General features: G+C 42.7%; 3 protein-coding genes across 8 annotated transcripts in view; 2 read left to right on the top strand and 1 right to left on the bottom strand.

The window, feature by feature from the left end:
- Positions 1-16,529, bottom strand: part of TMBIM4 (transmembrane BAX inhibitor motif containing 4) — a 23,711-nt gene extending 7,182 nt beyond the window's left edge. The window contains exons 1-4 of the mRNA XM_046682340.1: positions 16,339-16,529; positions 6,230-6,338; positions 5,108-5,213; positions 1,950-1,983 (exon numbers count right to left, since the gene is read on the bottom strand). Coding sequence (XP_046538296.1) covers positions 1,950-1,983; positions 5,108-5,213; positions 6,230-6,338; positions 16,339-16,435 — 346 coding nt within the window. The 5' untranslated portion in view covers positions 16,436-16,529. The remainder of the gene's footprint in view (positions 1-1,949; positions 1,984-5,107; positions 5,214-6,229; positions 6,339-16,338) is intronic.
- Positions 16,530-25,464: 8,935 nt separating this feature from the next.
- Positions 25,465-97,032, top strand: IRAK3 (interleukin 1 receptor associated kinase 3). 6 transcript variants are annotated; one of them, XR_006885832.1, is made up of 14 exons: positions 25,466-31,173; positions 45,288-45,470; positions 54,228-54,292; positions 55,185-55,239; positions 56,507-56,658; positions 60,412-60,476; positions 64,925-65,039; positions 65,833-65,951; positions 78,912-79,110; positions 79,366-79,428; positions 79,517-79,681; positions 82,065-82,881; positions 95,921-96,070; positions 96,261-97,032. XR_006885832.1 is itself a non-coding variant. In XM_046644284.1 (13 exons), the coding sequence occupies exons 3-13, from the start codon at positions 45,431-45,433 to the stop codon at positions 82,578-82,580; spliced, it is 1,554 nt and encodes a 517-aa protein (XP_046500240.1). In that variant the 5' UTR covers positions 31,126-31,173; positions 45,288-45,333; positions 45,419-45,430; the 3' UTR covers positions 82,581-83,293. The 6 variants fall into 6 exon arrangements, 4 of the variants coding, with proteins under 4 accessions (XP_046500232.1, XP_046500217.1, XP_046500247.1 ...); XR_006885831.1 differs by lacking the exons at positions 95,921-96,070; positions 96,261-97,032 and adding an exon at positions 85,903-89,349; XM_046644284.1 differs by lacking the exons at positions 95,921-96,070; positions 96,261-97,032 and having other exon boundaries at positions 31,126-31,173; positions 45,288-45,333; positions 45,419-45,470; positions 82,065-83,293.
- A 28,153-nt stretch (positions 97,033-125,185) lies between these two features.
- The window catches only part of HELB (DNA helicase B), a 29,915-nt gene continuing 10,921 nt past the window's right edge, over positions 125,186-144,179 (top strand). The window contains exons 1-9 of the mRNA XM_046661363.1: positions 125,186-125,402; positions 127,177-127,587; positions 128,679-128,848; positions 131,185-132,063; positions 134,647-134,821; positions 136,782-136,923; positions 139,328-139,482; positions 143,137-143,218; positions 143,595-143,654. Of these exons, the coding sequence (XP_046517319.1) occupies positions 125,213-125,402; positions 127,177-127,587; positions 128,679-128,848; positions 131,185-132,063; positions 134,647-134,821; positions 136,782-136,923; positions 139,328-139,482; positions 143,137-143,218; positions 143,595-143,654 (2,264 nt within the window). The 5' untranslated portion in view covers positions 125,186-125,212. The remainder of the gene's footprint in view (positions 125,403-127,176; positions 127,588-128,678; positions 128,849-131,184; positions 132,064-134,646; positions 134,822-136,781; positions 136,924-139,327; positions 139,483-143,136; positions 143,219-143,594; positions 143,655-144,179) is intronic.

Here is a 144,179-nt window from a genome sequence, read left to right as displayed (position 1 = left end):
ATCTACAGGACCCTGGAGGACATTACTGGTGGTTTACCGAATATATACCAAATTCCCCTTTGTAATTTTAGAAGGACCATCTGGATGGACTGGATGGACTCCTGTAAAACAACTGCTTAACATTTTAACAGAATGCTAAATTATAACCTCTTTAAAGCAAGTTAAGTGCTTTGAACCCAAAACCATTTAACCAATTTTTAATCTTTCAGCATTAATTATCCAAGTTCTTTCTATTCCTAAATGCTACATTATTGGAATTTCTCTATTTATGCCATTATAAGATTAGGAAGGTGACCACAGAAAAGATAAAACATGAAAATACTTGCTTCTTGTCAGTAATTTCAGTATATGATTAGGAAAAGAATATTGTAATTAATGAAGAAAATGATGTTCTCAGATTAGCCCATCTATGAATTTCTGGCCCCAATTCCAATAACACTGAAATAAATCTCTCTCGTGCCCCTTATAAATGGTAGGAGCAGGGGAGGCCAGAGACAGACTTGATAATAAGGTTTACAGAAAGTAACATTAATAGATAATAACACTAATAATAAGTAAATATTAATACTTCCTTTCTATGTTGATAAACTTCAATCCTATTTATTTTAGTAGTTATTTATTATTATTTGCTTATATTCTGATTCTTTTATAAAAGGAAGATACAAACAATATACAGATTGAATAAAACTGGCGTAGAAAGGTTAAAAACAGTAATGACAAAATAGGGAGAGATAAATACATTAACCAAAAGGATTAACAATTTACTGTTGTTGAAAGTAATAGTTAATTCTGACTTTTTTGGTACACCAGGTCAATCATTTTGAGACAAGTGGAATTTCTGTTGTTAACAAATCATGACATTTTTTACTTGAGGCATTACATAGGGTACCTCAAGTAATTATAACAGACACTCCCTTTCAAACACATATTTAACACCAAATGCAAAACAGAAATTACCACTGTTTCTTGAGGCGCCATTTGACAAAATCCGAGGATACAACCATACAGCACAGTTCAGTGCAGGCAATTCAGAGGCTAAGCCCATGTGATGAACACACATGGCTCAAAACCTGTGTTTCTGGTTCCTCTAAGATCCCTTTAAATTAGGAAAAAGACTACCCACGGTTGTCTTATTTTTATAAATGGATACATGCACATGAATACTGTTCTCCATTCTTATTGCTTTCCTAATTCCTTCCACTGCCTCTAAGCTCAGCTAAACTACGTGAATACAAACATTTAATTTTTGCTTCTATTTTAGGACATCTTCACCCTATGCCATACTTTTGAAATACGACATTCCATGATGTTAAGCGTTAGCCCCAAACACCTTTTTACCCAAAAGATTTTCCCACATTAAACAGTTACTGTAACAGCATGGAGATTTCTCAAAAAATTAAAAATAGAAATACCATATGACCCAGCCATCCCACTACTGGGTGTCTATCCAAAGAACTTGAAATCAGCAATTCCAAAAGTCCCATGCACCCCTATGTTCATTGCAGCATTATTCACAATAGCCAAGACGTGGAAGCAACCTAAGTGCCCATCAACTGATGCTGGATAAAGAAGATATGGTATATATATATATACAATGGAATACTACTCAGCTATAAAAAAGGACAAAATCGTCCCATTCACAACAACATGGATGGACCTTGAGGGTATTATGTTAAGCGAAATAAGCCAGACAGAGAAAGACAATCTCTGTATGACTCCACTCACATGTGGAAGTTAAACATATACACAAAGAGAAGAGATTAGCGGCTACCAGGGGAATGGGGGGAATGGGGGGGGGGGGGGGGGCGGGCACAAAGGGTGAAGTGGTGCACCTACAACACGACTGACAAAGAATAATGTACAACTGAAATTTCACAAGGTTGTAAACTATCATAATCTCAAGTTAAAAAAAAGTTACTGTAACATAGAGAAGTACAATAATGGCTTACCAACAAAGGCCACAGTCAGAGCTTCCAACAGAGTCTACGAGAAAGAAACTGAAATTACACAAACATACATAAAATGTACCCTATGTCATGCACACGCTCTAATTTCTGGGAGTTCAATGTGACTCCATGCACAGGATCTCACTTTAACTTCAGAGCTGCCTTGTGAACAATGTGCGACAGATAATAAGCCCACCATAGCGAAAATGAGACCTCAACGTATTCAGAATATTTAGATTCTAATTGTGATCCCATCACTCCTTAAATTCACTGGACTTTTCCTACCTGTAACAGGAAGATTATAGAAATAACATAGAAAATTCTATTTTTCTCACTCTCTGTAATGCAAATAAAAGCAAAATTGCAAATCATGTGCACATTTACAAAAACCCCAATATCTCACACAAACAAACATAGAAAAATAGAATATTTAGGTAGTACTTTGGTGTGGGAAAGTCTTGAAACTGTCTCCTAAGATTCATTCTCTCTTCTCTAGTAACAGAATTTTTACCTGGATACATTAAACAGACTAAACATTACATTTTTAAGCCTCCCTTGCAGCTAGATCCGGTCACAGGACTCTGTTCTGGCTGACTGCATGTGAGTAGAGAAGTGTGCAACTTCTAAAAGCAACAAGGTTTGCTCTCCCCTTTCTCTTCTCATTTTTTAAAAATAACAGGATAGAATGTGGACACAGCGGTGAGCTACGTTACACCGTGCAGCACTTGAGCAGTGCCTGAACCAAACCAGGTGCCTGGGCCCACAGTCATTCGAGTGTCACACAAATGAGAAGTAAACCACCTTGTTTAAGCCACTGTTATTTTGTCCTTGTTTAGGTCATGCCACAAGTAGCTGAACTCCCATCCTAAATGAAAGATTCAGGGATGTTGAGCTTTACCCTCTAGTTCTTTCCCCTTAGTGACATATCTTTTCTTGTTTTATATGCTTACTCTAGTTAGATTTTATCAACCATCTGACAGACCAGATCATAAAGGCAAAGCCAAATTAAGAACAGTGGCTGTGTAATCACAGTCCGAGTAGCAGCACTCCCCAGACCCTCCCCTCCCCGAAATCAAGAAACCATCAGAACCACAGCAAAAATGGTATGAGAACTTGTATACAAATGTGGAGGCAATGAAGCCACTGCCACATTTTGTTATAACGTTGTTGGGTAGGGTCAGAGAAGTGGTGGCAAAAGATGACAGAAATATTTTTTCTGGGCACTATCATTATACTACATTCTTGATATTTGTGACATGATTTAGGTAAGAAATCCTACCCCATACTCAAGTATCTGAAGGAAACAGGACAGTGTAAACAGGAGAAAAGACTGGACTAGGAAAACACACCACTGCCCCCAAATAATGCCCCTTTTAAAATGTGTGTCTATACACACACAGACACACGCCTTCTAAGGCGACATAAGATCCATCTCCTTTCCTATTTAGGGGGAGCAGGACAAAATCACCGAGTATCAGAGGTCTCTGAGATCTGAAGTGTATTTTACACGCTTCCTTATTTGTTAGGCCATTCTAGCTAAGGACATGTTCAACAGCTGCAGCAGTTAAATGATCACCTGCCCTTAAGCGTTTGGGTGATGCTTTTCCAGTGAGTCCTCTTTCTGCTGGACCAAAGGTGGTCCATGCCCTTTTCCCAGACAGAAATCAATCACGGTCTTTGAAAGGAGGCTGGCTCCGTGTAGAGCTGAACAGGAACTCTATGATGCTGTTTCTTTTTGTACTTCCTCCCTCTCTCCTAGGACACAGCTGACTGAGACGGGAGTTGGCATCTAACCCAAAGGCTGCCAACCCATATACTGGCTAACAATCTACAATGTGACCCATGCCAATAATAAGCTGTGCCAATCAGATTCTTTCTCACTTAGGAATCTAAACTCAGAGAATGAAGCAATGGCGGCAGGAGCTAAAGCTAAAAGGTTAATTAACCATATGAGGACCCACAATGGACAATATAAAAACCAAAGACAGCAAAGGAAAAAACTATGTGTAAGGACAGATGTACGGTAGAGAAGAGATGTAATGGAAGAAGGGAGAGAAGACCCCAAACGCTTGCTGTTGAACCCCCTACAACAGCATTATTTCTAGAAACTTCCTCTAGTTCCTTTTCTTCTTGAGGCCTGGTGGGTTTGGGTTGGTGGGTGCCCAAGCTCCTATAAGCTTAAAATAAACTCCCTGCTACCTGAGATAACTTGGGTTAGGGTATTGATCCCTGGCAAACAAAAGAGCCTAAGATTTAAATGAATAACCTTTCTTAGAAGCTCCAAAGTCATGAGCTTTTCTTTCATCTTATTAACATAAACTTGCTATCAGAATTCACAGACTTCCTTTAGTTGAAAGCACTTTAATCTGATAAAGAGATTTTCACTGTTGTTTGACGATAAATATCCTTAATATTAGTTTGCAATGTTTTGAAGTAAATGTTGAGGTCAGAACCCAAAGTCATATTAGATATGAGAACAGAAAAAATAATTTTTCAAATAAGCAACCTGAGCCTTAGCAACTCCTCTGGTCATATTCTAAGACTGAATTTTTAGGTAGTAGTTGCGTTTAATTTTCATTAATATCTCAACAAACATGACTTAAGGCTGAGTTGTCCCAACTACGATTTTGAAACAACTTAGTGGAGCATATCAACAGAGCAAAGTGCTCCTTTAAAAGAACAGAGTGATATGATAAAAATAACAGAGTTAATCAGAAAGATTTGAAGTTAAGGTCTATGAAATTAAGGCCACAAGATCAAGGCCACCTCCTTTTTCCCAAGAAAATTACAGAACATTATGGGTCAAAAACATCAGAGGGATAATCTACTTTAATATTTTCCTTTTACAAGTGAGAAAACTTGGGTAGAGACAGGTAAAATGCCCTGCCAAATGTCACATAATCAGAGAGTGGCAAAGCCACGTTATGCGATTCCAATTCATTATTTTTCCACTATATCATAATACTGACAGGAAAAACAAGGAAATTGATGGATGGTAAAAATTCTAAAAGACTAGAAAATTACAAGTAATTCCCTAAAATATTTGGGTTTTTTAAAAACTCAATTTTGTTCTGCTACTGTTATTATGTATATGCATTTAATGAAGTAAATTTAAAACTCAGGAATAAATGTTAAAGGGACAGATACTGTGAAGTACTCACAAATCCAGAAAGCAGGTACAGGTTAAGCGGATGCTTATGTCTGTGCAAAGTCAATGCCAGAAGCACACCGAAGGATCCAAGGGAAAGCACCAAAATTAAGACAGGACTGAAAGACATAAAATTAAATGCATTTTCAAGATAAAAAATAGCATAGATAGTTTTATCCAATTTAATAAAATTTGTCTATTTTATGTGTTTGTGAAAGTACAGGAAAAAACATCTGGGAGGATTCACACCAAACTGTCAAAAGCAATTATTTTCCCATCTGGGAAGGTGCGGAGTGTGCTACGGGAGGAGCAGCAGAAAGAAAAGAGCCCCCAGTGAGGGGGTAGACTTTTCCTTTTACTGCATGAACTTCTAGCATATTTGAGGAATTTTTGCAATTAGCATACTGTTTTTTTTTAACTAAAACACAATAAAGAAAAGTTATTAAATAATAAATTTTATACCTAACTACTTTTTTAGGGTATTTACTACATAGCTGTAATTTAAAGAACTTCACCCCAAATAGGAAACTAAGAGAGTGAAGCCCCCCTTTCAGAGGGGAAGGAGGACAGAAATTGTCTCCTTCTAAGCAAGTATTCAGTCTTTATTTCTCCTTTCCTTCAATATAAAGAATCTACACCACTTCTAGCCATGGAAATCATCACTCTGGAGGTGAGATCTTAAACAAATTAGGGCTGAATCATACGGGGCTCGTCTGAAAACTCCTGGGTGAAATTATCCTACTTAGGAGCCAATACTGACATAAATTAAACACACATTTTCTAAGCACCTTTATTTTTCAAGCACTGTCTTAGGCTTTGGGGACAGGGCATAAGTCTAATAAAAGCAAAAAAATAAGACAAAAAAACCCACATAAAGTAAAAATCCTTAATGCTACTCCAGGAGATGAGGATTTAGCCCAATGAAACCGTAAGCTATACAGTGCAGAAGTAAATACCATGTTGTAGTACAGTTTCCTTATCAAAACAAAACTAACCTTATTTATAGAAGCTAATAATGAACTTTTTTTACATTCTAACCTCAAACGTTAACAGAAAAAATGAACTTTGTTTATGGTATGCCCTTTTGATCATATGCAGTGGCTGAAAATGATTCAGAATCATTGCATTACCTTACCTTTCATGTACAAATGTCCGTATAGATTCAAAGTACAAGAAAAGTGCAGACGTCACTGTAGTTAGGAGAACTTGCAGAGAAAGGATGGTGTAGACCTTTCTTAGAAAGGCTGAAAGAGAAAACAATGACACGTGACTATTTTCTTAAGCATTTATCATAGAACAGCGAGATCAAATTTCTTCTTAGAAACATTACATTTTTATATGTATTCTTTCTACATTTTAATTCTTAATTCACATAATCTGTAACTAAAACTAAAAAAAAAAAAGAAAACACTTCTAAAGGAATAAAAAATTCTAAGTGATAACTACCCTCCCAAAAGTATGAGCATAAAAAAAACTGTTAATGGGGTGGAAGGCAAATGTTTTCATCAAAATAAAATGAAAATATTAAATGCTTATTTGTACACAGCAGCATACAACAAAGCAAAAGTTTAAAACTGTGACTTTTTTTCCCCGGAAGATTAGCCCTGAGCTAACTGCTGCTAATCCTCCTCTTTTTGCTGAGGAAGACTGGCCCTGAGCTAAGATCCGCGCCCATCTTCCTCTACTTTATACGTGGGATGCCTACCACAGCATGGCTTGCCAAGCGGTGCCATGTACGCACCCTGAATCCAAACTGGCGAAACCCAGGCCACCAAAGCGGAACGTAGGCACTTAACCGCTGCACCACCAGGCCAGCCCAAAATGGGACATTTTTAAAGAACAAATCTATCTTGAAACTGAAAAGCAAGAACAGAAAGCTTATGGCTGGATATAAATTGAAAAAAGAAATCTTAATTTCTAAGCAGCAGAAATGTTGCCCCAAAATGAAACATCCTTAAAAGGCAAATAATATACAAATTTATTTTCTCTCACCTATTTTTACTTTTCATTTTTAGTACCTCTGCCTCTGGTTTTTTTTTTTTTTAAGATTTTATTTTTCCTTTTTCTCCCAAAGCCCCCCTGTACCTAGTTGTGTATTTTTAGTTGTGGGTCCTTCTAGCTGCGGCATGTGGGACGCCACCTCAACGTGGCCTGACGAGCAGTGCCATGTCCACACCCAGGATTCGAACCGGTGAAACCCGGGACCACTGAAACGGAGCCTGAACTTAACCACTCGGCCACGAGGCCGGCCCCCTGCCTCTGGTTTTTATACAATAAGAAACTCTCCCTTTCAGAATATTTTATTATCAACATCTCTAAGTCGACTCCAAGGCTTAATGATTAAATAACACTCATTAAAGTCTTCTGATGCATAGATGATATAAGTAATACAGTGGCCACCGAGCTCACACCAGCTTCAGAAAGAAGACAGCAACAGTCGCACCTCCTCCATGTATACGCGATGCCAGCACCACCCTCCCCACTCCCTTAGCCGACTGCTAACAGTCCTTCGAGATTCAGCCTTTCTCAGCTCCCCAGTCTGAATTAAATGTTCCTCCTCGTATGCCCAAGGGACCCTGAACACACTCCACGTCGCTTTCCTCTCTAACTATTAACTACTTGTCCTTCACTCCCAGGAGACTGTAGACTGAAAAGCTCCCTGTAACAGGGCACGTCTCAGTCATTCTCCCACCCCAGCACCCAGCCAAGTGGATGGCACGGAATAAATACTCACTGAATCTTATTTACTTTTAAATAAGTTTACATTGAATTAATGAAAGGTGTATTTTGCCAGTCCGGGAGAGAAAAGGTATGATTCTGAAGCAACAATGGAGCCACATAACTTCTGTAGAGCGCTGTGCTCAGGCAGGTGCCCAGCAGAGGAAGATGTGAGATTGTCTCCTGCCTCTCAGGGCAACATGTGATGACAAATGCTCCTTCTGAGACCAGGCCTACTGAGGACCTGGCTTCCCAAGGAAGGAGCAAGTGCTCTGATGGCATGTCAGCCAAATACCAAGTAACAAAGAAATATTTTACAAGAGTAGGAGGATCTTCATAAACACTAAAGACTTAATCCTTAAAATGCCCCCAAATTAAATCTTAATCAATATTTCCTCTGGCACCCTTTCCAAAATATACAGTGAGGTTTTCCTAATGTCTTAAACAGGTTTTCCTCAACACACAGTTTAATTAACCAATGACTCACGTAACAGTGAGTATCAGCTATATTTTGGCCTAGGTGTAGGAATACATCTGGAACAAAAAGGAGATAAACCGTGCTAATCTCCACAACAGATCTACAACTTACTTTCTTAAAAGGCCCTGATGGGGCCAGCCCGGTGGCTCAGTAGTTAAGTTTGCGCACTCCGCTTCGGTGGCCTGGGACTCGTGGGTTCAGATCCCAGGCACAGACCTACACACCGCTCATCAAGCTATGCTGTGACAGGCGTCCCACATACAAAGTAGAGGAAGACTGGCAGAGATGTTAGCTCAGGGCCACTCTTCCTCACCAAAAAAAGAAAGAAAGAAAGGCCCTGATGTCTGCATGCTTTGGGAGGTCATGTCCACTTTTTCCACAAAAGCAGACAAAAGAATATATTACTGCCATGGGCACTCTTCTTTGGGCTATCTTTCTGTGAATCTAATTCCTAAACCAAAGGTCAAACCGTATTCCCCCAAGGGATTTTCTGGACTGCAAAAAACTCATATTCTTTACTTTTGATACGCTATTACATACCTCATGTAACTCAAATCTATTCCATTTAATATATATTCTCAAGAGTGAAAGTTAACGTTAATCCTTATCATTTCACAGAAGTGTCCTACAGTTCAAAACACGTGTTTAATGTTTATTTGTATATGCATGTATGCCCCAGTGCGTACATAAAAAAAGACTGGAAGAACAGACATACACCAAGGTGTCAACAATGGTTTTCTCCATGCAGTATGACTGAGGATGAGTTTCATGTTCAGTTCTTTGCTAATCTGTGTTTTTTTATATATCACCAATAAACACTACTTTTATAATAGAAAAAATTTTAAAGAAACCTGGCTAAGCCAATAGATTCATCACAAAAATAATCCTTACACAGATATTCTAGATCACAACTTTCCTATACTCTTTAAAAATGGGACCTTAAACCAAAACCCAAGAAAAAGCAACACTTGACACCCATTTTGAATAACTAATATAAAAAGTGGCAAAGGATATACTCACAGGGAAAAATAAAAGATCCGATACGAAAAGAACATAAGCCGAACAGTAATATCTTTCCATTTTTTTGGAATCCTGGTTTCTCCCCTTCTACCTTCCCCCTTTCTATTTCTATTTCTCCCCTTTCCACTTAAACTTAACATGGCCAAAACAGGAACTCTTCATTTCTACCCACATCTGTGCAGCCTTCTCATCAGTAATCAGCACCAACAGCCCCAAGCCAAAACCCTCGGAGTGCTCTCCGGTTCCCTGCCCTTCTCCCCTCCAGCAGCAACTACTGCAGCTTCCACCTGCCACGCAGAGCGCGTGCACCTCCTTGGGCTCCTCGGCCACCCCCCTAGTCAATGTCGGTATGATCTCTGGCCTGGACGGGAGCAGCCTTCTACTGGTCTCCTTGCTCTCACTTGTGCGCCACCTACTGTCCCAATCCACTCTCCACACAGCTGTCAGTGATCTTTTCATAAAGGAACCATATCACGTGGCTTTCTGCTTGCATTCTTTTAATGGCTTCCCTTATACTTAGAATAAAATTTAAAAGCTTTTACGGGGCCTCCAAGGCCCTGCGTGGTACGGAACCTTTCCAACCTCCTCTCACGCCACTGCTCCTCTTCCTCACTCTGTTCCCCCACAGTGGCTGCCTCTCGGTTCCCCAACCACGCCCAGTCCTTCCTGCTTCGGGGCCTCTGCCCTTCCTGCCTCCTCTGCCTGGAACGCCCTTCACTTTCTTCACACGGAATGGCGGTTTAAAATACGTCCACATGCTCTGACACTCCCTTCAAGTGACTCAATTCTAATCAAAAAAATAAAGCAGAAGTCACAGTGTGTGTTATTTCTGAGACTGAGTCACAAAAGGCAATGCCTGTCAATTATACCTCGACAACCACAAAAGGCAACAGGGCACCTACTTGCTCCTTCTTAGTTCACTCGCAGCAGGGCAGTTCCTCACGCTTTGTTCCATCACTGCCCACCTAGGGAGAGCCTTCTGGACCTTGCTTTCCTAACAGCCTCTCAATCAAACTTTAATGCCACAGACATACCGTCCATCTGGTTATGTACAGCCGCTCTCTGGAAGGCTGCGAACCACTGCGGTATCTGAGATTCTTCTGCCTTCTACCTCAAGAGCCAATTTTCACTCCCTCGGAGGCAAAACTGTCCCCACTGAGAATGACAGCTTCAGGAGAAGCCGCTGCCAGGAGCCCCATGGAAAGATCCATGTGGTGGCGACAGCCAGGGAGCAACTGAGGCCTTCTGCTACTCATGATGAGTGAGCCTTCTCGGACGCACGTCCTTCAGCACCGGTCAGGCCTTCCGATGACCACAGCCCCAGCCAACATCTTGACCACAGCCAATGACAAACCCTGAACTGGAATCACTCAGACACCTGACTCTTACAAACCGATGATAAATGTTTACTCAAGCCACTAAGTTTTGTGGTGATTTGCTAACACAACAGAGAACTAACAGAGCTTTTGGTATGTGGAAATGGGGTGCTGCCATACCAAAAACCTAAAATATACAAGAGTTTTGGAATCACTCAGTGAGTAGAAGTTGGCAGTTCCTTGAGGTGAAAGCTCAAAAAGCCTTAAAGAAACTGTTTGTAGAAGGATGAAGCCTTTGAGGAGGCTGCGGGTCAGGGCTGAAAGGAAAGTGAGGAAAACCTTACGAAACTGCAGGGAAGAGAATCCCTGTTATGAACCGACAAAAAATGTAGCAACACTGTCACCTGTGGGAACACGGAAAGTAGAAAAATGTGCCTAATGAAGTGGGTGATCAAACTAAGGTGATTTCCAAACAAAGCATTGAAGGTACTTGCTGGCTTCTTGCTGCTTATACCAAAATGCAAGAGGAGAGACAGAGGATGCGATTTTAAAACCCTTTGTTAAAACCTCACAAATATCCAACATTGTACCTCAGAAAAACCATTTAAACAATAGGGCTTCTGGGAAGCTTGAGGATTGTCCCTCAGCAGTCTCAGCCAAACTCACTCTAAGATATTTTCGGGTGTGGCTTTTAGCTAATAAGAATCATGGGAGGGGCCGGCCCTGGGCCTAGTGGTTAAGTTCGTGCACTCTGCTTCAGCGGCCCAGGGTCTCGTCAGTTCGAATCCCGGGCGCAGACATGGCACGGCTCATCAAGTCACGCTGAGGCAGCGTCCCACATGCCACAACTAGAAAGACCCCCAACTAAAAATACACAACTATGTACCGAATCACAGGAGACCCACAAAGCTTTCTGAAGAATTTTATTGGCAAAAATACCCACCAAATTATGCCTGTCCTAACATTGGATGTATAGGTACAGATAATTTGTCTCTTTAGTTCCAGAGTCTTCAAGAGGAAATGAACTCATAGGAGCTGTTCTTAAGGAACTATATCCAAGACAGGTGGACAGAGCACTCATCTGGGGATTATGAAGCCTGGTTTCTAGGCCCCCCAGCCTCACTGCAAACAACTGTGCTGTTTTAGATAAGTGTTTTGAAACTTAGGTTTTCTGAAAAACATATGTATATATTATGTTAGGGATTGTAATTCCAAGGAAAATTATAATGTTGTTATTACAAAATTTGTTTAGCACTCATATGTCCAAACCCAGCTCTCCATTGGGATTCCGCTTCCTCCGTGAAGCTTTCCTAGATTATCCCAGTTCACACACTCTCACTTCCTTCCCTACACTCCCTCCAGACCTGGCACTTGAGGATTTAATCGACCTGCTATCACAGATTAGTTTGGCTACAGGCCAACCTACCTAATGCCTTAAGGACAGCAACTGTGACTTCCAAAACTTTATTTCTCACTACCTTTACATGCAGTAAAAAGGGATGGCTTTAAAAATAAAGCATTTTTTTCATTAAATGTATATTAATGATCCAAATGTTTCCTTAATGGCAGTACCCTGACTCAAGATCTCTCTAATAAATGCCTTCTGTTCACACACCCAATACCATCTCCACAGAAACTTAATGTCCTGCAGTGGCTGCCATTTTCTCTCCCTGCCCCTCCCTGAAGGGACTCATTCTCTTTCTTTATCACTTCTGGGATCAGCAGAGAACTTCCTTCTCATCTGACAGCCACGAGACAGCCAGGAGTTCTAAACCACCCCCAGTACTTGCAGCACCAGTTCTCAATTACGTTAACACACCACATCATCACCGTCCATGCTGTAGATGGATGTAATCAGAGAATGCCTCACTGGTTTAAAAAACATATAATAAAAAGCTGAGCTTTAACACCAATCCTCCTCAAACTCTTATAAAAAACCAAAGAAGAGGGAATACTTCCAAACTCATTCTACGAACCAGCGTTACTCCAATACCAAAGCCAAAGACACCACAAGAAAAGAAAACTACAGATCAATATCGTTGATCAATACTGATGCAAAAATCCTCAGCAAAAAGACTAGCAGGCATAATTCAACAGCAGATTAAAAGAATTAGCAACCAAGTGGGATTTATTCCTGGAATGCAAGGATAGTTCAACACACAAAAATCAATCAATGTAACACACCATTTTAACAGAGTGATGGGGGGAAAAGAGCACATGATCATCTCACTTGATGCAGAAAAAGCATTTGCCAGAATTCAACAACTGTTCAGGATAAAAAGACTCAATAAGATAGGAAGAGAAGGAAACTAACTCAACATAACAAAAGCCATATATGACAACCCCACAGCTAACATCATAGTCAACAGTAAAAACCTGAAAGCTTTTCCTCTAAGATCAGGAACAAGACAGGATTGCCTGCTTTTGCCACTTCTGTTCAATAGAAAAGTCCCAGGCAGAGTAACTGGGCAAGAAAAAGTAGTAAGAGGCATCCAAACTGGAAAGAAAGAAGCACAATTACCTCTGTTCACGCACATGATCTTACATGTAGAAACCCTAGAGATTTCATAAGCTGTTAGAACTAATAAATGAATTCAACAAAGTTGCAAGATACAAAACCAACATGCAAAACTCAGTTGAATTTTTATACGCTAACAATGAGCAAGCTGGAAAGGAAAAGGAAATTAAGAAAAAACTCCACTTACAATAGCATCACAAAGAATGTTAAATGCATATTACTATGTGAAAGGAGTCAATCTGAAAAGGCTACATACTGTATCATTCCAACTATATGACACTCTGGAAAAGGCAAAACTCGGAGACAGTAAAAAGATCAGTGGCTGCCAGGGGTTGGTGGGAGGGAGAGATGAAGAGGTGGAGCACAGAGGATTTTTAAGGCACTGAAACTATTCTGTATGATGTTATAACGGTGGATCTGTCATCATACATTTGTCAAAACGCATAGAATGTACAATACCAGGAAATGAAAGCTAATATAAACTATGGACTTTGGGTGATAATGAGGTGTCAATTTAGGATCATGGATTGTAACAAATGTCCCACTCTGGTGCACCATGTTGATAGTAGGGGAGGCTGTGTGTGTAGGGGCAGAGCTATATGGGAACTCTCTGTACTTTCCACTCAGTTTGCTGTGAGCCTAAAACTGCTTTAAAAAATAAAGTCCATTTTAAAAAATGGGCAAAGTACTTGAATAACATTTCTCCAAAGATCTACAAATGGCCCATAAGTATATGAAAGCATGCCCAAGGTCACTAATTATTAGGGAATGCAAATCAAAACCACCATAAGATATTACTTCACACTCATTTGGATGGCAACTTCCAGGGAAAAAACAAGCATTGGTGATGATGTAAGAAACTGGGACTCTTGTGTAAGGTTGGTGTGAATATAAAATGGTGCAGCCATTACGTAAAACAGTATGCTGGTTCCTCAAAAAAATTACAAACACAATTACCACATTGTGAGATAACAGAAAATATACCCTGGTCTCTGTCCCCAGTTCCTGGCACAGAGCTCCTGAAACCCTTGTAATTTCCTGAGCCATAGGAGTGTCTTTTGTTCTAATGAGGTGACTCTAGGTGGCCTCCTGCATGAAGGCTGGAAGACCTCGCCATGATTCGAAGCTCGGGATTTTCAGCCCTGCCTCCCATTCTCTTGAGAAGGGAGAGAGGCTAGAAATGGAGTTGATAATTGACGATGCCTATATGAGGAAGCCTCCATAAATCCCAACAGTACAGGCTTTGCGGAGCTCCCAGGTTGGTGAACACATCCACATACTGGGAGAGTGATGCACCCCAATACAACAGGCTTGGGACCCTCTGAGCCCTCATCCTGTTTATCTCCTCATCTGGCTGTTCGTCTGCAGCCTTTATCACATCCTTTAATAAACTGGTCAATGTAAGTGTTTCCCCGAGTTCTGTGAGTCACTCTAGCAAATTAATCAAACCTAATAAGGGGGTTCTGGGAACCTCCAATTTGTAGCCCAGTCTGACAGAAGCTGTGGGGAACCTGGGGACCTGCTACTTGCAACTCCAACCTCAAGTGGAGGGGGGCAGTCTTGTGGGACTGAGCCCTTAACTTGTGGGATCTGACACCATCTCATACTAGATCGTGTCAGAATTGAGTCAAATTGTAGAACACCCAGCTGGCGGTGTGGAGAATTGCTTGGTGTGGGGAAACACCCCCATGCTTTTGGTGACCAGAAGTTGCGCTCTGTGTAAGTAGCACAGGACAAACACAGGAGGAAGAACTACTCAGGAGAGGAAAAATGAGGTTTCTCACTAAAACACACATGATCTAGCAATTCCACTTTTGGGTATAGATCCAAAAAAGCTGAAAGCAGAGTCACGAAGAGATGCCTGTACACCTATGTTTATAGCAGCATTATTCACAAGGAGGTGGAAGCAACTGAAGCGTCCACCAACAGATGAATAGATAAAACAAAATGTGGTCTATACCTACAATGGAATATTATCCAGCCTTAAAATGGAGGAAAATTCTGATACATGCTACATAACGGATGCACTCTGAAAACACGCTAATGGAAAAAAGTCAGCCTCAAAAAGACAAATACTGTACGATTCCACTTATACAAGGCATCCAGAGTGGCCAAATTCACAAAACAGAAACCAGAACGGCAGTTGTCAGGGGCTGGGGGGAGGCGAAAAATGAAGAGCTGTTCGATGGATGCAGTTTCAGTCTTGTAGAAGGACAAGTTCTGGAGGGCGGTTGCACAACAACGCGAATACACTTAACACGACTGAGCTGTACACTCAAAAATAGTTCCAGTGGCACATTCTTCACGCTATCTGTATCTCACCAAAAATCAAAATTTTTAATTAAAAAAACTGAGCTCACTTGCCAAAATAATCCCAAAATTCGATTCCAGAAATAGAGATGGTAGGGATAGAGATCACTAGTTTATCAGAGCTTCACAGCTCCTTTTCCAGAACAAGTTCCAGGTGCCCAGACAGGAAGAACACCGGGGGACGCTTCTGTGACCCACTGGCTGAACCAGAGCGGATGATGAATCCCCCCTACGGGAAGCTGGGCATTTCAAATTCATAATAACTTCTGCCCACTGGAGGTTGCACAGCAACTTGAAACCAAGCAGGCATCCTGATCCACCTGGGAGGCCCGCGGCGCCCCGGGAACGCTCGGACACACGCTGCCTTCCAGGCCCCGCGGGGGACACAGGCCCCCGCGCCCACCGTCCTACAGTCCCGCAAGGACACGCAGACAGACCCGAGACAGGCGGTCCCCAAACCGAAACCGAAGCCACGCAGCGGGGACGCCGACATTCGGGCGGACGTCACCACGGTCGCCCAATAAACCTATTTCACCAAAAAAGCAACCCCTAGTTTCTTTTAACTGAAAGCTGCCAAGCGAAGGCGGCCGAAGTTCTCCGGGGTGGCCGTGTAACCGAAGAAGACAGGGTTCCAGCGGGAGGCTGCCGTTCGGGCGCCCGGCTGGGAGACCCCCGCCCTCGGGGCGCCGCTCCGGCAGAGCCTGCGTCCCCGGAGCCCCGCGGGCAGCGGAGGCCGGAAGGGCTCTGCCCCGGAACCCCCGCACCCCGCTCGCCCTCCGAGCGGGCCGGGGCGCGCGGGCGCGAGAACCCGGAAATCCGCCTCCCCGGGCCGACTGCGCAGCAGGGCCGCGAGGGGCGAGGGGCGCCGGGGAGCCGCCACCTACCCATGCGGATGTGCACGCTGGCCGAGGCCACGCAGCTGCCATAGTTGAAGTCGTCCTCGATGGAGGAGTAGGGGTAGCGCGCGTCTTGGGGGGCCATGTCGGCAGTGGGACTCCCAGGCGGCCCGCTGCTCCAGGTCGACGACGCCGACGCCTAAAGGCCTTCAGCCCACTTCCGGGATGCCGCGCTCCAGCCCGAAACAGCGGAGCGCCGGGGCGGAGCGAAGCCCAAGCTAATCGATGTGATGTCGCCTGGACAATCCAGTTAGGCTGAGAAAAAGATTGCTTGCTTCCAGTTAGGGTGGGAGGAAGAAAAATTACATTCGAGGTCGCATCTGAAGTGAAACTTTTCTCAGATTTTCCTCGACAAGGTTTCGAAATCCTCTGACCTGTGTCCACCTACAAAAACAGAAGGCAGTTGAAGAGGCAAAGGGTTTATTTGGGATCAAAGAATTGCAATTCCGAGAGCACAGATTCAGGTGGAAACTGGGACATAGCGTCCCAGTTACAGGAGAGGGGCCTGGGGTTCTGTAGGGGAAAAGGAGGATGAGGTGAGTTGTGTTAAGGAGGAGTTCATTGGTGCTGATGAGATAAGGCTGGGTTTGTACTTCGTTGATTGGCCTGAGATTCCATCATCAGGCAAAAGGCTAGACTTGTGCTTCGTTGATTGGTTAGCAATCTGGTCATCAGCAAAGGCCAGTGCCATCAGTTCTTACAAACAAGATATTCTTGTCTTTGCTGATTTCTTGGAATGTTGAGGGTTTGGTCCAGTTTGGAAGATAAAGAAGACAAGCCGTGCAAGGCAATTCCTTGGAATAGAGCTGCCCTGTCCCTACTATAATATGGCTCCAGTCGTGTCATCTGTCACACCTGGGGAGTTGCTAAAAGTGACCAACTCGAAGTCCCGCTCAACAAATACCCATCTCATTCAATAAGCACTAGGAAGACACTTAATTTTATTATTTTTAATAATAATAATGATCCAAAAATTGAGCTCTTTCTTTAAAGCAGCCCTTCTGAATGAGACAATGCTTACTTCTAGAAGACAAGTAGGAGCCAATGAGAGAAGAGTAGAGTGATGTAAGCAGGTTCTCAAGGGACCAACATCCACCAGGGGTCGGGGAGGAGGCAAAGCTCAGTCGGAGTAGCGTACAGATGTCAAAGCATGAGGATGGGTAGATATACAACAGCCAGACCACTGTGTGCCAAATGTAGAAAACATTGGAGAGTGTCATGATCAAAGGCAGGGAAGAGGGAATATTGTATTAATCTAAAAGAAATGACCGTGGCAAATACGATGAATCAGAGTGAATATTCATGGTATTGCTGTCATTCCAATACAAAGATGAGGTGTAGATATACCCAGAGTAATATCATCCCAGGGTCCCTTGGGATTTCTTTGATAAGTTTACTTCAACCCACCTGCATTTTCCCAGTCCCCACTTTAACCATAACACTCAAAAGATGTACTATGTGGAACTCAGAATAGCTGTGGAACTGTCTGTTCTGAAGCCAAATCCTTGATGTTAGTGGCAGCTTTTGTCAAAAGAACTAACTTCACTTCCTAAAGAGCAAAAAACCTTACCTCTTATGATTTTTACATTTTACAAGCATATTATTCATTTTAATATGAAATCATAATAATGGGATTTATTATATAGGAATAACTGGAGTTGAACTGGGAACCCATCTTTTTATTGACCAAAAGCAGCATTAGCAAAGTTTGATCCCCCACCTCTTGCCAGTGACAAAATATAAATTCCAGGTGGATCTAAATGTGAAAGACAAAACAATAAAACTCAAGATGATGATATGGGAAAGCATCTTTATGATTTGAAGGAAAGCAAAGATTTCTGAAACCAGATACAAACCAGCAGTTAACCTCAAAGGAAAAGATTGATAAATTAAACAATATTAAAATTAGGAACTTCTAGTCATCAAAATATACTATAAGAGAGTGAAAAGCAAGTCATAAAATGGAGGAAGATACTTGCTACACATATTATTACATAATGCTCCTTTCCAGAATATAAAAACAATTGTTACAAAGAAAGAAAAAAAAAGACGGAGCCGATAGAAAAATGGAGAAAAGACTCAAACAGGCGTCAAACACACACATACACACACACAAGCCAAATGCCTAATAAATATATTAAAAAGATCCTAACCCTCATTAATGATAAGAGAAATGCAAATAAATGGCACAGTGAGATATCCCTACACACCCACCAAATGGCTCAAATTAAGAAGTTGATAATACCACGTATTGAAAAGGTTGTAGATTAATTGGAACTCTTAAACTAGAACTGGCACCACAGGCATGCAACCTGTGCAAATGCCCTGCAAAGGCAGCTATGCAAAGGGCCCTGCTCTCAGATGGACCTTGTACCTGGTTTAATGGTCAGTTGTCACCATTTTGAAATTCTTAATGATGTTGCCTTTGAACTTATGTTTTATAAGTGAAAGCACAATAGCACATGAGCATGAACAGAAGAGGTACACACAATATAGGAGTGTTCACTCTTCCTTGCCAACCACCAGCATTCAGCATTCATGATGCCCCATGAGCAGAGAATTCTATTGGACCTACAGTGCATGGGAGGTAGGCTGGACTCAAAACCAGTACAAGATAAGTGTGTTACACCTATGACTTAGCAAAGGGAGGAGGAGGTAGGGTGCAGACAGCCCCAAGAGACCAAGCTTTCCTTACAAATCAGAAGTTACTTTGAATGCAGAAAGAAGGCAATGATGTTCTAAGAAACAAGAATTACCAAGGAATCCTATCATATCCTTTTTGACTTGTGTACTTCCCAGTGTTACCCAACAACTTACACTACAAACGAAGATACAGAAGGAAGGGGAAAGAGGGCAACTGTAGTTTCTTTTCCTTTCAGTCCATCCTTATCAGTAAGCTGAAGGTAGAGTGTTGGTAGCATGCACATGCATCAAGAAGTGAAATAAAAAGATTTGAGTTAGTTTTGGGCAGCTTTTCCATAGTTCTAGTAAGAATGAAATACATATGCATATACGAGCTAGGAAATACAAATTGTGTAATTTGGTGAGTTAGCATTTAAAGCTGGCATTGCACAACATAAAGATGAATGGTAAAATTGTTTTCATATTTTTAAATATTTTTTCTTTACTTAAAATGACATTAAATACCAAGTAAAAAAATCATAGGAAGTCAAGAGACTCTCTAAGAAATGAAAAATCTTTATATTTTAGTACTTTTAGTGGGACTTTTTCCTGCTTTTTTTGAATAAAGCCCCCACATTTTTATTTTGCACTGAGCTCCATATATTATGTAGCTGGCTATGCCAGAGGGAGCGTAAATGGAGCCAGCCCTTTGGAAAATTGTTTAGCAGAATCTACCAAAGCTGAACATACACAACAAGTTCTATGACTCAGCAATCCCACTCCTAGGTAGAGTATATACCCAACAGAAATGCATGCACATGTTTATAAAAAACGTCCAACAATACACATGGCAGCATTATTCATAATAACCAAAAACTAGAAACAAGCCAAATGCCCACTATTGGGAAAATGGATAAATAAATTGTGGTATATTCATATAATTGCATACTTTCTACAATGAAAATGAACAAATTACTACTGTGCACAATAGGAACAAACCTCACAAACATAATGCTGAGCAAAAGAAACCAGATACAAAGAATATATGCTGTGCGATTCCATGTAAAGTTGAAAAGCAAAATCTCTCCGTGGACTTAGACGTCAGGAAATGCCTTACCTCTGGGGAGGATAATAACTGGGAGGAGGCACTTAGAAAGACTTGGGGATCCTGGTAATGTTCTATTTCCCAGCTGATTACGTATGTTCACTTCGTGATAACATAGCAAGCTGTTTATACTTAGGGTTTATGTCCTGTTCTGTGTATTATACTTAAATTGTTTAAATTGTTTTTTAAAAAGTGAAAAAAATATTATTTTCTCCCTCTCAGTTTCGATAAGAAAGGTATCACAATAAGCATTTACTTACAGATATGGAACCCAATAACTCAGTATCCGCTATTTCTTTACAGCTGAAATTTCAAGGAAAGTGCTTTGTAAATAAAGTCATTGATCTAAAAGGATTTTTAGTGGTTTTAAAGACCTATTTGCATCTTTCCTCTTTCTTATACCCATTTCTTCATCTTTCTTTCTTCTTTTTATCTAATATGTTTGTTCTACCAACTCCAGGCTAAAATCTCTTCTAGATTATTCTCAGACTATAATTCTGTTCTATTCCTGGATTGACTAGAAAGCATATAATTTTCTTTTTGGCTTTTAGATAATAACCTGCATTTGACATTTAAAGCAGTGGAGACTTAACTACTACCATCTTTTTAAAATTTCTTATTTTGAAGTTTTATCTACAACTCAGCTTTAGGGGTCAGAACAGTGGAGGTTTGTAAATCTCATGGATTACAGAAAAACAGCATGGGCTTATAGACATTTCCTGTACCCACTCTGGGTCCTTGTGGCCGGAAAACGAATTAAATTCACAAGAGACAGAATAACAGGAGAAAATTAAACAAAGCTTTATAACATGTATACATGGGAGAAGCTCAGGCAAACTGAGCAACTGACCAAAATGGCGGCAGTTCTCACCTTAAATACCACCCTCAGCTAAAGACAAAGGAGGATGTTGGGAGTGGGGGGAGTCAGCTATGGGAGATTACCACACAAGTACAGTAAACAAGAGTCAGGTTATTAAGCAGACTTAAGTCCTTGCATTCCACATTGATGACAGTTTCTAGAGATAAGGTCATCCTTCCTTCTTCCTGGTACAGAGAGTGAGACACCTTTACAGATGGAGATTTCCTTCACACATGTAAATGTCTCTTAACAAAGGGTAAGTAAATTCTACTTTTCAGAGTTTCTTTCCTGTCTGCAGTTTTTAAAAGTAACCAGCCCAAAATAATCCTCATGCCAAAGAGACATATCTTGGGGTGGCCAATTCCAGTCCCCCATAGGCTTTTAGAGCTAAATAAATTTGACTCTGAATCCTAGCTCAGTCACTCACTAACTTTCGAGCACCTAAACTAATATCTCCAGGCCTACGAGATAATTAGAACACCTAAAAATTAGAATTATACTACGAATTAGAATACCTAACCTGCGGGGTTGTTGAAGTATTAAATGAGACAACATCTGTAAAGCGCTTACCTCTGTGGTGGTAAGTACTCTGCTATCACTCCCTCCCTAGACCTAAAAGGACAGGTGGATCTGACAGCTATGGAGGAATGGAGAGAATATTAGAAGGGGGCAGGAAAACGGGCAGAGGTAGGAACGAACACAACCACCATGAAATAGATGTTAGCCTTGAATGACAGGACTTTTTATGTAACGGAGAGCCACTGAAGAGGTTCTGAGGAAGTCATGTGGTGAAAACTCTGTTTAATGTAGATTAATTTGGAAATAAAAAGAATTGGGAGAAAGCTGAGCTGGAAAGGCAGCACAGTTTTGAGGTTAAGCCTCAGTTTCCTCGTCTGTGAAATGCAGGCTGCACCAATACCTGCCTCAAGGAGTCCTCATGTGATAACATGTGTGGTATAGTAAACAATATATTTGGTCTTTGTCCCCAGTTCCTGGCACAGAGCTTTAAAAAAGCCTTGGAATTTCTGGAATGATAGGAGTGTCTTTTGTTATTCATAATGAGCCCCTTTCCTCCGTATTTGAATTTATGCTAATTCATGAGGTGACTTATAGTGGGCCCTGAGATAGTTACAAGGAAGGGCCTGGCCATGCCAGAAAGACCAAGTACGCGATTAGAGGCTTGGAACTGTCAGCCACATCTCCTAGAGACTGAGTTCAATCAAGTGGCCAATGACTTAATCAATTGTGCTTATGTAATGAAACCCCAGATAAAAACTCGGAAACAATGAGGCTCGAGGAGCTCCCTGGTTGGTGAACACATCAATGTGCTGGGAGGATGGCGCACCTGGAGAAGGCACGGAAGCTCAGGACCCTTCTAGACCTCGCCATGTGTGCTGTTTCTCTCTTCACCTTGCTGTTCACTTGTGTCCTTTACAATAAAATGGTCATCATAAATATAGCACTTTCCTGAGTTCTGTAGGTCATTTTAGAAAATTATCAAATTTGGGGGTGGGGTCATGGGAAACTCTAAATTTGTAGTCAAATAGGCAGAAGTATAAGTAGCTTGGGGATACCTGCGACTTGCAGCCAGCATCTGAAGTGGGAGCAGTCTGGTGGAAGTGAGCCCTGAACTTGCAGGGTCTGCATTAACTGGAAAGTTAGTGTCAGAAATGGAGGACTTTGCCCTTAACTTGTGGGGTCTGTGCTAACTCCAGTAGTTAGTGTTAGAATTGGATTGAACTGTAGCACACCCAACTGGTGTCAGAACATAGTTGTCAGCACATAGTATGTACAGCACTGACACAATGCCTGCTACACAGGGAGTGCTCAATAAATGGCAACTGTAATTATTACTGGTTAGATGCAAAGCCATCATTTCTTTCATTCATTAGACATTTTCTGAGTAGTTACTCTGTGCCAAGGAGTATAAAAGGCACCCAAAGATGACTATGACTCTTCCACTACACTCCAACCCTCAACAAGCCCACAGGGAAATAAGGAAAAACCTAAAACAAAACAGTTATGACAGAAATAAGCACTGACTGTTATGGAACCAAGAAAGAAGTGATTAACTCCAGGGAGATTATAAGTGGTCTCAGAGTGTTTTCGTTTGCTAGGGCTGCTGTAACAAATTACCATGAATTGGGTGGTTTAGAATAACAGAAATTTCTTCTTTCACAGTCCTGGAGGCCACAAGTCAGAAGTCAAGGTGTAGCAGGGGTGGTTCCTTCTAGAGGCTCTCAGGCAGAATCTGGTCCATGCCTCTCTAGTAGGTTCTGGTGGTTGCTGGCATGGTAATCCTCGGAGTTCCTTTGCCTGCGGCTGTATCACTCCAATCTCGGCTTCAACATCACTAGGCCTTCTTCCCTCTGTGCCTCTGTGTTCAAATTTCCCTCTTCTTATAAAGACATCAGTCATTGGGTTCGCGCCCACCCTAATCCAGTGTGATCTTGTCTTAATTTGATTGCATCTGCAAAGACTTTATTTCCAATTAAGGTCACATTGAAAGGTATCAGTGGTTAGGATTAAAATATATATTTTGGGGGGGTCAACCCACAACACAGAGGTAGTGACTTTTCAATTGGGTCTTAAAGGATGAGTAGGAGTTCACCAGGCAGGAGATACTAAAAAAAATCCAAACATGAAGTAACTACCACAGACAAATTGGAAAGGACTCACATGTGAGAGACACTACAAAAGAACGAGGTTTGTTGACTTATGGGATACAGGCCCCTAGCACAATGTCTGACACAGCAGGTACTCACTACAGCCTTCTGAATATGTCAATCGGTCGATAAAAATTTCAGGAATTCCCTTGGCAGATGCGACCAGAAACAAGGAGGCTCATTTTCTAGGAAATGATCAGCTTGGGGCATGCTGATTTGAAATGAAAGCAAGAAATCTAAATGAAGTTATTCAATAAATATCGGAGACAAGGAGTTGCAAAAGGGATCTTTAGGGCAGGTTAGGGCTGAGGACACAAATATGAGAATGGTCCAGGTAGAGATAATAGATGAAGAATGAGATTATATGAATCTCCAAGACCTGGAATAAAAAGATCAAAGAACTCGGCCTGCAGGTGCATAGCACAGGCCAGAGGAAGAATCAGTTAAGAAAACAGAAGAAACAATCAATAATGTAGAAATAAAATACTGAATATCATCATAGAGGACAAAAAAGGCAAAAATTCAAGAAAGATGGTATGATGAGGGACTAATGCTGTGGTACTGTCAGAATAAGCCCCGAGGAAAGGCCATTTGATCTGAAAAATTACTAACAGTTTTAGACCCAAATATGCTAGATATTTTCATATACAAAGTTGTTACTGCCTTTATTATGAAGGCAACAGATTAAAATCCAAGCTTTTATTTTTCTTTCAAGGGTTCACAAAAATGAAATAAATTCAGTAATAGAACAAGAGGAACTATGACCACTATGAAAGGCCAGAAGATGTGGATAACTCACTACCAAGGTCGTGAGGATGTGAGCTGTGAAACCTGAGGATGCGACATCATTTCTTGAACTTCTGTGCAGAGGGCTTGTCATGGACTGAATGCTTGTGTCCCGCACCCCGAAATTCATATGTTGAAGCTGTAATCCCCAGTGTGGCTGTATCTGGAGAATGGGCTTCTAAGGAAGTAATTAAGGTGAAATGAGGTCATAAGGGTGGGGCCCTGATCTTATAGGATTAGTGTCCTACAAGAAGAAACTCCAGAGAGCCCTCTCTCTCTCTCTTTCAGAGCCCTCACCAGAAGCAGAACCCTGTCGACACCTTGGTCTTGCACTTGCAGCCTCCAGGGTGGGGAGGGAATACATTTCTGTTATGTAAGCCATGCAGTCTGTGGAATTTTATTGCAGCCCAAACAGATGAATACAGGATTTATTTGGGGGATTTACTCAACAGCAAGGAAAAGAGAGCCAAATCCTTGAGAGGGAAAATACGTAAGATTTATGCTTATAACTTAACAAGGACATTTTGGGAATCTTCAACGAGATTTTTTTTCTGTAAGTATTTTTCCAACAAGCAGGGCATCCAGAGTTCTCCTCACTGGCAGCAGTTGCACCATCTGCAAATGCAGGAATTGGACTAGGATCTCTAAGCCCTTTTCCAGTCTCAAATTGCAAACAGTCTGAGTAAATGTAACAGCTAGATCTTAAGTTAACGTGGGGCAAGCTGGCTCAGGGAAAGGAAGCAATATTGTAGCTATGGCCCTGACTCACTAGCCTCTGTGAATACATTCTAGCCTGCAGGTAGCCTAGATGATTAACCACCTGTCTCTTCTACAAAACATGTGATCTGCTAGTTCTGTGACTCTGGCTTATGTTTATCTCCCAGCTGTGACAAGACGACTTTGTTCTCTGAGTTCCCCAGGAACATGACAATCTCCAGAAAGAAAAATTCTGTGTTGGTACCCATCACGAATGACAGAAGAAAGAGATAATGTGGCGCCTTGAACTTCTTCACACCAGATGGTCGACATCCCTAACCACCCTCCTTCCCTGCCCATTTCCCCAATAGAACTGCCTCAAGAATCTGTGTGATTTTAAGATGGTTCTTCAGGATACTAGTCTGCCATCTTCCAATTATGCTGGCTAATTGTATAAACTTTCCTTTCTCAACCACCAACTTGTTTGCAATTGATTGGCACCAGACTGTGGTGAGCAGAATGAGCCCCTTTTTGCTCAGTCACATAAATATTTTACTGCAAGAGAAAATATTTCGCCATAATCTCAGATTTTTACACATGTTTTGGGTTCTTCTAGAGGTAAATAAATGTTTGCTTCAAAAAAGAACATTAGCTAATGTTGAAATTATTATGAAAAGACCTTGACTGAAAACTATTCAGTTATAAAAATCAGACCTTTAAAAGTCAATAGTGACTAGGAAAAAGTTATTACAGCAACATAGTCTGAGGTGAAAAGTGCCGTGAAAATGATTTAAAAAGAAAATAGTCAAACGGGATCGACCATGACGGTGTTGGAAGAAATTATTTTCTACAGTTGAGAGTTTTCTAATTATAGAGATGACATATGTTCACTTTAGAAAGTGTGGAAAACACAAAGTTAGAAAATGAAATCACCAGTAATCCTTTCCATCAACCCTAAGAGGATAACTGCTAAAATTTTAGTAGACATCATCTTGTGAAATAAAGATTTTTAGAAAAATGTATTGCTATCTTAAATGAGAAAAGGTTAGGTTACAAGATAATGCAAGCCTAATGTCCTTTAAAAATACACACACACACACAGAACTGGGGGAATAATTATTGCATGTTATTTTCATGAGGTCATTTTGATGTAAGCCTAAGAAACCATCCAACTTTCACTCCTTAAAATTACCAAGTAATGTGCACTACCAGTGCTCTCACCCCAAACCCCAGTGCACCTAGGACCCTCTAAGGCTCGGGGACGGGATGAGACTCAAAGATGGGATAGGTTATCGATCTTTGTTTTGAAAATTATTTCCAAAACCAGGAAATCTCCTACGTCCCACAAGCCTGGGTATCCTTTGAACATTCATCCTTAGGGACGCTGGATCAATAGCTGCCACCAAGATAATCATCTCATATATGTTAAGAGCTGTTATCTGACTCACCTGTTTTCAGATTTCTTAGGCTTTGATGCCTGTGCTTGGCTGTGGCTTGGACACTAATAATACCGTGTATTGGTGCCATTGTCACCACAGCCTTCAGGGTTTCCTCAGCATCTCTGTTTGTTATTCTTTACAGTTCATTACTGTCTTCCCTCCAGTTGGGATGGAAGCACTGTCTTCTTCTAGCATCCAAGATTGGAGGGTGGGGGGTGGAGTTGGGGAGCATCCCACGGCAAAGGGCTAGGTCGATGTTTTGTGGCTTAGCCACAGCCCTCTCTTTCCGGGAAAGCATGTATGCTGGAGTGGGTGGGGTGTGGTACAGGCTCTGGGTCTGCATGGATCCCAGCGCAGTCTCACATGCCTCCAGAACTTCACGCTGCCAGAATCCTTCTCTATTAACGTTTATTTCTCTCAGGGGGCCCACTTGACTCTCTCTGCAAAACAGTTTCCACAACCATCTCACATTCCACAGATGGAGCTGTATACATTTGAACTCCAGTTTGGGGCAGAGGTCAGTTTCCTTTCCATCGGTTTTACAGGCCCTCCACAAATCAGGGAGTATGACGAAATGTCCGTTCAGGGTATCAGTTAGGATGCATTTGGCTGCAAATAACAAGACTCTCAGCTTAAAAACTGACTTAATAAGGGAATTTATGTCATATAATTAGAAAGCCACAAGTAGGACATTCTCTAGGTATAGAATAAATGAGCTGCTTAACAGGTTATCAAGGATCTTGCCTTTTCTCTCACTAGACCATCTCCAGGGCTCACTTCATTCTAATATTGACCTCCTGTCGTTATAGAATGGTTCCAGGCAAGGCCAGAGCTGTTGCATGTTTCTACCCAGATGCAGTGAGAGACATCTGAATGAGATTTGGTCCCACCAAGCCATGTATTATTGCCAATTTCAGTCACATGCCAGCCTGAATCTGAGTGCCTGGTCCACTGCTATTTTAAATATGGAGGTCAGGGTGGACCTTCACCACGTGGGAAGAGCATGCCAGGCAAGGAAATAGCAAGTGCAAAGGGGCTCTAATGTAGGCTTCGGCCTGGTGTGTTCAAGGACCAGAAAGGCGACAGTGCGGCTAGCAGAATGAACAAGGAAACAAGATCAGAGGGTAACAGGGTAGAGAGGAATAAGGAGAGGGAGAGAGAATGCAGGTTCTATAAAGAGTTTGACTTTTACTCTGACTGAAATTAGAAGCCATTGTCGGCTTCTCAACAGAGGAAAGACATAATCAGATTTCATTTAAAAGGATCAATCTGGGGGCCAGTCTCATGGCCTAGTGGTTAACCTTGAGGGGCTCCACTTTGGTGGCCCAAATTTGGCTCCTGGGCACAGACCTACACAACTTGGTGGCCATGCTGTGGCAGTGACCCACATACAAAACAGAGGAAGATTGGCACACATGAAAGCTCAGGGTGAATCTTCCTCAGCAAAAACAAAAACCAAAAAAGGATCAATCTGGCTGTAGTATTGAGGAAAGCCTGTGGGGAGCAATAGTGGAAGACGCTTTTGGTTAGGAGATAACTATAGTAATCCAGACAGGATATGATGGCTCGAACTGTGATGGCAGTAGCGGGAATGGAGAAAAGTATCAGATTCTAGACATATCTTGAATAGAGTCAACAGGATTTGCTGGTGGATTGAATACAGGCCATGAAAAAATAGAGAAGTCAAGGAAGACTCTCATTTTTGGGTCAAGAACTGGAAGGATGGAGTAACCTAAATGGGGAAGAATGTGGAAAGAGCAGTTTTAGGGGGCAGGATCAAGAGCTCAATTTTGGACATGAGTCAAGTTCAAGAGAAAGGTCTGTGTTAAAACATATAAATTTGGCAGTCCTCGGTAGAGAGATGGTATTTAAGGCCTCAAAACTGGTTGACATTACCAAGGGAGTGGGTGTAGGCAGAGAAAAGAACTAAAGACTGAGTCCTGGTGCACCCAAACATTAAGTGTTAATGGAGAAGAGGAAAGACAGCAAAGGAAGCTGAAGAGTGACCAGTGAAATAAGCAAAAATGTAAGAGAATGCGGAAGACAAATGAAGAGAATGTCCAACACGGAGGAGGTGATCAACTGTGTCAAAAACTACTGATAGATCAAGTAAGATGAGGGACTGACAACTGACTATTATATTCAGCAATGGTGTGGACATAGGTGACCCTGAAGAGAGCAGTTTCAGTGGAGTAAGGTGGGAGGGGTGGCTCTAATTAGAGTGGGTTCAGGAGAAGATGAGAGGAGAGAAATTGGAGACAGTGAGAATATTCAACTCTTTACCACAAAAGGAGCAAAGAAATGGGGTGATTGATGGAAGAGGGAAGTGGCATGAAAGTTCTTTTGTTTGTTTTAAAGTGGAACATATTTGTATGCTGATGGAATTGATCCAGTAAAGAGTGAGAAATTGATGATGTAGCAGGGAACAAGAAAAGTCGCCCTTGATGTCTTTGAGTAGGAGACAGGAGCTAGTGTACAAGTGAAGGTATTAGACTCGGATAGGAGCCTAGATAATTCATTTATGGAAAAGACCAGGGAGTATATGGCGGTATAGATGCCGGGAGTTACATCGATGTGGTAGTATGACTCTGTGGAAGTTTTACCCCGATGCATCCATATTCTCAAGACCCTCATCTGGGCATGAGGATGGGGAGGAAGGTGATGGGAGTTGAGGAGAAAAGAAAAGTCATAAAACAGTTGTCAAGGAGACCAGAAGAGTAAATGGAGCAAAAGCACATAGTGTGACCAGCTGGCAGATAAAGGACACACTTGAGAGTCACGACTTTGATTTTCAATTGAGTCCAATTAACAGCACTTTTGTCCCACCTCACCCTCACCCCCAGCTACACTCAGGTGCATGGGTACAGAGACAAAAATTGGAAAACTGGATTTAATCAGGATAGTAGATTTGCCAAGACAGTTCAACAAATGAGTTCTAAAAATGAGGAGGAATTGAGGTGCAGGAGAGAAGGGCCCGGCAGCGACAGTGAAGAGTAGTGCACGTAACCTGATGATATAAAATTCAAAAGTCAAAGGCAGCTTTAGAGAATAGGGAGAGAGCACGGTCTGATAGTAACTGCCAACCCTAAAAACACAAGAGATTTCACATAATCCATATAGACTTCACAAAATCGGCTTTCACATAAAATCCTTGCTTCTCTCTGAATCAAAACATGTGGCCAAGTAGGCCTTGCTGGTTGCTTCACTCACCCACAGTGACTTCCTGGCTCCTCTGCATATTTGAGTTTGGCGCCCCTTTTCTAGCAATTCAATGCCTACCAAGTACTTAATCGTATCTTGGCTCTATTGCTCAACTTATTCAAGTAGCCTCTTTGAGAACTATAGGGCTTCTTAAACGCGTACAGATTGGCATTAACACCTTAGCTATTTGAACAGAGGGATACAGAAACTTTTGCCCAAACAGTATTGGGTTTATCAATTTTCAAGCGTATTTTGCGGGATACTTCAGCTGAGAAACACTTGGAAATTCAGGTTGGGGTACTAAATGGTCGCGTAGCATCACGGTTGATCTCCAGGGGGCGCCGTTCCCAAAGAGTACAAATCTGAAAGGTTTCAAACAGGTGTGGGTTTTAGTCGATGGCCATTGTGCACTCTTCATTCGTTAAGGTCGGGATTTTTCTGACCACTTTCGAAGCGTCTCCTCTTATTTACATCATGCATGCGGTGGGAGGTTACTGCATGGACAGTAGGAGATTTCAGAACAATAGTCCGTTTTACTTAAACTCCATGTTCAAAGCAAAAGGAAGATTAAAAGGAAGCACCCTGAGGAACAGAAGCGTGGTCGAACATGCTTTCATCAGTAGAGCCCAGGAGGAAGAGAAGGGAGTAAAACCAGACAGAGCATGGAGAAGGGGCAGCCTCTTCAAGGACCACAATTTCACTCCACTTGGTTCTGTCTTTTTTCTATTGTTGTATCTACGTCCACCTTTCCCAATAACCACTTCATACGTGCACGCTTATCTGTTTAAATTCAGTCAAAGTCAGGAGGAACACGTGCCAAACGTTGAGAGTGTCTGTCTTCAGCTGAGTGATTATTTTCTTCGTGCAACTTTTCTGTGTTTTCCAAGCGTTCCTCAATGAACGTGTCTCGCTTTTCTAACGGAAAACACGAAGTCAACTTTACAAAGAAGTGACGACAGATTCCCTATCCATCCACGCCAGGAGACAGCCCCTGCCGGGACGGACCTGGGGTGGCGGACTCCCCATAGTTCGGCCCTCCGGGTCTTGGGGCAGCTCGCCCTCGGCTCTGCCTCTTCAGGCACGTCCCACATCCGGAGCAACCAGACGCCCGGGAGCGGGCGGGGAGCCCGGCCTGCAGCCGCGGGCACCCGGGGAGCGCGCTCGGCGTCACGTGGGCCGGCCGGCCGGGCCGCCGTCGTAGAAGCAGAATTTCCGCGGTTGTGTAACTGCCCCCCGCGGGCGCGCAGCGGCCTGGCCTCGTCTCCCTCCTCCACCGGGCCCTGCTCTCCGGCGGCAGAGCCATGGCCTGGGCGGCGGCGGCGGGCGGCGGCGGGGCCCGCGGCGAGCTCTCGGCGCACACGCTCCTCTTCGACCTGCCTCCCGTGCTGCTGGGCGAGCTCTGCGCCGTCCTGGACAGCTGCGACGGCGCGCTCGGCTGGCGCAGCCTCGGTGAGTGCGCCCTGGCGGGCGGGGGCTCCGCGCACGCTCCGTGCCCCCAGCGCCGGGGGTCGCTCCACCGGCCCCTGGACTGGGGCCTCCGCGCACGCTCCGTGCGCCCCGCGCCGTGCTGGGGCCGCGCCGCCCGTTCCTGGACCGAGTCTCCGTGGACGCACAGTGCACCCCGCTCCGCGCCGGGGGCCGCTTGGCTGGGTGCTGGACCGGGGGATCTGCGCACATTCCGTGCGCCCCGTGCGAGGGGCCGCTTGCCTGGGTGCTGGACCAGGGGATCTGCGCACGTTCCGTGCGCCCCGTGCCTGGGGTCGCTTGGCTGGGTGCTGGACTGGAGGCTCCGCGCACGCTCCGTGCGCCCCGCGCCGGGGGTCTCTCCGTCGGGTCCTGGACGGTGGGGCGGGGGAGCTGCCCCTTCCTCGCCTGGGGCAGGACCCGGATCCTCCCTGAGATGACCACCTCCCCCCCCCCCAAGCTCCTCCTTCTCTTTCAAAGAGACCCTGGGTAAGGCTGCAGGGTGCAGTGAGCGGAGCCTTGGTAGAAACACACTCGCGTGACAGCGGCTAATGTTTATCAACTCTTCCTGCCTTGCTTGCTTCAGAATACTTTATGTCAGAAGGCATATGTGATGTCTTGTAATTGCGAAATTACCCCGGAATATAATTTTCACATTAAAACATTTTTTATAACTTTAAAATATTTGTCCTTTGGTGTTTTCAGTGCACTCCCAGGTGCCCAGCTTAATTAAATTTCAGGTGAAATACTAAAGTGAAATACTCTTTGTAATTAACGTGGCTCCCAGGTTTCTTGATTAAATGTATCTTGCTTATTTACCCAATGTGGTGGAATGAAGGTTTATGCTAGAGAATGGCTTTTTATTTTAATCTAGAAAGGTGGCTTCAAGCACGTTATGCTGTCCTTGGGATGTTGAGGGACTGCTTGTTGGAAGTCGGATGTGATCATCAGAAATAATTCAGACGAAAATCTCTGTTTTGTTAAGTACAGGCATTTGGGGTTACAGTTGATACTCCATGAGGCTGCCTTTAATTAATGTTAGTTGAAAATAAACACAATTACGTCAAAATGACTTAGCCTTGATTTTCTTAAACAGCTATTTTTCTTATCGAGAAAAACAGAAAACCTTTGAGGAAAAGAGTTTTATTTGTGATTGATGAACAATGTGGCCACACTTTCTGGAAAGTGGCATTCCGCCTCTGGTTGTATAAACATTTTTTCTATATTATAAGCTCTGTAATTTTAAATTATGGCCCTGAAGTAAACATCTCAGAAGAGGATACTTGATCCTTTGATTTCTGGAAAGCATAGAGATCTGGAAAGCATAGGATGTGGAAAGCATAGAGATTTCTAGTATGCATTTGAGGGATAAGATCCATCCAGACCAGATCTTTTGGAAATGGAGGATGGCATGGGCAGTTTTTGTGCCCCGTGGTTTCCTAGTTACTAAATCAGTGAGAGAAGGATGTTTTAAGTCCAGTTCACAGGCAGTGAGTGGGGTTGGGTAGGTGTCATAAACAAGTGAGGTGGGTCAGTGCAGACCGAAAAATGGAAGACCATTTTTTACGTCTCATCTAGACAGGGCTGTTGGTACTCAGTCCCGGGTCACTGCTGCTTCTCAGGAAGTTCAGCCCAGTGCTGCTGGATCTCCTCTCTCTCCCTGTCTGTCTGTCTGTCTGTCTCTCTCCCTCTCAGCATTGATATTCAGATTTCATGCTTCACGTGGGCTGTCTCATATAACCCTTCCGATCACCCTGTGAGGCAGGTGCTATTACTGTCACCAGTGTTTTAACAGGTGAGGAAACTGTGGTACAAATCAGTTGAGTAACTTGCCCAAATTGACACAGCTAGGAAGTGGGAGGGCCAGGACTTGAACCTTGGCAGTCTGGATCCTGGGCCTGTGCCCTAACCCCGCAGCTATTCTCCATTTCCTGACTGTGACTTCCTAAAGGTCATGAGTATTGCTACATCTCACAGCCTCCCTAAAGTACAGCCATGAAAGAACAATTCAGTGAGCCATTTCAAACATGCAGCCCCATTTTCCTAGTCATGGAAATAAATGAAAACCACCCAAATGAGAACAAGCAAAGGCTATTTCTTCAAGGCCAGGGAGTCAGCCATCATCACTTGCGTTTGACACAGATGCAAAGGCAGGCGGAGGAGTGGAAAAGCTTTCTAGTGGACAGAAGAGAAGGCTTCGGGCCTGCCCTGATCGGAGGTGTTGGCGTGGGAAGCTGTGGACGGACTAACTAGAAGCGGGGCATTCAATGTGATTGTATAGGGGTGTTTATTTGGCTTTCTCCAGTTGGCTCTGAGTTGGAAGGAGGGGCAAAAATTAAGGAAGCTGTCAGTTACTCATCAGTTCCTGACTGTTTGGGGCTGATTCTCTAGGAGTTGTTGTTTGGCTTCCTGGACTAGTTGCTGCAGGGAGGAGATTGGCTTCCTGGGCTGGTTGATGCATAGTGTGGGTCAGAACTCTATTTTTATGTGTAGTCTGGCCATTGTTCCTACGTGTATTTGTTCTCTCACAGGGGAGAATCTAATGTCTCCTCCCTGCGTAGTGCAGGGGGTTGTGCCTACTGACTGCCAGGACTGCATAGCTCTGAAAGGAGACCTGGAACAGACCAGCTGCTTTGTGCATTGTTGGCTCAGCGAGGAGGGAAGGCTGGCCCAGTTCAGGGTAGTGGAGGGCAACCAACTGTGTTAGAGATGCTGAGTTTCTTTATTGGCACAGTGGAAGGAGAAAGAGGGACGAGGTGCAGGAAGGGAAAACCTGACCTTAGGAGGACAGGGGAGTGTGTGGGAAGACTGACTCAAGGAGACAGTCTCTGTTATGCTCAGGACCACGGAGAGCCTAAAGATATAGGGGGTCCAAAATTTACGCCATATAACAAACAACTGTAATGGTAATAGGTAAGACTGTTTCTAACTGATCATGATTCTTGATGATGGTAAACATCAGGCTGTATTTACGTAAGGCAGCTCCAACAAAGGTAGATCGTGTGGCAGGCGCTGTGATAGGATCAGTGTATACACAATAAGGTAGACTAGTCGTTGACAAACCAGAATCTCTTGTGCCATCTTTTAAAAACACAAATGCCCAGGCCCCACCCCTGGAGCTGGTGATTCAGTAGGTCTGTGTTGAGGGTCCAGCATCTTTCTGTTTTTTGCTAAGCCCTATGGGTAAGTCTGATGCACAGCCTGGTTTGGGAGCCATTGCTTAGGCCAAATTCTCTTCTCTAATAGCATCTTAACGTAACAGTCATTTTACCGCACTATTTTGCTACTCCACTTAATTCTTTTTATCTTTGAACACATTGTATGTATTAATCTTCAAACTACTTTTATCAAGTATTGTTATTAAAAATAGTGTAATCACAAGATAATATATTCTCTGTTTGATATTGATGATTTTATGGCTTTCTAACGAAAGTAGGAACCCAAATTGGAGAATGTTATTTATCTCACACTTCCTTCCAGACATGATAACTTGTATACAGAGCCTCTGGTGACGACTTGTTTCGTTACATTACCATAGAGTGGTATTTAAATTAAATTGTTTGGACCAGTTCACTCTGTAAAATCTCTCAACATTTATGATACACTGAGAAAGAACTCTTTTTATAGATACTATGTAATGGGGTGTGTAGTAGTCCCCCCTTATCCATGGGGGATATGTTCCGAGATCTCTAGCAGTTGCCTGAAATCATGGATAGCACCAAACCCTATAAATACTATGTTTTTTTCTCTACATACATACCTATGCTAAAGCTTAATTTATGAATTAGGCACAGTGAGAGATTACGAATAACAATAATAAATTAGAACAATTATGACAATATACTGTAATAAAAGTTACTGTAGATCTTAGCAACCTCAGCATATAACTTTCTTTCTTTCCCTATTAAGTCAAGAACTTTCACCTTTTCACTTAAAGGAAGCATTTTATGGCTTCTCTGTGGTATATCTGAATTGCCAGCATCACTGCTCTTGTATTTGGGGGCCGTTATTAAGTAAAATAAGGGGCACCTGAACACAAGCACTGTGCTACCAAGACAGCTGATCTGATAACCAAGACAGCTACTGAGTGACTAACGGGCAGGTGGCGATACAGCGTGGATCTGCTGGACATGCGTCCATGGGATGTGTCATGTCCCTGGGTGGACGGAGCGGGATGGCACGAGATTTCCTCACATTGCTCAGAATGGCTCGAAATCTAAAATTTATGAATTATTTTTGGAATTTTCCATTCAATATTTTTGGACCACAGATGACGACAGGTAACTGAAACTGTGGAAAGAAAAACCACGCATAAGGGGGGATTACTGTACTCAATCTTCTTCCTCTCCAAAAAGGAATGAAAATTATCATAGAAATTATTAATCACTTTAAAAGAAATTAAATGTAAAATCACATTAAATGTGTATTTGAATACTCAATAAAGATTTAAAATAATAGTAATAGTAATAATAGCTGTCATCTGTTGGCTGTTTACTGTTTGCCAGACACTCTGTGCTAAGCAATGTTGTGGATTATCTCATTTATTTATCAGAAATTCTGTAATGTAGGTACTGTTTCTATTTATATTTTATAGTTAGGGAAACTGACTTTAGAGAGTTTAAGTAATTTTTTTTTTTTTAAGATTGGCACCTGAGCTAACAACTGTTGCAAATCTTTTTTTTTTTTCCCTGCTTTTTCTCCCCAAATCCCCCCAGTACGTAGTTGAATATCCTAGTTGCAGGTCCTTCTAGTTGTGGCATGGAGAGTTTAAGCAACTTACCACAAGTCACAGTTTAGTAAATTGCTGGTTAGGATTCTAACCAGCTGGTTGGGCTCCAGAGCCCATGTTCTTCTTAAAAACATGTTTAAATAGACTTTATTGTTTAGAACAGTTCTAAATTTACAGAAAAATTTAGAATGTAGTATGAAGAGTTCCCATATACTCTATATTTGTCCCATATACTCAGCACCCAGTTTCCCCTGTTAGTGACACTTTACATTAGTATGGTACATTTGTGATAATATTGATACATTATTATTAAATAAAGTCCATACTTTAGTCAGACTTCGTTCATTTTTGCCTGATGTCCCTTTTCTCTTACACAGTCCCATCCAGGAGACCATATCACATTTAGTCATCCTGTCTCCTTCAGCTCCCCTTGGCTGTGACAGTTTCTCAGACTGCTAGTTTTTCATGACCTTGGCAGTTTTGAGGAGTCCTGGTCAGTACTGGTCTACTATTTTGTAAACTGTCCTTGAACAGAGGTTTGTCTATGTTTTTCTCATGATTAGACTGAGGTTATGGATTTGCGGAGGCAGACCACAGAAGTGAAGTGCCCTTTTCATTTCATCGTATCACACTGTTTATGTGACTTACCACTGTTGACGTTAACCATGGGAGACTCAGTGTCTGGCAGGTTTCTGCACTGTAAAATTGCTCTTTTTTCCCCTTCTTTCCATCTTATACGCTTTGGAAGGAAGTGACTGTGTGCAGCCCACACTTAAGGAATAGAGAGTTATGCTTTCCCTCCTGGAAAGTGGAGTAGAACCTGTGTTCTTTGACTGCCATGTTATTTCTCCCATCTTACAATATTCTGTCTAGATCTCACTTCTACTCTGAGTTACCACCCCATTTCTGTCTTCTGCTGGACAGTAAAATTCCTCAAAAAGGCTATTTATACTCCAGTTCCTCCACTCTCCCTTGTACCTGTTCCAATCAGGATTTCACCCCTGACTGCTCCACTGAAATTCCTCTCATCCAAAGTCACCTTGGCTGGATCCAATGGTCGGTTCTCAGTCTTTATCTTATTTGACACAGTTGATCACTCCTTCCTCCTTGAAGCACTGTCTTTGCTTCAGAGCATTACACTCTCTTTATTTTCTTCTCTTCTTATGGGTTTCTCTTTATCTCTCTGGTCTCTCAGAGTGCCCCCGGGATTAGTTCCTGGGCCTCTTCTCTTCTGTTTATCTGCTATACCCACTCTCTTGTAAATTCCATCTCTCTGCTAATAACTCCCAAATTTCTAGCCTGGGTCTGTATCTTGAACATCAGCTCCATCCATCTACTTGTCTACCTAACAGACATTTCCAACTTAACAGTCCAGAAATGCTCCCTTCCCCTCTCAATTTTTCCCTATCTCGGTTAATGGCAACACGATCCTTCATTTGTTCAGGCTGAAAATATTATTCTTCTTTGACTTCTCACTTTCTCTTACAAACCACTTCCTGTTTCTTAGCAAATACTGTTGACTCTGCCTTCAGGATCTATCTAATAATCTGACCGCCTTTTACCACTGCCACCACAGCCATCCCAGTCCACACCACCAGCAGATTCCTCCTGGGTGATTTCAGCAGTGTCTTCACTGGGCTCCCTGCCACTGCCCTTGCCCTGCTTGAGTCTCTCTCCAACACAGCAGCCAGTGAGCCTGTAAAACATGCGAAGTATATTATATCATTATCCTATGTCAGACCCCCAGCGGCTTCCCATCTCACAGTAAACACCAAAGTCCTACATCACTTTTCTCACTTCCTCCTTCTTGTTTGCTCCACTCCAGCTACACTGGCCTCCTTGGACATGCAAGGAGCATTCGTCCTGCAGGTCACCCTGAGGCTCACTTCCTCACCTCCTTCATGTTTTTGATGCATTGTTACCTACCCTGACCACTCTTTTAAAATTGACACCCTCCACCCTCATACCCCTTTCCTGCTTTATTTTTCTCTACATCACTTATCATCCCTCACAGACTTCATACATATATAGCTTTATATATATACATATATATAACTTTATAGATATATGACTTTATAGATTTTATATATATAATTTCTTGGTTTCTTTGTTTATTGTCCATCTAGAAGTAAGCTTCCTGAGGGCAGGGGGACTTCTGCTTGCCTTGCCTCCTGCTTATTCCTCTAGCATCCAAAATGGTACCTGGTACAGAGTAGGCATTTGGAAAATATCTGTAGATTGAATGAATGCGTGAATGAACAGTTTTCTATTAAACATGCAAAACCTTATTGGGCAGAATCTTAGACAAAGCATTGTACTAGACATAACATCATGGTCCCTGCTCGTAAAGATTTTCCAGTGTAATGTAGGCAGCAGGCCTATATAGATGCTATAAAGAAGTTTAATGAGGGAAGAAAGTATGAGGAAATAGTACTGATCTTTTCCTGGGTCTGGAATTGCACAGCTTCTGAGTTCTAGACTGGAACTCTGGTGTTGAGGGTGAGCTGTTCTTAAATTCTCTCCCAGAGGTAGTTAATAGTCGGTCCTGACCTGTGCCTGGGATTGAGAGAAGCACGGATGGAGGGGTACCTGGTATTCTTGTAAAATTCGTTAGCTAGTGGGTGTTAATGCTATGGTCTGGTAAGAGGAGTTGAACTAACCTTCACTTTTTAGTTTTGTAGTACTTCTTTTGGAATTAAAAAGATCTTCAATCTGGAATGTTCTTTTTAAAATTGCCTAATTTCTTTGTGTGCTTTGTAGGAAGAAAGAAGAGAGGCATCATTTCCTTTTCCCATTATGTTATCTCAAAACAAACTTTGTGAGAATGCTGTCAGTTTCCTAGGGGTTTTGGCACGTGGCTATATGCAAATACAAAGATTCTAAACAGGGGTGTGTTGCGTTATTCTAAAAAACCCCTTCAGAGACATATTTGCATATGGAGAGTGATTTGTGCCGCTGAATTTCCGGCCGTTAGCGCTGTCTAGATAGTCCTGCGCTCTCAAAACAGAGCCTCAAGGACGGGGAGCATCGAATGATTAGTAAGAAATCGGCGTCTTTGGATAAACTCTGAACTTCTCAGGTCGACTTTCTGGCTTATATTGTGCCAAGATTTCTTTCAGATAAAAGGTTTGCGTTCCATCAAAATGGTTTTAAACGATGCTTAACTACAGCATGTTTTTCTTAATTTATCTTTTCATTTAGAATGTTCTTAACTTTAACAACACAGTCACTGAGAAGTTTACTCCTTATTTTTATTTATTTAGTACTGTGAATAAACAAAGTTCTATGTGCTGGGAAGAAACAAGTAGGAAGGATTAGGGAAAACTATGAATATTGAAGAATATAATTAACGTGAAGAGTTTGCATTCCTGTCGCATCAAATTGAAGTTATTGTTTTCTAGACTTTGATCTAATGAATCATACATTTTATGAATGCTAACAATACTCTTTAGTGGTGTTTCTGTTCGGAATGCGTCATCACTGGAGAGAAGCTATTAGGGTTGCCCTGTGAATCACCAGTTAGAGAAAGAGCAAAGATTTCATTTCTAGTCCTGAAAGCAACCGATGCCTGCAGGATCCATTTGAACGGAGCCCGGCTCATTTTCACACCGTAAACTACTCCTATTAGAAAAAAGCCCTTGCCTAATCTAGCTTTCCTTAGACTTCGCGCAGACTCAGAGCCCTTGAGCAGGATTAGTCTTAGGGAACTAGAAGCCCCAGCTCATTTGGCATCTGTTCATTCACCCTCCAGCTCAGTCTCAGAAATGTGCTCAAGGGAGAACATCTTACATTAGCAATTTCTCAGCCAAGTCACAGGACAGAGGGCACAAAATCATGGCCTGTTGTATTTTTAGAACGGAAATTCAGAAATTAAAAAAAGAAAAAGAAAAACAAGGAATGGAATTATGTGGGAAATCTGACATCCCCCTGGGACTTGAAAAGTTACTTCCAGATTTCCTTAATAGTTATAAAACTATTCCTCTCCTACTGTGAGAATTGTGAGCTGTAAAATGTTTATTCCTTTTTATGTGTAAATGTCGTATATGAGATTTGTGCTACTATCACCACCAGATGGATCTTCCAAAAAGTAAAGCTTCCATCTCTGCAGCACCTTCTCAGAAATCTTAGATTGGTCCCATCTACTTTCAGAATAAAGTCTCAGTTCTTATGCTCACACTCAGGGCCTCTGTCTGTCATTCAGCAAATACGTATTAAACATCGACTCTGTGCTAAGAGCATTCCTTACAGAGGTAACACGGAGGAGTTCACCAATTCTTAACATGAACCCTCTGCTTTAAGCACACTGGTCCCCTCTTTGCCCCTTTAGGCCCTTTTCTGCATTTCTAGAACAATTCCCCATTGGACAGGCTCTTCCCTCTTCCCTCAGCCTAGGTAAACCTGGCCCCAATCCACTCCTGTTTCAATGCCAGCCGATGTCCCACCACTTGCATGCTCCCTCTCTGACTGTGATCGCCCACAAGGGCATCTTCTTTCTTCACCCCTGTTAGGTGCTTATCACTTATCCCAAAGATTCAAAATGCAGAGGGAACTGTTTTATTTAAAAAAAGAAAAGAAAAAAGAAAAAAAGCAGTAGTATGTTATATACATATTAACTATTAATTTATATAGTACATTATGCCTAATATTCTACAAATATTAGCCAATTAATTTACTAATATAACAAGCGGAAACTTAAACTTTGCCTTTGCTGAAATTTCCTATTTAGCCTTCCCCCATTGGAATGTTAATCTGGAGACTGGGAAGCGTTTTAAAGACAGGGCTCATATAATCAGCAGGCTGGACAAGGGCAACCAAATTTAGCATCTGTTTTGAGAGGGACTCCTTCAAAGGACATTTACAGGTGAGAAGTCTGAGATTGCTCAGTGAGGCTGCGACTTGCCTGGAGTTGCACTATAGGTGGATGGCAGAGCCACCAGTAAACCCTCATGTTCCTGCATATACCCAGGGGCCCACGAGATGCTCTATCTTGACTGATGACTTTTCTCCTTAGAAAACAGTATAGTCTATGGGGCTCAGACTTCGTCTTGTTTTCAATCTGAAACCCCAATGATTTTTTTTCCTCCCCAGGGTAGCATACTCTATCCAATAATTTCTTAAGAATTGGCCTCTTTTAGAAATACTCATAGTTTTAAACTTGGCTCAGCCTCCAGAAACCACTCCTCTAGGAAGCTTTCCATGATGTCCCCATCTTTAGTTAGGGATTCACGCTTCTCTCATACATGGTGCGTGCAATTACTGTTCTGCTGGTGCACAGTAAATACTCAGCAAATGTGTAAACTACACTGATTTGCAGTGTTTCACCCAAGAGCTTCTAGAAATAGTTGAATAAAGTGTTTACGAAAAGTATGCCTCAACCAAATAGGCAGATTACGTTATTAAAAAGAAATACATTAAAATAGACTTATCATGTCTTGCCAAATAGTTTTGTTTTGAATCTCCCTTCTATTTTTTTAGTGATAAGCTATCTAAAACATATATTGGCATCTGGATAGTCCCTGCATCTTCATGAGACATCATCTCTTCAAAGAGATGAAGAATAAGTATGTTCTTGCCGAAATTAAAATATGGAGGGAAGACAAAGACATTCCAACTCAGTGGTGTCAGACATTTTACTGTAGCTGTTTTTCCCCCCACAGTCATGGCATTCATTCAAATTGAATGTCTCAACTTTATCTTCCCCTGTTTCATTTACTCACAAGAGCTGTCACTTCCCGTCACTTTCTTCTAGTACAAGATGTGACTGAAATAACAGAAAATTCAAGATAAAACTTGGGGGTGTTAGTCAGGAGAGACTAAGTTATGCTTCAGTAACAAATACCACCAAAATCTCAGTGGTTAACATAACAGAAGTTCACTCTTTGCTCATGGGAAGAGCACTGAGAGTCCAGGACAGCTGACCTCCATGTAGTGGCCCAGCATTTCAAGCTGCTTCAACCTTGAGGCACCCTCATGTCACCATGATTGGTTATGGCACTCAGCCTCCTCTCCCTCTGCCATGCACAAATTTGGAAGCTACCCTTCACCAGTAACCACGGTAACCTCGTTGAAGGACTCATCTATCCACCAATGATATTCTCCAAAGGCTGATGTCCTTTTAAAAGACACACAGGTGCTCAGAAGAGCAATAAGCCCTAACTATGTTCTGACTCCAAAGTTTAAAAAATTTCTTACGGAACTACTACACCAGTTATAGTACTTGACTCAAGACACCAGAAAGGCAAATGCCTTCCACTTTAATATGGCATCCCATATTATTATTGCTAGTGCCCATCACCATTTCCAGTCCTCTACTCCGTCAGAGAGGATTAGACTTTCCTGCCCTGGGTTAGTTATGCCTATGTGTCTCTTCCAGCCAGAAACACCGAAGAACCAGGGTGCAATTCCCCAGGCTCCCATCCCTGCCACAGCAATATCTACCAAGTCAATTTTTGGCTCACAGAAAGAACAGTAGTGGTTTCATATTGTGATCTCTTGCAACTTTCAGGATTTGCTTATAGTCTCAGCAGGAACATAAAGTTGAAGGAAATTGAAGAGTCCACCAAACGTCTGTAGGACTGAAAATGTGGGGGGAGGGGATGCCATATTAAAGTGGAAGACATTTGCTATTCTGATGTCTTGATTCAAGTACTATAACTGGTGTAGTAGTTCCGTAAGAAATTTTTTAAACTTTGGAGTCAGAACATAGTTAGGGCTTATTGCTCTTCTGAGCACCTGTGTGTCTTTTAAAAGGACATCAGCCTTTGGAGAATATCATTGGTGGATAGATGAGTCCTTCAACGAGGTTACCGTGGTTACTGGTGGAGGGTAGCTTCCAAATTTGTACATGGCAGAGGGAGAGGAGGCTGATTGCCATAACCAGTTATGGTGATGTGTTGGGGGTCCCCATGACAGGTGGATTTTATCTACAGACCTGTGTCTGGCCTCCCAAGATTTTTAGACTCTCTGGAGGATGAAGGTATGAGAGGATGCTGCCGTCACCGTCACTGGCCCCAAAACACATTGCTACTTTTAGTGCTCAACGGGACTGGACTAATCTGAGAGGGTTGGTCCAGGGACAAGAAAGCCACCCTTTCAATCTGTCATTTGCTTTCTTTCTCCCTCCTTTGCCTTAAAATGCACTTTAAAATTTGGAAGTTGTATGAAAAGGCAGTATAATTTTTTTTTGTTTTATCTAGTTATTTTTAAATTGAGGTTATGATAGTTTACAACATTGTGAAATTTCACAAGTTGCACATTATTATTTGTCAGTCACCATATAACTGCGCACCTTCACCCTTTGTGCCCCCCCCCCCCAATCCCCTTCCCCCTGGTAACCACTAACAATTCTCTTTGTCTATGTATTAGTGTATCTTCCACATATGAGTGAAATCATACAGTGTTTGTCATTCTCTTTCTGGCTCATATCACTTAACACAATACCCTCAAGGTCCATCCATGTTGCAAATGGGACAATTTTGTCTTTTGTATGGCTGAGTAGTATTCCATTGTGTATATATACCATATCTTCCTTATCCATTCATCAGTCGATGGGCACTTGAGTGGCTTCCACATCTTGGCTACAGTGAATAATGCTGCAGTGAACATAGGGGTTCATAAGTTTCTTTGAATTGTTGATTTCAAGTTCTTTGGATAAATACCCAGTAGTGGGATAGCTGGGTTATAGGACATTTCTATTTTTAATTTTTTGAGTAATCTCCATACTGTTTCCCATAGTGGCTGCACCAGTTTGCATTCCCACCAGCAGTGTTTGAGGGTTCCCAAAAAGGCAGTATAATTTTTTACCTGAAGAATCCTGTTAATTAAGGGTGCCATAAAAACTCACATACTAGGGCTGGCGTGGTGGTGCAGCAGTTAAGTACGCATGTTCTGCTTCAGCGGCTCGGGGTTCGTCAGTTCGGATCCTGGGTGTGGACGTGGCACCACTTGTCCAGCCATGCTGTGGTGGGTGTCCCACATATAAAGTAGAGGAAGATGGGCATGGATGTTAGCTCAGGGCCAGTCTTCCTCAGCAAAAAGAGGAGGATTGACAGCAGATGTTAGCTCAGGGCTAATCTTCCTCAAAAAAAAAAACAAAAACAAAAACAAAAACTCACATACTTTCAGTACAACTTTAAGATATTTAAACAGACCCTAAATAAGTCATTTACACTGTTTTAAAGCAATTAAAAGCCTAGTGTCCCAGAGGAACATTTCTCTGACCCTGTCCAGATATTTGCTTTTAGTTGCTCAAAATGTTCAGCAGCAAAACAGTATAGAACAAATTTAAAACAGCATTCCATAAAAACTTCAACAGATGAACCTACTGCGTTACAAGTGAGTAATCACAGTGAGGGGAGGGGGCAAGAAAAGAACTAACCTATTCGACTTTGGAAAACAGGATCTGACCTGAATATTCTCAGGCTAAGGACAAAAAGAATTGTACCTAAATGCTGTAATTTGGTTAGTTAATGTGTTTCTCACAGAAGTATGGGCTAGCAATTCTGAAAGTACTTTGCATACATGGTAGAATTGAACAAACAAGTAAATATATTGTAGATAATGAGAACAAAGTTTCTCGCTGTCCGAGAATGAAGTTATAAATGAGGAAGGACTAAAATGAACCATGTGGTGTTGGCTTAGAATCCGAGGTGTCAGTATAAAATCATAGTTTTTCCTAAGTGTACAGACAGAGAAATATGGATGCATGGGGTAGCGTCCATCATGTATTTCCGAGCTCCGCCTGCGTGGAGGGCCTAGAAGCAATGGAACCCCAGCAGCAGAGCACAGCTAGCATCTCGATCTTGCCTTCTAGACACCATTTTCCAATAAAGGGAACCAACACTCGTCGGAAAAGTAATTAATTCCAAAGCTGGGGCAGGGGAAATACAAAATGAGCCTGGAACTTCTTGAGAAGCCATAGTGAAGAAACCTGCAGACACCACCTTAACCAAGCCCTCAAATTAACTTCACCAGTGATGAGACATCAACATCATGAACCCCTTGTTATGCACTGAGACCGACACAGTAGCATTTCACTGTCCTGAAAGATCCGGGAACAGCAGATGGGGGCAGATGAAGGAAAAGTAACAGGAATGTGGGGAACTGGATGGGATCTTAGAATAGAAAAAAAGACGTCAGTGGAAAAGCTTGTGAAATTAGAATAAGGTCTGCAGTTGTCACTGCATCCGATCACGGTACTTCGGCTATGTAAGGTGTTAACATTAGGGGAAGTTGGGTGAGAGTATAGGCTGAAATTAGTTCAAAGTAAAAAATTATAAATAAAATGAAATAAAACATACAAGGTACACAAAACCAAGTATTCCAATTAAAGTAAACTACTCTTTGGTTCTTCCTGTTACACTTTCCACAGCGGAGCGACTTTCAAGCAGCTGGCTGGATGTTCGTCACATTGAAAAGTATGTAGACCAAGGGAAAAGTGGAACGAGAGAATTGCTTTGGTCCTGGGCACAGAAAAACAAGACCATCGGTGACCTTTTACAGATCCTCCAGGAGATGGGGCATCATCGAGCTATCCATTTAATTACAAACCATGGTAAACACTGATTCTTATGAGGTGGCTCTCAAGTCCGTTATATAGGAATTGTAATTTGTAAATGTAAATATTGCGTTTTATCCAAGAAATTGACTGATCAGGCTGTGTCAGTGATTTCTTACCTCTGGCTTTTATCTGAAGGGGGACTTTGCAGCTTCACTTTTTTGTGTGTGACACTTTCCTTCCTTATTGCCAAACTTATACAACCGATTCCTTTCTACTACTTTATGGTTTTGGATTTTTCTAAAAGTATTTACTTACAAACTACACTTTTTTAAATGTTTCATTCTTAGCTAAGAGAATCAGCTCTCTGTCCAAAACTCTGAAAACTCTGAATCACAGACCTAATCAGAATCACAACACGAGAAAAATATAGATAATGCTATAATTTGTTTTACTATGTGATTAGAACTCAAAAGTATCATTGGATTTTCCCTCTGTATTTCAGTGCAAATGATACCTCTGGAATAATCCTGGGATCTCTCTTTTATCTTCAGTGCTGTTTTACTCCATGGCCTCTAACTCTGCCTTACTCGTTTGCTATCCATTCCACAGTGGCCTCATTCTTCCCTCTGTTTGCCTTGTGTTTCTGTTACATTTAGAGTAACCTGATATGTAACGCTCATGAAGCTTTCACCATTCATTCTCTATCAATAAAATAATCTCCTAATGTCACCTGTTCTGTTGATTGTACCCTAGATTTCTTCACTTCAACGAGAATGATCTTAAGTGATTTGGGGTCTTAAGTTCTAGACTCAGGCTCTTAGGTTGGAAACTCTTTTGAATCAGCATCCTTCTTCTTTGGCTCTTTCATCCAGGCATATTGTTAGTTCTGTGTATTTGCACACATACTGTTTGATAATATATTTAGTGCACCCAAGCTTCTACCTTTTCACCCAAAGCTTTCAAACACAAAGAAGAAATCCTGAGGGATTTGTACCAGAAAACTGAAGCTTCAGATTGACTCTAATTTTGTAGATTTTTCGTGTTATTGGGTTATTAGACAGTTCCCAATATGCTTCCACTATGATATTATCTGTCTAACTTGGCTAATCCCTTTTGTCTTTTGCACACTCTCTCTTCCCTTAGTTTCATTGAGCAGAATGCTTCACTATGAAGCTGGCTGATCAAGTAAAATGCAGAGAGTCCCTGGGAACTGTAAACGCAATGCCTTTTCATTATCTGAGCCTTTTCCAGCCACTGAAACCACCCACACGATATAAACTCACACCAATTTGATAGGACACACGGGTATGTTTTATGCTTCAGTGTTCTGGAATAGATTTTAAGGTATCTTTCCACTCTCCAGGTGGTTTATTTATGCAGCAGAGAATGATGTGGACTGTGAGTAAACAGAAATTCCACATTCTTGGTTGCCTCCTGGTCTATTGCACATGCAAAATTGATTTCACTTTTTAAAATGTGAGATTAGCTAGTTGGTGGAAAGACAGTTATTTACTGCCCTTGTCCCAGGAATTAGGTCAATCTGCGATGAAGAGGAGGCCAGCACTTGCTGTGAGTCCTTTGCTGAGGAAAACAGCATTACTTAATTGCAATTTATTGAGTGCATGCTTTGCATTATAGTCTTAAAAATGTTAATTGCATAGCTTATTAAAAGCAGCAGTGTGCTGATTCATTGGGAACGTTACGTGCAGCCTGCTGAACAGGCATCTCCCGTGACCTACTCACTGAGTTAGGACTTGGAGCTCCCAACTGAAAAGGCATCTAAAGGTCTAGTTTTTCTTTGTTGCTACCGTGAACAGAGTTATCTGTGATCCAGTAATCGTTTATCCATCCAAATATCCATTTTTGTCTACCTTTCCCTAAAATCGTTCAGTTTGGTGGGATGGTTTTCACTTTAGAGGAATTTTTTACCCTTCATTTGCCAGCCTCCAGAGATCACTTTGTAGGTTTAGATTTTCTTGTGAGTCCTGCTGAGAAAGGCCTTGTATTTCTTCCCAGTCACTATTCCTGCAATCAGGTGTCTGCCACTAGGTGCTTTCGTCTCATCCGTAAAACATTCCCGCGGGTCTCAGGATAGAGGCAAGTTGTTCAAGAAACTAGAATCTTCACTTGCCGTCATTATATTCCTGGCATGCATGTCCTTACATATCACATTTTGCATTTATATTTCAGTGATCAGCAGTTGTTTTCTAGTTTTGACATGAAATCCACAGCTTTCTGCTGGCTTCTTAGATGAGCCATTTTGAATCTTCAATTTCATATGACAATGAAGTATTGTCTCTCTTTTTATGAGCAACAAAAGGGCAATGACTTTTAGTTCCCTTACAGCCCCCAAACTTCAAATTTTGTTCTACACAATCATATCTTATTTAGGATGTTTATTTCTTTTTCTTGCCTAATTGCCCTGGCTAGAACCTGTAGTATAATGTTAAATAGAAGTAGCAAAAGGAAACATTCTTTTCTTGTTCCTGATCTAAAAGGGAAAACATTCAGTCTTTCACAATTATGGATGATGTTATCTGTGGGCTTTTCACAGATGCCCTTTATCAAATTGAGGAAATTCTCTTCTATTCCTAGGGTTTTTATCATTTTAGGTCATTGGATTTCGTGGGTTTTCTGGTATTAAGCCAACATTGGATTCCTGGCATGAATCCCATTTGGTCATGTTATATAATTTTTCTCATATGTTTCTGGGTTTGCTGTGCTAATATTTTGTGGAGGATTCATAAGAGTTATTATTCTATAGTTTTCTTGTCGTGTTTTGTCTGGCATTGGTGTTAGGATAATATTGGTCTCGTAGACAGATTTAGGAGTCGTTACCTCCTCTTCTATTTTGGAAGAATTTTTGAAGAACTTGTGTCAAATCTTCATTAAAGGCTTGGTAGAATTCACCTCGCTAGCCCTGGTGGTCTAGTGGTTAAGATTCAGCACTCTGACCACCGTGGCCCAGATTCATTTCCTGGTCGGGGAACCACACAACCCATTTGCCATTGTCTACATATGGTGGCTGCATGTTACAGTGATGCTGAAAGCTATGCCACCGGGATTTCAAATACTAGCAGAGTCACCCATGGTGGACTGGTTTCAGTGGAGCTTCTAGACCAGACTAGGAAGAAGGACCTGGCCACCCACTTCTGAAAAAATGGACCACAGAAACCCTATGAATAGCAGAGGAGGATTGTCTGATATAATGCTGGAAGGTGAGAGGATGGCACACAGAGGCTGAGCAGGGTTCTACTGTGCTGTCCACAGGGTCACTAGAAGTTGGAATACACTTGATGGTACCACCACCACCACCAAGAATTCGCCTGTGAAGCCATCTAGACCTCGAATTTTCTTTATGAGAAGTCGTAAAATATTAATTCAATCTCTTACCTTGTTAAAGGTCCATTCAGATTGTCTATTGCTTTTTGAGTTAGTTTCAGTAGTTTGTATCTTTCTAGGAATCTGTCTCTATCATCTAAGTTGTCTAATTTTTTACATACAGTTGTTCATAGTATTCCCTTATAATTCTTTTTATTTCTGTAAGGCTGGTAGTTATGTCTTCTCTTTTGTTTTTTTGTTTTGTTTTGTTTTTGGTTTTAGTGATTTGTGTCTCCTCTCTTTCTTTCTTGATCGGTCTAACTAAAGGACTGTTAATTTTATGAGATTTTCAAGGAACCCATTTTGGTTTCATTGATTTGCTCTTTTGTTTTTCTATTTCCTATTTCATTTATTTCCACTCTAATTTTAATTCTTTCCTTCCTTCTGCTTCTTTCAGTTTAGTTTGCTCTTCTTTTTCAAGTTCCTGAAGGTGCAAGTTTAGGTTATTGATTTGAGATCTTTCTTCTTTTTTAAGGTGACATTTATAGCTATAAATTTCCCTTAAGCACTGCTTTTGCTGCATCCCGTAAGTTTTTTTTTTTTATTGAGTTAATCATAGGTTACAATCTTGTGTGATTTCGGTTGTACATTAATGTTTGCCATTCGTGTTGTAGGTGCACCATTTCACCCTTTGTGCCCACCCCCCACTCCACCTTTCCCCTGGTAGCCACTAACGTGTTCTCTTTGTCCACATTTTTAAATTCCTCATATGAGTGGAGTCATACAGAGATTATCCTTCTCTAACTGGCTTATTTCACTTAACATAATTCCCTCAAGGTCCATCCATGTTGTTGCAAATGGGATGATTTTGTTCTGTTTTGCAGCTGAGTAGTATTCCACTGTATGTATATACCACAACTTCTTTATCCATTCATCTGTTGATGGGCACTTAGGTTGCTTCCATGACTTGGCTATTGTAAATAATGCTGCAATGAACATTGGGGTGCATAGGACTTTTGGAATTGCTGACTTCAAGCTCTTTGGATAGATACCCAGTAGTGAAATGGCTGGATTGTACGGTAGTTCTATTTTTAATTTTTTGAGGAGTCTCCATACTGTTTTCCATAGTGGCTGCACTAGTTTGCATTCCCACCAGCAGTGTATGAGGGTTCCATTCTCTCCACAACCTCGCCAACATTGGTTACTATTAGATTTAGATATTTTTGTCATTCTAATGGGTGTAAGGTGATATCTTAGTGTAGTTTTGATTTGCATTTCCCTGATGATCAGCGATGATGAGCATCTTTTCATGTGCCTATTGGCCATCCGTATATCTTCTTTGGAGAAATGTCTGTTCATGTCTCCAGCCCATTTTTTGATTGGGTTGTTTGATTTTTTGTTGTTGAGTTGTGAGAGTTCTTTACCATTATGGATATTAAGCCTTTGTCAGATATATGACTTGCAAATATTTTTTCCCAGTTAGTGGGTTGTTTTTTGTTTCAATCCTGTTTTCATTTGCCTTGAAGAAGCTCTTTAGTCTGATGAAGTCCCATTTGTTTATTCTTTCTATTGTTTCCCTTCTCTGAGAAGACATGGTGTCCGAAAAGGTCCTTTTAATACTGATGTCAAAGAGTGTACTGCCTATGTTTTCTTCTAGAAGCCTTATGGTTTCAGGTCTCACCTTTAGGTCTTTGATCCATTTTGAGTTTATTTTGGTGAATGGTGAAAAAGAATGGTCAATTTTCATTCTTTTACATATGGCTTTCCAGTTTTCCCAGCACCATTTGTTGAAAAGACTTTCTTTTCTCCATTGTATGCACTCAGCTCCTTTGTCGAAGATAAGCTGTCCATAGATGTGTGGTTTTATTTCTGGGCTCTCAATTCTGTTCCATTGATCTGTGCACCTGTTTTTGTACCAGTACCATGCTGTTTTGATTACTGTAGCTTTGTAGTAAGTTTTGAAGTCAGGGATTGTGATCCCTCCCGTTTTGTTCTTTTTTCTCAGGATTGCTTTAGCAATTCGGGGTCTTTTGTTGCCCCATATAAATTTTAGGATTCTTTGTTCTAATTCTGTAAAGAATGTCATTGGGATTCTGATTGGGATAGCGTTGAATCTGTAGATTGCTTTAGGTAGAACGGATATTTTAACTATGTTTATTCTTCCAATCCATGTACATGGAATGTCTTTCCATCTCCTTATGTCATCATCCAATTCTCTCAGAAAGGCCTTGTAATTTTCATTATGTAGGTCCTTCACTTCCTTAGTTAAATTTACCCCAAGGTATTTTATTCTTTTTGTTGCGATTATGAATGGTATTGTGTTCTTGTGTTCTTTTTCTGTTACTTCGTTGTTAGAATATAGAAATGCTACTGATTTATGCAAATTGATTTTATACCCTGCAACTTTGCTGTAGTTGTTGATTACTTCTAAGAGTTTTCCAATGGATTCTTTGGGGTTTTCTATATATAAGATCATGTCGTCTGCAAACAGCAAGAGTTTCACTTCTTCCCTCCCTATTTGGATTCCTTTTATTCCTTTATCTTGCCTGATTGCTCTGGCCAGGACCTCCAGTACTATGTCAAATAAGAGTGGTGATAGAGGGCATCCTTGTCTCGTTCCTGTTTTCACGGGGATGGCACTCAGTTTTTGTCCATCGAGTATGATGTTGGCTGTGGGTTTGTTATATATGGCCAATATTATGTTCAGGTAGTTCCCTTCTATGCCCATTTTGTTCAGAGTTTTTATCATAAATGGCTGTTGGATCTTGTCAAATGCTTTCTCGGCATCTATTGAGATGATCATGTGGTTATTATTCCTCAGTTTGTTGATGTGGTGTATCACGTTGATTGATTTGCAGATGTTGAACCATCCCTGTGTCCCTGGTATGAATCCCACTTGATCATGATGTATGATCCTTTTGATGAATTGCTGAATTCTGGTGGCCAAAACTTTGTTTACAATTTTTGCATCTATGTTCATCAGTGATATTGGCCTGTAGTTCTCTTTTTTCGTGGCGTCCTTGTCTGGCTTTGGTATCAGTGTGATGTTGGCCTCATAGAATGTGTTAGGAAGTGTTCCATCCTCCCTAATTTTTTGGAATAGCTTGACAAGGATAGGTATTAAATCCTCTCTGAAAGTTTGGTAGAATTCCCCAGGGAAGCCATCTGGTCCTGGAGTTTTATTCTTTGGGATGTTTTTGATTGCTTTTTCAATCTCTTTCCTTGTGATTGGTCTGTTCAAATTGTCTGCTTCTTCTTGAGTGAGCTTTGGGAGATTGTAGGAGTCCAAGAATTTATCCATTTCCTCTAGGTTATCCATTCTGTTAGCATAGAGTTTTTCGTAGTATTCTCTTATAATCCGTTGTATTTCTGCAGAGTCTGTTGTTATTTCTCCTCTTTCATTTCTGATTTTGTTTATTTGAGCTTTCTCCCTTTTTTCTTTGTAAGTCTGGCTAGGGGTTTGTCAATTTTATTTATCTTCTCAAAGAACCATCTCTTTGTTTCATTGATCCTTTCTACCGCCTTTTTCGTTCCACTAGTATTTATTTCTGCTCTGATTTTTATTATTTCTCTCCTTCTGCTGACTTTGGGCTTTGTTTGTTCTTCTTTCTCTAGTTCAGTTAGGTGTAGTTTAAGATTGCTTATTTGGGATTTTTCTTGTTTGTTAAGATGTGCCTGTATTGCAATGAATTTTCCTCTTAATACAGCTTTTGCTGTATCCCATATGAGTTGGTATGGCATGTTATCATCTTCATTAGTTTCCAGGTATTTTTTGATTTCTTCTTTAATTTCTTCAATGATCCATTGCTTGTTCAGTAGTGTATTGTTTAGTTTCCACATCTTTGTGCCTTTCTCAGCTTTTTTCTTGTAATTAATTTCTTGCCTTATAGCATTATGATCAGAGAAGATGCTTGTTATTATTTCAATTTTTTTAAATTTGTAGAGGCTTGCCTTGTTTCCCAACATATGGTCTATCCTTGAGAATGTTCCATGTGCACTTGAGAAGAATGTGTATTCTGCTTTTTTAGGGTGAAGTGATCTATATATGTCTATTAAGTCCAATTGTTTTAGTTTTTCGTTTAGCTCCACTATTTCTTTGTTGATTTTCTGTCTGGATGATCTGTCCATTGATGTGAGTGGGGTGTTGAGCTCCCCTACTATTATTGTGTTGTTTTTAACATCTTCCTTTAGGTCTGTTAATAGCTGCTTTATGAACCTTGGTGCTCCTATGTTGGGTGCATAGATATTTATAAGCGTTATTTCTTCTTGATGAAGTGTCCCTTTGATCATTATATATTGTCCCTGTGTGTCTCTCTTTACCTGTCTTATTTTGAAATCCACTTTGTCTGCTATAAGAATTGCAACACCTGCTTTTTTTTCCTTGCTATTAGCTTGAAGTATTGTCCTCCACCCCTTCACTCTGAGCCTGTATCCCATAAGTTTTGATATGTTGTGTTTTAATTTTCATTCATCTAAAAGTATTTTCTAATTTCCCTTGTGATTTCTTCTTTGACTCACTGGTTATTTGTGAGTTGTTGTTTAATTTCCATATATTTGTGAATTTCCCAAATCTCCTTCTGTTACTGATTTCTACTTTAATTCCATGTGGTCAGAGAACATGGTTGGTATGATTTCCATCCTTCCAAATTTACTGAAACTCATTTTATTGCCTAACATAGGGTCTATTTTGGAGACTGTTCAGTGTGCATTTGCAAAATATGTGTATATTCTTCTGTTTTGTTCTATAGATGACTATTAGGTCTAATTTGTTTATAGTGTTGTTCAAGGAAGTTTGTTATTAATTGATTATGTTTTGTTGCCAATCTTCTAAGAAAAATAATTTAAGAAACATTAGAACACAATCTAAGAAAAAATAGAAGATGAAATAGAATTTTTCTAAAGCCTGAACCAAAATGTTAGAAGTGATGGCAAAATATTGCAGGGTTTTAATCTTTTAGGAAGCTACACAGACTACTTCAGCCCAGACAGAACTGTAACAGACAGAAGTTATAGTCTACAACTGGGGAGGGGTGGTGGGTGTTTGTGGTTGATAATACACACACACATAGACACACACACACACACACACCTCTAATACCTTATGGCACAAGATGGGATAAAAAAAAAACTAAGGGAGGTATAATCCCATAACTGTAAAAATTTGAAATATATGTACAAAAAGCTGATAACAGTGTTGCTTTATTCTTTCAATTTTTGGCTTTATACTTTAATATTTGTAATGATGTCTAGCAATAATTTAAGGTAGGTATTAATTTTTAAATGAACAAAAGTGTGTTTGTTATAATATTTGCCATTAGGAAGCTATTCACATACATACATTTGTAACCATTCAATGGAAATGACACTGAGCTTTAGAAATGGACATCACTATCAAGGTGTTTATTTTCATAATCTAAGAAGGAAAGAAAAACATGTTTATTAGGAACACAGAATTTTTCTTGTATCCAGCTCCCCTTATTTCTCTTTCAGGAGCAGCCTTGAATCCTTCAGAGCAGAGTCACCTGGGAGATGGATTTCCAAGCATGTTACCCAAGGTAGAGTATGTGTGCATAGATGATGACCCTTGAACTCTGTTGCATATATAATTGAGCATAAAGAATGAAATTATCAGATAGAAAAATGCTGCATGTGCAAATACTGTTTTAAAACCAGAAAAGCCTTAGTTCTTTCATTATTCTTTGTTTAGTTGGGGATTCAGGAAATTAGAGCTTCGTAGCTGTTTGAAGCATTGAGAGCTTTCTCCTCTCGGCGTTCTGTCAGAGAGGACACTTAGAACTATTAAGAGTGTTCTGAGTTACACCTTTGTCTTAACCCAGCTTTTAATTCTTCTGTTCTAGGTGGCGTTCTGCATGTTGCTGCTATTTGTTATTAGAGCAAATTAGCAGTGATCATTTTTATAGCAGTAGAAGTCATTTAAAATTGACTGTAGGGGCCAGCACCGAGGCCGAGCGGTTAAGTTCACGCGCTCCGCTGCAGCGGCCCAGGGTTCGGATCCTGGGCATGGACATGGCACCGCTCATCAGGCCACGTTGAGGCAGCGTCCCACATCCCACAACTAGAAGGACCTGCAACTAAGATATACAACTGGGTGGGGGGGGGGGTTTGAGGAGATAAAGCAGAAAAAAAAAAAAAGAAGATTAGCAACAGTTGTTAGCTCAGGTGCCAATCTTTAAAAAAAAAAATTGACTGTAATGGACTATGACATTGATACTTGAGTTTTTAGAGTTGGTATGGAAGCCTTAAATATATATGGCAATGAATACTATTGAATGAAGTGAATAACTTTGCTTTCTACTAGCTTTCTCCTAAATTAGATTCCACTCTACTGCACTGTATAGTCCCAGGGGAGCTTTGGATTTCTGTTGAGGTTCTCTTCTTTCTGGACTTATGAAATGGAATTACTTTAATATGTGTTTCTTCTCTTAGGAAACAACCAATGTCACAGTGGATAATGTTCTTATTCCTAAACATAATGAAAAAGGTAAGAAAAAAACCAAAAACCCAACTTTTCTTTAAATCATGCTTTCCTTTAAGTGAATTTAGTGGGAGAAATATTCAATCAACATATTAACTATTCATTATTATGCAGATTCACAATAAAATTTTCATGGATATCGAAACAGTCACAATTTTGACTGAGACATGGTTCTGATGGGTGATATGTTATTGTCATGTTAAAACTCCATGGGCCAATGAGGAACATACTTGTGGTTTCTTCACTTACGGGGATTTCTTATTTTCTGTTAGTGAAATTTGCTATTTTTATGTGTCATGGGAAAACATTTAAAAAATTACGTTGGGCTTTATATAGTTTTAGAAATTTTTATAGCACTTGCAGTGCTCTTTAGAGATGTGTGAAGAGCAATGCTGAAGGTCACTATGAAAATCCAGTTCTTTTCCATATCAACTTTCCTACTTTATTAGCAGGGAGAATAATTGAGTTCTCCCTGAGAATCATCCTGATGAGCTTTAATGGCTAGTTAAGGCTGCCTTGCCTAATCTTTGCCACTAGATCTGATGCTTCTTTGGTTCCAAAGAGAACTGGAAAAGTTAGACAAGGTTTTGGTCCTTCGAGGTTTAGCAGTAAGGTCTAAGTCAAACATGAATTGTGGAAATAGAGCCAAAATTGGGCTTGGAGGGATTAAGCCAGGCTTTTCCCTTGGAATTTGTATTTGATTACCTTTTAAACATTTTCTCCCAATCTCTGCTTTAGATGAATTTTTAAAAAGCTGAAGCATCTTCCTTATTTACTCTGAGGAAATAAGTTAGGCGTTTAGAGGATTTGGCTCATGAAAAATGTTTCTGTTGGTCATGCATGGGGAGTATTGTTTAGTCATATCAAGATTTGCACTTTGGTAGTTTTTTTTTAACTGGTTTTAGGTCCATAGTGGGTCAACAGGAATCTGTTGATCTAATGATGAGGACGCGGAGTCTTGGACAAGTTTCCCTCACTAAGCTCCTCAGCTGATCTCTTTGGGAAAGTGATAGAATCAGAGTGCTGTTGTTCAAATACCTAAAAAGCCATTTGCTGTGTGGAATGGCGGAGACAGACCCGAGTAAATGTGCAGAGAGCACACAGTGGATGGCTTGCTCAGTTTGGCGGGCTGGGCCTTGCTCTCCTGACTTTCCACTGGGCTCTGATGGATTTCCTCTATGGAAGTCCTGGTTCTTTCTAATTCTTTCTAATGATGGCATTGATTCTTAAAAAGAGAAAAGTAACTTATTTTTTCCCTACTTTCCTTCCTAAGGAATATTGTTTAAACCTTCTATCAGCTTTCAAAACATCACAGAAGGAACCAAAAATTTCCAAAAAGACTTCCTAATTGGAGAAGGGGAGATTTTTGAGGTGTACAGAGTGGAGATCCAAAACCGAACGTATGCCGTTAAATTATTTAAACAGGTATGGAAAGAATTACTATCACAGGATATCGCCTCCATTTATTTGCTCATATTTCATATAGAACGTGTCATTTTTCATCAATGTTGAAAGGAGGTGTATTTGAAAATAAAATTTCATAAATGGAAATAAGATATATGACCTCAGGTGACTGGAGAAATGACTGAGAAATGAATGCATGTCTTGCAGGAATGTGGAAGTTAGATCCGTTCCATCCCCAGATGTACTGTATGGGAAAGACTTTTCTGAAAAGCTTTGTAGGACCTTCGGGACTTTGCTTAAGATGATCAGATTGTGCTGGTCTGCTCCAGTTTTCATGGTTTTTAGGATGGGCAGTGTCTTCTCCAGGCAGCTTCACAGGCAATGCAACAGGTCAGCATTCGGTGCTCCTCGATACATTATCTTCTATCACAGGTCACATGGATAGGAAGGTAGGAAGAGATCAGAGTAGGAGGTTAGGAAACACTGGGTGACTGCAGCCAGCAAAGCAGAAAAGGTATGGATCAAACTCAGGAGTCAGGAAGAGATAAGGGTGCATACACCCAGAAGAATGCTCATTGTGTCCTCAATTGTTAGTCAACAGTCAATAAAGCTTTACTAAACTTCTGTGGCTGAGGGCTGAGCACGCAAAGACAAATGAAGCGTAGTTCCGTCCTCAAGGAGCTCTCCGTTGTGGGGGAAATAGCCAGCTAAAGAAAGATTCAACTGCAGTGTGAGAAGTACTTTAGCAGAGATTTGTCCAAAAGGGAGCATGTAAAAGATAGCCGCAGGAGGGGCGCATCCAGCACCCGGAAGGATGCCTGGCACAGAGTAACCCTCAATGAACATTTCTGCAATAAACAAATGGAAAAGTGGATGAAAGGAAGTGACCTTTCAACTGGATTTTGAAGGATGAGTAGAATTTTGGCAGGCAGTGAGGGAGAAATAGCAGGTGCAAAGGCCTAAAGGAGCAGGCATGAACACGTGTGTCTTACTCATGGATAACAGATCATTCAGTAGAGTAGAGTTTAGTGTTGGGGGTGGGAATGTAGTGACAAAAGATGATACTGGAAAGATAGATTAAGTCCATGGATGGTTTCTAAGTAGGAGAGGGAAAGGACTAGCTTTGTGTTTTTGAAGTACAACTTTATTCCAGGTTAGATGATGGACTGAAGGTGCAGGAGATATTGGAGGAAAGACGGCAAGAATAGACTGGAGGCAGAAAGACGTGGTAGAGTGATATTTCCGATGTGTAAACTAAGACGTGGATAAGGCTTACACCAATGTCCTCAACTCTAACATTCAAAATCACTAAGGAGCTTCTAAAAAATGAGCCCGTTAGCATCCGGTTAGGTCAGAGTAGTGGTGGGGAGGCAGGCATCAGTACTTTTAAAAAGCTTCCCAGGTGGTTGAGATGTGTAGCCAGTGTTGATCACCACTGAGCATCAGAACAGACGCAGTGGGGATGATGAGGAGCAAGTCAGCCTAAGAGATGACATGACATGGACCACATCTGGTGACCTGTTAGATAGGGCTGGGAAACGGGGGGGTAGGAGGGGTCTAAGGTGAGTCTTATTTTGCAGCTGACATTACAGGGTCTTTTTTTTTTTTAAGAAAAAATATTAACCTGATTTCTCTATTTCCCCAAGTTGCATTTTGCCACTAATTCTATATAAACATCTCAAGATTCCTGAGAAGACGAATGGTCTAATAAAGTCATGAAACAATCGACTGGTAAAACTATTCAACAGAAAAAACGTGGTTGCTTGAGAGGAGGCCTAACTGAAACCTGTCTCTTAGGGCCGGTGTCTTCCTGGCCCCATTTGTACATTCTCTTATGGTTGAGCCCAGGGCCATCTCCCCAAAGGCTCCATCCATCCACTTTCCTCGTCTCTCTGTAGCTGCCACCAACTCACACTCTCTTCTGGGGGTTTTCTTTCCAGGCATCTGGCTTCAAAATGGGATGTCTTTGCCCCTAGATCTCCTTCCCCTCCTGTTCCAAGATAATCATCATTTCCTTGATTGCTTCCAACCCCTCCAGTATGGTTTTTGTGACCCTCTTAAGTGTAGCCACAGGATCATAGCATTATCTCGTAGTACATATTGATTTCTCCATGCACCTCTCCCAATAGATGAGATGGTTTTCTTTAAAGAGCTCTTGTTTATGTTTGTATCCCAGAGCCTTATTATAGGGCCTGGCCTGTTGTCATTGCTCAATAAATGTTTTTGGATGAATTGAGTGAAGTACATATGTCCTTTTCATGAATTTAGTTACTGATCACTAGTAGTCAAAAGACAGGAGGGAACAAAATTACTAATGACCTAGAGACTGTACAAAGTCCTACACACAAACACACACACACACACACAGACTTGTCAGGAAAGCTGAGATGATTTAATGAAGCCTTAGTCACAGAGCATTTCTTACAAGAAGTGCAGTTTTATGCCACTGGGTCGTTAACTTCCATAACCTTTCTCAGAGGGAATGTACTGGATTTGTTAGATTGGTGCATCCACATCACCTGCAGATCCTCTGACACTGTGGATTCTGATTCAGCACATTTGGGCAGGAAGCTGAGATTCAGCATTTCCCGCCAGCTCCCAGTGAAGCTGACGTTCCTCGTGCTCAGACCACACTTTGCGTAGCAAGCATGCTGGGTTAGCATGAACACGCAAACCAGCCCCTTCATTTTCCCGATTAAGAGAACTGACCTCAGGAAGGTTAAGTGAGAAAAAGTCACAAATAGTGAGTGTCAGAGATGGGCCTGAAACCCAATCCACTTGGCTCCCAGGTCAAGGGTTTTTGAAAATATAAATTCTCATAAAGTGGTCCTTGAAAATGATTTGTTAGCCTAGTTTATTGTTTCTGACTTCCTGGATTAACTTGGAAAATAGCTTCCAGAATTCCTGTTGGATTTCTCTCCCTTTCTTCCTGAGGACAGAGAGCTCTACAAACTGCCGGGTCCCACAGCTTGCAAATGACAGAACCTCACAGCCAAGGGGCCTGGGAGTGCTCTTAATTTAACCCTTTCGTGGTGGGAGTTAGGCACCTGAGATTCAGAGACGTGCAGTGGTCTCAGGCATAAGAAGCCATCGAGGGCAGTGCCCGGTACAGGGTAGATGCTCAGTACAACGTTACTGAATTCTTTATTTTATTCAGTAAATATTCGTGTGTCAGGCACTGGGCTAGCTTCTGAAGCCTCCTTGAAGTAAGGAGTGATATTTTTCATTTGCTTCGTAAGCCCATGTTTTCAAAATTAGTACAAAGGTAAACTTGAACCAACACATGCAAATGACCAAGTCATAAATGCCGAGTTAGTGTAATCGCTTCTTACCGGAACACAGCTATTACGAACTGGATTCTTTGTGAGGTCAAGTGGGGAGTTTCTAACTGTCATGGGATTTTCTTTGAATACAAATAACATTTTTGAATTTGTGTAAATGTGTGCAAAATATGGTGAAAGAGTTTGAATATAAAATATGACAACATGGTACATTGCATAAAAAACTTTTAATTCAAGAACAATGGTTCTAGTAACGAACTATAGAAATGGCCCCTGAAAGCACAGCCTGAGAGCGGTGGTTCTGATTGTTTGGGGTTAATGGATATTTGAAAATCTGATTAAAGCTAAGGATCCTCTCCCCAGAAAAATATTCATTTGCGTTTACACCAAAAACTTGATCTAATTTCAGGGAGACTGTAGACTCTGAGTTAAGAATCCCAGAAATAGAGATCTTTTCCTGAATTTTTTTCTTGTGTTTCTGTGTGATATTTAGGAGAAAAAAATGCAATGTAAGCAACAATGGAAGAGCTTTTTATCTGAGCTTGAAGTTTTACTACTGTGAGTATCTCTTGTCTGGAATTTCTCCCTTTGTGCCTGGTTTTCATCTTTGATTCTGCAGCTCTGAGCTTGGCGTGGTTGGCATGTCATAACTGCCGCTTGGATAGTACAACCTTGGGTAAATTTTTGACATCTGCCTTGGTATATTCCTTAGAATACATTTTAAAGTAGACCATTTACATAATTCGCTCGAACATGTTTTAACAAGAAACTGTCACAAGGAAGTGGGTTAAATCATGTGTGACTAACATGGCTGAATGTAAAGTAATTCTTAGAACATTAGAATTGTATATATTTTACCATTTCCCCTTCCTTAGAGACATTCCAGTAAAGAAACTGTTTCATCAGGATAACCCTCTTCAGGAAGAGAGATTTAAACAAAGAAATCAAGTGCTTTTGATGTGCATATTATTTTCTGGGAATTCATTCATGCGCCTAGGAGTCCTTGGAGACAAAGGAGAATGACTTCATTTTCTTATATATTCATCTCTGCAGCTGTGCAGCCGGCCTCATCGAGGGCCCCTAACCCTATAGAGTTCACTCATCACCCTTTATGAAGAGAAAATGTTCTTTTCAGATGTTTTCTAAACCAATATGTGAAGTGGGGGTTGGGGAAGGCATTACACAAAATCCTTCTCCTTTTACATCCAGGGCCGGAAAATCATAAAAACTTAATATATATCATTTAGTCAACAAAAAACTATACCAAGATTGGAATAGTAGAGGGTTTTTATATTTAAGCTTTATTTATTTGCTTTTTGGCTCCCACCAAAAAGAAAAAAGTAAAATAAAAAATAAAGCTTAGGTGTTTTTGGTGAAGTTCGAACATTTCAAAATTCCCAAATTGCAAAAGGGTAAACCAAGAAAAGATTTTCATCCACTATTACCATGCAGCCACCCAGCTGATTTCCCCAAAGGCAACAGAGTCATCAGTGTCTTGTGTATCTTTCCGGGGATATGTTATACATAAGCATATATATGTTTTGTTTTCTTATTTTCCTCTTGTCGCACAAGAGGTAGTGTAAATACATTGTTCTCGTTCTTATTTTAGTATTCTCTGGTGTGCTGTGTTGTGATTTAATCATCCATTCTCCTATTGATGCATTTTTAGATTTTTTTCTAATTTTTTATTATTAAAAAATAGTGCTGCAACAAGAAAACCTTATATATATGTTATTTCATACCTGTTTGAATATATCTAAGATAAATTCTCGTACATAAAATTATAGGACCAAATGGTTATGTGCATTACATATTAACGAATTGTCCTCCAATAGAAGTTATACCAGTTTACACTATGCCAGTTATACGGGAGACTGCCTGATTCCCCAGATTCTCATCAACATAGTGTTATTCTTAACTTTTAACTTTTGCCAGTCCACTAAGTAGAAATGGTTTCTCAGTGAAGTTTAGATTTCTTTTTCTATTATGAATGAATCTTTTCACATATAAGGAGATATATTTCCCTTTCTATGAAATATATGATAATATCCTTTGCCTATTTTTTAATTAGGCTGTTGGTATTTTTCTTTATGGCTTATAGGAACATTTTATATATTAGAGAAAGTTAGCCCCGTTTTTATGTTACAAGATACAAATAATTTTTTACCAGATTGTCATTTGTTCTTGCTTATTCTAGTTTTTGCCATGTGGAAATGGTTTTCGTGTAGTTGAAATTTAATCTATATTTTCTTTTATGGATTCTGGGTTTTATATCATAGTTTAAAAGGCCTTCCCCACTGGAAGGTTATAAAATGATTCAGCCATTTTTTTTCCAAACACTTTTATGATTTCATTTTGTACAGATATATATCTGATCCATTTGGATTTCTTCTGGTGAGGTACTTACATATTAATTTAGAGAGGGTTCACACCTCCACGACGGTGAGCGTTCAGGGTGTGCCATCATTACTATTTATATTGCTAATGTTTGTTTAGTTCTAGGCCCCACACCAAATGCTTCCCATGTAGCAATTCTTTAATCCTCACAACAATCCCCATTTTGCAGTTAGGAAACTCAGGGAGATCCTACTTTTTTACAGGATGCATCTTGTTGCCTAAAGCATCTTGGGTCTTCCTCTCCTCGGACGTTTACCCATGAGTCAGTCAGATGCAGCCTTCTCCTTGCAGAACATACTGTCTGCAGTGGGATCAGGCAAGAAATACGCAAGTAAACAGGCAGGTGCAGTAAACTAAGTGCTAAGCTGAGGAGGCACAGAGCCAAAGAAGGAGGAAATGGTAACTTGTGGGGAGGGCAGCCGAGTAGGCGTCTTGGAAAAAGTAACATCTAAACTGAGACTTGAGGAAGAGTTGTTTTCATTTAATATTAAGGGACCTACTTAATCCCAGTGCCTTTAAATAGAATTGTGAACTCCTTAGCTAGTGGCTTCTGATTCTTTTTTTTCCACCTTCCTCAAGGGAAGGGATGGGAGCTGACAATTTTTGAGGACCTGGCCCTTGCCTAAAGGTTCCACCTTTCATTCGATTTCCATAAGAATCTCGGGAAGTGGGTCTTTTGTCTACTTCCATAACCTGAGTGGTTTAAACAACAGAGATTTATTTTCTCACAGTTCTGGAGGCTGGAAAGATCAAGGCAGGTTTGCTTCCTGCTCAGGGCTCTCCTCCTTGGTCTTCTTCATGACCACCTTCTTGGTCTTCACATGGTGGAAAGACAGGGGGCAGACTTCTGGTGTTTCTTCTTATAAGGGCACCAATCCCCTCCTGAGGGCCTCACCCTCATGCCTCATCTAACCCTAATTATCCCCCAAAGTCCTCATCTCCAAATACCATCACATGGGGGGTAGGGCGTCAACAGATGAATTTGGTGGGGGATACAGTGCAGATCGTAGAGATGAAATAACTTGCCCAAGTTCACACAGTGGATAAAAAGAAGACCAGAGATTCAAACCCAGGTTTGTCTGAGGCTCAAACCTTCCTGCTCTCCCACATCAGGGTGCCTCGGATCCTGTTTTATCTGTACTAGACACTCAGAAGTACTTGTTGAATTGATTTTAAAAGGTGTCAGATCTGCTGACCTTCAGATCTATAATCTAAAATCCCATTGACTTAAAAATAAAGGATGGGTGAGATGGGTCCATAGACTCATTTTCTGCTTGCTTGGTAATATTTTAAAATAAGCAAATGGTCATTCTGCTCTGTGAGCAGGAGAGCAGAGCCCCAGGCCATGGCTGTGTCTATATGAGGTCTGCTATTTACTGCTTTCCAAAAAATTTCTCTCTCTGAAATATTTTAAGTTGCAGGAGAATCAACCAACTAGTGGAATAGATTAGCTCCTTAAGCAGCCAAGTACACTAGCTCAATTCCTTTTCAGCTGTTTGCTTTTCATCATATAGATATGGTCTGAATCATAACAGGTATAAGGATCTTGTGTCACAGAAGTTCTTTACATATTTAGAAATGAAAGTCTCTCTCTGTGTTTGAGGAAGGAGGAATAGAAAGAATCAGAAGACGTATATATGTGTATATATGGGAGCCATAGATGTAAGCGTATGTGTGTGGTACGTGTTTTATAGGAAAGTTTTGATACTGAAGAAACAATAGAACCTTTTTTAAAAAAAAAAACCCAACAGCTTTATTTATTTTTAATATCCCCAAGCATGCCTAGGACATAAAAGGTGTTCAATAAATAACTGTTGAATTGAACTGAGTTCACAGTGTGTGTGAATTTCACCTGTTTTATATTTCTTAATTGTTACCTGCATCCCATTGGTTTTCACAGTGATGACGCATGCATTCAGGAAATAGAGTGTTTAAGGAAAGGAGCTTGAAAAATGTGTATTACACTGACGTAGAATTCTGTGATTAAAATCGGTAATGTGTTTGTCAACATCAAACTTTACTGGTCACGTGGATTTTCAATAACCATACATGCTTTGTGAAAACATTGGAGGTCTCTTAGCTGTGTGAATGGTGCCTCATACAGTACCTGACACCGTAGTCCTCAGTAAACAGATGAATGAAAACAGTCTTCTATTCTGGTGCCTATGCTTACACATCTGTGCCTAAAGCAATGAAATGGGTCATTTCTGTTGCATTATCTTAATTTATTTAATTAATAAGTTATACTGGGTTTCATGTTGATAAAACTAAGTTAATATAAAATATTGTTGTCTATGTGTTGTAAAATTCCCAACATCCCAAATCTTAAGAATGCTTTACTTTCTTAAATTTTTTGTATTATATTTGGATATTTTATTTATATTTGCATGATCATAATCAATCAGAGTGGCTAGTATTTGTCAGAACGCTTAGACCAATTTGGAAAACAAATCTGTGTCACGTGTCTGGTGAAATTACTTCTCACTTAGTCAAATTTATATTCCGCTTTAGACCAGTTCCCCACCCCACTTCATCACTCCCAACCAGAGTGTTATTCATTTCCTATTTGAATAAACAATTTGATGGATTTAAAAATCTTTTGTTTCAAGGTTTCATCATCCAAACATTCTGGAGTTGGCTGCATATTTTACAGAGAGTGACAAGTTCTGCCTGGTTTATCCGTATATGAGAAATGGGTCCCTTTTTGACAGACTGCAGTGTGTAGTAAGTCCTGTCTATCACTCTGCCTGATGCCCTGACCCTCTGAAGCCCCAGGGGAGCTGCTGAAACCTTCTGAGAGCCGGAGGCCAATGAGTGTCCGCATGAGGGGATAGGCAACAATGGGTTTCCCAAGAAAGCAGAGGACGCCTCCATAAATTAACTTCTTATTCTTAGAAGGCTGCATAAATATCTGAGTTATTGTGTGTTGTGCAACATAATGGCCAAAAGATTTGCTGGTCTTTACTCTTTATTGATTCTGTTTTTCAAATGAGTTTGCATCAACTTATTTCTCAGATACTTCTTATGTGCATAACTTTGCACAAAGTACCGTTCAATACAAAGGAGAGATATAAAGGGGATACCGACTCCTTGCAGAGAAGGAGGTGGAATAATTGCCATGATTTCTCACAAGATGTTTTTGAAAGCTAAGGTTAAAAATTGATTCCAAATAGATTGTTTCAGTTAAGATGAGCGTAAAAACAGATTATTCTCAATTACCCAAACTATCGTGCCACAAATAACTTTAAAATCTTACTTAATGAAACTTTAAACACAGTTGCGTTACTAGCCATATTTTGATTAAGCTAATTTTAAAATTATCGGGTCTTTCCATTGGTTATAAAGAGACCTAGAAAGGTCGTCAGTAGTAGAGGAAAACTTACCTTGAATTAAAAACAGGTTATGGCAAACCAAAATGTTGACTCACCCCCTCCCCTCACCGTATGCTTCTACTCTGGCATACTTCTATGGGTTTTGCTCAGAAAGTGCAACCAAACCATCTACTGTGTCTTTTTAGGGTAACACAGCCCCGCTCTCTTGGCACATTCGAATCAGTATCTTAATAGGAGCGTGCAAGGCCATCCAGTATTTGCACAACATCGAGCCGTGCTCAGTTGTCTGTGGCAGCATCTCCAGGTAAGCGAGCCCAGTGCTTTAGGTTGCTCCCGAAAGCCCTTTTCTTCATCACGAGTGAGTCACCCTTCACGCTATTTTCTGTCCATAGTTTCCCTCGTTATGCATGTGCTCGTGTGAAGAACTCTCATCTAAGCATTTAAAATCTTACCTTTTTATTAATGAAAGTGTGTCTACCAAATTTAAAAAGCTACATTTGTGTTGCCAAAGGGAAAGTTTATATTATCTTTGGGAATTATTAATGAATAATGTAGGATAGACAGATTTGTGTATTTTATTAATTATGCCTGATCCCAAACGTGGAATGAGTCTATATTCATCTCCCTTTTCTCTTTTTGACTGAGGTTTAAGGAACGGTTAAGTGACTTATAGAGGGATTCCTAGCAAGAGGACGGTAGTAAACGCAATTAAAACTCTTGGTCCTTGAGTCTCCAGTGTCTTGCTGATTGCACTGCACCTGCTGCCCTCGAGCTTTATGTGTTCTTCTGTGCTAGCCGAGCGGCAGCTCCAGAGTTTGTTTTTGAGACATGAGAAAATCAGAAGCAACATCTTCCATCTTTCTTCTTCTTCAGTAGACATAGAGAATCATTCCGACAGAGAGTGCGTCCCCTGTAGCAACCCCCTGGTGAGTTTCCCTGGGTGCCCTTCATCTTGACACTGTCCAAGAGCGGGTAAATACACCTTTGCTGAATAGCAGGGAAGACTGCGTTTAAAAGGCTGCCGCCTCTTCTGAACCGTCTCCCAGGATCTTGAAAAAACCTTTGAGTGTGCTTTTAAGTTGAGCAGAAGAGGGACTGATTACTTACTTCTTTGTTTTTCTGGTGAAATGAACTCCACATAAAAACATGAGATTTTCGCTCGGTCCTGGGAGACGAGGGGGAGCGACCCTTCGCTGCCTGCTCCTGCTGCAGGGTGGTAATTCACCAACTGCTGGTGGCCCAGAGAAGCAGCATAACATTGCTGCACCTCGTGGACCTGGGACAAAGATGGACAGTGAAGGTCCAGGGGTCGGTGGAATGAACCCCTGGGGTCAGTTCCAAAGGGCTGAGGTGGCCCCGCAACCTGAAACATCCCCTCCTCCACACAGCTCACAACAGGCTCGGCGTAGCAGGTGCTCAAATGTATGTTTTCACTGAGCGAATAAATGCATGCCTAGAATATTGCTATACATAGTCTTCCTTTGTGTAAAGTGAGCATGAGCTTATTTTCAATAAGCCAAGGATTAAGTACTAATGTATTAATTAAGCATTAACACATTAATTTTATTAATTTTCCTGTGGTGTGACTGAGTCTGTCAAATCCTTTCCTGAAAGCGTAGCTCGACAGGAAAGGAGGGTGAGAAGGGAGAGTGTCGAGGTTCTGGTACTTGATGGGGGAGGGGGGCGGGGAAGGCCACCGACTGGGGCAGAGGGACCCTCAGGGTGGAGGGTGTAGACCCAGGCTCCGCCTGCACCACCAGGTCTTCTGCAGCTCCCACCAGGGAGGAGATAGGCCCGTGCCCCTCCGGCGTCTCCCCTGGTCTTAGGCTGGAGCACAGGCTGTGGCCCTGAGTTCTGCTTTCTCATTGTCAGGTAGTGTCTGCACGCAGGTTCCCAGGAAATAGGCTCAGAGGCCGAGGTGTGCCTGCAGGAGACTCTTCAGAGTGCTCTCGGGAACAACAAAAGTCAGGGAGGGAAGGGGGCTGGCCCCGTGGCCGAGTGGTTAAGTTCGCGCGCTCCGCTGCAGGCGGCCCAGTGTTTCGTCGGTTCGAATCATGGGCGCGGACATGGCACTGCTCGGACATGGCACTGCTCGTCAGACCACGCTGAGGCAGCGTCCCACATGCCACAACTAGAGGAACCCACAACGAAGAATACACAACTATGTACCGGGGGGCTTTGGGGAGAAAAAGGAAAAAATAAAATCTTAAAAAAAAAAAGTCAGGGAGGGAAGGAGGCAGGCAGCATGGGCCTCAGGGTTTTGTGCCCCGGCATCCAACCCGCCCTGAGTAGGGCTGTCACTTGGGTGAGGCAGGTTGCTTCCCCCAAGGGCAGGTCCCAGTTGGGGCTCTGCTATGAGCCACCAGCTGCCACCCCTCCCTGGCTGGCGAACGAGTGCCGCTCTGGGTCCTGAAGGCGGGAATCTGGGCTGCACTATGGCAACCACTGCAGGTGTGGGCGAGGAGCTGACGGGACCAAATGATTCTCCCTTCTCATCTACTTTCCACCCCGCCTTCTTCCCCCCCTTCCTCCTAGTTCAGTGTCCGCTATTGTATAAATCAGAGAGATCTGAGTTAAGAAGTCAGCTTTCCCCTTAAAGCGTGATTCTAAGCAAATTGCTTAACTTCTCTAAGCCTCAGTTTTTCCCTCTGCAAAATGCTAATAAAAGAATAATAGCTTCTATCTTTTAGGGTTAAATGACAGAGAGTGTATATGGTGCTCAGCAAAGAGCACTCACTCAGATGGTGGCTTCTGTTACAGTTGTTCAAGAAGCAGCAGGTGGGGCCAGCCCCACGGCCTAGTGGTTCAGTTAGGTGCACTCTATTTTGGTGGCCCGGATTCAGATCCCAGGTGTGGACCTACACCACTCGTCAGTGGCCATGCCATGGCACGAACCCACACACACAAAAAATAGAGGAAGACTGGCACAAATTGTTAGCTCAGGGCAAATCTTCCTCATACAAAAACAGGAAGATTGGCAATAGATGTTAGCTCAGGGGGAATCTTTCCTCAGCAAAAAAAAAAAAGAAGAAGAAGTGGCAGGAGTGTCCATGATAGAGGCTAACAGATGTGATGGTCAGTCTTTTTAGTTATCACTCTTTTACTTATTATCTTCATTCATTTGGGCCGCTATAACAAAAATACTATGAACTGAGTGGCTTATAAACAACACATGTTTATTTCTCACAGTTCTGGAGGCTGAGAAGCCCAAGATCATGGCACTGGTCCATTCTGTGTCTGATGAGAGCTGCTTCCTGGTTCACAGACAGCCGTCTTTTCTCTGTGTCCTCACTTGGTGCAAGAGGCGAGGGATCTCCCTGGGGCCTCATTTCTAAGGGCGCTGCTCCCATTCATGAGGGCTCCACCCTTGTGACCTAATCCCTTCCCAAAGGCCCCACTCCCCAATACCATCACATTGGGGGTTAGGATTTCAACATATGAATTTTAGGGGGACACAAACATTCAGTCCATAGCACTTATTTCTGTCATCAAGTCCTCATGTTTGAAAAGTGGACCCACCACCTGAGCTCTATTTTAATAAAAATCGCTTCTGTGTTAACATGTTTATGAACATTTTGAAAATCACATTCATTTTAGTTCCCGTGTATTTATAGGACATCCGTTGTGTGCAGAGCATGGTACTGGACCACAGGGGAAGACAGTGACGACCATAGTCCTGTCCTTGAAGGTTGAACCTGGTGATCAGAGAGAGAATGCACACACAGAAAGTAGGCGTGTGGTGCTACCGATGCCCAGTGCAAGGCTGGCTGAGAGGGCTTCTTCTAGTGAGAGAGTTCCAGGCCAAGCCTTTGAGGAGACGGGTGATGGCAGTGGATGGGTTGAAAAAAGGGATGAGAATATTCCTGGTGAGGCAATAATTTGTTCAAGGAAACAGAGTAGAGAATTGCCAAGTGTATAATGAAAGCAAGACAAATGAATTGATTGGAGAGGAAAGGATGAGGCTGGAGAATAAGGAAAGATAAGACTGGAAAGGAGTAAAGAATGTGCTGGGTACAGGGTGGCATGGAGCCTTGAATGATAACTGGCTGAGGACCTGGGTTGGACAAGCCGGGCTCTGGCAAGGGACTCTGAGGCTTCTCTGCGGTGTAGGTAGGAACAGAAAGGTTCTGGAGTCTCTTAGGTGGTCTCACAATTGAAAAGGAGGCCATTTCTTCCAGGCCAGTATCTCCAGGACTTGTCTAGTCGTGCCGAACTGTAAAATCATTGAGATGGCACTGCTGGACAGAATGCCCAAGGGGCAGTGTAGATACAGAATACCAAGGAGAGCTGATCAGAGACAGACCTTCATGGAAGAGGCAGGACATAAACTGGAAATGCAGCTAGCAACATATTTTATTTTTTCAGTTTGGTTAAGGGGCTGCTGATGATTGTTGCTTTTCTGGGTTTTCCAAAGGGTTCGAGGTTCAAACATAATCATAAATAGACTACGCCCACCCAGGCATGTGTCAGGGTGTGGAGTTCTGGGGCCACGGGCATTTATTTGAGAATTGTGTTTCACAAGGGCTCACCGTTGTGTCCCCATCTGTTCCAGAGCAAATGAGCCCCTTCCATAGCCACTGATCTCTCGGCCCTTCTGCTGAGCCCAGAGCAAAGATGCTGATAAGTGCCAACTCTGACAGGTGGTTTCCCCGTCTCCTTGGTGATGTGCACAGCTGCTCTCGAGAAACTGGAATGAGACCCACTCATTTCATTCAGGGTGCTGAGCATCTGTCAGATGGTAATGACATTTGGTCCCCAGCGGTCCTGGCCAAACGTGAATTGGCTGACCTAGACTACCCTCCCGAATCTCTTTTAAATGAATCCTTCACTTCGCTCTGAACTTGGGCCTCCCTGATTCTGGGTCCCTCTATGGACAGCCTAGTGCTTTTAGGGAGCTCTGAAATCCCTTTTTCTGCCTTTGCCACATTAATCTTATAATTCTTTATGGGGAAAGGCAGCTTCTAGGAGAGATGTCTTTTATTGCACAGCCCTGAGAATTGGCTCAAAGAAGGACACCTTGGGACTGGCCCCGTTGCCTAGTGGTTAGGTTCAGCGTGCTCAGCTTCTGCCACCCCCACTTCAGTTCCCAGGCATGGACCTATACCACTCATCAGCCGGTATGCCGTGGCAGCGACCCACACACAAAGTGGAGGAAGACTGGCACAGATGTTGGTTCAGGGCCAATCTTCCTCACCAAAAAATTTTTAAAAAGGACACCTCAAAATGTGTTAATTAGTGACTTTTTCTATAAGGCTCTGTTTTTGTTAGAGTGAGCAATGGAAGATATTATTGCCTTTATTTTCTGTCCTGCATTTGGGCCTCAGACTGATGAATCACAGAAGAGTTTATCCTACATCATTTGACATTATTAAATAACGCTTTTCACAGCATGAAATAACATGGCACGATATGCGTTAAGTGAGAGTAAGTGAAAAAAAGCCAAATTGAGTAGTATACAGTACACAATTATAACTCTGTAGAACTACAAATTCATGAATTAAAAAAAAATTAAAAGTAAATCATACCAAAATATAAATAAGGCTTTGTTTAGATGGAGAGACTATGGCTTTTTATGTAATGGCATTTTACTTCTACTTTGTGTCTTAAACATTATATTTAAGGATTATGTTCTACTTTTATAATAAAAATAAAATTTATTAGAAAAAAGTAACTTGCCATGAGACCCTTCCACCTCAAACTGAATAATCAGAAGTTCCAAGATGGAGTGTCTAATTGCTAAGGTACCCTAACAGTTCATTCGTTCTCTGTAATTACTTCTAGCCACAAAGGAGCTTGATAACCTAATACCTTCATGGTTTCTAAAATAGTTTAATAAACGAAGATTGCAAGGTCATTATTCAGCAGCCTGGAGCCCAAAGTGTGGGCAACACCCTTTGTGTGAGCAAAGCGCAACTGTGTGAGCCCAGCCTTGTCCTCTCAGGTCACGGTTTTCTCACTTGTACCTCCAGCATCAACTGAGATGATGTCAGGCTGGCGCTTCCAAATTCCGTGATCTTACACCTGCCTCATCTAGTACTGTGCTCTGGACTCATGGATCTGGGGACCGGGGAACGAGATGACCCCACATTCTCCTGAATCCTGACCAAGCTTTACCAGTCCCACTGCTGCGGAGCAAGGATGAGCCCAGGAATTAGGGCGGCACCTCCAGAGAGCAGGTTAGGCAGAGTCCTGAAATACCTCTTCTCCAGAAACACTCTCTCTCTAGACTTTTCTCTGCCCATCCTCTTTTTCAGGAACCACCCCAGTGGCCTCACTGAGGTCCCTGTCTCCTGTCACTGGTCACTGGTGTGGCCTTTGGGGTCTCTCAGGTCTCAGCCCGGATCCCTGCTCTTCTACTTCCTAGCATGCAACCTCGGGTAAGGTAGCTCCAGAGGCTGGGTCTGCTCTCTCGCAGCCTGCCCCTCCTCCTGCTTGTGACATGAGGTGAGGTCATCTGTGCACAGTGCAGCCCAGGGCTGGCAGTGAGCTTGATTACTCCCGTAATGGAGACTGGCCTCTCCCACTCCCGTAAGCATGTCATCCTCCGTCCTGCGATCCTGGCACACACCTGGTTAGAGTTCCATGTGGGTGCAGCTCTAGTTCTTAGAACTTCCTTTATATTGAGCTAGAATCTGTCTTCCTATGACTCACCCATCAGCCATTATTTTGCCACTGGGATTATCTACATACAGTTAAAGAAAAGAAGAGATAAAAGTTCATTTCATTTCTGCTTTGTAATCGACAGTTTTTTAATCTTTTATGAGTAGCTGAATAAAAAGATGTTTCTTCCAGTTAACTGCATAAATCGACAGAGCATGGAACAGGGAAAAAGGAGAGCGAGGCTGGCGTCCTGGCTCTATCACTAACAAGCCATTTTGCATAGAACAAGTCATTTCAATCACGTGGCCTCATTTACCGAATCTGAAAACGAACCCGCAGCGATGACAAATGAGTTTCGTCTCACATTTCTTCTTTGATTGATTGGTAATGACTTTCTACCTGCAGTGTTGAAAGGGACTCTGGAGTGAGTGTGTTCTGAACTCAATTAGTGATGTCTGCCAAGAATCGTGGAGGGAGTTTTGGCGATATTTGGGCCACATATTTGCCACATGCAGAGTGGTCTAAGGCTACTTATGGTTTCAAATTCTCTCTAACAGACTGATGATATCAACAAATGTTTGCCTAGTATCTTCTATAAACTCAACATTATGCTTATATAAACAACATTAGTTGGTCTCTGAGTGCCAAATGGTAAATACAGTCTGTACAGCAGGAACTTGGAGAAAGGAGGACCACGGGAATCCAGAGTTTTAGAGGGAAAACTTCCTGAGGAAGTGAATCTTAGGCTGCATAGAGGATTTCCATAAAAATAAGGGACGGGGAGTACTTTGCAGGTGAGGGGGACCACAGTAAGCGCTGTCTATCCTGACTGCACTGATAAATGCTAACACATGCAGGGGAGCTGCTGGGCTGCAGACGGATTGGGGAGCTCAGCAAAGCCAGAGGACTTTAGACCTCATGTGAAAGCCCACTGAATAACTTATTAATGCTCCCAACAACGCTGAGTTTAGGTATCACTGGTCTCAGCCTGGCAGAGGAGAAAGCAGAGAACTGGAGAGGTTAGTCTGGCCCTGTCACGTGTCTGGAGATGGGAAGGAAGGTGGGGTTCCATGTTTGTGTGGGTCCACCAGTCACGCTCTTCTTAGGTAATTAAGGATTCCGAGCCGGGATTCCTGGCAGCATGTTGGTTTCCCCGGCGGAGGCAGGGAAATTGGGCAGGAGAGAACATAATTCGTAGGTGCAGATTCGGAAATGTTGACCTTGGGCTCCGAGTGAAATGTCAGTAGGCAGCCGCCTTGGAAGGGGGATGCGGCCTAGAGATCTGCATTCGGCATCTTTGCCCTGTTCAAGCAGTGAGAGTAAATAACCTTCCCGGGAGAGACTATCAAGGACACAGCTGCGGAACACCCAAGGAGGAAGCCAAGCCCACATCTCAAAGGTATTTTCAAGAAGTCTGGTGGTTTAGTTAGCACAAAATGTCTAGGTAATTTGAACTCTTCAAAGAGAATGTTATAAAAACAAAATTCATTTCCAGATGGTAGAATTTGAGGAGGAAAAGGATTTAAAAGAAAGAATCTTGAAGAGTTGACATCTCCCATCTTGGCAAAAGACCCTCACATTTTTATTTGGGAAACGAAGATGTTTTCGAATTACAGGATCACATAAGAGCATCTGAAAGCAGTAAACTCTTGTTATTTCCATCCTATCCCATGGCGAGCTTAATTGTTTTCACATTTATGAGCAATTTTAAATGGAAATGCATTTTATCTCCAGCATTTTTCATCCCAGACAGTCTTTCCTGCTAACGTTTCCAAGGCGAGCAGATAATCTTGGTGAACGTGTGTAATGTTTCCTATAGGATCGTGTTCTCTCGTCGGTATTGTCGTTTGTGTCCTGCCAAGTGAAAGAATCTTTCGTACAAGGGAGGTGGCCTAGGAAAGAAAGGAAGGAAGATGCTGTTTGCTTAAAAATGAATTTTTACAAAATAGAAATTGATTAGAGGTGTGTGGTCGTGGTAAGTGCATGGAGGATTTCCTTTGTGAGGGACTGGAAAGACTGAGGGGTTGGGAAGGAGGGTAGGAAGCCACAGGTGGGCCCCCTCCTACGTTGCGATACCCTTGCCTGAGGACCCAAGCTCTTCACTGCCCCCACCGCAGTGTTGGCAGGTGGCAGGGGTGGCCAAGTCCTCAGGGAATGCAGAGTCTGATTGTTTGTTTGACTGACTGGTTAATGAACCAATCTCCTCCCTCTCTTTCTCTTCCCCCGAAAAACTATTTTTGTTTTTTAGAAACATTTTAGGTATTAACAATTCTTTTTCCTCAGACTTTCCTATTTTCCTTGTAGTGTCTGTCTTCTTCCAAAATATCTAAATATGTTCATTTTTTTCTAAGGGATGCCAAAGCAATTAAATATTACATAAGTTAAAATTTCCCCTATTAATTCTATTTATCACCACCGTCTCTAAACCCCAACATTCATTTATTTATACACATGGATACATACATTGCCAAACAATATATATTTTTTTCTCTCCATGGTCTTAAAATATCTGGGAATGTTACTTTAGTCTGTTCTTCCACAACTTCTCTGGAACTATTGTGAAACTCAGCTGATGGCTTGAAAGTCCTCAGATCTCCAGGATGATCCTGCCGCCCTCTGGACCTTTGTTCCTTTAAATTGGTGTCCCTGAACTTCTAGCGGTAACCAGCCAGGGTACCTTGGGGCTTCCTGGGGCTTTAAGGTAAGGTGCGGGGTGTGGGGGAGGGGGGGCGGCGGTCGGATGGACAGTGGCCAGGCTCCGTCCTTTAAAGTGCGTTTCCAGGCCTTCCGTGTGTATCAGGCGCCCTGCTTGCGTTCTCTCCTTTAATCCTGGTAGGAGCTCTGTGAGGTCAACATTGTTACATCCTTTTTCCTGCAGGGAAACTGAGGCTCAGGGAAGCTGTGCTGGTTTGGTTAGAGACACAATTTCACATATAAAGCAGGACTACCCCTTATTGGCTGGGCCTGTACACAGAGAGCCTGGACTCACAAGGCACCAGTTAAGCAAAAACAAGCTTGAATAATGTCTCTCGGTCGTGCCTGGGTTCCATGGGAAGGAAAGAGAAAGCTCCATAACCCCGTGGGGAGTAAACAATCTCAGCTTTATTCACTTCAGGCCTGATGCGCTGCATGCTGAAATGGGGGAGGAGAGTGTGCCCTTTTCCAGTAACCTGTGGGTTCCTGGAGAAACTGGGTCTTGCCTCATCTGATGAGGGAAAGAAGGGTATCATGGTGAGGGGTGTCATGGTGTTGCAACAGGAGTGACACAGACAGCAAGATGTCCTATTGCTTCAGGCTGTCAGGGAGAAGCCAGCTGGATCCTCTTTATCTCTGGGGCCGGTTGGGTGGAGCCTGAACTTTTCCTAAGAGTTGCCAGGCACTCAGGGGCTAGACTACTGGGCACTTAAAATTCCCCCTAAAATACTTTAAAAATAAATATCTTTAAAAACCAATCATGCACTTACACATAAAACGTGGCATTTGCGCTTGAATTCAAATCCTGTGTTATAATCTAGGTGTATCATCTCCCTTTATATTTAAGGCCCAAAAGCTTCAACTAAATTAGGAGACAACCTAGTGAGCAAAGAAAGCAATTCTTGTAGCTTTTGAAAGAGTTGTCCTAGAGACCCCTAGCAACAGAGAGATTAAGTAACACCCCCAGGGTCAGAATCCCAGTTCACCACCTGCTGTCGGATTTTCCCCACCTGCTTTTTAGTGCACCACGGCTGATCCTTCTGCTGGAGGAATTGTCTAGAGAGGCGATGGCCTTTCTGTTACAGGAAGTAGCCTCGTGGGAAAGAAAAAAAGAAGTAGGTTGTAGAAACACTACAGTGAAGGTGTAGGCCGTGGGATGTTTCTCTTCTCTCTTTTGGTGACCACAGTAGCTAGCAAGCCACCGTTTCTGGCATTATATCGTTATATGATCTTAGTTATTTTATATTGTCTTTATTTTGTTAGTCTGTTTTTTTGCCCACAGGATAAACGTAATCAGTTGACCTGCATGGTGGCTGAAGGCATTTTATGTTTGAACGTTCTATTTAAGGTTGAAGAAGGGGATGGAATTATGGTAAAATTGATTGTCGAAGGGCCTTTTGCAAGTCCCACTTTCCTAAAACAGAACATTCTTCCTCAGCTCCATTAACCTTTATTTAGAACAGAGTAAATCACTGGACTCAAAATTTATGTTACACCCTAAAGTCCGCTGGTAAACAACTTGTCTTTTGACCAAATACCATTATTCAAAGTGCAAACGCAATGCCCTAGAACAATTGCACATTCTTCCTGACGGCCTCTCCCTGACCCAGTGTCCCCTGTGGTTTGTTGGGTAACTCGTTGTGTTCACCCAGCACACTGCCCGACACTTACAGAAGCATGAGTCACCAGTTGCTGAAGGCTGCCCCCAGTGGTTCTGAGGGTCAATAAATGGATTAGATTATGGGTTTTGTTGTCTTTGCTTTTTTTTTCCTTTTGTATTTAGAAAAGACCTGTTCTTCAGAGATTCTAAGTGTTTCACAAATTCAGCCTTTGTATTCTTATGGTTCTGGCGTGTTATGACTTTATTCCTTCTTTAGAGCTGGGGGGAAGAGGAAGAGGGCTAGATGTCTGACATTGAAACTTCGGCATTCAGAATCTTTCGATCCTCCTCCTGGGCTGAAAGAAACGGCGAGGGAGGGTGGCTGTGTGCAGAAGAGAGCCAGGCTCTTGGTGAGGCAGCAGCTGGAGGGGCAGAAGCTTGGGTCCTGGGAATGAGAGTTAGGGGCCCCCTGTGCCCGCCTCAGCTCCCGGCACCCCTGGCAGTCTCCTGCACTCAATGCCCCAGCACTCTGGAGTGGTCAGGGCATCTCCAGGAGCCCCAGCCTTGATGTGAACTAGTGAAGCGTGCACCTGTGGAAGAAGTAATTGTGAACTGAGTGTCTGTTCTTATCTAGAGCTGGAGAGAGTGTAGGCTCTGGTGTACTCCTCATCCTCAGGGGATGTCAGCATAGTCAACGCTGCTCTCTGGATGAGAAAACCAGAGGATGGATGAGGAGTGACAGAGATCCATGAGGCCCAGGCTGGCCTTAGAAGCTGCCAGGCCTGAAGTATCTGGGGAGAAAATACAAAGCAAGGAGAAAAATGAGGACTGTGATTATTGATACAAGTCTGGAGGGCCAGGCCGTGTCTGACTTTCTCCTCATAAACCCAAGGGTCACACATCCGGTGAGGGCCCTGGGGCCCATGCCGAAGAGCGTCCCTTTGGATCTCACCATTTTGCTGCCAGCATTAGAGGAGAGAGAGTGGACAAAGTCTACAACGTGTCCTCCTCCATCCTTAAAGGGCCCTAGGGTGTCTCTTCACTTTGTTTGTCATCAACACAGTGCTAGACAAGGTGTGGACTAGAATCCTTGAAGCCTTAGCTTCACGTCCCCTAAGTAGAACTAGGACTCGGAATCCTCTGAATCGTTATCATACCTGCACTTCAGACCCGTGGAACTACTGTCTGCCTGTTGGCTATTTGTACGGGGACAGCAAGGGCTTCTGGAGCTTTTGTAAGGTCCAGTATTTGTTCAGCATTAAGAATTGCTTCTTCTTATCCTGTAGCTATTACCGCTTTTAATAACAATGTGTAGTACTACAACTATGCCACTTGGCATCTTGGATGGGCAGGCCTGGTATTAGAAGCTTTGTTGGCAGGGGACAAAAAGCCCTAACCAACACTGAGACGTGGGCAACTTTCTCCTGGCCCACCCACCTCTTTTATCAACATCCATCTGCTCTCTTATGATTAATTACTCGTTTTCGTCTTACCAACCATCTGTTGAGCATTACGGTGTACCAGGAGTAGGTTATTTATATTCTCCATGCCAGTTCTGTTGTTTCCCTCATTTCACATGTGAGGAAAGATGACATTGAGGTTTACGGGGTGAAGTAACCTGCCAGTGGTTCCAGAGCCAGGAAAAGGCAGAGCTGGCCCCAATGCAGGCTGTGTGCCACGTGAAATGCATGGGCGCATCCTTTCCCATCCCTGCTGGGATGGCCCTCCGAAGGGAGCACTCAGCCATGAGGTGAAGTGATCATTAAGCTTTTGATGGGACGAACAGCTAACACCGACTCCAAGCGCTTGGCCTTGGCCTCTGCAGATATTTGCATTTTAAATAAGACTCAAGCACAAATAAGCCGTGGAGGTAGAATAGTGCAGTAGGGTATCCTTAAGGCAGGGTCTCCCAAAGATTCCTCAGATCACCACAGGTTAGTGGCTCTCTTCTGCTAAGCCGAGCGTTGCACACACAGCTCCATGCACGCAGCAGACACGTGATTGTTAGCTGATTAGAGCTCCATTACTGTTCTTGTCACATGTAAGGAGAGCCCAAGGAAAGCTGCTTGGTGAACTTTAGTTTCTCCTGTTGACAAGCCATCGGCTGTGTCCACCAACTGCATGTATGTGTCTGTAAGTAGGAAATGCCCAGTCTTCCTAGGGCAGGCTTTTGTTTTAGGTTTTATACAACACTTGGATTTATACTGTAAGAAAAATGGGAAAATGTGCTCTAGTTCGTGGAAAATTGCATATGGCTTTATTTTGTCCACACTTGGAAGTAACCAGATGTGAAGGGGAGCTTGTCACGTTGTTTTTCACCCGAATGCCTTTGTGATGTTTTGTCTTGTTTGTCCTTGATCCCAATTTTAGTGCAAACATACTTTTGGATGATCAGTTTCAACCCAAACTAACTGATTTTGCCGTGGCGCACTTCCGACCCCACCTTGAACACCAGCACTGCACCATCAGCGTGACCGGCTGCAACAGGAAACACCTGTGGTACATGCCCGAGGAGTACGTCAGGCAGGGCAGACTCACCGTCAAAACCGACGTCTACAGCTTTGGGATTGTGAGTTCACCAAGGGGGGTATTTGTCACCAAGAAGGCTCTAAATTCTAAGAATTTTTTTAAGGGCATTAACTTTTAGACCTATTGATTTCCTGTTACTTATTGTCTTTTACATTAAAATTATGCAGTCAGTCAAGCAATAAAATATAAAGTCGTTAATTAGAATGAACTATATTCATCGTCAAGGTTAGTTGTTGCAACCAATTGTGTGTATCTATTTAACAAATGTAGCTGACTTTCTGTGTATTCCTTGTAGGTAATCATGGAAGTTCTGACAGGTTGTAAAGTGGTGTTGGATGAGCCCAAGCACATCCAGCTGGTAAGAATTGTGTTTGTCTCTGCGCCTGTCTCTTGGTCGTTTTTCCGATGGAGTTCTAAATGATAAGCTTGTCTTCTCCTGTTCCTAGAGGGATCTTCTTATGGAATTGATGGAGAAGAGAGGCCTTGATTCATGTCTCTCATATCTAGATAAGAAAGTGTGTCCCTGTCCTCGGAATTTCTCTGCCAAGCTGTTCTCTTTGGCGGGCCAGTGTGCTGCAACACGGGCCAAGTTGAGACCATCGATGGATGAAGTATGTATGCACATGGTTTTATTCAAAACTAAGCCCCTGGAAAATGTAAACTGGATAAATTGTGTGTCTAAGTGAATTTTTTATCATTGAGACAAATCCAGCCCTCAACAGACAACTCTAACCGAATAGATAGCTTTTCCAGGTCAACAGGTCACATTATTTGATACTCTGGTAGGGGTCATTATTGAGTGGAACCAGGCACCACAGAAAATTTAGTGAAAAGACCTAAGTCATTTGGAGAGAATATTTTATTCAACCTTCATTAAGAGATCTGGCCCATTAAAAATGCAGTGTGTATTTCCCTTATTGATTTTTTTATGTACTCATCTGTTCATGGGATTTAATCAGCCATTCACTTATTTATTTGTTCAACAAATATTTATTTAGTGCCTACTCAGCAGGTGCCAGACTTTGTACTGGGTGCTGGAGATACAAGTGATCAAGATATAGTCGCTGTCCTCAAGCAGAAGGGAGTCCAGGCCCACGTGGGAGCAGAGAGTCAGAATACTTACCAGCCTGTGGAAGTCAGGGAAGCTTCTTGATGGAGGTGATAGTTAGGCTGTGATCTGAAGAACAGACTGGATTTAGGCAGCAGTAAGGATGGAAGGACATCCTAGGCAGAGAGAATCTACACCTGCAGAGGCTCACAGGTGATGGATTTCAAGGCACTAAGACTGCAGGTAGTTCAGCATCATGGAAGTGGGAGGGGGTGAGGGAAAAGCCGGCGTGGGTAAAATGATCGAAGGTTGGGGGCTAGCCCAGTGGTGTAATGGTTAAGTTCACATGCTCCACTTCAGCAGCCTGGCGTTCACCAGTTCAGATCCTATGCACCACTCATCAAGCCATGGAGTGGCGGCGTCCCACATACAAAATAGAGAAAGATTGGCACAGATGTTAGCTCAGGGACAATCTTCCTCACCAAAGGAAAAAAAAAAAAGATAGAAGGTTCCAGGAGGTAAGACATGAATTCCATTCCAGAAGTTTCTATTTTATCACAGAGCCATGAAAGGGTTTTAAGCAAGGAGTTGACTTAATCAGAATATGCAGAGCACTGCCTAAGAGTCAGGAGAACTGTATTCTAGGCCTGACACCACCAGTAAGACCTGTGTGACCTGGAATCTTGGGACCAAGAGGAGCTATGTGATGTATAGTGGAAGGAACGTGGAACCAGGAGCCAGGTGTTCTGAGGTCAAGCAACAGGTCTGCTTCCTTAGTGGCTGGTGATAGTGATTCCCTTTTTTAGCCTCAACTTTATTATCTATAAAATGAGAATAGTAATATTGTTTATGCAGATTAAATGAGGTGATGTGGGGCTGGCCCCGTGGCCAAGTGGTTAAGTTCACACACTCTGCTTCAGCAGCCCAGGGTTTGCCAGTTTGGACCCTGGGTGTGGACCTACACACTGCTCAGCAAGCCATGCTGTGGAGGCGTACCAAATAGAAGACTAGAAGGACCTACAACTAGGATATACAACTACGTACTGGGGCTTTGGGGAGGAAAAAAAAAGGAGGAAGATTGGCAACAGATGTTAGCTCAGGGCCAATCTTCCTCACCAAAAAGCATACAAAAAAAAATGAGGTGATGTGTGTGAAAGCACTTTGTAAATTGTAAAGCTCTCTATATATTTTTTTTAAATTACATGTGTATATGAAGGTATGTTATATATAATTTTATATCAGGTCAACAGTTCTCACTTTGAGCTACACATTCAAATCAACTGGGATGCTTTTAAAATTCAGATTCTTGGGCCCCCCATCTCCATATTTTTTGAATGCTAATCTTTAGGTTGGGGCTAAGGGATCTGAAAGCTCTCTTAGATAATCCTGGCATCTGAGAACCCAGATTGAGTCTGCTGTCCCCCAGCCCCTTCCAGCGCTCCACAGATTAAGGTGGAAGTGAGGAATGATGAGACTCGCCCAAGGTCACAGAGTAGTGGGTGCCAAATTTGGGCCTGAAGTCAGGTCTCTTGAAATTTAATTCAGTGTAGTTTCTTGGCTTCATGTCAATACACTCATTAAAATGAAGAGGTTTACCTAATCTTTAATCCCTTCTTATTCAAAATTCTATGGTTGAACTTATTTTGTGAGCATCAGAGAATACTCCTTAATAGGTAGACAGAAAGAAGGTAAAAAGAAAGGTTATTCAGGGCCAGCCCCGTGGTTGAGTGGTTGTGCTCTCCTCTTCAGCAGCCTGGGGTTCAGGGGTTCAGATCCCGGGTCATCAAGCTGTGCTGTGACCGGTGTCCCATATACAAAGTGGAGGAAGATTGGCACGGGTGTTAGCTCAGGGACCATGTTCCTCACAAAAATAAATAAATAGATAGATAAAGAAAGGAAGAAAGGTGATTCAAGCTGAACTCAGTGTTGACTTCTTGGTTCCTCAGGTCCTGACCGTTCTTGAGAGCGCTCCGGCCAGCTTGTATTTTGCTGAAGACCCTCCCGCCTCACTGAAGTCCTTCAGGTGTCCTTCTCCTCTGTTCTTGGACAACGTACCAAGTATTCCAGTGGAAAATGATGAAAACCAGAATAACTCTTCCCTGCCTCCTGATAAAGGTTGGAGAAAAGAGAGAATGACTCAGAAAATTCCCTTTGAGTGTAGCCAGTCTGAGGTTACGTTTCTGGGCTTTGAGAGAAAGACAGGGAGTCAGAGAAATGAGGATGCTTGCAACATACCCAGTTCTTCTTGTGAAAAGAGTTGGTCTCCAAAGGATGCAGCTCCATCCCAGGACTCCAGCGCCTGTGGTGTGACTATGGACCCTTCTGCAGAAGCTCTGGGCCAGTCTTACAGGAGCAGGCCAATGGAGATTAGCTGGTCTTCTGAATTTTCCTGGAATGAATGTGAAGAGTACAAAAAGGAGTCAATTTCACCAGAAGATAAGGAAGAAAGCAAATATTGCTGAGGTACCTGAGTGCTGGTGTCATCATGGGGAGACATTGTCTTTCACGAGTAATGCCAAGAGGATGAGTGATGGTGAATTTGGGTAATGCTGATCAACAATCTGGAAAATTCTATTCCTTCCTTTCTACCTCGAAAAACGGGGTGGCTTAAAAATTTGTTTTATCAGGATAATTGCTTCATGATCAAACCTGGGCTCTGGCTTCGGACAAGCACAACAATGAAAACCTACCGGAAAGGGACTGGATTCTAATGGTCTCTATCAGCATCCGCGTGAGCTCAGAGCCTCCGGTCTGCTGAGTATGGTCAGTTCACTTGGAGTCCATTGTATGGTTTCATCTGCCTTCCAGGGCTTAGGAAATGTCTAATTTGTGAATGGTAATAGATGCCTTTTTAAAGAATTACCTTCTTGTTTATTTCGATTGACCCTTAGTGTTTCTGTCCATCTCTGTCAAGCCTGCCTGACTGAAAATGAGCCAGATTCATCCTCAGCTCTGTCGTGTTCTGTGGAGAGAGGGAATTCCTCCCCAAGATCTCTATTTCTGTATTTAAACTCTTAGGATAGATTATCACATATAATATGGTTATTGAGTACTATGACAATTTTTTTTTTGAGGAAGATTAGCCCTGAGCTAACATCTGCTGCCAATCCTCCTCTTTTTGCTGAGGAAGACTGGCCCTGAGCTAACATCCGTGCCCATCTTCCTCTACTTTATATGTGGGATGCCTACCACAGCATGGCTTGCCAAGCGGTGCCATGTCCGCACCCGGGATCCGAACCGGTGAACCCCGGGCTGCCGAGAAGCGGAACGTGCAAACTTAACTGCTGTGCCACCAGGCCAGCCCCTATTACAATTTTTTTTGACAAACTTGGAGACCTACTATATCCTGAGTGGAATATATCAAGTTTTCATCAAATGATTTTTGTCCTTAAGAAAATGCCTGGTCATAAGGGCTGAGGTTGGCTTTTTGTTTGATTCTGTACCTTCCAACTCTGCCTTTGCTCTTTCTCTTTCCTGGATTTCCCCCCTTTGAAATCCTCCCCAAGCCTTCAGGGCCCAGCAGAACTGCCACCCTTCAGGAAGCTTCCCTAATCTCTCCAGCCAGAAGTACTCATTTTATTCACATTTCTATAGCAATGTCTATTTTATACTTGCCACTTTCTGAATTACGGCAAAGTTGTCTGTGTCATCTTGTATCTCTTCTAGATTATAACTCTCTGTATTTATTATAACTCCCTGTTGTTGCTGTAACAAAATATGACAATCTTAGTGGGTTAAAACAGCATAAGTAATTATTTTATGGTCCTGGAGGTCAGAGGTCCTTGGCATTCCTTCTGGAGGCCCTAGGGAGAATCGTTCCCTGCCTTTTCTTGGTTCTAGAAGCTGTCTGCCTTCTTTGGCTCGTGGCCTCGTCCTCCATCCTTGGAGCCAGCAGTGTAGCATCTTTGAATCCAGTTGTCTCTCTCTCTGACCTCGTCTTCATCACCTCTTTCTCTTACTTCGGCCCCCTTGCCTCTCTCTTATAAGAATCCTTGTGACTGCATGGGGTCGACTCAGATAATCCAGGAAAATATCTGCATCCCCAAATCCTTAATTTAATCACACCTGAATGTCCCTTTTCTCCTGTAAAGTAATATATTCCTAGGTCTCTGGTATCAGGATTTGGACATCTTTGGGGGCCGTTCCTCTGTCTATCACATTCCCTGAGTGTGTAGGGCCATCTCTTCAGGGCCTAGCATGTTATCCTATACAGAGCAGGTGTTTACTTATAAGTTAAATTGAATTAAATTATCTCTATGAACTCACATAATCAAAAATTCGCTATAGTAAACATTGCTGAGTAAATTAACAAAGTGGGGATAATGACTGTCTTTATGATGATAGATAGAAACACTGCACGAAAACCATTTCCAGAGGATTTATGGCCTCTCCCCCTCCAGGACTTTATAATAAAAGGGTAGATCCCTAGCCTTCTGTGCATCAAAGAGATAGGCTCATGGGTTTTTTTGGTGTTTTTTTTTTTTGCTAAATGAGTACGGTTGGGTTAATCTTAGTCAGATTGGAGTCCAGATTCAGGAACGATTAATAAGGAAGTCATCAGGAATCAGGTCAGGTTAACAGACCACGGTCAGTAACCTGGAGGTACAGTGCTGGGAAAAAGGATCTCAGGACAGGAACTGAGATTCAAAACACAGTAAGCCTTAGTCTGATTGACAGGCCAAATAAAGGCCCCAGGTAAGCAGTTGGGGGAGGCCGTGCTCACCACTGGTGTGCAGGGGACCTGCCTGGCTGTCTTCCCCATCGGATCACGGCCTGCATGTTCACAACGCTCCCAGACTGACCGTGTGCTAAGACTAGGAGGGGACGGAGTTGGATTAGACTTCGTATGATTTTAATTCTTGTGACCTGTCCTAGTTTGGCAGCTCCGGATCACACATGTTATGAAAGGAAGCAGTAATTTGCCTTTATATATTGTAAACCATTCTGAGACCAATTTAGCTTATCTTAGTGATGTAGTCTGAAAGTATTTTGGCTGAATTGGGGAAATGAGCCTGGAATCGTGTGAAGTTGCCACTAATAATTCAGAGGAGGTAATCAAGACAATCAAGGATTGATGGCTCTGTGTTAAACTGCTTTTCGCTTTGCATCTGGATATGCCAGTACCGTCAAAGAGAGGTCATCGAGGATGCTCTGAATAACCCAGGCCCGTGTCATTACTCAGCACTTGTGTCACCTCTTGGTGTTCTGTTGATTTGAACTTGCTTAGTTGACGTAAAGCAGAGTTTCTCAAACTTAATGTGCATCAGAATGATGTGGAAGGCTTGTTAAAAACACAGCTTACTGGGCCCCACCCAGTTTCTGATGCAGTAGGTCTGGGGTTAGAAATTTGGCTTTCTAACAGATTCTCAGGTGCTGCTGCTGCTGCTGCTGCTGTGCAGGCCACCCTTTGAGAACCACTCCCTTAAGTGTCCTCAAGTTGTTATAGATCAGTAGATTCTAGTTTCCCATTTACTTTGTATGATTTTTGAGAGATAATCATTTCTTTTAATTCTTTTATATTCACCCTATTACTTAGGATTTTGCTTAGCATAGAGAATGAACTCTAGAAATATTGTTAATCAGTGATCTTTTTGACTAGCTCACCCTGCTAGGGTGTGACTGTTGTGGACATCTTAAAGACCAAGTCAGATTAGCAATAACCGATTAATGATATGGTAAGCAGATGCCACTGTGGCTGGATTACCAGAATTTTCTATTGAGTGATCCAGTCCTCCTGACTAGATTTGCCTTCTAATTGGTGCATTCATCAATGTTAATTGATAGGAGTGAAATCTTGCATCCTGCTGTGGGCAATGAGAGAATACCTCCATGACTTCGTGATATGGAGACTAAGATACATGACGAAACCAAGAAAGAGCCTCCGAATGTTCTCTCCGATCAGCAAACAGGAATGAGTAAAGAATTTCACTCATCTTTATCCTTGGAGCGCCCGTGGGCAATCCTCCAGGCAGATCCTATGTACTTGTTAGGGTTTTTGTCTCATTTTATAATTTCCCCCAAACATGGAGAATATGTTGTCTTTGAAAATAGCTGTGGGGTTTCTGACATAATCAGTTGTATTGGCTTCTTGAGAAGTGTTATGATGGTCTGTCACTCACTGCATACAGTGATGTGTCACAGTTGGTACATCAGCCTGTGTAATATGACTTTCCTGACCTGAGCTTCAGTGAGTATGGCAAGTGAGGATTACCATGAGTCACGTTCGTTAAGCATCTGCCAGAAGCCAGGCACCGTGTTGGCTACTTGGGTACCAAGTAAGATGCAAGCATTTTAGGAAGGAAGGAAAGGCGTCTGCCCTAGTGAACAGAACAGTGACATCTGTTATGTGAACCACAAATCATTGGAACCAAAAGTGAGGGTGGGGAAAAGAGGAAGGAGGTAGAGATTACTGTGCACTTTTGAGAAAGTAAGGAAGGCTCTTGGAGAAGGCTCCTGGAAAGACAGAAGGGATTAAGAGAAATAGGAGAGTGCCCGAGAAGCTCTCCAGGATGGATACACAGGGAATTGGAGGCCCACGGCTCTACCAGAGCTTTGCACAGCCCCGTCTCTGGGGCTAGAAGGGTGGCATGAGGGCCAAGGGAACGGGGCCCAGAGCTGTGCACGTTTCTTCTTGTTTAACCCTTACAGCCTACCGGAAGATACAATTCCTATTTTAGAGGTAAGGAAACTGACGCAGGGAGGGTGTGTGACTTGCCTCAGGTCCTCCCCGATCTGGAGGAGCCAGCGTTTGAACCCGCATCTGTCTGACTTCAAAGCCTGTGTTCTTTCTTGTCCTGCACATTACACAAAGAAGGCACTGCAGATTCAAGCTCCTACGAAAAGGAATGGATGTGAAAAGTCATTTGTTGATTCCAGAAATTTTCAGTAGGCACAGAAGCCTCGCCGCGCCTTCTGCCCTTTTCATTATCCTGCTCCTCTGCTGTGGGCACCCACCTCTGTGGTCATTTGATGTGAGTTAAGTGAATTCTTTCATCCATCGATTCATTCATTGAACAAGTGTTTACCAACAGCCTCCTTTGTGCCAGGGGCACTGTTCTAGGAGCTGGGGATACGGCCAAGATGGAATCTGACTAAGATCCGTGCCCTCGTGGAACTTAGGTTTGAGGGAATAAATGAACGAGTGGTGAATAGGGAACTCCGTGGGAGAGCTTCATCTCAGTTCTAACGCTGACTGGCAGCTCTGCGTGAGCTCTCCACACAAAGCCGTCTCAGAGTGTTCTCGGATGTAGACCCTGCCTTCTCTGCCAGCTCCTCTGTCGGGTTTCAGAGAGCTTTTCCCCTTATCCTGTTGAATAGCTGATATCTCCCCATGTACCCAGCGTTTTTCTGTGAATGTGCACTAAGCAGTCACTGACACAGCCTTTTCTTCCCTTGACCTATGAGTTCTTCAGGGCATTCACCTGACAGCTGATGCCATCTTCAGCAGGCTGCTTCTACGGAATCTATGCGTGCCTCCCTCTATTGCCCCATACTGGAATTGACAGTTGACATCTCTCTTCTCCTCCACAACATGGAAACTTCCCTGAGGGCAAGGCCTATATTCTGCTCATTTTTCTGTCCTTAAAAGCCAGCACAGTACCTGGCACATAATATGGCTCCGTAAATATTTGTAAAATGAATGAATCATATAGTTCTTCACAATATCTTCAAAATTGCTGGTATCTGGTGTACCAAGACTGCTATCTAGATTGCACCTGAAGTTTGTCTATCTAACATCCAGACTATCATCAATCATTTGCTTAAATGGTTTCATCTCACCATTCTGGGATAAAAATTATTAATTTCAAATACTGATATCTGAGCTGTCTTTGAAAAGAGGAATTAGACAGTGTGTATATTGCTTATAAATTTGCTTCGTGGTGGAAAATATCCCAAACCGTGCCCAAGCAATGATGGACCAGCATTTTGACAGGGAATAAACTCATGTTAGTTGTATTTTGTTTCCATTTGTCTGTCCCACATTGTTTATATATATTTGATGGTCCATTACACTTGACTTGCAAGTATTTTCTTGGGAGTCATTTTTATTCCAAAGATCTACATTGCCTACCTAACCTTCACTTAGGAGCATTCTTACTGACGTCATCTGCTTTGTTGCAAACTTTTGTGGTCATCTGTATAAATAGCACGAGAATAATTCCAAGGTTTTTTATCGGATGCTTAATTTTAAAATTTTCTTATAGACCACTAATTGGGATGGAGGGTAAGAAGGTAGGAAGAGTTTACTTGCAGGAGATTCAGACTCAGTTAATATCAATGTGTCTAGTAGTGTGCTAGATGCATTCACACATCATTTAAGCTTTAAATGCCTATTGAGCTGCATTCTGTTACTCTAAAATCAAGGAAAGTGAGGCTCAAATAAGTTGACACTTGCCCAGGGTCACACCGATGACGGAATGGGGATACAAACCAAAACTCTTTATTCCAGCCCTGGAAATATCTGCTCTGAAAAGGGGTAACTTAAAAATTAAAAGTATCCCCTATTTGAAAATGAAAACAGCTAATAAATACATGTATGTGTTTGTTGTTTTAATATTATTGTTAATTTTGTCCTCCCAGATTGGTCAAGATTAAAGCAATTGACAAGAATGTGGGCAAATGGGCATTCTTGTTCACTATTGGCAGGAGGGGAAATTGGTACAACCTTTTTAGAAGGCAATATGTATCAAATTTGTCAATATGTATCAAACACTTAAATTATGATACACTTTTACACAGCAATTTGTTTAGGAATTTATCCTAATGAATAAAAATTTCACAGGTATGTAAACGTGAGCACAAAGATGTACTTTATGATGTTTATGATATTAAAATATTGGAAACAGCCTAAATATCCTTCAATAGAAGATGAGTTAAATGAATGATGGCTCATATATACAGTAGAGGTGTATGCAACTGTCATTAAAGACCATTTAGATCTGTGTTTATTGCTATGGAAATTTGTCCTTGAAATATGGAATGAAAAAGCAGACTACAGAATGGCATGTTTAATATGGGTCCATTTATAACCTTGGATATTTTTCAATGTGTGTTTCATAGAGAGATTTTTGCTAAAAGGTTAATGATGGTTTTTTCTGGGCTATGGTGTTTGGGTGATCTTTACTTTTTTTAGACTTTTATGTATTTGAAATTTTTATAATGAGCATGTATCATTTTTGTTATCAAAAAATAATAAAGCTATTTTTATTTTGGGAAAAAAATGTTTTCTACATTACTACATTTGCCTGGCTCTTTGCTTAGTTGTGCCATTGGTGACAACTGGCAACTAGTGATAATGCTACTATGCCATTGTCCTTTATCATTTCTGTCTTCAACCTTAGTGACTGGAGCTCCCACGTGGATTTGTCTGGTATCCCCTGAGTAACCAGTTTTGAGAGGGCTTATAAAAAAGCAATTCAAGAGACAAAAACCAGACAAGCTGAAATACAGAAGAGTGGAGAACAGATCACAGTGCACAACTGGGAATACTTGTAATTAAAGATTAGTTAGTTTTGGTGAAATCTTTGAAAGTTACCCTGAAGATCTATGCTTACAAATCGATGCTTTAAGGAGTAACCTATAGTTAAATTAAAAGCTCTTTGGGGAGATAAATTTTTTACCATAAAATATCCATTCCCCAGATTTGTGCCCCAGTATCCCTTTTTATGCTACATAAAATTTTAATTCACTGAATATAGTAGACTCTGCTCTGTAGTTATCATTGAAAACAAAGATTGTGATAGTGCAGAGAAAGTGTGACTTTTCTCGGCCGGGTGGAGATGGAGCCTTGGTAACATGGCTAATGGGGGCCATGATAACGCATTCATTATAAAGGGAAATCGCAAAGTACCCTCCAGGCAAAATGCCGATTCTAACGAGTTCTACCTGGAGGGACTGCTTTGTGGGCAAAACTAAGTTTCAGAGTGTGTAAATAATGACAAAAACACTTCCTAGGCAAATCGTGCCAAAAGACAAATTAGTGCTGGCTTCTTAAGAGCAGAACACAGCCACAAATTTTGTTCTTTTGATACCAAAGTAATGTGGTATATGTGATACCAAAGGAATGGAAATGCCAGGTAATACCAACTGTACCATCCCCACAAAAATTTCTCTGAGAGAGAAGTGAAGGAATCCCATACCTAAATCCCAAACCTAAATTTGACACTTCAAATGGAATCATTCGGAACAGCGCATAGGAGGGAGGTATAAACAACTTCTGGTAGTCTTCTTAATCCTCTTAATCCCTTTATTCACTAAGAATAATTTCACATCATTCTGAAAGTGTGCAGGCTAATTAGGGCACACGTGCTGGATGATTAAACACTGGACGTTGTGGTATTTTTTTTCTTTTATGTTTGTAACAAAGGATTTTTTTAAAAAGCTGCAATGACTTCAGCCAAGGGCAAATATTAATCTATGACCTTTTTTTGTCTTTATTTTATATACATGGAGGAAAATGTATGCTTACATTTCAGTATGCTGGAAAGCCAAATATGCACGTTTATATTAACTCACTGCCAGCAGCTCTAAGACTATTGCTTGAGACAGGAGGCGGAGTCATCCCTGACATTTTCATTACGTGTTTGTCTAGCAGTTTGAAGAGAGAGAAATAATTCATGTGATTACTAGTATCCTGTCTTGGCCATTAACATGTATTTCCCTAATAAAAAATTATCACCGTATTTTAGATGATATAGTCTGACATGTGCTCATCTTTCTCCCCTGCTCAAATCCCAGCATCAGCATTCCTGATGTCAATAGTCGTTGGAGTAAACCAAGTAGCATCACAGCATCATAGTTAAAAGATCTCACCAATTACAGTGAAACTATGCTTACGCTTCACTTCAACCATGATTCCCAAGGCCATACGCTGGACCCTATCACCACCTGAAAGTGCTACACACCAGAAATCATAGTCTACTTTCGCTGACTTTATAAAAACTTCCTATTATCTGGTCTCTCCATTTTGTCCTGGCCTGTCAATGACCATCCTCTTCCTCTCCCATCTACTCCATGTTTGTCTTTGCATCATCTGGGCCATGGGTTCGTCTGTATCAGTGATTGCCCTCATGGAGAAATAGAACCCTTACTAGGTATTTCAAACAGGTGGAATTTAGTATTGGGAATTGGTTATCAAAGGGTTGGAAAGACTAGAAGAGCAAAAAAAGGAAAATGTGAAATTATCCAGAGATTATTAACTTCAGGAAGCCATTCTCTCTCTTCTGGATGAAGGAGAAAAAAGGGAAAATGTGCACCTAAGTGTCCATGACCACTGTCCTGCTAAGGCCCCTGAGCACTTGCTGCTGATGCTTCTGGAGTGGCGCTGCCAAGGAGGAACGCAGGAACCGGGACTGGACGGCCACTTGTGCTGCTGCGGTCACTGCCAGGGCCCAAGAAGAAGCAGAGAAAGAAAAAGCTTCTCCATTTTTCTTGTGGTCCATAACAAGAAGTTAGCTGTCAAGGACATCTAGGAAATAGTTTTCTCTTAACTACAGAGGAAAGCACAGAGGGGCAAGATTGGAGCTAAGAGCCAACAGAAAAATCCTACCCTTTGGCTATTCAGCATTTATTCCCACCCCTCTGCCCTCTATTTAAACTTCCAGTGAGAATATCATACAAATATCCCTTAAATAATTGAAGATGCTTTCACTTTCCCAAAAGAGGGGACACAAGGTCCCATCAATCATCATTTCTGTCTCTCTGTGATCTTAATTTTTCTTCCACCTGAATTTTCTAAGAACAAAGATAATCATCACCAACAATGCTTATATAATATAGGAGAAAAGAGAGGGAAAAATACATAATTGGTTAACATACACAAACAAATACAGAACAAAGGAAATAGCACAGCTGCTGTAGTCTTTGTTTCTATAATTTGTCACAAGTCTGCGATTTGTATTGATCAGGTGCTTCTTTCCCTCTCCGTCCATGTCCCTCGGCCCTCAGCCGGCACACTGCTTGTCCAGGTTTCCCTCCCTGATGGTGTGCGCCAGACCTTCACTCCTGACGGTGTGAATCCTCGGTGGTCATGCCCTTATTTTTGTGCACATTAGCTTTCACTACTGTATCTGGACCTGTTGGCACTCCGAGCACTCTGGATTCCAAACTTACACCTTCCGGCGCTCTTTGTGCTCACCAATCTGATTTTCCCTGGGTAACTGCAATCAATACCCAGAACCAGTATAGTGTCCAACTTCTCTCTCGTTGGTTCAGTGGCATGTGGCATGGGGAGTCCAAAGTGACAGTCTCTCAGTTCCAGGTCAGTGAAACCATTGTTGTGTCCACATGGGATCATTTTTCCCTTGAGATCTAAGACCTTTAAATTAGATGAGCTCAGAGTTGAAGAGTTGGGAAATCAAATAAATATGAGTAGCTATTTTTATTTTATTTTTCTCAGCATCCTGGTCAATGGGAAAAATTTTAAATCATCAATAGCTCTCTTAAAATTTCTCATACCAAATCAAATGAAATACTTTAAATACAGTAGGTAAAAAGAATGTTAGTTTATTCTGTTATTTAATTTGAGTATGTTTCTGTTAATTCAGTCTAAGGTTGTGCTAAGTGTAGGTATGTCCATGCACGTATGTATGTGTGTGTGTGTGTCTCAAAGTCATCATTTCATTTTAGCTCATGTTGAGCTTGCGGGTCTACCAAGGTCTTGAGGCATTTTTTGCATAAACTACTGATAACACCTATCCCTTCATCCTTTCCTTCTGTAAATGATTTTTATGAAATAAAACCCAGAGTTTATTGTATTTTTATTGTTATAACACTATCCAACCATTTTTAAATGACAATGTACATCGTGGTTCAATGCCATCTTTGTTTTGACTCATTTATCCAGCTTTGGAGGGAGCCCCTGGCTAACTGTCTATTTCCGACCTCTCTCATTTCCTATCAGTCTCCCCTTCGACAATCAGCTGCAGCCACACTGGCCTTCTCATGTGCAAGCTGTTCCCGTCTCAGGACCTTCACACTTGCTGGTCTCCTGCCTGGAACTCTCTCCTGCCAGAATCTCTCCCTCTGCTATTACTCTCTGTCACCTTTTACAAGGTGTCAGTTTCCTTCAATTTATGTGTCAATGCATGGCATTTTATTATGTATTTGTTTGTCAATCATCAATCTTCTTCCCCAGAATATAAAATCCGTGAGGCCAAGGACTTTGACTTGTTCACCACTGGATCCCTAGCACCTAGAAAACTCCCTGAAACATAAGAGATGCTTAATAAACATTTTTCAGATACATGAATTAGCTACTCTTTTAAATTTTTAACTCAATCATCCAACTTTTAGCTCTTCTTTTCACACTTGTATCATTGGCCAGTTTGATGAAGTTGCTTTCTCTATCCACGAACTTATTGATAAAAAGTGTTCTACAGGATAAAGCTGATCTCAGAACCATGTGGCACTCCACCAAGTACCCTCTCTGAGGCTAACATCTTTGTGATAATTAAGAAATCTTTAGAAATAAATTCAACGAACGCTGATTTCATCTCATTTTCCAACATATATTTCTCTATCTTGAATAGAAGATATGATCCATACTCCATTAAATAGTGTAAAAGAACCTTCACAAACTGGTCCCAAACTATCTGTCCATCATTTAAATCCCATCTCTACCTCCTTCCTGCCCCCTTTCCATAGACTTGTACCTTTCATTCTAGTCCCGCTAAATGTGTTATAATTCCTAAAGCATACCATGTCCCTTCTCATCTCCATGGCTTAGCACATGCAGGTCCAGCTGTCTGGAATGTCCTCCTCTCCCTACCCCCACCTTCAGCCCGGTGCATCCTTGTACACCATTCACTCATGATCTAGGATAAATACCGCTTCCTCTGTGAATCTTTCCCAAACTTCCCTGAGTGATTAATCACCCCCTCCTCTGTTTGTCCACTTTTACATTTTTCTTATTATTTGTAATCATTACCATATTATTTTCAGTGTTAAGACTGTGAACTCCTCCAGGATATGAAGCTAGATACTCATTGATATCCATTGAATAAATGAAAAACATAATGAAATACCTTGTTCATTGCTTGTTGAGTTTAAAGAAAGCAGGTCGCATCCAGTAGGACTGACTGATATCCCAGACCGGCTTCCATCAAGGTAGCACTGACCTTGGTGAGTTTTCTGGGGTCCATCTTAGCCTTGCCATCTTAGGACCAGAATTCCTTGGTCTTTGGAATAGACTTACTCTCAATAGGGGATCTGCACTGACCAATTTCTTGGAGGTTAAAAAAATCAGCATAATAATTTACTACTTTATAATGAAAAATGTAACTGTCCAGAGAACTGAAATTCTCAGGTCAACCTGTTAGTGCATTGTCTCCCTGTAGGCAAGTTCTAAATGAAGCAACATGATATGGCACAGGGGAAGGAGTTGATCTTAAGTATTTTTCAATGAAGGAAGCTTGAGACCATCTCATGCACTAGAGAAATGGTCTTTCCCGGGAAAGTGTGATGTTTGAGGTTGCTTAGCCAAGACTGCCACTCTCTGGGCAGAGCCTGAGGGATCGCCTTCAACTTGTCCGCTAACACTCCATTTCCTGTGCAGCTGTGGTCAACCCACATCTCTCTGCCCAAACAGGACTTAAGGAAATTTCACTAAATGTCTGGTGACCACGTTATATTCGTATTTGACTTCCTAGTCTTCCCATTTATATATTCATGGATGCTCTCCTGGTTTGTTCCTGTTCATATTTATTGTGTGTGGATTTAACTAATTTAACTCCATGGCCAACTGTATCTCCACCTCTTTGTCAGCCCTGCTTAATGACAACAAGACCTGAAAGGGTTGAAGGACTAATCCAGTTCTTATAACTTGGCAGTGGAAGAGGCAGAAATGCAACCCTGGTCTTATTGCTCCAGTCTGCTGTGCTCTCTATTATATGTTTCTATGTGGAAATCCTCAATGATTAGTCAAGCAGACTAGTTCTTAGCCTTTTTTACCTTATTAAAAATATTTTTTTCAAAAGGCTTAAAAATATGCACACACTTTGACACATTATTGACACTTCCATGAATCTATACTATGAAAATAGTCATAGAGGTGCACACATTATAGCTACGAGGATAGTTATTGCTACATTGTCTACAAGAGTAAATAGTTGAAAAGAACCTAAATGTCCAGCAACAGGAAATGTGTTAAATAGATTATAACTAAATGTAGTCATTAACACAATGCTATACAAGAATGTTTGTCCTACATTGTCAAGTGGTAAAAGGCAGATTACTCAACATTATGCAAGAAAGGATCCTGCTTCTTGTAAAAAGAAAAGTATATGGATGTATAGCTGTAGAAAAAAGACTAGAAGAAAATAAAAACAAATCTCAAAGAAAATGGATGTTAGGATTATAATGAAATCCCCCTTCTTTTTTGCTTATCTAAATTTTCTGCAATGAACATGTTTTACCGTAATTTTTTCAATGATTGTCATTATTAGAACAGTTAAAAATTAATTATTGTAATCTTATTTGATGGGACTTGAGTAGAAAATTAAAACCATATGCAACAATATGTCAGTATTTTCATTATGTAGCCTTCTGTGTAAAGCTGCTTTTATCTTTCTACTTCACATGTTATTAATTTCCTATACTGATATGACGCTGCAGTAGCTCTTTAAACTTATTAATCGCCTGTATTTCTATCCATATAAATACAGACAAGGCTTTTTTGTTGTTCTCTGGGAGTGACTATAATAAGATATTGAGAATAATGACCCCCAAGCAAATATTCAAGGAACCAAGCTTAATTTGTTAGAGTACTACGGTGACGTGATAACAATTACGATTTTGTTTCCAGTGTGGGAGAGCAGGCCGTCTACTAAAGCTGCAGAAGGTACCCCTTCCCAGTCCATCCTCTGCAAGTGCTGCGTGATTGGAACGGAGACCACGAGAGAACAGCGGTAGCTCAGCATGAAATATCCTTGCACTGGCCAATCAATAATAGCAGGTTCGTATGTGAGATGCAGCAGAAGTTAGCCCAAGGAATGTTAATATTTAACTACAATTCAATTCAATTTAATTTAATTGCTAAATTCAGGGAATTTAAAAGCAGCATGACCGAAAGCAATGAGACGGGAAATCGTCCAGTGTGTCCTCTTTCTCATGTTCTCATTCTCATACGCTTCTCTTCCCTCCAGGGTTTATTCACTCACTGCTGACCTCCCTCCCAGACCCTTCTGCTCTGTCTCATGGAATGCTCCTTTGCTTTTGAAGAAACTTCTTTTCATTCTCCGCCTGCTCGAAGACATTGTCACTCTTCCCGTTACTTAGCAAACCCTGGCTCTCACCAAGAACGTCGCCTTGCTTCCTTTACAATTCCGTCCAATGAAGGTGCTCATTCCTCCATGAGCCTGGCACTTGCAGCTCTAGGAGGAGATCCGATCCTTCTAGCTCCACACTGCTGCTCCTATACCACTGAACTCCCCGCCCAGGGCTGGCTTCATGGGCACGTGTCCAGTGCAGGCTCACGGGGTCCCATGCACAGACGTGCCTGTGCTTGGGGTTTAATGCTCTGCAATTGCCATCTTGAAACTCTTAAAAATTGATATGGGCTGAATTGTGTCCTCCCACAATCCATATGTTGCAGTCCTAACCCTCAGTACCTCAGAACGTGACTGTACTTGAAGACAGGGTCTTTAGAGAGGTAATTAAGGTTAAATGAGGTCACTGGGGTGGGTCCTAATCCGATATGGCTGGTGTCCTTATAAGAAGAGATTAGGATACATACAGACAGAGAGGAAAGACCTGGTGAAGACAGAGAGGGAAGATGGCCATCTACAAGCTAAAGGATAGAGGCCTCTGATGAAACCAAGATGCAAGCGACATCTTCATCTAGGACTTCCAGCCTCCAGAAATGTGAGGAAATAAATTTCTGTTGTTTAAGCCGTGCCACCTGTGATACTTTGTTACAGCAGCCCTAGCAAACTAATATGACAAGTTCATCTTTTAATTTGGGTGCCATCATTGAGTCTGGTGGCTAGTGGAGCATGCTCAAGGGGCTTGGAGCCCTGGTTCGTGTGGGGTCCCACTTCCCACTGTCTCCCCTCCTTCCCTGGTTGGTGTGTTGGCCTCCTGCTTCCCCTGCCCTCAGCACCCTGGGTCCCACCCAGCCTGCCCCTTCCTGTCGCCTCCCTGGGGCTGACTGGGTCCTGGCAGCAGAGCAAGTCCAGCGGGTCCCACTGTTGCCCTCTGTCCCAGGCAGGGAACTAGAGCAGGGGCAGGCAGGGCTGAGGTTGGGTACACATCATTGCCCCGGCATCTTCAGGTAGGGCGTGGCAGCACCATCCCTATTTCCAGCTGGCAGTGCCACAGTGTGTCTGTCTGATGGGCACGTGGCAGGGTGACCCTCTCGCCCTCCCCGGACCAAGTATGTCCTGGTGTGCAAGTTGTTGTTCCTTCTGCTCTGGGTTGGGGTGGTGGGCTGTGGGAAGGGGAGACCGGTTCATTTGCATCCAGCTGGGGTGCAGCATATCAGGGGAGGTGGAACTCGGAAGTCAGTAGGCCTCATACTGAGTCACTGGACAGAGCCCCCACTGGGCGGCTGTGAGGGTCTGCATGGACTCTGCAAGTGTCCCTGTGCCCAAGGGACCATGACATGAAACAGCAAATAAAAACACCATGACAGGTCAAGAGATAGGCTGTAGAAAAAAGGAAAGTCTTTTTATATTTTAGTACCTTTAACAGCAGTATATTTGAACGAAGGCCCCCACATTTTCATTTTCACTGGGCCCTACAAATCACATAGCCAGCCTCACCCAGCCCTGTACCAAAATGTTACCAATGTCATGCAATCTGGCTATTTCACTCTCCGTCCTCAGCACTCTTGCTCTGTATATGCAGTTTCCTCCTTCGGCTGGTATCTTTATCCCCACTCCAAGCCACCATGGTGCAGTAACCATCACTCATGTGTCAGACCGTCTCCATCCAGCTCGCCATCTCACCGACCCTCCAACCCAGTCCAGGAGAACAGTTCCCTCCTGAGTCCGCTGCCCCCATCCTTTCATTACTCAACCCTCAGCCTCTCAATCCCGGCCTTGTGATTGTTGAACAAGCTGTGGGGCGGATCCACCAGCTGCCTGACACTGTGCAAGTTAGCTGCTGTCTCTGAGCCTCAGTTTCTCCACCTGTAAAATGTGGAGAGTAATATTAACTTTATAGGTCTGCTGCAAGGTTAAATAAAATAATATCTAGGACACCCTTCGCATGGTGCCCCACATGGCGCCCAGCACACAGGCGTTCTCACTGAATGGCTAGTGTTTCCCCCTTGGACCACAATTGCCCATCCCTCTTACCTTTTACCCAGCATCAAGATCTTCGGACTGGCAATTTCTCCCTTTTCTGTCAGTCTACGGGACACTGTCCCCACCCCCCATCTCCAGGCTTCACTTCCCTTTTTCAAAAATCTTGGCAGGATCGTCAGTTTCTTCTCAGATACGGCAGAAAAATAGGAAACGACTGATTTGCAAACAGCGGTTTGGCTCCTCTCTAGTTCCTGTGATCTGCCTCCTCTGCTCCTGTGCCCAAGCCCTGGAAAGTCAGGTGCATGGCCGTGCTGACGTGTGCCACTGCACACCCACGGTCTCCGCCAGGCTGACGTGTGCCACTGCACACCCACGGTCTCTGCCGTGCTGACGTGTGTCACTGCACACCCACAGTCTCTGCCAGGCTGACGTGTGCCACTGCACACCCACGGTCTCCGCATCAGCCGGCCCCCCTCTGCTGCCTTGCTGTCTGTGTGCTGGTCTCAGGTCGTCTGCCACCGCCGTACCCAACAGCAGTTGTCAGAAGGCTTCTCCTCGAGCCTCCTTCTCTTCTGTCCTCTGACTCGGAGCCGCTGTCCCCGATTTCTACTCAGAGGGACAAGGCAGGCGCTGGGCTTCACCCCTCGTCCTCTGCTGAGGACAGACCCAGGAGCGTGCCTCCCCTCCTCCCCTCCTTTCCTCCGCCTCTCTTCTCGGCCCTTCTCTTCTGTGCTCCGGATCCCTTTCTCTCCTCACTGTCACTTATCCTTTCCACTTTACCTTCCACCTCTTATTTTCCGTGCCCGCTTCTGCCCAACATAGAACCCTTCATAGAATACATCTTCAGTACTCAGGGCGAAGGCCCCTTCTTCACTGGCATCCTCTCTGGTGTCCCGCTCCTTTCAGCCGGGCTCTCTGAGAAGCAGGTTTCACGCCCTTCTCGTGCTGCCTACCTCGCTGCTGCCTCTTCCCTGCGTTCCTCAGCTCCTTCAGTGAAGGGTTTGCCCTCCTTTCCACTAAGGTTTCTCTCTCAGATAATCAGTGGCCTCCCAACTGCCAACCCTCGTGATCGCGATCAACTCTTAGACTTTCCACACTTGATTTCTCCGCAGTGTCTGACGTCGTCGTTGAATTCTACCCGCTTCTGGGGAGGCGCTGGCTCGCTCTCTCTCCCTTCCAGGATATGGCTCTCTCTTGGTTATCTTTCTACCTTTTTGACCCCTCCCTCCCTCTCCCTCTCCCTCTCTGCTTTCCCCTCCTCCTCTACAGTCCCTCAGACGTTGGCATCCTCTGGGCTTCCGCCTCTGCCCTCTCCCCTCCCCCCTCTCGCAACCCCCCTCCAGGAACTCATTTGCTATCCTGGCTCTAACCACCCTCTGCTTTCTGATGACTCCACGGTGCTGGCTTCCAGGCCCACTGGACCAGAGCAGCATGGAGCAGCCACTCGCTGGCTAGCTGATGGACTTGGGGCAGACCAGTTAACCTCTGCAAGGCTGTTTCCTCATCTGCACATGAGACTAATAATAAATATATACAGTGGGCTTATTGTGAGGATTAAAATAACACAGAAAAAGCACAGTTCCCGGCATGTATAAATGACTCAGTAAACGGTAATGATCCTGGTGCTGCTCAAGTGATGTTATTTAAAGGTAACTGCTACCCAGGCCCTGTGGGCATTTGCAGGATCTCACCTGCACAGGCTGCCTCCCAGCAGCTGGTAGTGTTAACTGTAGGACCTCTTCTTGTCCCACTGGCACCTCCCTCTGTCCATATTCGCAGCATCTGGGCCAGCTGCACGATCTCCACTCCTCTCATGCCTAGGAAGTATGTTTACTTCCTGACTCGACTCATCCTCTATTCTCCCTGACCTGGTCCTTCTGAGGTCTGCGGCTTGAAGAGGCCCATTTTAAGGAGTCTCCCATGCCTGTGCAAGGCCCCATTCATCCTGATATTCTCAGTGTGGTTTTGTGCAGTATTTGTGCGACTCTGTTAATATCTGAGGAACACAGTTTGGGGACACTGTCCAGTAGGATAAGGGTCCTTGCCTACTTTTCCGCCTTATCCACTCTTGCCTGTAAGTGCTCTGCCTCGCCAAAGGAAACCACCGACAGTTTCCAGAAGGTGCCATACTGCTCCAGAATCTCTTTCTGGATCTCATCTCCACTTCTACCCTCCCCTGTGCAGCCGCCCAGCCATCTCTCCCCCAGCCCCTTGCCAGATACACCACTTCCAACTTTCCCTCCCACAGCTCTGCTCAGTCTTTTCTATAGCTGTTTGCCTCTCAGCCATACCAAACCCCACTTTCCAGTCATGTCTTTGTCCCCACAGCTGAGCATGATGCACACAGCAGACCCGAAGCATCTAGACAGCAATCGAAAAACACTGGAGAAAGACTTTGTCAGAATTCCACTAGGGGTCACTTTCTGTACATTCTAGGAAGAAACGGTGAAGGCACTTAGTAAATCAGTTCTTGATGAAAAATTCAGCTCTGTGTTTAATTTTTAAAGTCATTTGTTGTTTACTTAACGGAAACTGAAATTCTGCCATGTCGCACAAGCCTCGAAGCACTGTATGATTGCCAGTTCTTTCTGCTGTTACGGATAATGTCAATATTCATGTTTGTGTAAAAAACAAAATTGAACACGACATTTAATTTTGCAAATTAAGAATTCAGATCACTGAATTTTTATGAACGTTTCTTCCATATTTTTAGGTTAACATCCTCAGATAAGGTTAATATTTAATTATTTCATTTCAAATATGTTTCTAGATCACCCCAAAGACCTGTTGTTCTAAACCTTTATTTCTTTACCACACTTATTTTCACTTAACCTCAGTTGCAAAATTAACGGTGTATTCTTACTGGTCATCTTGATCTGCCTAATACCGCAGAGATTTAAATAAGGGGAGGCAAAGGGGGAGAAGCTGATTTTACTAAGAATTGGTAGCCTCTTAATGCAGTACCAATACACATAGCATGGACATCATACTTTAATATTTGGGTTACTCCCTCCAACGCAATATTCCTGCCTGGCCTGCAAAGCAGCCATGGTATTGCGGGGGATCAGAATTGGCCACCCCAAAATGTGTCTCTTTGCCTTGATTATTTTTGAGAACAAAAGATGCTGAAAGAAACTTTGACCTTCGCCCTAACTGCCTAAAAGAATTTAAGATAAAGGCCCATCCCCAGGACAGGCCATCACTATGGATAACTCTGGGTATCCATGACTGAGATGATCCTTGCTAAGCCCACTCTTATCAAAGTTCTGTCTACCAAACATTTGCTTTGCCATCTCCATGTGAATTGCTTTCCTCCCCTTTGAAGGCCCAAACTACCACCCGAGACATCCTTCTTTGTCCTCAGCTGAAGATGGTATTTAAGGTGGAAGCTTCCGCCATTCTGTCCAGTCGCTCAGTTTTCCTGGGTGTCTCCCATGTATGCATGTTATAAAGCTGTGTTTGATTTTTCTCCTGTTATTCTGTTTCATGTCACTTTAATTCCTAGACCAGCACAAGGACCTAGAGGGTAGAGAACTTTCTTCTTCCTCTCCAGTATCAAGATTCTGTTTTTAAAGGAAAGTGTTGTTCTTAGCAACACTGAATATGTAACAGCACAGCGAAGGGTGAAACACTGAGATTACGCTGCCTGTCAACCTTCTAGGAAACAGAGAGACATCAACAAACTATTAAATGCCACGAGGTAAGTGCATCCACAGACCAAGTGCTATGGGAGCACAAGGGAGGAATTAGTTAAAGGACGTTTTCCTGATGGAATGGGCTGCGAGGAATCTGTCCAGCCAGCTCTGGGGAAGTCCATGAAGCATCTCGGTCCGGTACAGAAGCCTCCCCTTGGCATGACGCACGTGGGCGCGGCCCTTTCTCCACAGCGTCAGGGAGAGTGTATCCACGTTTGTGAGCTTAGCATGTGCATGCACGTACTGCACGGCGGTTTGGGTATTCGGGCTGGTCACACCACTTTGTGCAACCCTCAGGGGAAGGCCCTGCTGCCTCAGCTTGCCTTTTTGCCCACGCTGAGCTGATTCGGGCAGAATTCTTGGAGGGATCCGGCCTGCAGCGGCGCCGCTCCCCAGCTCTGCTCTCCTTCCCACCTGCTGCCCCGCGTGCGCGTGCGCGGGCAGCAACGTCGCCGCCCTCGCCTGGGGCGCTCGCCCTGCAGGCAGGGTGCCCTCTGCCGCGCTTCCCGGGACAGCCCCATGGGGCCGCTCCAGGCTTTGGCTCAACCCCCTCCTCAGAGAAAACCTTCCCTGACCTCTCGGATGAGGTCCAACCTCTGTTTTGAGTTCCCTTTTGGCTCCAAATATTTCTCCTTTGCAGCACTTTTCACTACTGCAATTTTGCATTGCTTGTCTGGTGTTAAAAGGTAAACTGAGGCATATAAAATTTTTTAAGATTTTATTTAAGCAAAAACCCCTTGGAATCGGGCAGCGCCAAGCCAGGAGTGTTTTGGAGTGTTGGGCAGACCGAGCTGGGGAGAGACTATATATAGAGAAAGGGCGGAGGCCAAGAAAGGAAATGGTCCACGGGCGCGAGCTTGAAGCCTAGGGGGTTGTGATCGGCTGTCTTCAGCTTTCAGTTTCGTCACCCTGAGGCATTTACAACTTGCATTTTGGTTTGCTTACTGCCACTGCAGCGTTAGAGCCCCCTCAGTCTAATGGCCTCCTTGTTTAATTAATTTAACAGAGACGATTATTTGATTAATTATTGACTCCCGGACTCAGCTGGAAGCTCCGGAGAGCTCCAGGTACACGTCTGCTCCCCATTCCCTAGCAGAGTGTCTGGTGCAAAATACATTCAGTACATTATTTGTTGAATAAATAAATGCAGGTACGAACGTGCCAAAGGGTGAATACAGAATTTTTTGAAACTGCAATACAGATAGGTTGTTCTGGAAAGGGAGGAGGAAACGCCTGCTGGCCTTTCCCCTGCGGTGGGGGGTGAGCAGAAGTCCTTTGACTTCCAACTGGCTTAGAGAAAACCCCATCTTCAGAGTTTCTGTCAGTTCTTCAAAGACAGAGCTCCTGACTCTAGAGCTGAGGGTCCTTTGTTTAGGAATCTTTTGGACACGAAATCAGAGAAGGTCCAGGATGATACCCAGTGGGCGGGATTGAGGAAAAGGAAGGTAAAGTGCTCTACATAATAGAGAAACAGAAATGCTGGCTGTTTTCCTTTGCAGCTGGGGACTTGGAATTCTAAATTCAAGGGAGGGAATAGATGGGAGAAGGGATGCAGTGGGGAGGAAGTGGACCTCTGGACTATGTCAGCAAGCAGGAGATAGAATATAGGACTACTTCCCCGCCTCTCCCCTGCTCCCCCTTCTCTCCCTCTTCCTTCTCCCCTCTCCTTCTTCTCAACATCTCCTCTCCTTTCTCCTTCTCCTACTGCGACTACTGGTGTCATTTACGATGCCGGGAGCTATTCTAAGTACTCAAATATATTGCTGATTCAGTCCTCACAGGAACCCTGGGAGGCAATTTACTCATACCCCAATTTTACAGAGAGGAAACTAAGACTGATAGATGGGTTAAGTAACTCACCCAAGGAGGCTGTAGGGACCTGAAATTGGCCACCCCAAGATATGATATTTGAGGCTGATTACTTTTGATAAACTGGGACAGGGAAGGAGGAATGGAACTTGCCCTTTGTTAGGACACATTTACACTTGTAAGGTAAATCTCTATCTGTAAAAGGTGCCTCCTTCTCTGTACCAGGAAGAAGGAGATGACCTTCTCTCTAGAAACTCTTAATCAATGCCAAAGGCAAGGATTTAAATCTGCATTTTATTGTGCTTGTCTGGTAACCTCCTGTAACTGACTTCCCTCCCCCTCCCAACGTTGGCATTTCTTTAAGGATTAAGCATCTTTCCTTAGGCTAGGAACTGATTGCTGCGCTCACCTCTGACCACCCAGCTCCCGACAATAGACTTGCTTCCGGCTACGCCCACGGAGATAGCAGACCCACTACCTGCTGTGTCCATCAAGCGCTGTGCCGACAGGACAATCTTGTGACTATTGTGGGAGGGACATTTCAATCACATGTGAAACACCCTGTTTGGGGGTATATAACCACTATGTGCACCCCACTTCTTGGGTGTCCTTTCTTCCTTCGGGAAGAAAGGCCCCGGGCCATGGTTCCTCATAAAGCTTTGTTTAATTTCCTCTTGCTATTCTGTCTCATGTGAATTTAATTCGTTCTCCGGCCAGACGAACCCCCATTTGGGAAGAGGAAATGTCTTCCTCCCCTACAAGGCACAGCTGGTAAGTGGCTACTAATGTACCTGCTGTCTTGAGGATGGCCAGGGCCATCATTAAAATATGATGGTATGTCTGATGTTTAATTTAAATGGTTTGTTTTGTGCTTATTGACCCCTGATCCCCAAGTCTTTAATAAACCCTTATTTGCCGCCAGATGGAGCGGGCTTGTGTTATCAGTGCTTTGGGAAAGAGGGAGAGCTGCGCCTAAGCCAAGGGCAAAGTTTCAGGGAAAGAGGGCAGACACAGACAAGAGAAGAAACAAGACAGCTAGAGGATGGAGAATGGAGCACAGGAAGAGGTGACGAGGCAAGCCTCCCGCCTCGTCCCTATACCCTGATAAATATCATACAGGTACTGGAATTTCTGAATTATATGAGATGGAGGGTTCAATTATTTTCTTTGGATATTAACAGAGGTTGATCCTCATGGCTCAGAGATTTAGGGACATACATTTCTCCTGTTGCATTAGAGGTAGATGCCCTTTGGTGCTTGAAGGCCAGCCCCAATCTTGTCTCTGTTTGGACTCAGCTGAGAAGGCCTCATTCCTGTCCCCACCAGAAAGGGTCCCGTCCTGCCCCCAGTGTGAGTCTCTTCCACGTCTTCATGCTCCTGGGCCTTTTGCGCCACATCGGGCATGGAAGGAAGGATTCGCTGGTGGTCAGGAAGTGGGCATTTTCTCAGGTCATTTTTTGGTGTTAAGATCATGTGAAAGTCCTGTAAGGTTCTGAGCAAATGGGGAGGTCGTTTCTAGCAGTTAAATATTCAGACCTACGATAGAGGCACAGTAGGATCCCTGTTCGCAGGTGAAGAAACTGAGGCTAAAGAGATGAGCTACCGTGTCTGGTGCACACTGCTGGTAACTGGCAGGCATGCAATGGCCGAGTCAGACTGTCATCCCATCCTTTCCGTCTTATTTAAATTAGTGTTTGCCTAGTATACTTTGTAACGCTTTTTTATTGTGAAATAAAGCACACGTACAAGCTGTACGTGCGTAAGTGCACGGCTTCACAGGTCATCACAAAAACAAACACCCATGTAACTACCATCCACACCCAAAAATAGGGTATTGTTAACACCTGAGAAGCCCCCACAAGCCCTTTCCTAGTCAGGGTCTCCAACCTTACCCCAAAGGAAAATACCACATGACTCTGATTGTAATCATGTCCATGCTTTTGGGGGGCGGGTTCAATTTTTCAGTAGCTTCGTTGCGATATAACTCATGTATCAGACAATTCACCCATTTAAAGTGCACAATTTATTTTTTAGTCTATTCCTAGATCTGTGCAACCATTACCACAATCAATTTTAGAATGTTTTACCAGCTCTAAAATAAAACCCATACACATTAGCAGTCACTGCCCCACTTTTTGGCTGTTATGAATCATGCTGCTATGAACATTAATGTACAGGTTTTTCTATAGAGGTGTTTTCAGTTCTCTTGGGTGTATACCCAGAAGTGGAACTGGCAGGCTGTTTTTCAAAGTGGTTGCACCATTTTACAAGCCCACCAGCAGTGTATAAGGGTTCAATTTCTCCTCATCCTTGCCAATACTTGTTATTTTCTGTTTTGTTTTGTTTTGTTTTTTGAGGAAGACTGGCCCTAAGCTAACATCGTGCCCATCTTCCTCTACTTTACATGTGGGACGCCTGCCACAGCATGGCTTGCCAAGCGGTGCGTAGGTCCACATCCGGGATCTGAACCAGCAAACCCCAGGCCGCCGAAACAGGATGTGCGAACTTAACTGCTACACCACTGGGCCAGCCCAAGTTTTGTTTGTTTTTTAAGGCCAACTTAGTAGGTATGAAGTGGTATCTAATTAGTTTTGACTTACATTTCCCTAATGACTTAGCACATCTTTTGAACATCTTTTTATGTGCTAATTGGCCATTTTTATGTCTTCTTTGGAGAAATGTCTATTCAAATCCTTTGTCCATTTTTAAGTTGGGATGTTTGTCTTTTATTTTTAGTTGTAAAGTTTTTTATATATTCTGGATACCAGTCCCTTACCTGATGCATAATTTGCAAAAAATTTTTCTCCATTCTGTGTGTTGTCTTTTTACTTTCTTGATGACATCCAGTGAAGCATGAAAGTTTTTAATTTTAAGAGAGTCCAATTTCTCTGTTTTTTCTTTTGTTACTTGTGTTTTTTGTGTCATATCTAAGAAAGCAGTGCCTAATGCAATGTCATGAAGATTTACTCCTAGTATTTCTTCTAAGAGTTTTATTTTTTCAGCTCTTACTTTTAGGTCTATGATCCATTTTGAGTTAATTTTTGTATATGTTTCGTGATAGGGATCCAACTTAATTCTTTTGCATGTGAATACCCAGTTGTAGAAGTGCTGTATATATTCGGTTATAAGTCTTAGGCTGGTTTTAATTTGTTGTGAAAATCTTTCTGACTCTGTGGCTTGCCTTTCACTCTTTTGGCAGTGCCTTTTCATAAACATAAATTGATGCATTTTAGTGCAATAAAATTAAGAATTTCTGTTGCTCCAAATTCCCTAGGAGTGGTCGTGCACGGCCTGCCTCCTCCGTAAGCGTCTAACCTACCTCCTGTGTACCCTCTGTTTCAGCCACAGCAAATTATTCTTCTCTCTCTAAACACATCCTGCCAATTTCCAACTCTGACTCTATCTAGAAAGCACTTTTCCTGATTTTAGATAGTAAAGTCTCATCCATGTTTAAGGCTTAGCTTGAATTATAGTCATTGTGCTAGATGCTGGAGCTCCAAGAGTGAAGACAGAGAGTCCTTGATTTTTGGAATTCACATTATAATGAGGGGATTAGATGATTAAGAGAGCAAATTAAATGAAATGTTCTGATTTCTTTGATATGGAAAGTATGGAATAGGAGCGCTTAAATGCTGTCACACGTGAAGAGCTCAGCCCAGGGCCTGGCTGAGTGGGCACTGTAATTTCACTCATTGTCCTTATTATCACTAGGAGAAGGGTCTCTACAGAACGAGAGACTTTCCCTCTAGGGGAGAGTCAGGGAAGGCTCCTTTGAGGAAGTTGCACCTGCACAAAGACCTAAAGCGAGAGAGAGCCCAATGCATGGAGGAAGTGTGCAAAGTTCAGTGTGGCTGGAGCCTGGAGTGATGTGCAAACTCAGGAGGTAGGCACAAGCCAGCTCAGAAAGAACCTTTGAATCATGTTTTAATGCATGGGCAATGAGAAAGTTTTCATGGGATTCATTTTTAGGATGACTCACACTGCGTTGTGGAGAAAGGATCAGAGAAACACAATAAGAGAGTGAGCAAGACGTTTTAGGAGGCTGTTCAGGAAGAGAGAGTGACGGCTTGGACGGGAATGGTCCAGAGGAGATGGAGAGAAGTGGACAGAGCAAGCACATTTTCAGGAGGTAGAATCAGAGAGCTTCTTGGGAAATTGCTGGGGTGGGTGGGGAGGAAAGAGGCTGGAGTGGAGGATGCCTCTGGGTTTCAGCTTGAGCAACTGGGGAGAGGAGAGAACCCTTCAACAAGCTCATGGACGAGAGTCAGGTGTAACACACGTGTCAGGAAGTCCCTCCAGGGTCCCAGCAGTTGACACATGTCTCCCATTTCTCCGTGCTCATTTAGTGTGTCATTTCTCTTTCTGTTGGAGCACATATTGGAACCATAGACTGTTGGATCTGCATAGGATCTCACAGATTAGCAACAACCCGGTTTTATATGAGCCTCAAGAGTCACAGAATGCTCCAACCTTCTGTGGTCCTCCTTTACAAATAAAATATCTCAGGCCCGTATGCAGTGTAACTGCGGGAAATACAGTCACCGCCCAACGCTGTCTGCTGTCTGCTGTTCCCGGGAGGATGTTTGCGTGGCCTGTTGTCATCTGTTACTACCGGTGCTCCGCTCTTCTCCTTACTCCCCTCTGTCTGTCACCTCCTTCCTCCCCTTCCCGGGTGCTCCAGCTCTCTCTGAACCCCTTCACTCTAATTTGGCTGCACAGCTCCAGCCTTTTATTCCTAAGACCCTATGAGCCCAGCACTGTTGTCTGTAACTTGCTCTGTCAAAGGCTCGAAGGAAATAGAGTAGAATTACTAAGCAAAATAAGAAACTTTAGACTCAGATATCAGACTTTCCCTCACCCCCACTGGTCTTCTCCTGGCCTCCTTGGCCTGACCAGCTGCCGTGGTGCTAGAGTGCTCCATTTACCACAAACCTCTTCACCTTGCTCCTTGCTCCTCCATTCTTTTTTTTTTTGAGGAAGATTAGCCCTGAGCTAACTACTGTCAATCCTCCTCTTTTTGCTGAGGAAGGATGGCTCTGAGCTAACATCCATGCCCATCCTCCTCTACTTTATACGTGGGACGCCTACCACAGTGTGCCTTTTGCCAAGCGGTGCCATGTCTGAACCCAGGATCCGAACAGTCAAATAAAAATGGCAAGTAATAGGATATATTGGAATATATGAGGAAGCCATTTTGGTGTAAACCTAATTCAGCCTGACCTTGTCTTTCCAAAAGGGCCTGACCGAGGCCGTTGAGCATGTATTGTATATCTGCTTTAGAGATTCCCTATGGCAAGAGCAAAAGGCCCTTGAGATAAAGGTGCAACTTCTCTCCCCCTCCCAACATTGGCGTCTCCTTAAGGATTAAGCATCTTTTCTTAGGCTAGAAACTGATTGCTGCGCTCACCTGTGACCGCCCAGCTCGAGACAATAGACTTGCCTCCTGCTATGCCCACAGACCCACTACCTGCTGTGTCCATCAAGCGCTGTGCAGACAGGGCAATCTTGTGACTATTGTGGGAGGGACATTTCAATCATATGTGAAACACCCTCTTTGAGGGTATATAACCACCCTTATACCCCCACTTCTTTGGAGCGCTCTGTTCCTTTGTGGAAAGACTCTCCCGGGTTATAATCCTAAAATTTAAGCTCAGAATAAACTCACCCAAATTTTCATTTATAGATTGGTTATGGATTATTTTTGTCGACAGAACCCATGAACCCTGGGCCGCCAAGAAGCGGAATGTGTACACTTAACCGCTGTGCCACCAGGCTGGCCCCTCAATCCACCATTCTTTAAGACCCCCAACCCTCTGCCCCCAGCCCCTTCCCTAAATCAGTCCTCCAAGAACAATGCCCTTTTCCCTTTTATCTATAACACTTTTATTTACTTATGTTTAATTTTTCTCGTCCTTGCTAGGCTCTGGGTCTTGGCTTTGCAGAGCCAAGGGTTTTCCGAAAGGATTCTATCTCCAAGATGAACTCCACTGTGTTTTTCAAACAGTAATGTTTTCCTTTCTGCTGTCTATACTCTATTTTGATGAGAAAACGGAAGTCCCAGAAGTCTAAGTGACTTCAGAGTTGAATGACTTGTCAGTGATGGATTTTAGGCCAGAACATTTTTCTTTGAGACTTCTGACTTAATCCAGTATATTTTCTGTACAAATCTCTCTCATCTTCTAGCGGGGAGTTCCTCGAGGGCATGGAATTGGTCGCTAGCTCAGCACAGGGCCTGGAACTTAGTAACATTGTGTTCAGTGAATGTTTGCTCAGTGGACAGCTTGGTTCCCATTTCCCCACGTTGTTACAGACCCAAGCTACCGCGCCTTTCCCAGTGACCAACTGTGGCCAGTAGAGGGCAGCAGAGGCGCAAAAGCCCTGGCCCTGGAGGGGGTGGTTGAAATGTGGAAGTCAGAAACGTCATGGAATGCCAAGTGCGGGGTTGTCAGATTTGGCAAATAAAAATACAGGACACTCTGGGACATAAGTATGTTAAAAATTATTTGTTGTTTATCTGAAATTCAAATTAACTGGTGTCCTGTATTTTGCCTAGCAACTCTAAGTGCCATCGCATGTGAACCTGATGCTCGAAAAGCGGCTTTGGTCCTTATCAGGAAGCTGTCAGAGGGGATTTGATGGGGAAGGGGTATGGTGAGCTTACAAGAATCAAATGTGGTGGGCCGGACCCGAGGCTGAGTGGTTAAGTCCGCATGCTCCGCTTCAGTGGCCCAGGATTTTTCTGGTTTGGATCCTGGGCATGGACATGGCACCGCCCATTGGGCCGTGCTGAGGTGGCGTCCCACATAGCACAACCAGAAAGGACGTACAACTAGAATATACAACTAGGTACTGGGCGGCTTTGGGGAGAAGAAGAAAAAAAAAAGATTGGCAACACATGTTAGCTCAGGTGCCAATCTAAAAAAAAAAAATCAAATGTGGGTGCTCGTCACACAGGGGATTGACTAACTGAAGGTGAGCCAAATAAAGCTCGCCCTGGAGGGGAAGACTCTGCCATGGAACCTAGAGCAGTCAGGGTGACAGATCCTCTCTCCTGTCCTGCAGGAGACGTGGTCGCCCATGCAAGCAATGCAGCAGATGCTAACAGCTGAAAGAGGCTGTGCAACATCTCATGTGTGGTCATAGATTAATAACTGTTTAACTCCACACACTGTCACCGTTGTAACCTGCATCCGCTCTCTCTCCTTGATCTTGCGGTCTTTCAATTTGCATAACGATCCAATTCTCTTATTCCAGAATCTGCCACTTTCCACACATTTTTCCTATGACATTTCCTCTTCCCTAAGGCTCATTTTCTTGTTAGAGATCACTTGAAATTCTGCTTCTTAAATGTAACATTTTTCTAATTGAGTGGAGACATCCATTCTTAATCCAATTGATAAACATGAACATTCTGTGATTTGAGACACACGTTCATTTCCATACACATTTATTGAGGGCCTACTATGTAGGAGAAAGGCTTCCCCATTAAGAAACTCGTAATCTAGTTAATAAAACAAAACATTAGAAACCAGGGGGGAGGTCCTCCCTCTAAGAATTGGTTGATGCAGGTTGCCAGAAAACAACTGGTCCCTTCGTAACGCATTGTTTTTGTAATATGAATCTACTTCTGGAAGTAACTTCAAAGGATGAAAATTCATGAGTATCTTCCAATTGATCTATGAAATGGGGGAAGTTATCAAGAGGGTCTTCTTTAAATCCTTTGCTCAGAGAGCAGTTGCTTGCTTCCTCTTTCGATGTAGGCAGAACTGACAGAATCTAGCCTCGGTTACTATTCTGTATGTAGAAGTGATTGAAACACACACACGCACATGCACACACTTACAGCTGCACGGCTTCAGGAAGGACAGGTAGTAGTGATAACCTGCTGGAGGAGGAGGCTTCTAAGACTCCTAGGATGTTAGTACTTCAAAGACCTTAGGGATGAATCGCCTGGTCCAGCCTCCTTACTTACAGATGTAGCTCCCCAGCCCAGACTATAAAGCCGTACATAAGGTCCCACGCTAAGCCTGTGACACAGCTGGGAGGTGGGCCAGGACTCCTGTATGTGTCTAAGATCAGGTTCTGAAGGACGTGATAGGACGCTCTGTGATGTTTGTCTAGTAGACAAACTGGTTTCTCCTGGGAAACTCTTGTAGGTCCTTAGCTTCTATGACAGTTTTCCCACTTGGCTGTCTCCTCTTCTCCTGGCTGCTCCTTCTCTGCCTCCTTTCCTGGAGCCTCCCTCTACTCTCCTCCCAGTTCACTCCCTCTCATGCTGCCTACACTATCTCATCCACTATCACTGTTTCAATGACCATGAAAACAACCTCTTTGACTCCCAAATCTTTATCTTTAGTTCTGACCATTTCCCTAGCATCTGTATATTCAACTGCTATCTAGAAATCTTTTCCAGATGTTCTACAGACACCTCAAATTGTCCAAAACTGAAACTTCTTTTCCATCATTCCCTCACAAACTGGGTTCTCGGCCTGTGTTCCGTGTCTTAGATAGTGACATCATTACCCATCCAAGTCTCCTTGTCCCCCACCCTCAAGTGGTCACTGAGCCCTCTCGAGTCTGTCCACTCAACATCTCTTGCACTCATCACCTCCTTTGCCTCCACCTCCTGCCTTAGCGGAGGCTGGTAGTCAGAGAGTTGATGCCCACGGGAGAGAAACCAGTGAGAGGAGACACATGCCACTAGCAGGGGCAGCAAAGGCCAGGACCGATTGGAGACAGCAGGCCTCGCTGAAAGGTGCGCCAAGTACTGAGCTTCAGCAGACTCTTGCTTCAAGGGAAGGAAGGCCCAGTATTGCCAGATATTCTCAATTTAAGAGAAGCCTAAAATTTTAATGTGAAGTCTTCTGATTTTTAAATGGGGCAAATCATTCAGTTTTTTAAAAATCCAAATACATATTGGACATAACACAAGCACACCTGCCTCCCTCCACCCCCACCACGCTCTGTCTGTCCTGTAACTCTGCATCTGGCATAGTGCCTGACACATGTGGGAGATCAGCAAATGCTGGAATGAATGAAATGGGCTGATGAGGTCATAGGAAGCAAGTTGTTATGGAGTTGTCGGCAGTTTAAAGAAATAAGAACTATAATGTGCACATTTTAGTGAATGAAACAATACAAAGGTATTTCAAGAAAAAGTAAATTGTTTTTCTGCTCTATTCCCAAACCTTTTAGGTAGCTGATATTAAGAACTTAGTGTGTATCCAGCCACACTTTTCCTGTGGTCTTAAAACAGTTCTGTGGATTTTTGTTTTGTTTTTGTTTTTCAAAAATGTGATAATACTTTACCCATTACTCTGCAACGTGGCGCTTTCACTTAATTATGCAGCATTGCCATCCTTCAGCTTAGAACCATGTATCTAACTTACTTCTTTCTAATAGCTGCATAATGTTCTTTAATATGATTTACTATCATTAATTCAACCACTTCTCTTTTTTTAAATTAATTAATTTATTTTCAGATCTACATCATAATGTATTTCGAATTCTGTGTAGATTACATCATGTTCACCACCCGAAAACTAATTATAGTGCATCCCCTCACATGTGAGCCTAGTCACCCCTTTTGCTCTCCCCTCTCCCCTCTTCCCCTATGGTAACCACCAACCCAATCTCCAATGCTATGTGTTTGTCATTGTTTTTATCTTCTACTTATGAGTGAGATCATATGGTATTTGACTTTCTCCCTCTGACTTATTTCACTCAGCATAATACCCTCAAGGTCCATCCATGTCACAAATGGCCAGATTTCATCATTTCTTATGGCTGAGTAGTAGTACATCGTGTATAAATAGCACATCAACAAAATGAAAAGACATCCTAACAATTGGGAGAAGATATTTGCAAACCATATATCAGATAAGGGGTTAATATCCAAAATATACAAAGAACCAATACAGCTCAACAACAAAAAAACCAACAATCCAATTAAGAAATGGGCAAAGGATCCGAAGAGAGATTTCTCCAAAGAAGATATAGGGGTGGCCAACAGGCATATGAAAAGATGCTCATCATCATTAGCTATCAAGGAAATGCAAATCAAAACTACAATGAGGTATCACCTCACTCCAGTCAGAATGGCTATAATTAACAAGACAGGAAACAACAAATGTTGGAGAGGATGTGGAGAGAAGGGAACCGTTGTTCACTGCTGGTGGGAGTGCAAACTGGTGCAGCCACTATGGAAAGCAGTATGGGGTATCCTCAGAAAATTAAGGATAGATCTACCATATGTTTCAGCTATCCCACTGCTGGGTATTTATCCAAAGAACTTGAAAACACAAAGGCATAAAGATACTTACACCCCTATGTTCATTGCAGCATTATTCTCAATAGCCAAGACTTGGAAGCAACCTAGGTGCCCATCAAGGGACGAATGGACAAGGAAGATGTGGTATTTATACAACCACTTTTCTATTGATGAACAGATTGTTTCTAGTTGCTTCCTAGCCTATGAAAAATGGTGCAACAAATAGCCATATAAATTTTCTTTTCTTTTTTTTATGGACTTATTCTTCAAGTTGCTTTTGCTTTTTAGTGAAGAAGATTGGCCCTGAGCTAACATCTGTGCCAGTCTTCCTCTATTTTGTATATGAGATGCTGCCACAGCGTGGCTTGATGAGCAGTGCCATGTCCACGCCCAGGATCTGAACCTGCGAACCCTGGGCCACCAAAGCAGAGAGTGTGAACTTAACTACTCGGCCATAGGGCTGGCCCCCGTCCATATAAATTTAGGCTCACACAGTGGTGCTTCTCTGCTTTCTATGGGAGAGACTCTCCAAAATGGAGGCGCTGTATTAAAGGATGTGTCGATATATTTTAGGAGACACTACGCAATCACTTTCAAAAGGCTCTAGTGGTTCCCATTCCCACCAAGGGCCTTTGGCAGAGTGGACGGGGAAAGCCCCATTGAGAAGATAATGTTTGAGCACAGGCTCAAAGACAGTGAGGGAGGTAGCGACACAGACACCTGGGCGAGACTATTCCAGACAGAGCGAGCAGACAGCACAAGGGCCCTAAGGTAGAAGCATGTCTGAAGGGTTCAAGGAGCAAGAAAGGGAAGAGCGTAGCTGACGCAGAATGAGCAACGGGGCAAGCAGGAGGAGAGACTGTTGCATGAGTGATGGGCGGAAGAGCGCGTAGGAATTCTCAGGCTTGGCTTTCACCCAGTGTGATGTGGGGCCGTGGCAGGGCTTTGAGCAAAGGAGGAAGATACTAAGACCTGTTTTAAAAGGATCACCATGACTGCTCTGTTGAGAAAAGGCTCAGGATGCAAAATGGGAAGCAGGGGATGAGTTAGGAGGCTATTGCAACAAGCTGGCACAGAGATGGGACTAGTGAAAGCAGAGGAGACGGCAGGAGGTGGCTCAATTTTGGGTACGGTCATCCCCCCTTATCCACAGGGGTACGTTCCAAGAGCCCCTGTGGATGCTTGAAACCATGGCTAGTACCGAACCCCATATATACTATGTTTTTTTCTCTACATACATACCTATGATAAAGTTTGATTTATAAGTTAGGCACAGTAAGAGATGAACAGCAATAACTAATAATAAAATAGAACAATTATAATAATATATTGTAATAAAAATTACCGTAGATCTTAGCAACCTCAGCATACGATTTTTTTTCTTTCCTTATTAAGTTGAGAACTTTCACCTTTTCACTTAAAGGAAGCACTTTATGGCTTCTCTTTGGCATATCTGAATTGCCAGCTTCACTGCTCTTGCACTTTGGGGCCATTACTAAGTAAAATAAAGGTGACATGAACACAAGCACTGCAATATCGTGACAGTCATCTGATGACTGAGACAGCTACCAAGAGACTGATGGGCAGGTGGCGTCTACAGCGTGGGTCCATTGGACGAAGGGATGAGTTGTGTCCTGGGCAGGACGGAGCTGGGACAGCACAAGATTTCATCACACCACTCAGAATGGCAAGCAATTTAAAACTTATGAATTGTTTATTTCTGGAATTTTCTGTTTAACATTTTCGGAAGACGGTTGACTGCAGGTAACTGAAACTGTGGAGAGTGAAACAGCAGATAAGGGGAGACTATTGTATTTTGAAGGTAGACCCAGTGAGGTTTATTGATGGATTGGATCTGAGATATCAGAGACAGAGAGGAGTTGGGATGGATCCAAAGAGTTTGGCTAGAGCAGCCAAAAGGATGAAGTTGTTGTCAACCGAGATGGGAAAGACTGTATGTGGTACAGACCCGAGGAGGCAGAAAGGTCAGGAAGCCATATTTGGCCACGTTATGTTTTAAATGTCTATCGAGATCTAAATGGAGGTGTTGAGCAGGCAGTTGGAAATCCAAGTTTGTAGTTCAAAAGAGAGGTACAGACACTAATACAAATTTAAGAATCACAGGAGATAGATGATATTTAAAGACATGAGACTGAAAGGAGGGGGTCTAGGCAGAGAAGAGGAGCCCAAAGGCCAAGTGGTCGGGGGAATAGCGAGACCAGCCAGGGAGACGACTGAGCAGCAGCAGCCATGAGAAAGGAGGGCAACCAAGAGATTGTGGCGTCCCAGAAACCAAGGGACAACAATGTCTCAAGGCAGACGGAGAGATCACGTGCGTCAAATACTGCTGATGAGTCAAGTAGGAGGACAACTGAGAAGTAACTGTGGTGGGCTGAGTAATGACCCCCCAAAGACGCTCAGGTCCTCATCCCCAGAACTGGGAACATGTTACTTTACATGCAAGAGGGACTTTGTAGACATGATTACGTTGAGCATCTTGAGATGGGAAGATTATTCTGGATTGTCCAGGCAGGTCCAATGTAATCACAGTGTCTTTATAAGAGGGAGGCAAGAGGTTCCTAGTCAGAGGCAGAGAAGGAGATGCGACAATGAAGCATAGGTTGGAGAGATTAGCGGCAAGGAAAGACTTGTCCCCGACAGCCTCCAGAAGGAAATCAGTCTGATTGGACCCGTTTTGAACTTCTGACCTCCAAGACTGCGTGATGATAAATTTGTGTCATTTTAAACAGTAAGTTTGTGGTAATTTGTTACAGCGGCAATAGGAAATGACCTCACTAAACATTGGATTTAGCCATGTGGGGGTCATTGGTGACCTTGGACCAGAGGAATTTCAGGAGAACAATGAGGGTAGAAGTCTGACTGCAGTGGGTTAACAAAGCCCAGGGGAACAGGGCAATCAGCACATAGAGGACCTTTGTGCAAATTGGGACAAGGAGCATGCTTCAGGCTGGCGAACTGGAAAGGGTGGTGCCTCTGGGTAGATGGATTTCAAAATGTTCTTTCTTCCTCAAGGATGACAAAGGCCTGTGTCAAGCATTCTGCTTGGCAAGCAAAGAACCGACTAGCTTTCAGCCTCTGCCCGTGCGCCCTCTGCCGAATGCCTTTGTGCAGGGCACAACCTGAACTAAGGCCCAGGTCAGCCCTGGAGGAGAGGAACGGGGCATGAATAAGTGCAGATACCCCTTGCAGTGGTGTTCTGCAGGAGAGCAAAGAAATGGGATGGCAGCTGGTGGGGGATGTGAGGACAAAGAAAGGATTGTGAAGATGGCATGTTTCTGATGGAAATAATTCAGGAGAGAGAGAAAAATGAATGATACAGGAGAGAGGGGAGAATTCCTGGAGTAGTGTTCCTGATGAGAGGGGATTGGATCCAGAATCTAACCGAGGGCACAGCAGTGGCGTTCATATGTCTTAGTATCTGGTGCAACATGAAACTGGTGCAAAGTAAGACAGCAAAATCTTAATAATACGTTTGTTCTTGGAGGATAACGGACACAAAAAGAGAGAAGGTGGAGGTTTTGAGGCCAACCATGAGGACGCTGTCATAAGCTAGGTGAGAAGGGTACAGAATAAGATGTGGGTGTGACTCTTAGACTCAGGCAATCAGAGCTCCTAATAAGGGCCCCAGGCAGTGGAGGGTCTCACTCTTTGAAGTGACCTCCTCAGGTCTTCTTAGACCCTCTCTGGTACTTGGGACCCACTGAGATTGGATTGGCATCCATCTGGATGGGGCACTCCAAGCAAGAACTGGGGCCCCATGTGGGCTCAGTCGCAGCTTCTCTCTTTCCAGGACGCTCTCCCACCTGCTGTCAATGAGCGGAGTTAACCAGATATCTTAAGTTGCTCCATGACTGATGCTTATGAAGTCATCCCGGGGCTCTGTGACCAAGCCCTGCTTCGGGGAGGGTGACCTGGCCAGTCAATCATGCCCACTGGGTAATGCAGTATTTTTTTTTAAAGGGTTGTGTGAGATTGGGCTGTCAGAATGGCACTGGCATGCTGATTTAGGGTTGCTTAAATTGTTTATACAGACAGAGGCCCTCCAAAAAACATTTGTGCAGCACTGCATCCCGTAAGAATGGCTCTGAGTGTGGCGCAGTAATGAAGGGGCCATCAAGGAGATATTCTAGAGGAGGAGGAAGCATAGACACAGCTTAGGGGTTAATTAGAGGTACTGATATCTGAGTCTCATCTTTTTAGGTGGATTCCCCACCACAGAAATGCCTCAAAGCCTGTGCTTAACCCCGTCATTTAGCAATGATATGATTTAGCAAAGAGATAATAGGTGCAGCTTTTTTCAGGAGCAGTGTGGGAACTGTTAAGAAGTAGTTTTTCTCAAAATATGAAGTCATGGTCAAATATAATGGGGAAGATGTCAGCCAACAATAATGTCTCCAAAACAGAGCCAGCCAGGAAAGAGGTAGAGAGCACGCATGTCTCCCACGTGTGCTATTAATCTTAGACCCCTGAGTATAGAGTTCTTACAGATTGACCCAGCGGCTGTGTGAAAAATAAGAAGCTCCGTGCATTTTGAGTTATTTGTCACTTATTGATGACATCCTGTTGTAGGTATCTTTACAATTGTTTTAAATCTGTTCTAAGATCTCAAAGAAGTGTGTGTATGTTTTACAAATCTCAAACAAAAAAGAGAGAGGCAACAAATCACAGAGGAATTTGCTTCACCCCCTTGTCCCCCACACACCCAGTGTGTCCTGGGTGTGTGCACAGTACCTGAGAGCTCAGAGCTATGCCTGAACATGGAGCAGCAAAAAGCGTTGGTATTGGAGCCAGACTCCCTGGGTTCACATCCTGGCTCAGCCACTTCCGGCCTTAAGCTGGTCATTTTACCCTCGCTCGCAGTTTCCTCATGAGTAAAATGGGCATTTTAATGGTGCCTACTTCAGGTACTGTCGTGAAGAGCAAATGAGTGAATTCACAGAAAGTACTCCATGATTGGCACGGTGGAAACAATCAAAAATTAGCCATTATTATTGTTTATATTTTCAGGAAAAAGTTAAAAATACGCAAATGTTCTATTTTCTGAGTGTGAAAGCATTCTCTTTGCACTCTCCAAATTCTGTTTTCTTCCACCAAAAATGGAATTTCAGAGGTTTTGCATTCCTTAATGAAATCTACCATTTAGTGAAATGAGGTGTTATTACAGCATTATGGCTTTTTTTTTTTAAAGAGAATTTCCAGATTCTTTTCTCTCCTGGCGGGCATCTGCTTCCTTTCTCCTCAGTGTGATTCTCTTTCTGCATTCTACTTCTTGCCTCTCCTTCAGCCATCCCTTCCAGTTTTGCTCCTTATTATTCCAACCCAGTTCTTTATATCTTACTTTTCTCCAATGCATCAAAAGCTGGGGATGTTTTTTGTCCTTGGCCAAAAGTAGATGTTGTACATGTAATTTTTTCACAAATGGGGGGAATTTTCCAGCCATTTAAAATAAACCCAGGAAAACATTCCCGCTCATCTGCAGCAGTTTGACTTCGGCGAGAACACTGACCTTGTGAAGCTCTCCATGTACCTCTATTCCATGAAGTCAATCTTCTTCGTCTATTGCGGATCACGGCAATATTGCATAAACATAACACTTTTCACTGGTTCCCTGATTTGCATTCCTTCTGTTCAATAATTCATCCTATAGCTGACATAACATCCTGTCTTATCAATGTCAGTTTAATAACATCTCTGCTTCTGTTTCCATCAGTCACCACAGCTGAATAACAAATCTCTACTCCAGTGCTTCTCTATCCCTCTTTCCCTCCATTCTCTTTTATTTTTGCTCCTAGTACTCATCATCACTGATATTTATATTTTCTTGCTCTTTGACTCCCTCCTCCCACTAGAACATCCAGGGGCTAGGTTTCTTTTGTCCACTGTTCTTCTCCAGTACCCACAATAGTAACTGTCCTGAAATAGATATTGACTGAATACAAGTGTTGTAATCATTTGCTTCTTCTTACTAATACTTTCCAAACTTTTGCTGCTTTTTTTCGCTTATTGTATAAGATGAGATCAATAATTTTCATCAGGGGCCGGCCCGGTGGCGCAGCGGTTAAGTTTGCATGTTTCGCTTCTCCACAGCCCGGGGTTTGCCAGTTCGGATCCCGGGTGTGGACATGGCACCGCTTGGCAAGTCATGCTGTGGTAGGCGTCCCACATATAAAGCAGAGGAAGATGGGCATGGATGTTACCTCAGGGCCAGGCTTCCTCAGCAAAAAGAGGAGGATTGGCAATAGTTAGCTCAGGGCTAATCTTCCTCAAAATAATAATAATATTAATAATAATTTTCATCAAATGCTTAGCAAATAAGGACCAATTATGGCTAACTAGGGACCCATCCGCAGCAGCATCTTTCTGTGGGAGCAGAATTGATGTGCTCACCTCGATCTTGCAGTTTTTTTTAGGAAAGGAGCTTCTAGAAAATAGATTTAAGAAGACAACAATTTTTTATCAACATGCTCTCCTATGACTTAAAAACTCATATACTGAAACAGAAATATAAGGGCATGGATTCAATCTTACAAATATTTTAGCTTGAGTAAAAACTTATGTAATAATGCAAACTAAATTGAATGGCAGTCGAGGTGACTGGGGCCGCTCCTTTGAGTGTAACATTTAGAGACCAGGGCGTAGCATCAGTGTCGACTAATTACATCAACATTTCCACTGAAGTGCCCACAGCACAGAAGAGGCATAAATGCCTCCTGGGGTCTTCAGGTATTGCTCAACCTGTCCTCCCAAAGGTGAAATTACTTTTAAGGTTGATCTTTTGCCTTAAAAATTTATGCCAATTTTTCATTCCATTTAATATATCTTTATTTTTTTAAATATAAAAAGAATGTATTAAATAACATAACATGAATCAATTGCATACTCCAAAAAGCCTTTTCTCTTGAGTCTTTTCATCCCTTTCTGGTGTATCACCATCTGCCTACCAGGAGTCTGGATTCCTGGTTAGAGAATTATGGAACCAGATGTCAGCTCTTTGTGGGTAGTGCTCTATGCCTCCTTAAATCCATTTTGGAACCCCATAGTGCTATCGCAGTGTTTTGGCATTCAAAGGTCCTCTGAATCAGGCCTCCAGTGCAATTTTCCATTCCCTTGTTCCATTAACTCCCAATCTACATATTTTAATTAAATTACAGAAACTTGTTGGCAAGGGCCATTACTGCTTCCTTATGTCTCTCGCTGTACCCACCAAACACAACCGTCTAATGCACGATCCGTATTGTGTCAGGAAGGATCGGCTAGGTTCTGTTGACATGGGAGACAACTCCACGGTCTTCGTGGGTTAACGCAACAAAGATTTATTTTCATTTATTCAAAGCCTCCTGCAGGTCAAGGTAACTCTCCAGGGCAGTTGTCCATTATCCAACGGCTCATTGTTGCACCTCACGTTCCCACAGTCACCAAGGCAAACAGCAACCGGAGTGGGGAGGTGAGCGCCTGAAATTAAGCGCTTCCACCCTGAAGTGATGTGTTACCTTTGTTTCATTGGCCAAATCAAGTGAGGTGGCCATGACTAACTTCAAGTAGGTACAGTCCTACTGTGTGCCCAGAAGGAGAGGGGAGCCAGGTATCAGGGGACAACAGTACTACCTGCCACACATATGCATATCTGTCGACTGAATGAAAGCTAACACATTTTTAGTATAATTTCTGCTCTGTGTGTAATTACCAATCTCTTTAGTAATCCTATTATTTAACATTTCTTGTCTTAATTCTGCCATTCCCTTTTGGATCCCACTTTAACAACAAAACAGACAAAATGCTAATTTAAACATTCATCAGGATAAATTAATTTGAAGTGCTTTCATGTAACTGCGAAACCATCATTATCACGACTACACCTTAATTGTGTGCTTTACCTCATCACATTGATTACACGGGCCACAAAACCTCATTCCCTCCCCGCTCTCCCAATAAAATGTGTAGGTTTTACTAATGATAACTTCACAGTGTGTCACCCGCCCTGATACCTCCAGGCACGCTGAAACAAATGTATTTCAAATAACCAGAAAACACATTATATGTAACATAGGAAAAAAACTTTCTGTGTGAGAAGCAATAAGAATGATATACTGAAATTCTTTGCTCCATGATTCAGATTAATTGATTTATTTAAAAAGCATTTTCTAGATAGGTTTCAAGTGAACATTGAAATGAGAGCCTGGTTTATGTGAGATGAACAATCACGCTTTCAGAAAAAAAACGGTTAAGCCTGTGTTTAAAACCTTCAGTGGCTTCTCAGTGACCTTACTGTGGCCTTCGGAATCACTGTGAGACCTGGCTCCACCTGCTTCTCTCTCCAGCCTCAGCTCATACCCGCTCCTCACACTCTTAACCCCAGACTCTGTCCATCCTGGACCCCCTTTGTTCCTTCCTGCCCTTTGTTCCCATGACATTGACTTTTTAGAAAAATCCAAGTTAGTTGTCTTGTCAAATGACCCACATACTAGATTAGGTGTGGGCAAATTGTGGCTTGTTTTTACACAACCCTAGAGCTAAGAATAGTTTTTACATTTTTAAAGGATTATTAAAAGGAGAAAAAGAATAAAAAGGAAAAAGAGGAGGAGAAGGAGGAAGAGGAGGAGGAGGAGAAAGTGGAGGAGGAGGGGGAATTATGCCTGCAAAACCCAAAATATTTACTATCTGGCCCTTTACAAAAGAAGTTTTCTTTTTCTTTCTTTCTTTCCTTTTTTTTTTTTTTTTGTTTTGGTGAGGAAGATTGGCCCTGAGCTAGCATCTGTGCCAATCTCCCTCTGTTTTGTATGTGGGATGCCACCACAGCATAGCTTGAGGAGCGGTGTATGGGTCTGTGCCTGGGATCCGAACCTGCGAGCCCTGGGCTGCTGAAGCCGAGCACACAAACTTAACCACTATGCCACTGGCCTGGCCCCCAAAATAGTTTTCTGACCTCTGTTCTAGGTCTTTCTGTTTCCTCATGGTATTATTTAGTTTGTTCCTAATTCCTTGGATTTTGGGAAAACTGGAAATTGGGTCTAGAACTGTGCCGGCCAGTTTGGTGGTCCCCAGCCACATGTGGTTATTGGGCACTTGAAACATGGCTAGTTCAAATTAAAGTGTGCTGTAAAGATAAAACACACCCCCCATTTCAGAGACTTAGGATGAAAACAAGCATGAAAATACTTCATTAATAATTTTTATATTGATTGCCATGCTGAAATAATAATATTTTGGATATATTGAATTAAATAAAATGTATCACTAAAATTCATATGACCTGTTTCTTTTTTTTAAGTGTGGCTACTGGAAACTTTTTTTTTTAAGGTTTTATTTTTTCCTTTTTCTCCCCAAAGCCCCCCGGTATACATAGTTGTATGTTTTAGTTGTGGGTCCTTCTAGTTGTGGAATGTGGGATGCCGCCTCAGCACGGCCTGACAAGTGGCGCCATGTCCGCGCCCAGGATCCGAACCATTGAAACCCGGGGCTGCCCAAGCAGAGTGTGTGAACTTAACCACTTGGCCACGGGACGGCCCATAGAAACTTTTAAATTACCTGTGTGGTTCTCATTATATTTCCATTGGACAATGCTGGCCTAGAGCCTGGATTAAAATCAGGTTAAGTATTTTTGGCAAGAATACTTCGTACTGATCTTATGTACATCATATTGCACGAGACATACAACATCAGTTTGTCCCATTAATGACACTAAGTTTGATAACCTGAATAAGGGGTGACTGACAACTATCTCCATTTTAAAGGTACATTTTCCCCTTGCGATCTGTAATCTTTCTAGCTCTGAGACTATCGTTTTCCCAATGACCTCTCACTTGAGGTCTCAGGATCCTTGGGTGGTCCTCACTTGAATCAGTTATTACACTGGGGGTTACAAAGTAGTGTTTTATAGTTTTATTCTTAAATTTCTTAACTGATAGTCTATTCTTCCTTTCCTATTTTTTTCTTTCTTCCTTTAAATTTTTTTTTTCAGTGAGTATCACAGTAGACACATCAGTTTCTATTTTACTCAGTGTGTTACAGTTGACTGCAGTCACTATTCTTTTTGACACCGGAATCTCCCTAAATTCGGCTAGGGGGAAGCCCTTCAAGCTGGCTCCTGACTCCTTCTATCACAACGCCATTTGTTTTTGAGTGCTTCCTTGCCTTGGGGAATAAGAAGTCCCAGACTCACCTGGCGCTTTCCCTGTCCCAGAGGTGGGATCAGCTATTTCTCAAGAAGCCTCCATCGCTTTTAATGAGAAATGGTGTTCCAAAACCAAGATTAGGGTGGCAGGCATGATCAGAGCTCCCGGGGGGACGTTGCTATCAGGCTCTTTCGGTAGACAGAGCTAGAAAGTATATTTTAAGAAATCACAAGCTCATATTGATATTTCCTTTTCAAGTGTAATACTGGGAGTTTTTCTTAACTTCTTTTTTTAACGTTTGTATTTCTTTTCATGTACATAAAAACCTTCATTTGATAAATAGGAATACATTTACTTATTTGCTTTATCCTACAATACGTAATGATTCAAAATGACAGTGCCAATATTACAGCTCACATTAACCATAGTGAGTGAAGTTTAAAATTACTTTATAGCTCTTTTGTCCTCAGAATATAACCTACTAAGAGCGTATAGTCAGAGTAACTTAAAATATTTATTCAAAGTATTCAAAAGTAACTCGAAGTAGTTCTTTTTCCCTGAGAGGTTATGTTATACGTTTGATAGATTCATTTGTTTTTGTTTGTATCCAATTGTAGGTTTTGCTTTTTATTTCTTTTGGTTCAGAAGTCAAAGCGTTAGAAAACGTTAACCTTAGAGATCTTGCTCCATCTCTGTCTCCTCTACCCCGTTTCAGTAATTTCTGGTTTATCGTTACTTTTATTTTTTTTGCAGAAACCCGCCCGGAGCAGCCCCGCCCTCCCGGGCCCGGGGGCGGAGCCTGGCCGCCCGGTGGCGCGCGCTGGCCGCGGCGGGGGCGTCCCCGGGAGCGGCGGCCTTCGGCGCCGAGCTGATTGGCTGGGGCTGGCCGGGCGCCGGGCGCGTGGTTTCCAGAGTTTGGGTTTCGTTTCGCAGAACACAGCCATGGCTGGCGTGCAGTGGACCGTGCGCGAAGTGCGGGGACGTCTGCTCCCATTCAAGGACCTGGCGGAGGAGGACGACGACTACCTGAAGGAGGATGCGGAGGAGGACGACGACGACCCGGGGTTCGTGGACGCCGAGGAGCTGTGCAGTGGCGGCTTGAGGGCGGGCGGCCTCCCGGGGCGCCAGCGCGGTGAGCGACCACCTGCTCCGGGTTGGGGTCTGGGGATGGGCTGGGGCCCGGGATGGGGTCCGGGGATGGGCGCGGGGGATGGGCTGGGGGATAGGCTAGGCTCCGGGAGTGGGGTCGGGGGATGGGGTCCGGGGGTGGGATCCCGGGATGGGGTCCGGGGGTGGGGGCGGGGGATGGGGTCAGAGGACGGGATGGGATGGAGGATGGGGCCCAGGGATGGGATCGGGGATGGGGCTGCAGAATGGGATGGGGCCCGGGCTTCGGGTCCGGGGATGGGGGCAGGCGATGGGCTAGGGTCTGGGAGTGGGGTCCGGGGATGGAGTCAAGCGATGGGTTCCGGAGATGGGGGCGCGGGATGGGATGGGGGATGGGGACGGGAGATGGGGGCAGGGGATGGGAAGGGGGATGGGGTGGGTGATGGGGTCCCGGGAGCCATAAACCTTCCTGTCCTGGTCTCTCTTAAGGGAGGCGCCCCCGCTGCTGACAGACTGCCTTTGGGGTGGGCCTCTCTGTTGGTCCTACTTAGCATAAACTGATGTTAATAATGACGACAGCAGGGTCTTGAGCTGATGCTGTGTGTTAAGCTTCTGCCCTACAAGTATCATCTCACAGCTCTTTGAGGTCGTTTTATAGTGGAGGGGACGGTGCACGCCGAGCGTGTATTCACACTGGGCATCAGGGCTTGTAACTCTTTCCTTGTCCTGCCTGAAGTCAGAGTATTTTTCAGCTACTTAGAAAACACACGCATGAAACACCTCAAGTCATTGTTGAGTCGTTCACTTGTGTTAATAACCTCATGATCCATATTTACCTTGTGTGGTTTCCTGTGCTGTAAATCGTGCCAGCTGTGTGTACATTGTGACTGATAGTTAAGAATATTTTAATGTTCAGGCCAGTGCTGGCCAGTGGAATTTTCTGTGATGGTGGCCTTATTCTATATTTGCACTGTCTGGTACCATAGCCACCAGCCACATGTGGCTGTTGAGAACTTCAAATGCAGCTAGTGCAACGGAGGAGCTGAATTTTAAATTTTATTTGACTTTAATTAATTTTCAAGTATTTATGGAGCGTTTAGTCATTTATCCTAAAAGTATTAGTGACTGGCTACCACGTTCAAAGCAAGGTGTTTATTCCTGGGGTACCCTGGAGAGGTAAGATGATGAGGTTGCTGTCTTAATGGAGATTACCTGATAGTGAGTTAAACATTCTTTAAATAATCACAGAAGTAACTATATTACCCAGCGCTTAGAAGGAATAGTAACTAGTGCTATGAGAGGTTATAGTTATAAGATTCAGGGAAGGCTTTCCTGAGGAAGTGACAGTTAAGCCGAGGTCTGTACTAAATGGGGTAAACAGTAAGGAAGAGAACATTTAAGGCAGCTGGAACAGCTTATGCAAAGGCCCTGTGGTGGGAGGGATCATGGCATTTTTTTAAGAAACTCATGAAGGTTACTATTGAAATCCTGGTGGCATAGCTTTCAGTATCACATCAACATGCAGCTGTCACAGTATGACAGCTGACAGACTGGTGGTATGGTTCCCTGACTGGGACAGGAACCGAGGCCACGGCTGGTGGTGAGAGCCCCAAATCTTAACCACTAGACCACCAGGGCTGGCCACAGTGTAGTAGAGGGAGACAAAGAGGTAAGTGGAGTGTAGACACCCTAATAGACATCTATACAGGGAGCTATGGTGAGATTAGAGGAAATGGTGGATTTGATAAAGCCTTGGGAAAGAAGTTTAAAAATATCCGAAATTAACTTTGTTTTTTAAGTTATGATTTTGGATGAAAACACTCAAGAGCAATGTAAAGTGTTTGGACGTTTTCCAATGATGGGTCCTTGGTGGCGAGTGAAGCTACAAGTGAAGCCGGTGGGATCGAGGAAGTGCTATCATGTTCAAGGATTTCCGTCGTACTTTTTGCTGTCTGACATGTCACCACCAGATCAGAAGCAGATCTGTTCGCTCTTTCTTAAAGAGTGTGCTATCCCCGATGATATTAAAATGAAATTTTTAGACTGGGTAGATGAAGTATCAAGCTTTAATGACCTCACCTTTGAAAATCTTAACGAAACATTTAGAACTTTCCTCAAAAATGGAGGGAATGATAAAAAACAGTCTACACAGAATGAACGGGAAGAGTCGTTACCGGGGAACGAGACGAGCTTTTCTCTGGAAAACAAAAGTAAGTGTGATTTTTTCACCAAGTTTTAGTGTCGTTGAGATACTTAATGACTAATGTGTTTAAAATATTAGCACTATAGTATCTTGACATGATATTCTGTCTGTTAAATCGGGTTGATGAAAATGTGTTTGTATCGCTTTTTGAATATGTCAGTGACGTTCCAGGTTCATCATCCTTAACGTGAAGAGGTTGAGTGCGGTGGTCTTTAAGCTCCTTCAGTTCCTTTCCAGCTCTAAAACTGTGATTTTATCTCCCTCTGACCTTTGTGTCTGTAGGATTATCTTGAGTCATTAAGAAAAAGTTCAGCTGTCAATTCTTCTGTTTAAGAAGATAGAGGAGAAAGACAAGAATGTCAGTAACCCATTCTGGAAAGGTTTCAGTCCAAAATGGTTCAAAATAAATTTTTAATATGGTTTGTTATCTGGACATTCACATATTGGAATACTTCATTTCTTAGTTATAGCAAATAAATTTGGCAGTACATCATTGAATGACTTCAGTGACCAAAGAATCATGATTACACTCAGAAAAATGATTACACAGACTAATATGTAAATGATTTATTTTTTATGGTTCGCTTTGAATTTAGCTTTATTTCATTGGGTCAAAAATTTTATCCTGGGGCCAGCCCTGATGGCCTAGTGGTTAAAGTTTGGCACATTCTGCTTTGGCAGCCTGGGTTTGGTTCCTGGGTGTGGAACCACACCACTCGTCTGTCAGTGGCCATGCTATGGTGGCAACTCACATAAAAAGAAAGAAGAGAAAGATTGGCAACAGGTGTTAGCTCAGGGTGAATCAAAAAAAAATTTTTATTCTGATTATTTGCGAGCAAAAGGAAACAAAAGGCTAAGCACTAGTTATCTAAACATTTAAAGAACATAAATTTTGGCATTAAACACAATGAAAACCATCTCAGTACAAAAGAAATTGTTACAATATGATCATTTTTCCTACTGGTTAAAGTAAATTTGTTAATATCTCTTTGATTTGGATTTCTTGAACTGGTTGTGCTAAACGAGAAAGGTCATCCAATCAGTTGTTCTGTGAGCTCATTTGTACGTTTTGGTTTGTTCTTTTCTGATACCCTGTAGTCCCGTTTATAAATGTAATGAGAGCTCTGCAGTTTCCAAAGGTGATGGAATTCCTTCCAGTTCTTCTGCCTCGACACTTTAAACAGCTCATCAGCTCAGGTTCTCAAGAGGTGCTGGGAAAGATAGAAGAGATTTTAAGAACACATCCATGGAAACTTGGGTTTCATAAAGTAAGTAAGACGTTTGCTTCGCGTTCACTGATCTTATATAAGGCACGATTTCTCAGGCTTGACAGCTTTTGCATCTCTTTCAAAGGAAAAAAATTTGTATGGACCTCCATGTCGGTTTATTTTTCTTTGAGTGTTACAGCTAAATATAAACTGCTTGTGTCTATAGGTCTTATGCAATAGGTTTATAAAGGAAAACAAAATAACAAAATAAATGACATTCAAATTATCAATGATTTAGTTATATAATTTAATATGGCAAATTTTTTCTGTAACTAAATTGCCATTTGCAACTTGAATACAGAGCTCATTGAAGACACGAGCTCTTAGGGGTTTGGCAGATCCATTGTGCTGTGCAGCTCACCCCCCCCCCCCCCTTCCTGTTTGAACGTTTGCCGACTTTCATTATTCATATGGTACATCGTGGTAGCATTTGATTGTTTATTTGGCACAATAATATCATTTACAAATGCATCCACTTCTGTTCTTATTAGAGACCGAGCATAGTAAAGTGATACAGTACATGTCCAGCAGTATTGGAAACCAAGTGTAGCACTGCGATCTTGGAAGTACTTGGTTATGTGGTTTCCCAAATGAAGATGCAATTAAAAATTTCTGAGATAATTCTTGGAACCCCAGCAGTGTTTACAGAACCCCCCTCCCCCCCCCTCAGTTTGGGAAATACTGGACTAATGACTTTGTTCCCTATTTAAAATGACTACCATTTCAGTATGCTTTGAGAACTAAGATTCTGGAACCTTAGATTAGGATGTGTATTTATTTAGTAGAGAAGAAAGGCAGAGCAGTGGGCATTCTGGGACTCCAGTGGGAAGAGGAGTCTTGAAGTCCCTCTGGTCGGCGTGTGAACCGTCATCCAGAGTCAGGTCCTTTCCGAAAGCATCGTGTTGGTTTGCTCAGGCTGCTGTACCGAATACCACCAGCTGGGTGGCTTGAACCACAGGAGCTTGTCTTCTCACGGTTCCGAGGCCGCAGGTCCGAAATCGCGGCGTGGGTGGGGTTGGTGTCTTCTGAGGGAGGCCTCCGTCCGTAGCTTGTAGGTGGCGTCTTCTCCCTGTGTCCGCACATGGCCTTCCTTCTGTGTCCCAGTCTCCTCTTCTTAGAGGGACCCCAGTCCTGTTGGATCAGGGCCCACCCTAATGACCTCATTTTAACTTAATCTCCTCTTTAAAGACCCTGTCTCCAAATATGGTTACATTCTGGGGTACTGGCGGCTAGGATTCCAACATAAGAATTTTAGGGGGACACAATTCTGCCCTTAAAATGTGTGGAGGGTTCCAGGAGGGGTAACTCCGTGAAATAAAAAAAGAAATAGAGCTGGTGGATGACCCACTGAGTGCGTCATGGTGAAGGAGTTCTGTTCCTCTTCTGTAGGAGTTGGGCAGGTTTGTTGATAGGCACATGGAAAACTAGACAAGCCAGGAAAACAGGCAGTCATTAACCTCGCGGTGCACGCGAGTTCCGCACCACAGTTGATGTACCGACGGTACGTCGTGTGGCGCAGCTTTGAGTCCTACTTACACCAATTTAACCAAAATCAGTTAACAAAATGTATACTTTAAACTTTTTTCAAAGGTGGGAGGAGAAGAAGCATTTGTGGAGGTGATGGTATAAAAGAGAGCTCTCCCATAGAGAAAGACTTTCCATAGTAGGGAGTTAATACTACATATCTAAAATTAAGGAAAAATCAAGGAGTGGGCCGGCCTGTGGCTTAGTGGTTACATTCACACGCTCTGCTTAGGCGGCCCAGGGTTTCGCCGGTTCGGATCCTGGGCGCGGACATGGCACCGCTCATCAGGCCACGCTGAGGCAGCGTCCCACATGCCACAGCTAGAAGGACCCACAACTGAAAATACACCACTATGTACCAGGGGGCTTTTGGAAGAAAAAGAAAAAAAAAATCTTCAAAAAAAAAAAGAAAAAATCAAGGAGTAGTGTAAACAGTACTTAGAAATGTGAAGCTAAATTCTGGAAGGAATGACTAAAAGTGTTGAAGGTGTTGCCTTTAGAAGTTGTGGAAGGTGAATGGCAGGGGATTCTCTTTTTTGTGAAGAGCCTCATAGTGTTATTTGACTTTTAAAGCTGTATTTGTAGTGCTTTGAGAAACTGTAATTTTAATTATAAAATTATATAGATCTCTAGACAATTTAAAAAATCAGTGATGTATTAGGTACATAGTTTTTCTCCAAATTTAGTTGAGATATAGGTTTTCTGGGACTTAAAAAATTACTGGCAAATAACCTAGCTTTTACTGTAATTCTTACAATATTCATCAACATTCCTACTTTTTGTAAAGCAGCTTGAACTTTATTTTCTTAAAGATAACCTTCAGAGAATTGAAGCTTTTGCGATGTGAGGCAAGCTGGGCAGCATTTTGTCAGTGCAAGTCTCTCTTCCGGCTGATGAACAATTTTGAGAAGAACGGATTGATAATGTATTCTGAACTGAAGCGGCAGTGTAAGGAGCACGGGCACACGTACGTTGAAGAAGCTGACTTGACTTCTCTGTTGTCGGACCGGATGTCTGTTGATGACGCTTGGCAGTCTCTGAGGTTTCTGAAGGATGTCGGCGTGGTGACGTATGAGAAGGCCTTTGTCTTTCTTTATGATCTTTACGAGGCCGAGAGAGGCATTGCCTCTGCCATATGCCACCTGATGACCAGGCCTCCGTGGCATTTGCACGTCGATGTCAGAGAGCTGCTTGGGTCTATGCAGACCAAGGGAGCGGGGAGTTCGGGAGGTGACGATACCTTGAAGGAAAGCAAAGCCGATGAAACAGGATTAGAAAATTCTCTGGCCATTCTGGACACACAGGACAGCGGTGACCATACTGGGGATAATGGTGAACATGAAGTTCATGCAGAAGAAAGTGAAGTTCAGCTGGATCTGGATCAGGTGGCTGCTCTGGAAATGATTTGCTCCAATGCTGTGACCGTCATGAGTGGGAAGGGCGGCTGCGGGAAGACCACGATTGTGAGCCACCTTTTTAAGCATGTGGAGCTGTTGGAAGAAAGTGAAGCCGAAAGAGTGTGTGAAGATTTTAAACGAGACCAGGACGTCTCAGAAGAATGGCTTAACTCTCCAGGGCAGCGTCAGCCGGAGGCAGACAAGGCCATAAAAGTTCTCCTTACGGCCCCCACAGGGAAAGCCGCCGGCCTGCTGAGACAGAGAACTGATTTTAGCGCTTACACGCTGTATCAGGTAAAACCTTTTCCATTTTTCCTCTAGATAAAACGCTTGCCTTAAAGACAAACTTTATTATGAGTTTCTTTTTCATTTCTTCCTGACGACAGTGAGTAGGTATTTACTGAATGCTTTCTGGATCCCTGCCGTGTAGCAGCTTGTCATTTAGATCAGTGCCCCTCGAAACAGCGGGTCTGTAACCTGTTGCTGGTCTGCAGTGAGGCACGAGCTAGTGCCGGACAGCACAGCAGTGCGCTGCCCCTTTCGTTGAGAGAGTCTTATTTTGACAAAGTCAAGTCAGCTAAAGTGTAGTGTGTGCCTAATAATGTGGTCAGTTTGGTTTCTGGCAAAGCTCTGTTTCTCCTGGGGGCAGGTTACAAACCTGTCATTGTCCACAGACCCTGTTTTGAGAAGCACTGGAATTGGAAGGAAAAGGTTTATATTTTGTAGAACGAAGGTGAGGACTTTGATCATCTGGTTTAGTTCTTTATCTCTTTCCCTTACACCAGTGCCTGGCAAATAGTCACATGAGAAAAACTTCAAAAGATTTCTGAAGGAAAGAATAATTGAGTTGGACTCTACAGGACAGGGAGGCTCTGGCGAGGAGAAGGGCATTATATTTAGGGGAAAGGCATCGAGGAGAATGAGCATAGTGTGTAGAGAGGGTTTGAGGGGACCGCATTGATTGGAATGAAGTCTGTGTGTTGCAAAATGAAGGAAACTTGGTTTCAACTGGGAATTTGAGCTTTAGATTTTGTAAAGTGTTTTGACATCTCATTAAATCTTTGATGTGGGTAAGCGACGTTATCTTCGTTTTACAGAGAGCCAGCTGAAATTTGGGGGTGTTACACGACTTGCCTGAGATCTTGAGGTGCAGAACTAACACCAGAACTCAGATTTCTACCTCTTTGCTTGTTGCTCTTTTCACGGTGCTGTAATTTCTTCACTTATAGACCTTGCAAACTTGAAGAAGCTTGGACTTGATTTACTAGGGAGCCGTTTAGGTTCCTAAGCAAGAGAGTGAAATGAAGAAAGTAGTTTTAAGGAAGATCACATAGAATCTTAGAGCCATCTCGGAAATTACTTTGCCCATTGCCTTTATTTGTCACGTGAATGGACACAGAGCTGGAGAAGTTCAGTTGAGCTCCCTGGTGGAAGAGGCTGCTGATCAGCTTGTGATTTTTCCCACTCTGCCTTCATGTCTGGTTGGCCTGAGGGACTGAATCAGAAGAGGAGAGGCCAGAGAGGCAGCATGATTCAATTTCATCTGATCAATCGGTTGCATTTCAATATCTGCTTGGGATGCTGGGCAAACATTTCTAAAGCCACATTTAGGCTCCGGAGAGAGTGTAAGGCACAGGAAGAGCACTGAAGTGGCACTTATGCCATTTACTGAGCCTCCTTGTGCCAGGGTTACCAGATTTAGCAGATTTGCTGAGCGTATACCAAATATTGCATCGAACCTACTTATACTAAAAAGTCCTTTGTTGTCTCTCTGAAACTCAAATTTAACTGCATATCCTGTATCTTATCTGGCAATCCCATGTTGGGTTATAGGGGTGGGGGGAGCCTGGCTGTGAGGCTGTTGGAGTAATCTAGACGCTCATAGATGGGGCCTATATTGAGTTGGTAGCACTAGAAATACAGTGGAAAGTGTCAATCAGGCATTTCTAAGATAAGTAATTGAATATATACAATAGAAGAAAGGAAACGCTTGGTGGGGATTCCAAATGTCCTATTGTGGGACAAGGCCACTGAGAGAATGTGAGGTTTTGTTGGAGAGAATTGATGTATTTGGATGTGAAATATGAAGGCTTTTACTTAATAGACATGTTGAGTCTAGTTTCAGTAGGAAAGTTAAATAAAGATGTGATCCCATTTAAAAAATCTGTATATACATAGTTGTAAACACTTACAACATAGAAACATTTCTGGAATGATATACACCAAATATTTAACCTTCCCTGGTTGTAACTTCACAAATTTTTTTCCCTCATCTATATTTTTTAAATAGTAAATATTATTATCTCTGTACTAAATAGTTTTTTTAGTTGTTTGGTTTTTGTTGTTGTTGGTGGTGGTTTTTTAAATGTTGGGGAAGTAAGTGAGTTTGTAATTCTAGAAGAAAATGTAATATTTTCATAGTTAGGTTGGGAGGACATCCCTTTATTTCCAGAATGGAGTGTTAGAGTTGGGAGAAGAGAAGGCCCCCAGTGACTGGGTTATCTCAGAAGGCCAAGAGAAGGTTTATTTGAAGAATGGGGAGTTTTCTCTGTTCAAGAGTGGCGAGAGAAGGTTGAGATTTTTGCAGTGGGCGGTGCTATGCACAAAGCTGGTTAAGTTAAAAACACTTACATACTCATGAGGAAGCAGTTTTTGAGCTATGTGACCTTTCTTTGTTTTTCAATGTATTTATCTTTTGTGTATATTCACCCCTGTAAGTTTTGTGTTCTCTGTTTTTTTAGCTTTTTCTCTATGTTATTCCACCTACATCTCCCGCCTACCATTTAAGAGTTTTATTTTAAAATAACATGTTGTTCAATTTATTTCCTTTGTTAAGTTTTGTAACTTGAATGTAGAAATGCCATTCTTTGCTTGTAGGTCAATTACAGTTTCTATTCATGGAAGACAAAAACGGCCCAAGACACGCCATGGAAGTTTTCTTCTGTCAGAGTTCTGGTTGTGGATGAAGGGAGTTTGGTATCTGTAGGAATCTTCAAATCGGTTTTAAAATTATTGTGTGAGCACGCCAGACTTTCCAAGCTTATTATCCTCGGTAAGTTAAAATATTGTTGGAACTCCAGTTGTCTGGTTCACAGCATTGTGGTTCGTCGGTTGTGTATTCCATTTCGCTGTTTTCACATCCGTGTGCGGAAGGTGGGAAGCCGTTCCTCAGAGCCCATGCTGACGCTGCCCTGAGTCTGACCACTCTCCTTGGCCACTTGGGCGGCTTTTTGCTCTGGCCAGGATGTAAGCAGGCTAGGATGTGAATGAAATAGAGTTCTGAGAGGTTACTGCTAATCACCTAAATGATGACTATTAAAATAATAAAAATGTCAGACTCAGGGGAAATCAGGATGTAGGTCATTTGGAAATAGTAAGAAGTCTGAGTTATACGCCACTTAAAAGTCATTTTATGATTTTAAGCTAATAACTCAAATTAGACCTCACCAGCCTCTGGAGTCCTTCCCAATTCTGATGAGATTCTGTTAGATTCTCGTGGGTGCTGGTGCTCTTATAGCCTTTACGATTTAATGGAGAAAAATAGAATTGCAATGTCAGCCAACTATGTATAAATAACTTTTTTTAGTTATTTGTGGATATTTTATAAGCAGTTGATTCTGTTAATGGCTTAAGCATTCTCCCAGTTTCCACCCAGAAAATGGTTTTCCTTATCTCTAGGGTCGGTTTGTTTAAAGTAAAATGCAGAACGTTATTACATTACTTGAATTTATCTATCCACTGCCTAATTGTTTATTTTATGTTTGTTTATTTATTTATATGTTTATTTATTTGTATAGATTCTTCCGTGTTTAGTAAGACATTGAGCAAGATTGAATAAGTGACTAAATACTAACTATCTAAGGCCTGTTTTTTTGCATGTTGGCTAAAACACTTGCCCCTGAACAGTTTGCCTGTGGTTATAGGTATGACAGAAGTTCAATTCAGATTTTTACCTTATTGTGATATCACTATTTTTTGTATCTTGTATTGTTTAATTTGAATTCTTTTTGTTAAATATTTTGTTTGTTTTGTTTTTTGGGTTGTTTTTTTCTTTTTTTGAGGAAGATTAGCCCTGAGTTAACTATTGCCAGTCCTCCTCTTTTTGCTGAGGAAGACTGGCTCTTAGCTAACATCCATGCCCATCTTCCTCTATTTTATGTGGGACACCTGCCACAGCATGGCTTGACAAGCGGTGCTAGGTCCACACCCAGGATCTGAACTGGTGAATCCCGGGCCACCGAAGCAGAATGTGCAAACTTAACTGCTGCGCCACTGGGCTGGCCCCTGCTAAATATTTTTAAAGACTTAATGTTCTTGGGGCCGGCCCGGTGGCCCAGCGGTTAAGTTCACACATTCCGCTTCTCAGCGGCCCAGGGTTCGCCTGTTCGATCCCAGGTGTGGACATGGCACCACTTGGCAAGCCATGCTGTGGTAGGCATCCCACGTATAAAGTAGAGGAGGATGGGCATAGATGTTAGCTCAGGGCCGGTCTTCCTCAGCAAAAAGAGGAGGATTGGCAGTAGTTAGCTCAGGGCTAATCTTCCTCAAAAAAAAAAAAGAGACTTAATGTTCTTTTTTTTTTTTTTAAATGATTGGCACCTGAACTAACAACTGTTGCCAATCTTCCTTTTTTTTCCTTTCTGCTTTTCCTCCCCAAATCTCCCTAGTACATAGTTGTATATCTTAGTTGTGGGTCCTTCCAGTTGTGGCACGTGGGATGCCACCTCAATGTGGTCTGTCGAGTGGTGCCATGTCCACACCCAGGATCCGAACCGGCAAAACCCTGGGCCGCCGCAGCCATTGGCGTGAACTTAACCAGTTGGCCACGGGGCCGGCCCAAGACTTAATGTTCTTAAGTAATTTTAGACAAAGATTTTTTGGGCTTTTTTCCTCAGTTAGAGTAAGTCTTTATAATTATAGGATATAGCAGTAGGGAGAAATAAAAGTAAATTCTAAATTTCAGGACCCCAGTTACATAAAACCTACTGTGTCTATGTTTTTTTTTCTTTTAGGTGATGTTAGACAGTTACCCAGCATTGAACCTGGTAACTTGCTGCAAGATCTTTTTGAGACTCTTAAGCCCAGAAAATGTGCTATTGAACTAAGGACAAACCATAGAGCAGAGTCTGAGCTCATTGTGGACAATGCTACAAGGTACAGTAGAACTAAAATTGTGCCTTTTCTCTCTGTTGTATTAGAAATAAAAGGTAAAAAAATACATATTAGCTTTAGATTAGAGTGACTCAGGGCAGTACGTTTTCTCTGTCCTTTTAGCAAACCTTATCTATCCTTCAGGTATATATATACCTTTTGTTCCACAGTTAGAAAAACAAAGTTAATATTTTTCATTACTGATCCAGCATAAATTAGTATTGAAATTTAAGAACGAATGTGTTTTCATGATTTAAAAAGTGTCTATGTGAATAAAGCTGCGTCAAGCTTAGAGAATAGAATAAGCCCAGAGGGAACAGAGACTTGCAAAAGAGTTTATTAGAGTTCAGGGGAGAATTGGGGACAAACTTTCCCCTAATTTTTGTAGGGGAGCCCAAAGCAAAAATAATGAATATGATATTCACTGCTTGGTGAATCCTTGTGGCACCCATGGCGTGTTACTCTCCTGAAGGTAGAGAAGAATCTTCTCCCCTTAGTCTTTGTGTGAGCCTTCAGATGATCCCCTGTAATAGATGTAACAGGACCTCAGAATACCAACAGACTGTTTTACTTATTGGGCCAAAATGTATCCTTGTTTTTGACTCTGTTTTACAAGATGTTGTTTTTGTTGCTTGAACATTTCCTTGGTGGGATGTCAGCAGAAACAAGAATATTCGAAACCTACTTTGTCCATGGCCCTGTCTACCCTGGCTAGGACAGTGGGAGTAGAGGAAGAGTTGACAAGAATAGGGTAGATGATGTAGACATCAAGAAAAATAATGCAGCTGGGTGTGTATTCTTTTCCTATAACCTTTCTGCTCCCATAAAGACCACCTCATTTTTGGGATGTTAGTAGATGATTGGGAATTTTAAAGTTTGAAAAACTTGGAAGAATATAAAGCACATTAGATGTCTTAGAACTCAGCTTTATCTGAAACTTAGATAAAGTTAGATAAACTTAGAAATTCCTTTAGTAACCCTTTTGATATCATTTGGGCTGAGCTGTGCTCCTTTCGTCATTTCTTCTTAATCATCATCACCAAATATTTGATGACAGGAGGATTGCAGTGACACCAGGGAAAGGCTCCTAGAGACAGGTATGATACATATCTTGGGCCAGAAGCAAAACAGGAAGTCCGTGGTGCTTCTCAGAATCTAAAAAATTGAATCTGGGGTATTTCGCGCGGGGACGGCCTTCTTCCTCCCTTTCAATCCTGTTGGGAAGGGTTGAATAAGCCCCAAACTTAGCCTTCACGGGCTGGAAGGCTGCCTCTGCCAGGAAGTCCCCCTGAGCTGTGCCAAGGGGAGATTGCACTGCTCCTTCCTCAGTCCTGCTCCCTGTCTGGGGCTGCCCTTGCTGGTTCTGGATACCTGCCCAGCCCAGGCTGGCAGCCCTGCCCACTTTCCCACCCACCCTAACCGCACAGAGAGGGGCTGGACTCCAGGCACCCGGGCTGCTGGTGGATGGGGCTTCACACCCTAGGCTGTCTTGATAACCGGGCTCCCGCTGATGTTGACACAGCAGACTTGCTGCAACTTCCATTCTTGGAGGCCCAGAGTGGGCAAACGCAGGAAAGCTGGAGCAAAGGGCCCGACAGCTGTGACCAGCCTCTCGAACAAGGGCCCCAAGGCCTGTGCCCAGAGGCAGGAAGCATGGAGGTCCCTCTGCCTCGTTAGCCAGGCTGCTGTTGGTTCTTCTCAGGGACTAGTCTTTTTCCAGATCACCAAGGAGAGACTTTACTGTGACAGGCACCTGCCCCTTACTCTGTTTTCTCCTATGATTTGCTAGTCTTGGGAAATACAAGAACAAAAGAAGGATGAGGAGGGAGCGGAAGCAAAGAGAAGCTGCGAATACTTGGTTCCACTGGGACAATGAGGCCATACACGGGATAAACACAGAAAAAAGCAGAAGAGTATGATGTAAATGTATGGAAAGGGCCCCAAAGAGTCCCAATTAGCTTACCTACAAGGGATGTGGGCCAAATGGGCCTGGGTTTCCTCCTAGCTCCCCTGCCTTCTGCCCTTGTGCTTGGGCGACCTGCCACAGTTGATGGAGCTTCATCACCCGTGAAAAGAGGGTGGTACCTACTTTGTAGGTTCTTTTGAGGTCTGGAGAAGAGTAGGTCAAGTTCTCCGAGTGGTGCTTGGTAGATTCCCTGATAATTTTTCCTAAGACTTTTGTGTTTTGCTAAGGGTGAGGGATTGGTCAATGAATGTAACATTATGGTCTTGCTAATTTTATTTTAAAAGTCATGTACTATTTATAATGCATCTACGGGTAGCCTTTTCATCCTATTTATTATCTATTAACAGGTATTAATTATTGTAATGACATATCTCTAATCACATACGAAGGCACATTTTTGGATGCTAATCTTCTTGGTGTATTGTTTTATCTTTATTTCAGAATCTCTAGACGCCAGTTTCCCAGATTTGACGCCGAGCTGAATCTCTCTGATAATGCAACCTTCCCTGTGTCAATACAAGATAAAACATTTGTTTTTGTCAGACTCCCAGAAGAGGATGACAGTTCTCAGTTATCGAAAGATGATCATCGGGCTCGTAAGTGTAAACTTCTGTGTTATGTAGGGCTGTTTCAGTTTTGTAATATAGTTATTAAATGACTAGTTGTAATTTTATTTGAAAGTAAAGATAAATACTGCTAGTAAAAAAATTAGGCACTGAAAATAAGCTAATGTATTAATCATCAAAAGCAGATTACCCTAGAATTTTATAAAGATTGGGAAGCTCTTGACACACACACACTAAGGGCTCACTAAGTATTTGTTGAGTGAATAAATGGGTGTAGATGATTAGTTTAAAATAGGGGAAAGCCCCAGTAATCCAGGTTCATTCAGGAGAAAACATCTTAGTTAGTGAAGGTTTTCGTTTACAGCAATTGGAAGACTAAATACACTCAGTATTTTGAGTACTTTTTTTTTTTTTTGAGCAAGATTAGCCCTGAGCTAACATCTGCTGCCAATCCTCCTCTTTTTGCTGAGGAAGACTGGCCCTGACCTAACATCCGTGCCCATCTTCGTCTGCTTTATATGTGGGACACCTACCACAGCATGACTTTACCAAGCCGTGCCATGTCCACACCCGGGATCTGAACTGGCGAACCCCGGGCTGCTGAAGCGGAATGTGCGAACTTCACCACTGTGCCACCAGGATGGCCCCTTGAGTACATTTTGCAACAAACATCATGGCTGTTAAATTGTTGCCATGTTGGTCTCCTAATAGTTCTGTTTCTTATAAAATGGACAAGCACTGCTTCTAATGATGGCTGCCAACACGACAGAGTGAGAGCGTAGGACAGGGGATCTTCCCGTCACTTAACCGTTTCTAAGATGGGAATCACAGTGACGGTGCCTGTGGAGCTGTTGAGAGCGTTGAGGGCATTCATTAGTTTTCAGGCACTATAGTGTAAGTGTTAGTTTTTTGTGAATAAAAGACATTGAGTTAGCTATTGCAAATGAGTTTATTTACATAGTTTAAACTTTTTGATCTTTATTTATTTTATAAACTTACTTAGCAAACTTTTTTTTTTTGAGGAAGACTGGCCCTGAGCTAACATCCATGCCCACCTTCTTCTACTTTATGTGGGACACCTGCCGCAGCACGGCTTGATGAGTGGTGCGTAGGTCCACACCCGGGATCCAAACTGGTGAACCAAGGCCGCCCAAACGGAACATGCAAACTTAACCGCTGCGCCACTGGGCCGGCCCCGAAAACTCTTTTTAATAGTGTAATAGTTTACTCAAAATTGAATTAGTGAAGATTTAAATTATTATGGAGGATTTATTGTAGTTGCCGCAGTTCTTAAAGGTTTATCCTTCCTACTTAACTACTTTCACTCTGCAGTGAATCTAAGTGCCAACAACTTTATCTGCAGGCCTTTCCTCCGTTGTGTGTGTCACTGACCTCAGCTCCCTTGGGTTAGTGTTATTCACATGTGGCCGGATTCTTTTTTCTTTTTAAATGGGATCATATAATACATGGTATTCTGTGAATACCTTTTTTGTTTTTTGGATCATAGAAATAATTTATAGTCCTTAAAAAAAGTCAAATGATACAGAAGTGTTTGACGTAAAAATTACTATTTCACTGTAATCTTCCTCTCTCCTTTTCCCCCTAGACAACCCAGTAAAGGTCACTTACATAGTGAGAGCTTGGTGTTTATCCTTTAAACCTTAACATATCCAGGCACAGACATATGTTATTTATTTTAGTTTTACATAGATTGGATTATAAGCTGCATATTATTTTGTCACTTGTTTTTTATTAACATATTGTGAAGAATTCATAGATGATAATTATTCTCACAACAGCTTAGCTAACAATAGGTACTAGAACAGATGAAGAAAATGAGACTTCGGTGGTTAAGGAACTTGCCTCTTTGCCACTCCATCTGCTGTACCTAAAATATGGTTGGTTTTATTTTTGGCCCCCGTTCTTCCGTTAATGACTACGTACTTAAAGAGATGTCGGTCTCAGAATGGCAGCAGAGCTCAGCTGATGCTGTTTTTCTATCTTTTTTTTTTTTCCCACTTTTCCTCCCCAAATCCCCCCAGTACATAGTTGTGTATTTAGTTGTGGGCCCTTCTAGCTGTGCTATGTGGGACGCCGCCTCAGCGTGGCCTGATGAGCAGGGCCATGTCCTCGCCCAGGATCCGAACCAGCGAAACCCTGGGCCTCCGAAGCGGAGCAAGCGAACCTCTCGGCCACGGGGCTGGACCCTGTTTTTCTCTTAATGACAAACTTTGGCTGGAAAATTAGTCTCTTCTTTAAGAGAATCGAATATTCCTTGGGGTGGCATATAGTACTTTTTCATTGACAATTAAGTTATTGAGTAAATTATTCTCATTATTGCAAAGTACAAAGACCTGAGACAGGCTTCATTACTGGGCTAGAATTTCAGAGATGTGCAAATGCGAGAATAACGTACATGTTTGAATCAGTGAAATATGGGGTACGTATTGATCTGTGAGATGTTTAGGGAGTGAAGAAGGCAGGCACGCTCCTGTACGCGTAGAGGAAAGTGATGCTCCATGAGGCTGTTGGACGTTCCGGGCAGGCCTGACCGCCGTGAGCTGAGTGTGGGCTCGCTTTTAGTGATAATCCTCCCTTTATCTGGAAGATGAAGGGCTCCGCGAGCAGCTGATGCCGTCTTCCTAGAGCAGGGCGTCCCGAGGCCTGGCCTTTTCATTCCCCTGTGACTCGTTGCTACGAGGGAAAGGCACAAAAGCCTGGAAGGTTCTTACCCCAATTTTTATATCTTCTCTCTGTAACGAGAAATGTCCGCTGTTTTGTAATATTGCTGAGAGGGATTGGAGGGAGCCTGCTTCTCAGAGCTCCGAGGAAGGACGAGGTGTAAGTGGCTGTCACCATTGTCGATGATCTGAGCTCTGAAAGAGCGAGGCTGGCCACCTGACTCACGTGGAAAGTTGCTTTCACTGCCAAGAGCCTCAGTTCCACGTTGGTAACAAGGATGTAACCAGTGTGACAGTCAGACTATTCAATAGCTGGTCAGGTGTGGTCACTCTTGCAGTGCATGCTCCTGCTGAGCCAGGGTTAACCTTTAGTTGCTGAATCTTGGAGATGTTTGGGGGGTTCTGGGGGAGGGGGACAAGGTGGGGGTGGGGGTGGGGCGTTGTGGTGTGTGGGGGTGGTTATTTTCCAGGCATCATAGAAGCATCTCAGTATTGTATACTGGCGTGTATCAGCTGACCAGCAGCCCTGGATGTAATGATAGCTGCCTCACTGAGTGTGGTGAAGGTTAAATGCAGCGAACTGCTGTGAGCAAAGCATATAGATTCTCAGATGATAACTCCTTCCCACCAGTACCACCAGAACTTAAAACACAAAGACGTCTTAGGTCAGTAGTTCCATTACGTGTTTTTTCCTCTTGCCCTTGTTGTAAGTTCAGCATTCGCAAACCGTCAGTAAGGATGCTGTGGCCATACTGCCGATTAGGATCTCTGCTGGCTGGTGTGGCTTCTCTGTTGAGTGGGTGTCTGGAGCCTGTCTCCATTCTCTTTTCTGTTGCTCAGGCTGAGGGGGTGAATGAGATTGATGTTCCTCTGGTGAACTTATATTCCATTTGGTGAGCTGTTTTCCAGACCCGTTAGCAGGAATTCTGAGTTAGTTTCTCCATAGAAACAATGTTGTAATTTGGTGCTTTTCTGGGTTAACATTTTTCTCTTGAATTATCAGATTTATATTCTGCAGTTAGAACTTTACTCAAAGAAGATGACCTACGAGATGCCGAAAAATCACAATTTATTGCCTTTAGAAGGTAAAGCATTTACAGTATTTTAATGTTTTTAATCTAGCTTTTCAATCTTTCATCTTGTTAGTATAGATCCTGTTCAAGTGGGAGACTCTGCTAGTTCATCACTGTTACTTCTCTCTCTTGTTTTGAGGTATTTCTTTTTAGACACGGCAGAGGGCAGTTTCTAAACAGGGCTCTTTCTACCAAATATTGTATTTGGAACCTCACAGGAAATCTGAATAGAACAAAGGTTTATGTTAAGATAAAAATTACAAAATAGTTTTTCCTGGAGAAAGTCCTGGAAACTTTTTATAGCATCCAGTATATCGTAATTTTTGATAAGAGAAATAAGCATAAAACAGATGCTGTAAGGTGACCCTTGCATTTTCCTGTGTTTCAGGCAAGACTGTGATGTCATCAACGACTGCTGTTGCAGGCACTACACGGACCACCTCATGAAGTGAGCACGAAAGAATGTGACTCTGGGGACAGTCCCTCCTTGATTTGCTCTTCTTTTGTCTATTTTGACATTTATCGCTGTAGCCACATAGTTTAAAACCTTTTTTCTCATTAGTGAAGTAAAGTGATCTCTTCAATTAAATATATATCCTCAGGAATTGACTTCTTGGTAATCGGTGGAATAAGAAAAATAAGGAACAAAATTTTCTTTGTGGTTTCCAGGTTGGCAGCCTCCAGTTTCTCCAAGATGAGTGTAGGGAACTCAGGCGAATTTTTCAAATTATAATATGTGTATAGAGTGTCCAAGAACCTGAGTAACAGGGAGCACCTTACTGAACATCTGTCAGAGAAATAGGAGTGGAAAAAAGCCACCCTGTTTACATGTAGGAAAAATCATCTCACTTGTCTTGGGTTTATCAGCACCTACTACTTACTAAGTGCACAGACCGAGAGATATGTATGTTCCAGGAGGAGCTCCCTGTCTCTTGAGGCAAGACACACAAAAAACAGTGTTAGGTAGCCTGAC

The sequence above is a fragment of the Equus quagga genome, chromosome 1 (assembly GCF_021613505.1).
Source record: "Equus quagga isolate Etosha38 chromosome 1, UCLA_HA_Equagga_1.0, whole genome shotgun sequence".
In the NCBI taxonomy this organism is placed as follows: domain Eukaryota; kingdom Metazoa; phylum Chordata; class Mammalia; order Perissodactyla; family Equidae; genus Equus; species Equus quagga.
The sequence above is the reverse complement of the archived record's forward strand: the minus strand, read 5'-3'. Positions and strand labels throughout refer to the sequence as shown.

Excerpts from the sequence above, each read along its gene's own strand:
- IRAK3 (XM_046644261.1), top strand. The coding sequence starts at position 31,026 with ATGGCCTGGGCGGCGGCGGCGGGCGGCGGCGGGGCCCGCGGCGAGCTC. Across the intron at positions 55,240-56,506 it reads TCCTAAACATAATGAAAAAG|GAATATTGTTTAAACCTTCT; the intron begins GTAAGAAAAAAA and ends TTCCTTCCTAAG. Across the intron at positions 79,429-79,516 it reads AGCCCAAGCACATCCAGCTG|AGGGATCTTCTTATGGAATT; the intron begins GTAAGAATTGTG and ends TCCTGTTCCTAG.